The sequence below is a fragment of the Pyrgilauda ruficollis genome, unplaced genomic scaffold (assembly GCF_017590135.1).
Source record: "Pyrgilauda ruficollis isolate IOZ18807 unplaced genomic scaffold, ASM1759013v1 scaffold32, whole genome shotgun sequence".
NCBI lineage: Eukaryota > Metazoa > Chordata > Aves > Passeriformes > Passeridae > Pyrgilauda > Pyrgilauda ruficollis.
The window spans coordinates 77766-192998 of record NW_024524600.1 but is presented as its reverse complement, the minus strand read 5'-3'; the positions used below and the strand labels follow the sequence as shown (position 1 = coordinate 192998).

Here is a 115233-nt window from a genome sequence, read left to right as displayed (position 1 = left end):
GTGAAATACTCCACGTGCCTTCAGTGATTTTGGGACTAGCACTTGGGTGTCCCATGTGCATTTCATAGCTCAGAGGTACTGGGCTAGCTCCAGTCAGAGCTGCCATACCTGAGCAGGGCTGTGCTGAGGTAGCAGTCTGAGCCTAGAGAGCAGCACAGCAGTTCCACTGGTGATCCATTTCTCTGCAGGAGAATTAGCTGACCAGGCTGCTGTGCTGAGGTGTTAGGCTGCTTCCAAGGCAAAACTATTTTGCTGGGCATTAACTCTGCAACCTTTGCACCAGGGATTGTTGCTGTTTCTGCACCAGACAGAGCTGTGATATAACAGACAACATGACAAATACTAACACAGCTGAGGTTATTTTGGTCTCTCTGTTGCAAGATAGCTGTACCCAGATTAGGACAATTTGGAGTAGATTTGGTGATGCTTAATAAGTCAAGAAGACCTGGGGCTGGCTGTGTAAATCAGCATAGCAGATCTATAATGCAAAAACAAAAAAATTCAACAATGTTACGACTTTTAAGATAAAGCAAAGCCTTTTGGCTCACTGAAATGACAACAGCTCAAATAAAGTAGCACTGAAAAGGTAATGAAACCACTGCACTAGCTTTAAGCTCTCTGGCATGGATGCTGCTGAGAAAATTGGTGCAGCAGCAAGAATTCTGCATGGATTGCAAAATGCTGCTGAGAAGCTATATAAAATCACCATAGGTTAACATTTCAGCTAGTTGAAACGCTTACAGTCCAGAAACTAGTATGTATGAAACAAGTTCCTGCTCTTCTTGGACTTTTCTAGACTGCCTCCAGCCTTGGATGATTTCTTCTATCTTTTCCCTAAACATTTAATTTTTTTTTCTAATGGACTGACCATGAAATCAAAGCATAGTGACAAGAATCTTGCTTGCTTTAATTGTTTGTCCTGGATTCTTTAGAAATAGTTCATGAAGTCCTTGTTCTGTAGACCACAGACTGAAAATCATTTAATAATTCTCTTTGCATGTGCCTTGCAGGTTCCTGGGACATAGCATGCCCTTCAGCAGAAAAATCAGGGTGATGCCTCACAAATGCTTTAATAGGCCATTTGAGACAGAAGATGAATTTTTTAGGTCAAGACAGAGGAATATGTATGGCAAAAAGAACCTGATTGACAACAAAAAGGCTAAGTGACATTTGGAGTATGATAATGAATTATGTTCTTAATTTCTTTTGCATTCAAAAATTTTCTTTATGAGGTGAGTTTGTAGAGTAGAAAACATTGGTTAGAGCTCCTCTGCTGTGGCAGGTTGGGGTTTTTTTAATCTTAAATTTGGGTTAGGAACAGTGTGTGGCTGTTACTTTCTTCTTCAGTTATATTTTTAACTTCTGGCAAAGTCTCATAATCTTGAAGATGTTTGTTTTTATAGATTTCAAAACACAAAATAAATAAAAACAAGCTATTTGTATCTCTGTTCTTGTATAATTCAATGTCATGACTATGACTTTCTCTGGTCAAAACCAGGACCCAGCAGCTGCTTTCTTTTGCAGCTGTGGAGAACTAAATAATACTTGAGAGTGTTAAAGGTACAAAATATTAAAACAAAAAGCATTGTCTTTGCTTCCAGTAAGAGAAAGTTATTTATGCAAGAGCTGCCAAAAGATGAAACTCATGTTATAACACTGCGTTTTTCCAAGCAAGCTCATCCCCGCAGCTGGGGAGGGGCTTGCTACTCATTTTCCTGCTCTAGGAAATACTTCCATGTAGGGAGAATTTATCCTGAGACACAAAGACATCACTGAGGATGAGCACCCTGGACCCCTCTGTGCTGCTACTGGCCCCAGGTACTACAGTATCGCTCCCCTCCTGCATGACAGAGTGGCTGTGGGAGGCAGCTGGACTCCTTGTGCTCTGCAGGTGCTACTGATCCTAAGATTCCTCCTCCATCAGCTTTGGAAAAGCTTGTAAATGTTTCTGTGGATGGGGAATTTTTCCGTGTTTCAGAGTCAGAAATGGGAAGCTCAGAAGGGTCTTCATTTGGCACAGCCTCACTGAGAATGATTTTGCCTCAAGGCATGAGAAGCATGAGCTAGTAGGGCAGAGGTTTTAGGGCTCAGTTTTTGCAGAGACTTAAAGAATACCATGGTCATTAAAGGAGCTTTCTGATATTTCTGGCTTTAAAAAGTCCAATAAAAATTTAAGTGGGAAAACATACCAAAGTCACCCTTATTTTCTGTGTTTATAGCTCCAGTTCTCACAAAACACCACAGACATTACTAACCATACAAGGCTGCCTCCTCAGTAAGGAGGTCTGTGCTGACATCCCCTGAAGTCTGGCACGGCCAGGAGCTGAGTGCCCAGCACTGTGTGCAGGGGGGAAGCCAGGCACAGGAGCCCTTGGAGGGGCAGCAGGCAGAGCCTGTGCAAGCACAAAGGCAGCCCCACCAGAGCAGGACATGCTTGGCAGCCACTGTCACCATCCTCCAAAGGCAGCCTAAAGGAGGCAGCTGAGTACAGGCATGGGGAGGGTGCCCCTTGCAAGTACCTGCAGCCTTGCCAACTCTAGCACTGGAACAGGAGCTCTTGCCACAGCCTGTGCATGCTACTGCTGACTGCAAATCCAAGACATGGCCTTGCTTCTGCAGCTGGACTTTGCTCTGAGGAAATAGGGGTGTCCTGGATACCCTATTGTTAATGAAACCTTATTTGCTGTGAATAAATCAGTAGCATCTCTCTGTTTTGAATCCCTTGGGAATCTGCAGTACTGCCTCTGCTTCTGCTATATCAAGCATGGACCCTACCTGCTGGGTTAATCACCCAGTTTCTGTCCTAGGTGTGTCCTGCCAGCTTTTCTGAGGCAATAATCCCACCTTAGCTTTGCTTTAAGTAACCCAAAAAATACAATATGCTCAGCTAAGATATTACTGAGCATGAGGCAGTCTCCTCTGGTTTGCCATAGATGGCTAAAATATGAAACCAACAGCTACCTCATCTTCTCTAAAATGTTCCTTTTTGCTAATTATTTAATGAAGGCTGAGGACTTGATGTCTCTTTCTACAATAAAGGCCTCAGCCCCATTGCTTCAATGAGCCTAGATGGGTTTTACTGCTGGGATCAGCTGCCAGCACTCTGGAGAAGCTGGAGGTTGACACTTGGAATGGTGATGCCTCAAAAACAAAATGTGGAAAGAGATTACTTGCTGGAAGAAAACACAGTTCCTTGAAACAGAGCACACAAGACCACCTGAACTTCTCCCAAGGACACAGAAAGCTGCTCTTGTGACCGGCTGCAGTAAATTTGTGGTGTCCTATGGGAACAAGGTAAATTTTCAGCAGCTGTGGTTCTGATCCTCTGTACAGAGAATGGCTGTGAAGTGTATTTTTTTAATCTTGAAACTACTGCTAGAACACAGTACTTGTAAAGATAATTTTATCTGCCCACAGGAAATTTACTTAACCAACTTCCAGTAACTTCTACTTATCTTCACCATGTCCTATCTGAATTTTTTAAATGCTGCTCCTAAGTAATACTGACTTAAAAGAAAAACCACCCTCCCTCTGTATTCAAATACAGAAGGTGTCCTAACCTCTCTAGGTAAGAAAGAACATGGAGTTTTAATAGTTTTCAAGAAACAATATTCTAAATTGGAATCCAGCAATTGCAGTGGATTGCCACTGGCCAAAAATTGAATGACCACAACATCCTCTTCCTGGGAGCACCAAAATTAATAGGAATAGGTTACTTTTGTCAATGTAATACTCTTGTCTCTTCCAAGGGAAGCACTGAGGAAACTTGCAGGTAGCATCAAGTAAAATGAGATGGGGATTTTTTTATGCATTCTGAGAGAAAAAGACCACAGATCTATTTTTTTTTTTTTTTTTTTTTTTTTTTTTTTTGAAGGTGGGAGGTATGAGGGTTTATTGTGTGAACTCCTTAACTAAGGGTACCATAGATAGTAAAGGTTTCTATAAGTTCAGAAAGTGTCTCTACTGCATCATGAAGGAAAAATTTACCAAGTGCTATTGTACACAAAGACATTATCTCTGGCTCAGGATGTCCTTGAGTGCAAATCACTGGAAGCTACTAGATATGTTAGTGAGGTGCTGTTATATATGTAATTTGTATCTTGTCCTTTGCAACCATTACTGGCTACAGCTGGAGACAAAGTACTGGGTCTGAAGGACTTTTTTTCTGATTTGGTAGAGACTTTTAACTCTTGTGCTTTTTTGCACATTTCTCATTTAAATTAGACACACAGCAGGCAGCAATGAAGACCTATTTTGCCCGTTCTATAGCAATAGGCTAGAAAATTTGCAGTGTCTGTGCCAGGTTCAGTGGCATTACTTTAACATACATGCCAATCTCTGTTCTTCCAAGTGCTTTTGAGTATCCAGGTTATTGCATTCAAACCCAGTTCTTGCTCATGGAATCCCACCTGTGCACCAGGGAGTAATCATGGGTACTAGACTGTCAAACACAGCTGGCATCATCCTAATGACATCCTGTACAGTTGTGACTTAAAAGCTTCTCCAGTGGTCCTGCAGAAGAGCTCTGAAAATGCTTGGGCCACAGATGTTACCCTCAGCATATCTATCCACCTTCCTGTCACACACTCTTGGTTTGACGATCTACAGGGCCCAGATCGTGTGGAAAATTGTTTCTGAATTTCATTATTGCCTCTGTGAGAAATTAGCAATGTGGTTCTTATCTGAATTTGCCAAACCAGCCACCAGATATGATTTTACATTGCTGCTGCATACAAGAAAGACTCATCTATCAGAAATAGTTCCCATGAAGACATTTCAAATGGCCTTTTGATCATATCTTTAGTAAACTAAGGAGGGGTTAAGGACCTCTGATGAAAAACAACAAAATTGTTTTGGGTTACTGAGTACTGCTCAGCAGCTGAGCTGCAGCAATGGGCTGTTCTTGTGCTCTGAGCTTGCTGCATGCAGAGATATGTGCAAGCCTAAGTCACTGTGAACTGTATTTTATTTGACAATTGCAGCAGCCAAAGAGGTCACCTTCTCTAACCCAGTCAGTGAGCAGCAACCTCCTTGATTTGGATTTGTGTCCAAGCTTTGGACTGATTTATCCTCTCTGTGTACATTCAGTGCCTTGTCACAAAGCTCGAGGGACTGAAGTGGCTATGATACAGATTTTTAAGTAAAGTCAAAGTGAAGACATGGGAAGGGCAGAGAATGGATTTTGCACTGTTATGTAGCTCCCAGCCACAATTACAGTTTGAAAACAAGCCAGAGGATTTGTACTATTGGGAATACTTGGGACATTTGTTTGAGGTTCAGAGAGAAATTCCAGGTGGTTCCCACAGTATGACTTTTCTCAGACCTTTGAAAGAGGTGATTTAAAATTTCCTCTGTAACTAAATAATTATAACTAGCAACAACTTCCTCCTGTTTGCAATTTAGTTAATATTAAATTTGTCTCTGTCATTTTTGTCTGAAGAAGCTTGGTAATCCAGTTCATTATTGGCTCATTTAGAGAGATCAGGAAATAGTGTTTTTCTGAAAGCAGGCACCCAAAGGCTTCAAGCCTATCATGTTTGATCACTGTTTGATCAGTCCCGGGCTGGGGTAGTGAGGGTAAGGAAGTATTTCTTCCTGAAGAGTTTATCAACAGCATCTTTTCATCAGGGTAGTTAATTATTATGGTTAAATGCTTCTCGAAGTTCTGGAATTCTTATGAGTGTAGATTTTATATACATAGAAAAGCTATTGTAAGAGAATATAAAATCATAAAGCCTTTTCAATCACGTAGTTCACTGGTTTGCAGCAGGTTGGGGTTTTTTTGGGAGGTTGACCTGATCCAAAGCTTATGGAAGTCAGTGCAAAAACGCCAAAGAGAATCCTGGCTTTAATTCAAGGTATTAAGTTGTACGCCTTAATGCCATAGGATATTATTGCACTAAAGAGCTTATTAAGATTAAAATAGGATTAGGCATTACTGTGAATGAATGCAAAAAGTTTACATGGTTGGGATAAAGATTCAAAGCTTTATTCCATATTTCAGGGAAATGGTTCCAGACTGAAGCAAAGAAAAACATATTGCATATCACAGCATTACACACAACACAGTGCATGTTGTGCCTTCCAAAGAGAGAAACCTGGCACTAATGGGAGGATGTAGAACAAAAATCTTACTGTATTTTCCAAAGAAGCAGTTCTCACTGAGGAGTGAAATGAAAATGTCTCTTGTGCTTCCATGTTCTTTGTTTTTAGCTTGAGATTTTTGCTGTTTTTTTTCATATTTATTTTTCAGCAGCTGAGAACCCGGCATCTTACTTTGTCTTGTTATCAGAAGCTTACAGATGGCTGCTAAGCAGAGCTTCCTATGTATTTAGCTTTGATATTGTAATGGCTGAGCATGAATTTCATATGAAAAGCAAACTTTCTATACATCACTAGTGTACAGCTTGAGAGACAGCAGCAGTGGAGATGGCCCGGCGTGACTGCCCTGACTCCTGCAGGAACTACGCCTGTTGCGTACCAGATGTTCTCTGCAGGGGATTCTTGGATGCTTTCTACAACACAGTCACAAATGTACTGACTATCAGAGCCTTCCCAGCTCCCATGCGGCCTGTGTTTTCCCAAGGAAGGTATTTGTCAGGACTTCTTGATAACAGCTACTTAATATTTTCATGTTATTTTCAGACTGTTCTTCCTTGTTTCATCCTCACTCATATTTATCCTCCTTTGTTATCTATACCCTACAGCTACTTCCAGGTGGGAATCATAACTCCACTTGACTGTTTCAGGGGGCTGTGCACACTGGAGCAACTTCCCTGATGCCTGTGGAGTCCTTACTCCTCCTTTCTTAATTTTTGTTTACTCTTCATTCTCCTTCTACATGAGTTCAAAATACAGAACAGTTTATCAGCTTCTGTCCTCAAAAAGCCTAGAACTGAATGGAGCCTTGTGGATGGGGATGCAATGGTATTAAGATCTTCTTAGATTTATCATAATATATCTTCTTGTGGAACTCTTTCTGTACAGGCAGCTTTAGTTCAAAATTTCCTCCTTTGCTGACCATATTTCATTCCAGTGTAATTGCTGACTTGTTTTCCCTTTGCTCTTGTCTGAGGCTGGTGCTTACCAGATCATCTAGCTTAAGGTCTGTGTTTGAAAGGACTTTCCCTGATGCCTCCACCTGCGTGTTCCTCATCCCAGCTGTCTGTAGGTGACCTGGCCATGTGCTGACATTTTCGAGGTTCACTGTGCTGGGCCATTGCAGTGGCCCCCTGTCAGTGAAGCTCAGCATCCTCAGGCTGGAATAATACACTTGCTTGGAGACCAGGGTTATAACTAATTCATTAGTTCACAATGATGCACTTACGAAGTGCCTAGCATGGAAAAACCTTGGTCCCAGTGAATGTTTCTGGTAAAACTGCAGTTGCTAAAGCCAGAGCTAATACAACTTCTTGTTTTCCACATGGCTGTCCTTCTGTTGTTTTTCTTCCCTTACTTTCAGACCTGCAGCCAGTTCCCTGCTGCAGACAGATGCAAGATTGCTATGCCCATGCCAGCAGCTGTCTGGATGATACAGATTTGAGCTGGCTTGAGTCCAGACAGCTCTTGTGAGCTGAGCAAATGTGTTTGCTTTCTCCCTGTGCCAAAGTGGTGTTTTGATCAAGCAATGGAAGTTTGTGCCTCAGGTGGCTGGTAGGGCAGAAGCCTCTGCATGGCTGAGGAACTGGCCTTGCCTTCCATCTGCCTATGGCCTGTTTGCCCCTCTACAGCCCCTGTAAACCTGCCTAGGTCATACTCCAAGAGATATGTTCCAGCAGCCCTCAGTGGTGGGAGTTTTAATCAACCTGGGATTTCTATCTGTTGCTCCTTTTGGTATCCTGTCCAGAGGTGAGGGAATTAAACCACGGGTTTTTCTCTTAACAGAACAAGACACAGATTCTCCCACTGATGTTATTCCTGCTTACCTACTCTGTCACCCATGATTACAGGGTCAGTGTGGTGGGAGTCTGGAGCTCCCACATTTTGATGTGTTTTTCTCCAAGCTCTCTTCCTTCCTGGATGGTTGTGCAGCCACTGCCTCCCACAGAGAGCAAGGTCTCTTCAAGGGACCAAAGTTCAGCTTGCTCAGTGCTTTATAAATTATTTGTGCCTTGAGTGGGTGCTGTTCTTCAGTATCATAACAGGCTCAGAAGTCCTGCAAGTGCCCCTTGGCCAGCTGCTAGACCCTCCCTGTCTGGCACAGACCACAGGGCAAAGCCCAGTGTACAGCTGTGGCAAGCAGCTTTCTGGGGCTTCACCACATTCCCTCTCTGTGTTCTCCATGTTCTTGAAGGTATCGTTCCTTCCTGTGGACTTTTCCTGTGCTGACCACTGTCCCGACCAAGGTCTCAGGGTACCAAAAGCATTTTCCTTCCCAGTGCCCCCCTGTCTAAAGTCCTACTCCTCACAGGGTAGTATAGTTCATCTATTTCTGTCATATCCCTTGTCTGCTCTGACATCTGGGCAGTCTGTTGTATGTTGAGTATGTGCTGGTGATTGCTATGCTCAGCCACTTCATTTACAGCCTCAGGAATGTGAGAGGCCCTCAGAAAAATTCCAGAGCCAAGAATGTGTTTGAAAATTCCTGAAGGCTTTGGTAGAGAAGGTATTCTTTTCACCCAGCAGGAGCAGCAACACCAAAATTCTCACCATAGTTATTCTAAACTTCAAGGAGAGGAACAACATAAAATGTGAGAGCACATGTTAGAGGAAAGTTGAAAGTTTCAACTGACAGAATTCAATCATTATGTACCCCCAGCACAGAGGCTTCAGCCATCCCACTCCCTCCAGGTGGATCACAGTTGGTGTGGAAAAAGCTCAGAACCATAAATGTTCCCTGCCTTGGGCTGTCAGGACCAACTTTGGAGGTGCAGGTGCCTAACATTAGGATACTGAGCTGATCCCAGCTTCAACAACCCTGACAGCACTATGGGGACTGGGAATCAGGTTTCAAAGTAAAGCAGTCTGGTATGAGGAAATTCCAGAGTTGAGCACATTTATAAGCATGTGATACAATCTTTTATTTTAATTGCATAATCCTATGTTCTTTATTTTTTTTTTTTTTCATATCTGTCTAGATTTGCATCACGGTGGTGTGGTGATGCTGAAACAGACTGTTGGCTGGAATAACCTGCCCACCCTATGGAGCATTACATAAATGCTTTCAAAAATAGACTTGTTGTTCCTCACATCTCCAAGCTGAGGCCCTGGATCTTACTGTCTGAGTGAGATCTGACTCAGAGAGAATGAGATTCACTAATGAGTACTTACAGCTGCAACCACAACTAATGACAGCTGCATTTTAAAGTTCAAGATAAAATGTGAAGTACTCTGAAAAATCAAGTATTGAAGACCTAAAGGTGGTGGGTACTCTCAATTTGCCTAACTCTCAAAATCCCATTTATAAAATAGAAAAGTGCCCCACAAAACACAGAATCATATTGCCAGGGTACATTTTTTAGCCTACACCTTATTGATCAATACCATAGGAAAATGTGACAGTGGCTTGATACTGAGTGAGGTATTACACTGAGAGTTTGGTTTTTGTGGTTTTTTTTCCTTTAATTGTATTTTTATTTATTTTAAACTGAGATTCCTGAGGTGATTTAGTTTTGGGGGTGGGGGGGCGAGTGGTGAGGAGGGGAGAGGGAAGGAAGACAAGTGCTTCTCACTTTTCCCAGGGTTCATTCTTCTTTTCTTGCAGAGATTTGGGTTTAATTAACTTTTTGACTAGAGTTAGAAACTGGGGTCAGCGAGGATGGGATTCAAAATTTGGTTATGCCTTTAAGTAGACATAAATATGTGAGAAGATGTTTTTCTGGCTTTCAAAATGTGGTTGGGAAGGGTTTTATAAAAAGCCCTCACAAAGGGAGTCCTGAACAGCTCATATTTGTATCTCACAGGATAGAGAGCATTCAAAGACAAAAGACCTTCAATTGGACACCCAGTAATGAGTTGCAAGAAAAAAAACTCCAAAGATGGCATGAAAGAAAACAAAACACTTCCAAGGCTGAGATTTGACAGCATAACACAAGAAAGCAATTGCACTTGACCACCTTGAAAGCCCTGTGGACACCTAGAAAGTTCAGCAACAGAAAGAAGCAAGAGGAGATAAATGAGTGTTTGCAGCTCTGTCTTGCAGTCATGGCAATGAGAAGGAACTAAGTGGCATTCACACCTCAGCAATTTTTTGCTATAGGGTAGAAAACGTGCTGACATTCATTTCCACATAGACCTAGAAGATGTAGCTGGCCAAAAGATTTCAGCCTGAAGGAAACCATGTGCAACACTTTTGGAAGAATATACCAGTCATCACTCAGGAAAAAACTGCTTCTCAGATGATATCACAGTCAGCCTTCATTGCCTATTTTTCAGAGATAAATAGCTGTTTTTCTCTAATGAGAAGTGATGAGTGACTTTCAGGGCTTTCCTCAGGAAAGGAAAGGATTTCAGAAGCAAAAGCTAAGTCATCTGCCTTTCTCTGGCTATATTTTGTAAGCAAGTCAGACTACATTCTTAAGATTTTTAAAACATTTTAATTGATTTTTATTCCTTTTGACATGTTTTTATAATAAAAGAACAGAGAATAACATATTATAATGCATATAGACTGAAGTCTTTCAACAAGCTGCTTTAACACATTTGCTTTCTTGCACTATAGCCAACTCTCACTGAAAAATTTAAGTTTCAGGAATTATGGCTCATTAGAAAAAACTCAGAACCTCAGACAAAACAACTGTGAGTGTGTTTTAAGACTCTTCTTCTAAGCCTCAAAATTCCTTACAAGTAAAGGAATGAATGTGATTTCTATTAATTAATAGAAATTATTTTCAAAATAACTAACAAACTGTGTTGGCTCAAAACATCCATCTTCTGATACAGCTCATCAGGCAGTTATGAGAGCTGGGTTATGTATGCGTTCCTGTTGGACTCCTCTGGGAAGGAGAATGGGGAAGTTCTCTGGTGGGAACTGGGGCTATGTCAATCAGATGGGGAACTACACCAGGACCTTCTCATTTGCTAAAACTTCAGACCCTGGACTAAGAAGAATTTTGCTTACCCCAGTATTTTCTGACAAAGTATCTCACTGTCTGTCGGCTGTTTTCCCAAGGTCTGGGATGAAAAGAGCAAAATGGCAAATTAAAATTTCCTTCTCTTGTTTTTGTCCTGCTTAAAAAAGCTTAAAAAAGGGAAAACTCAATTAAAATAGAGGCAGCTAGCTTGAAGGATTCAAAACTGGATCTAACGGGTCTTTTCCCAGAGAGAAGAGGACAGACTGAGAAGGTGGAATGAGGATCATATGTAACAGGATAGCATAATGGGAGGGAGAGCATGAGAGTATTGCCATACATTCCCATTTAACTGCAGAAGGAGAGGGCTAGCACATCAGCTTGAAAAAAAAGAAATCAGTTCCCTATAGTAAAAGCTAAATAAAGTCATTTATATAAAGAACACTTAGAGAAAGAAGAAAAGCATTAAAAGGTGAGAAAGGCGGGAGAAGCTGGAAGCAAGTGGAAAGGACAGACTGCCTCTGCCCAAGGAAATAGCTGTGGGCTGCAATTAGCTAAATGGTACACGACTCCTGCCCGCGATAGCGCTGCGGTTCTGAGCCCCTCCGTGCCTTACTGCTGCGGCTGATGGCTGCAGCGCTGAATAATAAAAGCTGTACTCTGGACTGCCAACGGGAATTAATTTCCTTTAGCTTTTGGTGCCCAAGCTATATTTTAACTGAAAACTGCTAGCTTTTATTTCTGGAATAATGGTAGCAGATAACTGTGGCACCGCCATGGATTTATAGCAATGCTTTGTGTGTGGGGATCAATCGTTTAGACAGGATTTGCTCTCCTCTCCACAATCACTCCTTGCTCCCATGAACATGTTCAGCATAGGAAAGATAAGACAGGGGGAGGCAGTTTCTTATGCAATGAGGCTTCTTAAGCTAAAAGCAATGACTAAAAATTCCACCTCCTCTTATGAATATTATGTAGCTACAATAAACTTGCTCCTTGCCTGCAAACAAGCCAAAAGCCCTTCCTTATTGCCAGGGAATCTCGGTGCCTTCCCTGAACATTTAAGTGGTTGCGGGTGCCTCAGCAGTCGGCGGCGCTCGGGCTGGCAGAGACCAGCAGACACAGATCGATGGGGTTAAGTGGATTCGCTCTGTGCCTGCCTGCACACAGCCTGCCCTTCCCCTGCCTCCCCGCTTGCTCTGCTCTTACTTCTCTCTGGGGACACCGTTTGCCTGCTTGTCCAAACAAGCTCCAGAGCTCGAAATTGCCAGGGAGTGAAGAGAGAAAAGCCTTCCTACTTATGAGGGGCAGGGTGAAGGGAGACTTGTCCTGTGCTAAATACAGGGAAGAGGGAGCAATTACTGCAATATCATTTTCTGCTGCATGTGGCAGGACCGCTGGCACAGTCTGGTGACAGATCATAAGGATTCTCTGTCTTAATAAGCAGCAAGCATGTCCTGGGGAGCAAATGTCTCATGTAAATATGTACTGGCATGGGGACACGTGTCACACAGGGCTTTCCATCAAAGGAGAGGAAATGCAGCATCATTTGGAGGGCTGCTTCTTTGGAACTGCAACCACAAAGGAATGAATAATAGGATTAATTCACTTAGCTATTGATCTCAGACGCACACATTTTCATTTAACATTATGAGAACAGCCAGACTCTCATGGTTCATAGCCTGTGGGCAGTACAGCAGAGACAGCATTTGCAAGCCCTTTTCCCCATTTGCTGATGAGGTAAATCTTAGCAGCACGTTCCTTATGGTGAGCTGCTGGGGAAGGATCTCCTACGGAAAACAGCCTAATGTCTGGACTGGTGACTCTAATGCTGTTCTCTACAGATGTACTCTGAGCAAATAATTTGGTGGCCCAAATAACAGGGGGACCTACCAGTGGAAAGTCTGTATAGAAAGCTGAAAAAAGGGAAGGAAGCAAGAAAACAGAATAGGCTGATTTAATTAGGTCTGGACATACATGCACACAATATCTCAGCTAATCAGGGAAAAAGCTCAGATACAGCCTCCCCATATCACCATAAACACTGAAGATCTATGACAGTGAGAGAAGAAAGAATATGGTGCAGGGACACCTTAAGACATTTTTCAGTAGCTTCATCGCATGGAACTTGAGGTCTGCTCAGGGTCCCAAATAACTTCTTTGCCAAATTAATCTGCAAAATTAAGTTTCTCATAACTAGCTCTTACAAAACCACCCTGCCCATAAGCAAGTGGATGCAAGGGCCAAAAAGGTGGTAAAGACCATGCTGGGATCTGTGGAGTCACCAGGTGACACCAGTAGAGATGCTGACACCTTAGATGATCCCAAACTGGGCCAGCTCGTGCAGTTCCAGATGGCTGAAAGCTTCCCATGGGCAAATCACGGTGATATCTGCAAAAGAGAGAAAATGACAAATGTGTTCTTGTCAATGCACTCCTTGGATTTATTTCTTATTAATGGAAAGGCTGATTTACTCAGGAAACATTAACAAGAATGAGATTCCATTTGAAGGTTAAGTGGGCAGATGAGCATTTCCAATCTGGTACTACCCGTCAGACCAAAGCAGATCAGTGTACTTTCTCTCTGTGAGCAAAAGCAAGCCAACAGTTCCTAATCTCTTCAGTGACTATGTAAACTGGTGTAAAAGTTAATTCCAGTTATGTGTTTTCTCCTCTTCTTATAAATTACCTGTAGCCAAACTGTGATCTCCTCGAAGACGTGTGCACTTTTAGATCAGATGCTGAATAATTTGGCCTACAATATTCAGGATCTGTAACTCTCTCTTCATCAATACTTCAAAGTTCTGACTGGTTACAGCTCATCCAATGCATGTTTCTCAATCCCAGATGGGTACATAAAATTCTTAAAATTAGGATTCTGATGACAACACAAATACTTAACCATCTGGGATTTAGTTTCTGTGATTTTTTTGGTATTAATAGCTTAGCATTTAGCATTTATTTGAGAATCTCATGCTGCTGAAATTCTTAGCCAGAGTATTAGCAGAAAACAAAGAAGCAGTTCTGCAGGCCAGTGTAGGTAGCCTGAAGCTGAAGCATGCATAAATGGTCTTTTCTTCATGTAGTGTATGTAAGCATAAGCATGAACGTGGCAGCTTGGGGAGGCAGAACTAATCTTCTCTGGTGACCCTGAGAGCTGCAGACAGGAACCCCAGAATCCTGTCCCATGATCATGTTTGTCTGCACTACTGCTAAAGCAGGGCATGACAACAACATCCTGCAGAGTTTACCTGTGCCCAGCCCCTCCATGCCTGGGATGTCATCTCCAAACCTAGGAGAGAAAAGAGCAGGTAAGGAGTGAGTTTGGGGCAGCAGAAAGGAAAGGGGAGATGCCCTAAAGTCCCAGCCAAGGAGGAAGAATTTTGGGTAGGGAGCAGGAGAGAAGCAGCTCCAGGCTGGAGAGCTGAGGGGACAGGGGAAGCCTTCTGGCTCCTTGCCCAAGGGAAGATGCACAGAAGCACAATGTAGCAGTGAGGAGCTACTCAACCAGCACGGTTTCTTTTCTTTCCAAAATTCCCTTACCCTCTTACTCCTTTTTTGGGGGGCTTGCTCTTGAACTGCCTTGTCTGCCTCTGCTTGAACTTGGGAGGCCCCTTGCGTGGTGTGGTGGGACCGGTTGGAGCATCTCCAGTGTTGAGGTTGGCGGCTGGGGTCTCGCTCATCGCTGGGCTGTGTGCAGCAGGCACGTGCCTCTCTCAGATCCCTCTGCCTGCAAGATAACAGCAAGGACTGACACAATGCTCTGCTTATCTTTTCTGGGTATCAGTAGTCAGATGACAGAATTATGGAAAATATAATTGTGACAGGATTAAAGATAATGGCATTAAAGATAATAAAGAAAGATTGTAATGAGTACAAATTAAGCAGGGTAGCACTGCCTTTCATCTGGCATGCTAGAATTAAGATGCCAAACAAAGCACACTTGATCTAAGGCCAAAAAGACATTTACCCCAAGGTGCAATGTCTTGCAGAGCCATGGAGACTAACACCTCCTTTTGTCTCAAACACAGTTGCACTCTTGGAAACAGGTTGCTGCAGAAGCTTACCCACAGTTTAGGTAAAATAGGAAGTTTAATGCCATTGCTGGAGTTTTTGCCTAGCTAGCCTTGGAATAGCATTGCTGAGGCTTTTGCTTACTGGTTCAGGGCCTGACTACTACAGGAGCCACAAAGACACATGTATGGCTTAGAGAAATATCCTGTCCTTGGGAATCACCATGATATACTTCACCTGTTCTCATACTTGTGCCTAAGCATTACCTTTAGAACACTGATGGACATGGGATGCTGGGCTGGAAGGGTCCTTTGTCTGGGTGGAGCTGCAGTTAGGGCCCAATGCTTATCAATACCAAACTTGTGGGAAATAGCACAAGGTCTTTGCAAGATTATACAGAAGGCTAAGGCAACACACTGGATACTATCTTTTAGACAGAAGTTAATTTCACAAATTTCTCAGGATTTAGAGAAGTAAAGCCTGTAACTTTCCCCAGGATGTGCCCATTTTGGTATTTTTGAGCATTCTCTTACATGTGTTGACCCCCCTTCACCACACTGTACATGAGCCAAACTTCACAGGGGATAAATAGTTATCAGAGAGCAATTTCTGTTTGGGAGACACGTCTTCTGTCTTAGACAGCAGAACTGCTGCACTCTGAGCCTTTTGCTTCCTTCCCAGAGAGGACAGCTGTAATTCTCACCAGTGCCCAAACGGAAGATCCCAGCCCTTCATCAAATGTTGTGCTAATTAGTATGCCATTAGTGTTACAATGGTCTGAACAAGTGCATTTATGGATAAAAATAAATACAACTTCTTTCTTTCTTCCTTGAAGTCACGTTCTTCCCCATGACTGTTATATAGCAGGTGTTCATCCCCGTGCATCCAGGCTGATGTAATCGCTGATGGAATTAACTTCAGGATTTGATTCTAAAGACTAATCTCATTAGGTCGCCAAAGTACTCTGGCTTATTCCCCAACATCACCTGCCATGACACTCTGGACTTCCAATCTCAGAACTATAAATGTCATCAAAGATTTCTTTCCTTAGTCTAAAGAGAGTTCATTCCTTTGTCCTGAAATAGACAGAGCGTTGGAAAGTAAATCCTTATATACAAGGAGAAAGATCATCTGAGCAATCCTCCTGTGCCACTTCCACATCCATGCAAGGTGAAGAGCCATATTTCTGTATCTGTGGCAGTCTGGAAATATTTCATCCAGGGCATCTTTCCACCCGTGGTGGCAGTAGGATGGTTCCAAATGATAGCACCTAGAGGTAGGCTAGTCTTCTGTCGCATGTGGTCAGGCTTCTGTCGCAGCTGTAATATCCCAAGCAGGAGACTGGACGGGTTCCAGCAGCCCCAAATGGAGCAGCAGATGGTTGTGTCTGAAGCTGAAGTATGCACAGATGCTGTTCCCCCGCGTGTAACACAACGCTTCCTAAGCACACTCTGTGCCCACAAACACAAGGATCAGCTCAAACTGTGGAAGTTACTTATTTGGCTGCCATCTCTGCAGCGCCTGAACAGTTGCCCAGTATTTACAGCTTTTTCTTTTTTTCTCACAGCATGGTGGCAGGACAGGCAAACACTGTCACCTTCTTCTTTAACAGAATAAGAATGGAAGTGCAGTGATAAGCATGACCTGGACTGCACTGCTAGGAGGATAGATGAAATCTTTTAACTCATAGATTTTTAGGGCCAAAATGAGAGATTAAAGCATTTGCCTCTAAAACAAAAACAGAATTTGGCCCTTCTCTGTTACTCAGGATGGGAGGAATTCAGATGATGCTGCCCTACAACAAAATGCTTTGCATCAGAAAGCTGCTCCACAGCATGTCTGCTAATGTGCCAAAGTCTATTATTGTGTCTCTGTCTCAGGTGTAATTGTCATCAGTAGGTTGTCTGTCTCAGTGCTAGACCCCTCTCCTGAACTAAAAGAAACATGCATCCACTTTTAAGCACCACGTTAATCCAAGTTAGTTGGCACCATTCTCAAGGGCTATTCCCAAAAGTACAACAGAAAAAACAAACCAGCTAACAGATTTTCATCCCTTAGGACTGACATCCAAAACTTGAAAGATGCATTTGCACTCCATCTCCAGCTGAATTCCTGCCCTGCTTCAATAACCCCTGCTGTGTATTGGCACGTTACCTTAACCACAAATATGTCTTTGAGGGTCAAAACATCTTAAATCCTTGAGTCCACATTTTGTCCCTGACTTCACTTAATAGAGGAATAGCTAATGGAAAGATTCAGCCCTTGAAGTTTCTTTTTGCCCCAATCTGAAGTAGTTGTATCCATCTACCAGATACTCAATAACCCAGGATTTGGTAGGAAAAAGGATCTGCCCAAATCACACTTCATCCTCTCTCACCTGCATGAATTCAATAAAAAGCACTCTATGAAACTTTTAGCTAGGGACGTGTCTAACATCAGGGACAATTCTAACTTTTTCCTTACTAATCTCTCTCTACTTCTATTCTCTCCATGCATCACTAAAAATATGACAGAGGATGGAAAGCAACCTTAATGCCACATAACAACTTTTCTCTTGCCACGGAAGTCAAGCTGCCTTCCCACCATGGAGCTGGTGGGACTTGCTTGCCATCATTAGAGTCAAAGAATTCTCCATTCATGCTGGAGTGGGCCCTGCCCCACAGCACAGAACCTGTGCCAGTTCCCACACCCTGGGAGCAAACTGCTCCTACACACAGCCAGACAAGCACCCCAGGATCACAGATACTAAATAAATGCCAATAGCAGCTTCTTCCCATGGGAATTTCACAACCTTTTTTCTTACCATACCTGGTTACTTGGATAGTCCTTGGTACCAGATCAAACAGGTGGCTTGACAAAGGTTCTGAGTCTCCTCTAGATCTCTGCAAGCTCTATGCTGCCTTCTCCCAGTGTTTCCTGGTCTGCCAGAGCTCTTTTCCTCCTGCCAGCACCAGCACGCAGCTCCTGGGCAAGAGCTGATGGCTGTGGATGCAAAGACTGGTGAGGCATAAGATCCTCTGCCTTGCACTTCCTCTGCTCCCTCCTCTGACGAGGAGTTACCTAATTGCCCCTGACAGCATTTCTGCTCAGTCAAGGGCTTAATCCTCTAGGTAAGAGCTTTGCTTGCATCTGAATGCTAATTATACCTAATACGCATTAATGGGCTTATCTCAGTTGCGTCAGAAATCCCACCTCGGGGTTGTTGGCCAGGTTAATCATCCTTCTTTTAGTTTTATTTAAATTTAAAGGGGCTTGAATACTACTGACAAATACTGACTCTTTAATCTGCTCCATCCTTAATCTCTGACTCTCTGTGGAAAATGTCCCTGGCAGTTAACGTAGAGGCATCACTTGATCTTCTTTTCAGACCGTTTTGATGTAGGGACTCATCTTCCCCTGTCCAAAGCTCTCAAAAATACAGATTCCTCCATGTGCACTTGTCTTATGCTGCCTCAGGGTGTCAGACACACAACCTCCGTGATCCGTGGCCCTCCATGCAGATACTCTACCATGAGTAGAGGGAAACCGGGGGAAACATCCTTGTGCTGATGCTCTTTTAATGGGTTTCTTGCATGCTCTGATCTTAGCCTCAGGAGAGCCAGTAGCATCATGCTTTCAGGCTTTTGTCGGGGAGCATCGAGTCCAGGGCCTTTGAGGAGTCTCACAGCTCCAGTCTCGATTGCTTGAGGTGGCTAATCATAGTCCATGCAGGTTCAGCCCTTTCTGCTCCTGTGTCTTACACAGGCTTTCAAATCCTTCATTCTGGCACCAGTTTTAAGACCGAGAACCGGTGAAAGAGGATGCACTCTAAGAGACAGAAACTCATTTCCAGTAGAACTACATTCCCAAAGGAGGATCACTGGAAGGACTACCCCAGTGGAAAGAAGGGATTCAGTAAGAGCAGAGGTACAGCACCACGTTATGAACTCCTCATTGATGTGCCCTGCAGGCGTGGCTGGGCGCTGGGGTAGGAAACACCAGCTGCCTGTCCCAGCTGCTCCTCAGCAGCCCCCAGTGCTGCTCTCATGCAGGCTCAGCCAGCTGAGGACACAAGCCAAGGGGGTTCCAGGGAGCCCCAACAGAGGGATGCTCAGCAGGAGGAACTGAGCAGCCCCTGTTTGTACAGCCAGGGAGCTTTGAGACAAACCACTGCAGCAGCACCTGCCCTAATGATAGAGGAAACAGAAAACAACCAGGCAAAAGAACCACAACTCCTTCTCCCATCTACTGGATCTGTTCATGCTCTCCAAGCACAAACATCCAAATTTTTCCCCCATGGAGTTTTATCTGGACTTTTCTCTCCCCTGGGTTTTTCAGCCAGTTCCCTTTTCATCCCCCTGCCCCCCTTGCTATTGCCTTGAGCTCCCGGAGAACACTTACAGTGCCAAGGGCTGCTCTTGCAAATCATTCAACTCCCGTCCTCCAGCCTGCGTAGAAAGAGTCTCGAGGTGTCCTTTGTCCTACAGATATACCCTGCCACCAGGTGACATCAGGGCGTCAGTCGTGGGCGGGCGTCTGCACGGCAGGGGTGACGTGGGGGGAGCACTGTGAGACCAGAGCTGTGCAGGCACAGCTCCAGCAAGGTCTGGAGGAGCAGCAGAGCCTCGGCACGCTCCTCAGGGATGATGTGCAAGAAGGTTGTGAAGGTCTCTGTAGCTTCTACGGGGACGCCTCTGGAGAAGCAAAGAGAAATAAAGAAGTAACCTGCCCTTTGAGTGGTGCTGCTTCTTGGGAACACACAGTGTCAGGGAAGGGCAGATTCCCTATCCCGTTCCTGTGCTGGTGAATGCCTGGAGGGGTTTCTGGTGAACTCCTCAGAGGTGCTGCAGGGACGAAGACACACCTTACAGAGTGATGCACACAGCTAGCCCAGTGCCAGCAGGGATGAGTCCGCCCAAGGCAGTCACAGGGAATGCTGCTTAGATGCTGCAGGGCTCTAGTGAAGCAGATGGGAAGGCAGGGGGGGAATGGGAACCTCTGTGTTGTGCATGGGTGGCCAATCAGTCACTCCTGAGACCCAAGGTGCTGTGCTGAGGCAACAGCTAGGTCTCCTCTGGGTACCAGTAGCATTGTAACTGGGAGGGACCCCCAGAGATAGAGCTCAGCCCATATTCCAGCCCATCAAAACTCCATGTGTGGTAATGCCCATTGTTTTATACCCAGTCCTTGGTGTCTCCCATGTGTTTTAATAGCCTGTTGTAACTGCCTGGAAGATCAGTGTCAGAGTTGGTGGAGTCTCAGGATGTAAAGAGAAGGTCTAGGGTCCTGCAACAAGGTGCTGGAAGATCATCCTCAGCTGCAGCAGTGCCTCAGCCATGGCCTGTAAGTGTCTGGCTGGAGGTACAACCACAAGGTTAACAACCCTCAGGGCTCTGAGCCCTGGTGAAGCACCTCACACTCGCTCTTGTTGAGCATCCACCTCACTGCACGAGATCAGGGCTGGCAGGACTGAAAATAATCCCAGCAAATGGAGTAGCAGCAGGGGAATCAGAGCAACACAGGGGCAGAAGGAAACCAAAGTGTGGGTTTGTTTATGATGGATGCGATTTGTCTTTGGGTGAGGTTGGAGGAGGGGATTTTGGAGCAGCCAAGCCAGCCAGGGGTGTGACTGTGTGTGAGCAAGGGACAGTCTCTCACTGATGTGACCGACCCTGGCAGGGAACACCAGTCCAGCACTGTGCTGGTGCTGAGCAAGAGTCCCATAGCTGAGGCCTCTGACCTTTCAGATTGGCTGGAGTTGGACAAGATAAATCCTTCAGTGAGACTCCTATCTTACATTAAAACAAATCAATAAGGTCCTAGCCCTTGAGTGGGTACTGAGAAGCTGGGAAGTAAATCCTAGATGTAGCTGAGAGGCTTTCAATCTAGCAGAGAAGGAGCAAACACACATTCCCACACATTTAAGACAATCACACAGCTTTCAGAGGCTTGTGCAGAAATTTCTGGGCACAGGAAAGAGAACGGGGGCAGCATCTTGTTGGCATCCTCTCTTCCCCTGTGATGACTAGAGCTTGTATACAAATGTGTGGAGATTGACTGCACTCATCCTCTCCTGACAGCAGAAGTGATTTCTGTGGGCAGGGACCTGCTTGTGTGGATATAAAGAGGTGCAGCCTGCTGGCAGCAGACTCCCTCCCATCCCCGCTGCTCATTCCCATGCCTCCATCTGCTGCAGACAGGTTTCCAGGGGCTCCCCCTCCCCTTCTGCCTTCTTCTATGTAGGTAAAGTTGCTGGGGAAATCAGCTGTACAGCGCTCTACTCCTCTTTCCTGAGGCTTAAAAATTTACATATGTTCAGGCTGTTTGTTTTCAAAATACTCCCTTTGTTTTCCTGTTTTCCCAATGAAATCTGTCTTGTTTCCCTTTAACAAAAAGTGGACTGTGGGAAAAAAATATTTCCATGGTGTCACATGAAGATATTTTTTTTTACCACTGACAAAACATGACAGAAACTCCCTAAAGGCCCCACTTCTCATGTTCTTTCTTATCTCCCAGGACTATCAGTCCTCTCTCTCCATCCATACTCTCTCTCCCCCTTCCCCTCACAAAGTGGGTGGCATTTACTTTGCAGACTTGTGGGTCTTTTCAGAGCCAGAGGCACCTGCTTCATGTTTGTGCCTGACTGCCACACCAGATGGACGAGGAGTCCTGCCCAGGGACTGAGAACCCAATCTCTGTCCCTCCCTGCCCAGGCTTTTCTTCCCCAGGAAGGCCAGTGCCAACTTTTTTGGCCACAACAGTTGCCATTGGATCCAGAGCAGAGCTGCACCAGAAACCGAGGTGTCCAGGTGGTAGCAGGAGTGCAGTCCTCGTGGCCTCAAAGGAAAACTCAGGAGCTTCATCACCTCCAGCCAGATTATATTCTGTTCCAAGGAATCACTTAAAAAACATCTCCAAGGTTTCTGACCCTATTTATGAGCTGGTGTAGCCATGGAAACAGTAGTTATGCCAGAAATAGCAGCTCACTTGAATGACAAAGAAAACACAAGTTTACAAGACAGTGATTTTTCCAGAGGCTGACTGAGCTCATGGGACTGTGGGAGGAAATCCCAGCTGAGGCACAGTCTCAAGGATGCAGCTGATAAGAGCTGTGGTTGGTGTGGGCCACAATAACTTTTGAAATGTATCTCTAAACTTTGTGCCACATACTTGGGAGACTTTGTGCCTTATTGATAGAGATTTATCACTTGCCACAAAGATATACCTGACTGGAAGTGAGCAGAGAATTAACCAGGCAGTAAAATGTTGGTTTCCCCCCTGAAGACAGGCAGCCTACCAAGTGCCTCTGGATCCCTGGTGAGGGAGCCATGGTAGGACCTGGATGTAGAATGGTAGACAGGTAGGACCTGTCTGTTGGTCTCAGAGAAGATCAGTGAGGTTGTCATGTCAACAGCGTTGTGGTGAGAAACTCAGAGTAGTCAGGACTCACATGCTGTAATCCTCATGTCATTTGTGTGGAAAAGATTGTCTGTTGGTCTCAGAGAAGATCAGTGAGGTTGTCATGTCAACAGCATTGTGGTGAGAAACTCAGAGTAGTCAGGACTCACATGCTGTAATCCTCATGTCATTTGTGCTAGTGTGGAAAAGAGGGACAGATACAGGGGATTGGGCTTTCCCTGGCACAGATATTTGGTTGTTTGACTACATGCAAATCATCCATTAAAAATGCAGAGAGGAAGGCACACTCGTGGAGAGTTTTATCATTTTTCCTTCAGGAAATCTTGCACAGTTATTTTGGTGTCTGGATGAAGCATCTATAACAGCCTGCAATAAATGGGGTGTGCTGACTTTGGGAATCTGTGCCTGCTGCTGGACACAAAAGTTTTGTTCAGTGTCACTGGGCTCAGCTTGCAGAAGAGCCTGATCTTGATACTCATTTCCACTCATACCTTGGAGGCTTCTCCGGCAATAGGGCAGAGAGGAAAGAGGCTGAGGTCTGTTTTTCTGCTACCAGGACTTGAGAGGGAGATTTCCATGACCAACCTTAGAAAAGGATCCTGTGAGGAAATAGAAATCAAGTGAAAAGGTTTTACTGAACTATCAGGAATGGCCCTGTCTGTGCTACAACTGGGTATTGGGGACATAACTGAGTCCTCAAGCCAAATGGGAAAGCTTCTTCAGGAAAAATGAAGTCCCTGCTTTTCTTATTTGGTCAAGGGTGCTCTACTTGCACATGTCAGAACATCATTACAGGCCCCAGGCTTCCAGGCACAAATGCTTTAGGACATTCTGGGGCTTTTTATAGCAGATGATATAAAACCATGTAGTCTGTCCTACACTTCATTAGTTACCAGAGTTATATTTTCTTCTCAGTAATGAGTCTGGTCTTTCTTGGAACAGATAACCAAGCCTTAGCATCTCAAACTCACAAGACTGCTATGTCAGCATGATTTTGGTAACTTACAGAAACTTTTCCCTGATTGGCATAAATAAAAGGAAAACCAAAAGAAATCCCCTTTCTCTCTCTCTCTCTCTCTCTCTCTCTTTTTTTTTTTTTTTTTTTTTTTTTATTTTCTCCTTTCACCATCAGATCTCAGGAGAAAGAACCACATTTTTGTCATTCTTACTTGTAAATATGGAAGAGATGGTGGAGAGAAAGTTCACAGACCTGCAGATGAGACTCAGCCATGCAGGCATGTGCTGAGGAGACTGATGCTCTTGGCCATGCAGCACAAAAAGCTCAGGGTTTCTAACTGCTTTGTGATTCATTGTTTAAGAGCATCCCCATGCTCATTGCAAAGCTGTCCCAAGAGAAAGCAATATCATTAGTGAGCATCCTTTCTGTGCACTCACTTTGCTTAATGTCTGCATCCAGGCTGTTGGTAATGACATAATAGGACTGACTTTGTTAGATCATTTTTTAAAAAGTATCCTTTCTTTCTTGTTTTCACTCTGCCCACAATTAAAATATCTGCTTTTTTTTCATTTATATGATTATTTTTCTCCTGAATGACATGTACAGAACAAGCTCAACATTGATATACTAAACAAAAACTTAGTATTTTTCCCTTTTTTATCAAGCCCAGGTAGTTAATCTGGTTATCTGTGTGACTGCTATAAATCAGACCTTGTGGTTGCCCTTAAAAAAATCACATAAATTCCACAGTATTGTCTCAAGAGTCTTATTCAGATTTTTCTTTTCTCCTAATTGATTCCTTCTGTATGAATTACATGCCATGCACCTGTGAACAGTGATTAAATGGTACACTAGCACTCTTTGAAATCATGCATTGAACTAAACAGAAAAGTAATACTGCCTTGTTAAAAAAAAAAGGTGTGTTTTATTTAAATAGAAATCAGAAAATCAGATTGTTCCAGAGCTTTGTGCAGTTTAAAACAGTGTAGCAAATGATTCAGTGTCACTGGGCTAAGAAACAGAAACTGTACACAAGTCAGCTCCAGATGTCTTCTTTCCTGACAGCTCCTTTTCTCATCATTTTTTTTTTTTTTTTTTTGAATGATTGATTTCTTCTCCTTGGCAACCAGCAGCCCAATAAAGGAAAGCTTTCCTAAACATTTCGGTAAAATGTTTCTTTCTTCTTCTTAAGGGGGCACGTATCTTCCCCTGGCTTTCACACCACGCAAGAGGCATTCTTCCTTCCTCCTCCTACCACATAAAAGCACCTCTGTGCAATCTCACTCAGTTCAGCCCTTTGCCACCATTATTATGACTTTCTTCATGCAGCAGTTGAGGCTTTCAGAAAGAAATGATTGCTTCTGGGGAGCACCTCACACTCTCCTTGGGAACATTTGACTAATGGGCAGAGGAGGCAGCTCTTCCTGCTCCATTATCTTGTCTCTTGGGTTGCTGCTCACCTCCCAGACTCAGGGACGCTAAATGCTCTAGCTGCCATGTGATAGCAAATCCCTGGTGGATATAACTGTGGAAGGGAAAAAGCCAGGGAATGAAAATCTGAATAAATTAAAAAAAAAATTATTTTCTCCTTTTATTGCTTAGGTGTACTGCTAGTACTAAGCCTCCTGTTTTCCCCTCAGGATCTTGCACAACTGTAGAGCTTAATGTTGTAATGCTTGTTTGTTTGTTCCTTTGTTTTTGTCTTTAATGACCTTTCACTGTCAGATTCCAACCTTTTTTTTTTAAATTTAGATCCTCTATACTCTTGTTTCCCACTGGAGGTACACACTTACAAATTGCTTTGAAGCTTCTTACTGGGAGGCTGCTAAGGATGTTTCTGTGCCAAGGACCTGCAGCTTGCTTTCTGGTCCAGTCAAGCATCATAAACACACCATAGAAAAAGTGAATTGTTTAATAGTCATCATTGCATGTGGGGCAGGCACATGTTGCACAAAGGATGTTCTGACAATTTTGTATACATGAAGATTTATTTGTGGGACACTGACAGCGGATGGTGTACTTTGACTGGGATGCTGAAGGTTATTCTAGAAAGAAAAAGAAAATTAAGGAAAAGAAGAGAGAGGAAAAGGGGAATTTTCCCCCACTGACCAGCTGTGAAGGGCAATGATGGGGTCCCTTAGGAACGTCCTCCTCTGAGGACTCTCTCTGATGCTGCAGATGATGACACTGAAAATGACCAGTAGGATGATTTCTTGCCATGCTTTCCCTTGGTATGATACAATTTTCATCAAGACCCACTTAAACTCCTATGGATTATTTCTGGGTCTGTTTCTAATAGATCTGGGAGGAGAACATTCATCATGTGCAAATGTTGCACATTCATTGCTTGTTAATCTTCTGTGAATATACAAACTGGGTAATATTTACTGAGAATTTCAATAGCCATTGGTTCTTGTGTTGAACACCACGTTTGTTTTTCTCCTTTATACACTGAAGTCTGCAATATAAAAGAAAAAAAAGGAGTGGGAGGAACAGCAATTCTAACACCAGTTCTTGCACGAGAATCCACCATAATAACACTGTGGGGGTTTATGGAGGCAGGGCTGTGAGAGCAATAATATGTGAACAGCACAAGTGCAATGAAGGAAAAACATTGCCACAGAGAGGCTGGTAATTATTGTCTCATGGCTTTGAGAGATGTTATATAGCTGCAAGCAGCATGCCCTGAGCTACAGGGTATATAAGGCACCCAAGAGCTAGCCAGAGGCTGGACAGAACCTGACTAGAAGCCATAAATTCTGGTATGCAATCAAGCTGAGAGTACTGTTTAGCACAGGAATGTAAGGGTGCAGCTGGCAAGGGAGATTCCCAAGGTCAGCAGAGGAGGAGAGGCTGCCACAGCTCTCCTAATTTAGTCCCAGCTTCAGCTCTGGCTGTTTCAGTAGAAAGTCACAACACAGGGAGGAATGCTTGAATAAATAACTCCTAACACCCTGCTTGGTGATCAGCTTAGAACTGAGATTTGATTACACTTGCTAAGATTTGACCTTACATAACCACCTGTTTTCTGAGAGGTCCTGAAATAATCTAGTCCCCTTTTAAATCCAGCTCTGGTGAGTGACTTCTTTAGGACACCTTCACCCGCAGAACACTGACTTCTGCCACAGTACCAAGCGAGGGATGGAGAGCAAAAGCTGCTTTCCTGCATGCTAGGCTCTGGAGTGCAGGGGATGCAGAGAAGACACCCCTGCTCCCACGTGACAGGGACCACCTTCCCTTCACCAACCCCTGTCCTCCTTCACTGAGCTGCTCTGTCCATCCTCAGCCATCCTCAGGCTAGACTCTGAAGGAAACTGGCTCTGTTTTGCCCCTACTCTCTCATCCCCTACAAAATCCTTTTCCTTCCTCTGTCTTCCTGTTTCCCTTGCTTCCTCAGGGGATTGTGAAGTGACATGTGAAGTCTTTGCACACCTTCAGACTTGTGACAGGGGTTATGGGATTAGCACTTTAACAAGCCTGAAAGCTGCTTAGACAAGTATTAAATCTCCAATCTCTCCATCTTTCAAAGAAATCACTTCTTGAGGAGCTGGAGAGATGGAGCACATAGTCATGTCTTCAGGAGTCAGCTCTTCATCCAGCTGAGAGCCCTCAAGTCCAGTGGCTAGGTAGTTTGAAGGGATTCCCATGGGATTTGGGGCTGGAAAACACAGTTTAACCCTTACCAGGGGCTTTGTGTCGGTACCTCAAAGAGCCTTCTCTCTCTTTGCTCTCCATGCTGAATACTGGCTCCCTCACCTGGCATTTTATCTAGCCTCCATCCCTTTCTTCCCTTCCCACCCCAAGGGCTGCACACTCCTTTGCAGCACTTTAGAAGGGGTGAGTAGCACCAGGTAAGAAGAAATTAGAAACCACCTCTCCCAGGCACAACAGGATCAACCTTAGGATGCTGACTTCTAAAGCCAATCCCGGGGCAATTTGTGCCTCTGTTTTATTCAGAGGAGATGAATTTATGCTTCATTGGCCGTATCACCCTGTTTATCCCACTTAACTGAGAGTCAGAGAAGGAAGGCAGTGCTGGGATTACCAGGGTTGGGTGGCACCTGGTGGTGCAGTGACTGCTGCCCCACACGGCAGGGAAAGCTCATGTCTGAGCTCCCTGACCTGTCACCTTGCCCGTTCCCATCCCCTCGTGACTGCTCCAGCGCCGGATTACCTCCCCCATCTCTGCAGGGAAGAGGATCTCTGCATGTAGTGAGGGACACCATCTGGGGACACCATCTAGGGGACACCCACGGCCAAAACTGACACTTACCTTGCTGCACCTGCTGACGTGAATTTGCTGACCTATGAGATTGTCTCCCAGCATGTCACCTGTAGCCTTCCTGGGACTGTAAAAGCTTGAGGAGGAGGCAAAACTCATGACAGTGACAGCATTCAGCAATATTATTCACTAGAGAGAAATCAAGGTTAGTAACTGTGTACTGAGTTTAGTGAAAATGCAAATTAGTAGTTCCAAAACAAATCACTTTACAAGAACAGCATTAAAAAGTATTACTCGGTTGAGCCTCTTAAAATTACAAACATGGGTTCCCTACCTGGACTGAAATTTCTTTTTATTTTTCCCCTCAGAGCTTCCAGCCTGGGAAATTTCAGCTCCAAATAAGACAGTTTTGGAAATTACAAGTAGGCGAAAATAAGAGAGTCTAACAGGTGAAATTTTTCTGGATTAGTCACTTCTAAAGGCCATAAAGTAGTTCTGTTCCTTAAATGCAGCGAGCAACCTGTTCCACACAAGATGGGGATGACACTTAGCAGCACAAAGCTGCAGTGCACCACAACTGCAAAAAGTTCAAATCTAGAAATACTGGATACCTAATGGCAGCAATCCAAATTCAAACAGGAAAAAAATGCTTAAATTTGTTAATCTTACTATTTTTAAAAAAGTCAAGTTTTATTGTTTTCAGTAGGGTGCTACAGACATATATGACTGTTGGGAGTACAGACTGTGTAGTTGAAGGATATGCATTTAAAGTTTTGCATAAACTTTTTGAAATAAACTTAGACACTAGAGGTTGATCACACCTATTATTGTGGTCTACTAATTGTACAATCAGCTGTTATCAGTGGGGTAAAAATAAACAAGACCTCATAAAAATATTTTAAGCGAAAAATATTATTTTCCAGCTAAGAACACATTTGAAATTTTACCATGTTTTTTGCAATAAAGCAGGTACACTTTAGCTGTTGTTCCTGCCTCCTTTTGTCACAGACAAAAGAACTGGCTGGGGTTGGACAGTGTCTGCCAAGAGATGATCTTCATGGCATGGCATCAGTTTGTCAAAGATGAAACACTCAGTGGTAGAGATTTGCTTTCAGTGTTGTCCTGCTCCATTGTGGTTCAAACCTTTCCTTTCTCCCAGCAGAGCAGTGACGTGGTTCCTCAGCAGGATGCTGGATATGCTGACCCAAAGGATCATGCCTGGCTTCTAATTCCCATCTGCTTGGCATGGTGTGATTCCAATGTCTACAGCTCCTTCTCACACTGCTTATGAATAGAAAGAGGAGGCACAGAGCAATTACACGATGTCCCCATGATTACATACTGACTAATTTCTAATTTAGGAGTAAAATCTGTTTGCCCTGCATGCTAGGCAGATGAAGCCATGTAGGTTGAAAGCACATACATATGGTGGCACACAGTTGCACATCCCTATACCTTTATGCATATTTGTGGATAAACTGATCTTAATTTATGCTGACATGTGTTTAGAAATAGCATGTAAATAGCTACACAAAGGCACGTGCAGTCTGGTGTTTAACTAAAAAGAAACCCACAAAAAAGACCAAGCTAATCTCGACTATTCCTCAGCAAGAATTATTGCAATAACACTACTTACAACTGCACTGTACACAGTGGCTAAACCCAAGGAAATTTCAAACCAAGCCATGAGTGAACAGTAACCTCAGCCCACACCTTCCCCCAGCTAAACTGTGTTCAGTTTCTATACTGAAAGCACAGACTTAGCAAAGAAACCAAGAAAAGAAGCTGTTGTACAAGACACATGGGCTTCCTCAAATCTTTCCATAGTTAACACATCCAACTCTTCACAGCTTTCCCAGGCCAGGACTGCTTACATGAACAATATGAGCTGCCATAAAGTGGCACTGTAGTTGAAAGAATTTGCTCTGTTCTTTCCTCATCCCCATCCAACTCAGCCACTGGTGCTGGCAAAAAGATTTAATCACATTTGTTCATTATAAACAAGTATGGAGAAACCTATCTGGGTTGAAAACTCACCAATATATGCTTACACATTTGCTTACGTGTTTTTTCCCTGATACAATTTGAACTCATCTAACTACTGTATTCAAGTCAGGTCCCTTGTGCTGGCCCAAGGGAAGGGTTAGTGTAGCAGTGAAAAAGATGGCAGAGAATAAAATAATTTTTCTTGATGGTGAAACTAATTAATGGAAGCTGGAAATGTTTCTGAGGCTATAGCCCCTGATAAATGGGAATCCATTGTCAGACAGATATATGCTCTGTTTTTCCCTTGAAATTCATGAGGTAAGGATCATTATGCCACTCATAACCTAAATGAAGCAATATCTGGCTGGAAAAATCAATCCCCCTCTTCTGAGATCTGTTAATCCCTGAAGAAGATCCCTTTCCCTCAGTTGTTTACAACCTTTAAAAATTTGTGTACAAAAAACACTTTTAATGGATGTGTGGATCTGGGGCAGTGAATGTAAGCCCACTGGCAATAGATATGCTTTGCTTATTTTGCTGCTGTAAATGCATTAAGGTCAGTCCATCAGTCATTGCAGGCCCAGATTTGTTGTTTGCAAACCAATGATCTAATTTGTTGTGCTCTGAGGACTATGTACATGAAGGATTTATGTGACTGATGAACTAAGTGGGCACTCCAGGAGGGGCAAAGAAAGAGAAAATCTGCTGATATTTCACAAAGTAAGGGGTGTAAAATCTTTTTGATGATTTAAGCAACCCTGGGAAATGAGAGCATTTTCTTCCTGAGGTAGCTGATCTTTGAAACTGCTTGTGTGAGAAGGGCTGGGAGTTGGAAACAATAAGCTGATTAAGTGCAGCAGGTAGCAGGAAAAATGAGGCTCATGAGAACCTCCATTTGCAACACTGCATATCTTCCCACGTACGCAGGAATACACAACCCGATTCTCCGCATATTTTAATCGGTATAAATCAGCGCCACTTTTTGAAATCGACCATAATTACACCAGGAAAACAAACAAAATAAAAGCCTGGGAAGAAAAGCGAAGCTATCACCCCCTCGTTTGCAGGCACAGCAGCCCGAAGCCGCGCACGGCGAGCACTCCTTGTCCCCGGCCGGGCTCAGCTTCGCAGACAAAGCGCCGTGCACCTCTGCGCAAAAAGAGCGCAGCGCGGCGCCGGGCGGGCGCAGACAAAGCGGGGCAGGCGGCGGAGCGCCGCAGCATGCGGGGCGCGCAGGGCTCCTCTGCGGGTGGGCTGCTCTGCTGCCGCCGCCGCTCCTTTTTTTTTTTTTTTTTTTTTTTTCCTTGGGGGGGGGGGTTTTTTTTTTTTTTTTTTTTTTTTTCTCTCTTCACCAACTTCCTTCCTGCTCCAACTGCCAAAGCTCGAGGCTGAGCGCTGACAGCAGAGGAGGACCCCGGCCGCAGGCGCCGCTCCGCCGGTGAGTGCGAGGGGCGGCGGGGGAGCCGGGCAGGGCGGCGGGGCGGCCGCAGCCCCGCATCACTCCCGGATCGCTCCCGGATCGCTCCCGCCGCCGCCGCGCAACTTCGCGCCTTGGCTGCCGGGGGCTGGCGCCGGTGCCCGCTCTTGCCCGGGCAGGCAGAGCCCTGCTGCACCCGAGGGGGAAGTCGGGCTCCCCGCTGGATGGGGCGGAGGGGCAGGGGAAGGAGGGAAGAGGTCCCCGCGGTGCCGGGCTGGCGGCGGGTGTATCCCTGCGGCGTGGTACCCGGGCCGTGGGCTCCCTCCGGTCCCCGCACCCCGGGGCTTGGGATGGGGAGGCCGGGGCTGGGGGCGCTGCTGAGTCCGGTGTGTTTCTCCCCCATCGCGGAAAATTACTTCCTCCCTGCTAAACCCGCTTCCTGGAGATAAGCCCTCGGCCGGGGGTTGGTTTGGAGAAGTGATGAGCAGACGGAGGACAAGTAAAATGCTGCCGCTCTGACACCCCTTTTTGTGCCTCGTGGAGGCACATGGGGGGGCCGAGGAGGTGCCTAGCCTCCACCTTGTCACTGCCCCTCCTGCTGCAGGTGCGAGGGCAGCCGTCTATCCACGGCACAGGCAGAGCCCAGCGGCGAGACTCTCGCACCTCTCGCCAAGGCGTGATTCCTTCTTTGCCTCCTGCAGATCTCCTGTTATCTCTCGCTAACAGGGATCCCTAACCCTGCCCTTGCCCCCTCCCTGCTGTTTCACGGGTGCTGCCAGGCCTCAGGGGTGCAGGTGACACAGGACTGTGGGCTGGTGCTGCAGAAACACAAGAAAAATGTGGCAGGGCAAGACACCAAGCACACAGATTTCTCCTTGCATATAACAATGTAGGGTTAATTTTCTCAGTTTAGTGAGGCTCTTGGTCTGAATGGGGGGCTCCATATCAGCCCTTGGCCTGGGCAGTGGCACAGAAACCCAGGAACCCCGATAGCAACACGGCATCTCTGGGGAAGCAGTGGTGCCTGAGCTCGGCAATGTGTCTCAGCTTGCAGAGGGCACCAGCAAGTAGGGGCAGGAGCTGCTGAGATGGAAGCTTTCCTCTTGGTCACCGCCTGCCTTGGAGTTTGGCAGGAAGGCAGCGTCAGGTCCATGGCTTGGGGAAAAATGCCAGAACTTGGTCTGATTGGTGCCATCCTGGGGCGCCTGTGAGCCAGAGGTTGTTCATCCCAGACAGTCTGGCTGGTCCTGTTCCCTGCAGGATCTTGCTGTTGGCATGGCAGATTGTCTGTTCACCTTTCTGGGAGGCTTTCAGAGCCTAAAAGCATTCCCCCTCAAGTGAGCCACCCCCAGGGGCTGGCAGGGACAGTCTCTGCAGCATGTGTGGTGCAAAGGGAAGGTCTGAGGGATGAGAAGCAGCCAGCTGATCCAGTCCTGACTCTGCCTTTTCTCTGCATGTGGGCAGAGATGCCTCTTTCCATCTCCTGTGTCTGGCCCTCTCCTGTGACAAACTACAAGAGGTGGGCATGGGAGGATGGGGGCGGGCAGGCACCTGTGGTCTGTGCTTGTACTGGTGGCAGATGCAGCGTGGTGTTGTGGCAGAGCTCAGGTCAGCGCTCAGACCTGCAGCTGGAGCCCAAGTGGAAGGCAAGGCTTGGCAGTGGCTGTCATGGCTAACCACAGCCTCCTCCTGTGCTGAGCGTGGAATGGCACTGGGGGTTTGTGGGGCTTTCTAAGGGGACACAGAGTGGTGAGGTATTTTAAGTGCTGCTTTCAGGAGGGAGCTTTTGGTTTCCTTTCTTGTGAGGACACACTCCAGGGTCTTTCCTGTAGTACTTGAGTATTTCACACTCCTGCATCTGGGCATGAACTGAGCCAGGGTTATTCAGCTGCTGGGACCTGTTTTTTTCCCTGTTTGTTTGGGTTGAGATTCTCTTTTATTTCCCATCTGCCCATTCTGTAGTAGTTCCTCATTCACCACAAAATTGCAAAGTTGTCATGCAATGGCCATTTCCTGATTAATTAATTAAAATACCTGACTGAATCTTCTTGTTTTTGTGCTGGTCAGTTCTTTTCTGTCCCTCTGCAACATGCCAATGTACCACTCCTTGATTATTTTTCTTCCCTGCACTGGAATTGCTCTGAGAAGTCTGCATACTACTCAGAGTTGCCTGACGCCACTTGATGATTCACCTTAAACTGTTGTTTTTTCTTTTTTTTTTTTTTTTTGAGTGTGTTTCTTTTCTATTTTAATAAATGAAAAAAATATACCATTATCTCCCAGTTTAACTTTTGGGAGCAGGGGCAAATGTTAAGGCCACAGCTGCAGAGAAGGACAAATGATTTGTTTGGAAAATTGCAAATAAGCAAGCAAAAAGGGACTTTTTAGTAGGGACAGTCTCAAAGAAGCATAAGTGGAAGTGAACTGAATGATCTGTGTAGCTTGACCAAACCCTCTTGCTGCCAAAGAGCAAGGAATGGCTTGGCCATTTGTGACAGCTGCCGCTGTACCAGGGCACTGCTCTGTTTTTCAGCCTTTTTCTGAAGAGTAGGAAGGTGGCTAGGACCATATGGCTGTCTCCTGGAGGCAGGCAGCTGACCAAGGGGCACCTGGCACAGCACTGCTTACCTCTCCTGCCTGTCTCCTGTTCCCCATCCCATGCTCTGGCTGCCCGTTGGTTGCTGTTTCCCTGCTCTGGCTCCCCTTTGGGATGCCACCCCAGCAGTTTCGCCGTCCTTGTGCCATTCAGCGGTGCCAGACCCAGCCCTGCTGACTGCGGCTCAGCTCTCCTGCCTCTCCACTCCGAGAGGCACCACTGGAGCAGCACGGCTTGCCTGCCTGTCCTGGGGTCACCATGTGCTTCCTTCCTCGGTGGGAAGGAGTGCTGGTGGGTGCCTGGAGTGAGCTGTTAGTGGGAGCACAGGGAATGCCAGCAGATAGACTTTGCTGCCCGCTTCCTTGAGAGCTTCAGCTGACTTGCTAAGCTAAGGAAGTGGCTGGCAGGTATTCGAGCTTTCTGTGAAATGTGGCTTTTAACCCATTGTGAGAGGGTGAATGAAACATCTGTCCTTGGCTTTATTCGTGTTTCTCCGTGCTCCAGTGTGTGGCAGTGGCTCTTTGTGCGAGATAGCCTGCAAGCACTGGAGCCTGGTAGGATGGCTTGTAATTGCAGGGTTGCCGGCCACAACTGTGCTGCAGAGTGGCTGTAAATCACTTAAATCACTCTGGTTTCAGCCTCTGCTCCTGCACCTCCTCCCTGCGAGGGAAGAATGGTGTAGGTCTGCGTGTGCGCGTGGTGCCTGCAGGGAGAGAGGAGCGGGGGTAGAGGGGGATTGTGTTTGAGCCAGAATATCAGCAGCAGTGTCTGGATTGCAGCCGATCACCGTCGCCATTTGCCTGTAGGAATCCTGCTGCCCTCGGCACTGGGTGGGTGCCTGCCTGTCAGGGGCGCTGAGCCACACTGTGCCCACAGTGAGTGCCCCCTTACTCCCAATCCACAGCAATCTCACTGACTGCCCCCTCCTCTCACCCAGACCAAGTGACCATGACTGAGAAGACACAAGAACCTCACGTGGAGGATGATGATGATGAGCTGGATGGGAAACTCAATTACAAACCTCCTCCCCAGAAAACACTGCAGGAGCTTCAAGAGTTGGACAAGGATGATGAAAGCCTCGCTAAGTACAAGAAGTCCCTGCTGGGAGATGGACCTGTGGTAGTAGGTAGGCTGGGCACACTGATGGGAGGGGACTGGGGAGATGTACTGCAACAGTGTGCTGTTGCTTCAAAGAAGAGGGACTTTGTTTGGCCAGGGACACGTACTGCTTGTGCTGGAGGACTGGGGATGGGCAGGTGGAAAGTTGCACCTAAAGGAAGCACGGAAGGTGTTCTGAGTGTTAGGAGTTAGGAAGATTACTGGGGACTGCTGGCATCCCACCACTTGTGGTCTCAGAGGAGTTTTGGGGGTTATGAAGGGGTCAGCCTCTGCTGAAAGGTGGTCTTGTTGCCCAGAATGATCCTAAGAAGGAAATTTTCTGTGGTGGAAAAACCACCTCTAGGTATTGTGATGGAGGCCAGAGGGATCCATATGGAAGGATCCATGGGGTAGACATGTGGTCTTATTGTGCTAAGGAAGCCTGGCATTTGTGCTAAGGAAGCCTGGCATTACTGGGTGTTTCATGACATGCAGTTTCTGTGTGACAAGGCACCCCTCTTTCTTCAGTTGTCATTCCCCTATGATTGCATTTAATTTTGCAAGCTGACAGCTTCCCCCTGACTTTGCCTACCTGCAGACCCAACAGCTCCCAACGTGGTGGTCACCCGGCTCACTCTGGTGTGTGACTCTGCTCCAGGACCCATCACCATGGACCTTACAGGTAGGTTCAGGCTCTGCCCTTGGTCACAGAGGGGAGCACATAAAGGCCCTGGCATGCTCCAAGTTAAAAGAGAGTTTGTCCTTGGGATGCTACAGTGGGTTCTAGAGGAACTCTGAGGTCATCTTAGACTTGTTTCTTATTTTAAAGTATACACATAAGAATAAAAAAGAAGGAGATGTAACAGAGGAAAATACTGAGGGTTTTTTCCTTCATCTAGAGTGCTCTAGGAGCTCCTGGGTTTCTCTTGCCATCTCTGCTTTCTTCGTTTCAATGACACTTCATGAGCACAAGGGATGTGCCTGCATTTGGGTAACAGGCTGTACTGAAACTTCAGAATCGAGCAATACTGCAGTTCCGGCTCCTGGGGGCATGGGGAGAGAGCCTTATATGGGCTTTTCTGCAGAGAGAGGAAGCTGGGCCTGGAGAGGCAGAGATGCTTCCTGCTCACCCAAAACCACGCAGAGCCCTGCAGAGCCCAGGCAGCCTTCCAAGCTGGGCAGGAGCTGTGGAACACACTCCTCTCACCAAGCCAGGCCTGGGCATGGATGGAGAATACACACACTCCTGCATATGCTCTGCAACAAGTCTGTGCATGAACATCTTTGTGCATATGTGCTCAGGCCTGTGTGTGTTAGGCATTACCTTCTGTGGGCACAGGTACGCACGAGCACCCAGGAATTTCTGTGTGTTTGGTCGCACAACACAATCTCACACAGACGTCTGCGTGCTCATTTTTCAGGTGTCATCCTTTGAAGGGATGCTCACCTCTGACAGCAGCCCCATCTCCATCTTCCCCCTTGCGCCTGGTCTCTCCTCGCTGTGACATCTCTAGCTGACAGCTTGTTCTCTTCTTGCAGGTGACCTCGAAGCACTCAAGAAAGAGACCTTCGTATTAAAGGAAGGGGTGGAATACAGAGTTAAGATCCACTTCAGAGTGAGTTGTTTTCCTTCCAGTTGCTTCTTATCCAGTTGTTCAGGCCAGTCAGTGGCAGTCTGTCAGATAACTAGAGCCAGGCAGAATGCCTGCCCAAAAGCTGAACACTTGCAAAGCCCCCTAGCTTCAGGTGTTGTTCTACCCAACAAGGGATGAGGTGTTTCCAGGAAATTACTTCTGCTTGCTCACCCCTTGGAGGAAGTTGCTCACACTGATAATCAAGTGGTTTAAAAGCCAGATGGGTAGTTTTGGCTGAGTTTGGTTTTGCCTTTTAGCCACTGGAAAATCTTTACTTCACACTAAGTGGAAATGAACAGGGAGGAGAAGAGAGAAGAGAAGAGAAGAGAAGAGAAGAGAAGAGAAGAGAAGAGAAGAGAAGAGAAGAGAAGAGAGAGAATGGCTATTCATGAAGTACTGATTCAGTCAGTATTACTGGGCTTCATGTACACATTAAAAAGATGTAATATTGTAGCATTTGGCTGAAGATACTTGAATTCTTCAGGTTGTCATACACCTAAATGGGCTAATTTCTCCCTCACTCCCATTAATCAGCGTGTCAGCCATTTCTTCTGTTTACAGCTGAAAATGAAACTTGGCCACGCTGCAGTGTGGCATCCAGCACTGAACTGATCATCTCTGCAAGTGCTTGCTTCAAAGCTGGGCTTGGAAGAGAAGGCAAAAAGGGAAGAAGGATAATTCTTCTGAGGCAGGTGTTAATACTGTGGGTTCTGTAGGCTTGCTGTCTCAGAGATGAATATCCCCTAATGCTCTCCCCTGAGACACCTCCAGCTCTCTTTTGTGCTGTGAAATATTTCCATCTGTATCTGTGCCTTGTTGACTGGAGATACCTGAAGCCAGACAGGTTATTCTAATTCTCTCCCTCAGTTCTAAGGCTGGTAAGGAATTCTACCTGTGAATTCTACCCTGGGATGTAAAAGGATCTGTCCATCTTGTTTTCAGATTGAGTAGTGTACACTGTGGGAAGGCAGTGTATGCTGGAGGGGAGCAGCACTGGATACATCCAAGCTATCCATGGGAGATTTGAGAAAAGATTATGAAAACTGTCTTTTGAGAAGAAACTTCTCCCCATGGAGCTTAGAGGGCACCTGGAATCTGCCCACTCATTGGGGCTGGAGACATGACTCTAGTTACCCATGGATGGTTTCCAGTATGAAAATTATTAAACGAGAACTCCCTGCTTCACTTTTCTTTATCCTCATCAGTATGTCTTGAGAAGTTTACTGATGTTCTGCAGTCAGCTTCAAAGTTGGGCAAAGGACAGGGAAGTGCAGGAGATGCACAGAGGATGCTAAAGGTCTCCAGGTACCTATGGAGAAGTTGTGTCAGGGACCTGTACAATGTGCCCTGTGCTGAGACTCCCTTGTGTAGGGAGCCAAGATGGGTATGTCCCTAAGGAGGGGGAAAATCATCAGGTACAGAACCAAAACTGTTCTCTTGACACTTCTGGTTACTTCCTGCAGGTAAACAGGGACATTGTGTCGGGACTGAAATATGTGCAGCACACCTACCGGACAGGGGTGAAGGGTGAGTAAGAGCCCTGCATGCCCTGCACAGCACTGCTCCTACCTGTGTGTTCCCTCTTCTGGAACAAGGGCTCCTGCAGCTCTAGATTGGCACAGAGGCTCCCTTGGTCCCAAGTCCCGCCCTATGCTAACACTCAGGAGGTGACTTCTCAGCAGAGTGCATAAGCCTGCTTCACCCAGGACAGCAGTTTCTTGTTTTGTGCACACTCAGTGTGAGCCAGCTCTGTTATCTGTATGCTACACCCCTGTCTGCAGCAGCAAAATCCACAGAGACTCTGCTTGCATGGTGCTTGCCACAGGCTGCCTCTCCATACAGAGCTCTTCTCCTCCCCTCCACCCTCTGTGCAGTGGCTCAGCCTGTGGTGCTTCCCACCCTCTGAAAGCTCTTCAGAAGCTCTGGGTAAAATTCAGACCTGCTCTATGAAACTTCCCTTTGTGTGCAGGGCCCTGTATTTGCCCCTGGGTTCTTCTCAGTGCTGCTCTGCTTGGACAAGGCAGAGGAAAGCCCCATTTAGCACACACACAACCCACGTGCATTTTCATGCAACCACCTCTAAAGCTTCAGCATCCTGTTCAGCACACGTAACTGGTGTCTTCTCACCACCTCTAAGCCTTCAGCATCCTGTTCAGCACACAAAACTGGTGTCTTCTCACCAGTAAAGAGAAGTAGTGGGAAATCAAGGGAGGTCTTGAGCATGTGCTGGTTGTACTCACACCCTTCTAGCAGCCAGAAGGTTTTCTCCCAAATTTGTCTCAAACCAGGACAAGTACATGCATGTGTAGGGCACAAACTGTTGCCTGTTCACTGCCCATCCATCTGTGTTATCCTTCCAGCTGTCCTTATGCTTCACTAACCCACTGATTTTGCTCTTTGCTGGCATGGGCTGTTCCTTTCTCCCCCATCTCCTTTCTGCTCTTTTACTCATGGCTTCCTCTCTCCCTCATCATTCCCCATCTGAGGGTCTTATTCCCTGTGGATTGTTTTCTCCTAGTGGACAAAGCCACGTTCATGGTTGGCAGCTATGGGCCACGGCCAGAGGAGTACGAGTTCCTGACGCCTGTTGAAGAGGCTCCTAAGGGTATGCTGGCTCGAGGCACCTATCACAACAAATCCTTCTTCACGGATGATGACAAGCACGACCATCTCACCTGGGAGTGGAACCTGTCCATCAAGAAGGAATGGACAGAATGAGTTCACCCAGTTTGCCTTCCCCCTTCCCATCCCCCTGCCTCCTGCACCAGTCTCCAGGCCTTTGCTGCTTCTTCTGACACACTGAAAACAACCCAGCAGTTCTCACCACCACCCCGTCATGACACCATAATGGGTTAAATTGGGAAGCATCTCCCTCCCTCTCCCCCAGTACTTCCTCCTGTTGTCCCCATCTCTCCCATACCAACTCCAGTCCTGGAAGTGCCTTTTAGAGGAAACAAGATCACCTGGCAGGGGTGGACTGGTCCCTGGAAAATCCCTATCTTGAGTTACACTTGCCATGTGCTCTGACTCATTGTAAAGGGTTACTTACCTCCCGTGATGGTCTCCTGGTCTGTATCTGGTGCCCTACCCTGTTAAAATCCATCCTTGTGCAGGCAAAGCCAGTCAGGGGGAATGCAGCTAGATGCCGTAACACGACTCCAGTGTCTGAGAATAAAACCAGTTCTTTCTTCTTTTCTGCATAAGTGTCACATTCTTTTCTAGAGCATGTTTCTCAGTGATGTGTGTGTGAAGAATGCAGTATAGGAAGGCTTAAGCATATTTCAGCAGGGAAATAGCCCTCCTCCTTCAAAGCAGCAGCCTTACTCTGCAAAGCAGAGTAAGCAAATTATTTCAGAACAGTTTTCCTTCAGGGATTTCATTAATTCTTTGAAGCCCAAAGTCTGGGCTGTGATGGGGGTAGACTCCAGGGTGGACAGCCCCCACCTCTCATCCCAGATGGCTGCTGAATGAGCCAGGGAGCTGTAGCATACCCTTCTCATGTTCAGCACTTACCGTAGCAGCTGTTCCCCAGAGCTAATGCAAGAGTTGCATGTCCTTGTGGCTAGCCTGCTGGCCAAGCACAAGGGAACATCAGCCTCTGGGATCCAGCACCTGGAGAGGGATGTTCTTAGCCTAGCTGGGGTGTCTGGTCACAAAGGTGCCGGGCAGCTGTGAAGTCCAGTGCTGTGGGTGAGGATGCACCACGGCGTGTTGGTGCAGCTCTCCAAGGCTGATTCCTGCACAGCAGGGAGGGGCTTTCTCCAGCCAGGCAGTTATCTCAGGAGCTGAGGCCTTTGCCCTGGGCCAGCTGCTCCCTTCCCACCGCCCCAGGAAGGTTGTGGGTCCCCACAGCAGCTGACGTGTCTCACCGAGGAGAGGACAGGAGCAGGGTGGCATGGCGAGGAGAAGGCGAGCTGGCACCATGGGCACATCCATCTTCCCGTGCCTCTTTGTTATCCTGCTCACCAGATGCTCCCCAGCAGGCTGTGCTGGAGGGAGTGACTCTGCATCCCACAGTAAGTGAGCTTTCTTCCCGCCTTGGGGAAAGTCTGGGTCTGCTTCAGGGAGTCTTCCTTATCCAAGGTTTGCTGCACAAACGTGTTGAGCTTGCAAGAGAGGTGTGTGGGTGAGCTTGTAAGGTTGGGATGCTTGTGTGTGTATTGGGGGGATCCTCTTTGAGCTGCTCCTTGTGTGCACTCTGCCCACCCTGACCTTTGCTCTGCAGGCACAGCCAGCGCCACAGAGAAACCTGTCCTGTTAAACAGCATCCCAGATGCCGAAGCCTTCATCAGTGGTGCAGAGGTGGCAGTCATTGGATTCTTCCAGGTGTGTTCACAGCACCTTCCCTCTGCCAGTTGTGAGCTCTATCCCACCCTGATGAGAGCATGAGGCTGGATGTGGTGTAAGCACCTGCCAAAGGCAGCTGTTGTCCCAAAAGGTGCTGGGGCTGTGACAGGCATGTGGAGGGATTCGGTGATGGGTCACAGAGAGAGCACAGGGAATTTGGTCTGTGCATGGAAAAAGAGATGGAGTAAGGGAGGAAGATGAAGGAGGCTGTAAGGTTGTAGGAGCCCTGGAGCAGGAGAGAGGGAAATGCTGCAGGGGAAGAAACAAAGAAATGTACATGGTAGAGAAACAGTGTTGGTGAGGGGTGAATGGGAAGGTCAGTTATTTGCTGTAGTCAGCAAAGACAGAGTAAAGCACTGCCTGTGTGATAGGGATGAGGAAGCCAAGTCTCAGGGAGAAGTGATAGTGCAGGTCTGCTGAAGTCCGAGAGGGTTTGGGCTCAGGCTGCAGCCTCTTCGTAGGGAGGATGTAGGCATGGTCTCTGTTTCACTTCTTTGTTCCCCAGAGTAGTAGTAGATACCCTTGAGATCTCTGTCTCTTTTTATCCAAATTCCGCTGAATTCAAAACTGAGTGACAGCTGAGTCCCTTGCCCCCTCCAAATGTCACGAGTATTTTTCCTCAGAAAATAAAAGGAAAATATTTATTGAGCTACAGCACTGTAAAATAGCGGCCTCTTTCACAGGATCCTTATTGCTTTTAAGGTCCCCAAATTGCACCTTTTTCCATGCTTTCGCTGCCTCATGTCAGAGAAGGCTTCAGACTTTCAGAACCAGGTCCTTCTGCAAGCACCTTTGTCCTTCTGCCCTGTGCCTGGGGTTGGAGGGCAGCCTAGGGAGGGCATCGTGCCCTTGGTACAGGGCAGCGGCACCTCCCAGCCCACCAGAGAGTGAGAACCGACGGTGCTGCCTGCGCAGTGCGGGCAGCAACAAGTCTGTGAGCTGTGAGCCTTGTGCCCCAGGGGCCGGGTAAGCACTGATCACAGAGCACCAGCCGCCTCGGCTTCGGTGCCTGCAGGCAATTGGAGCTCCTTGGGGGTTGCTCTTGCAGCGCTGAAGCTGTGCAAAGCAGCCAGGCAATCTGCACACGCAGAATGGAAGTGCCGAGACGCCTCCTTCCCCGAGGGTAGCTGGCTGGGCTTGCGGCAGAGCTGTACCCAGAGCCTCCTCCCGAGCTAAGCAGGGACACGGCTCCTTTTGTCCTGTGCCACAGTGACCTCCCTCTGCAGGACTGCATTCTTCAGAGCCAGACAGCAGGCTGCTGCCGTGCAGCCCCAGCCGCCAGGAGCAGGAGGCAGCAGCCAGCCACATCTCGGGCATTCTGTGCCTGAAGCATGGCCGGGCTGCATTTGAACGGGAGATAAAGACGTGTGTGTGCCATGAAGGCTTGGCTCTCGGCCTGAAAGTAGATTCATCCAAATAAAGCCCATGTTCTCTGCTCACCATAAATTATTTCTCTGCTGCAGCCCTTCAGTTCACTGCAGCATGTGGCTCGGCATGATTCCCGTATAATGAGCACGGCCTCCCTGACTGGGAACAGCATGCCGTGATGGAAACACAGCACACTGCTCCAGCAACCCCGCGTGTCTCTGAGAAAGGGCCATGCTCGGCCTGATTAAACCCCAGGTTTCCCAGGAATGCTCCAAAACTCAGCGAGATTATTCCCACCCTAGGCTTTAGCGCTCTCACCAGAGCAATGTTGATGCGCTGGCATTTCCAAAACAGGTCATGAGAGATGTTTTTCTTTGGAATGAACAAAGAATTTTGTTTTCCCTTCTCTCTGGGCTCACAAACAGCTGAGCTGACAGTTCAAACTAAAAAGAAAAACAAACCAATTTCCAAGCAGAGACCATGTCTTGAGAATTTATATCCAATAAATAGAAGTATCAAAAATACATCACTAAAAAGTTGGGAACGGGAATAGCAAGGAATGCTTTAACACAGGCAAAGGACAGTAGTAGTTAATGCTTTCTGCAAGAAAGAGAATGGACCTCAAAAAGCTGAGAAATTGCACATAACCTGAATTAACTACTTTTTTACAAAATGCACCTAAGATATCCTTTCGAAAGGAGCCACGGTACTGATAATGCAAGGTGTTGAAAATTGTAACCCCCTGACTCTAGCATCAAGGTTAGCATAAAAATGGCGACGTTTATAGATATGTATGTATTTTAGAAACGCACACTTACACATACAGGCTCATAGATAGATATAGATATAGATGATATAGATATAGATATAGATATATAGATATAGATATAGATATAGATATAGATATAGATATAGACGATATAGTTTTTTTAACTAGCTACACCTATGCTCTGATGAGTGCCCAAGGGCTCAGCACCATCCTGGCAGGTTCCAGGATCCCGGAGCAGCCCGCCCGCGCTCCCGAGCGGCCGGCAGGTGTCGCGCTCGTGCCGCCCGGTGCCGGTGCCGGTGCCGGTGCCGGTGCCGGTGCCGGTGCCGGTGCCGGTGCCGGTGCCGGTGCCCGGGCGGTCCCCGGGGCTCCGTTGGGGCTCGGCCGCTGACCGTCCCGCTGTGCCCCGCAGGACCCGCGGAGCCCCGAAGCGGAGCAGTTTCGCCTGGCGGCCGGAGAGATCGCGGAGGTGCCCTTCGGCCTGAGCAGCAGCGCCGCCGTCCTGTCCCGCTACGGCGCCTCGGAGAACACCGTGGCGCTGTTCCGCAGGGTGCGTGGGCCCGCGGCGTGGCGGGGGGATCGCCAGCCGCTCCCTCCCGGGAACACGCTGCAGGGAAAAACCGGCGTCTCCAGAATAAGGGTCTGGTTCCGGGTCCCCCCGCGCGCTGGTGTGGGTGGGAGAGGGTCTTGGACATACAGCAGTACGTCCAAGGTGTATACAGCAGTAAAAAGCATAAAACTCATCTCTCCTTAGGGCAAGACAAAAATAGGGTTGTCATTGGCAGTCAGGCTGCCTGTCCACCTCAAAGTACATCCCTCTTCTTGCCCCAAAAAAGGCTTTTGCTTTTCAACTGCAGAGTGCCTGTCACTGAGATATGGAGCGTTAATTACCTGGTATGATTCTTCTATTTAGGTGTTTGCCCTACGGATCTGGTTCAGTACCCAGAGCTCTGCAAAGAGCAATGCCTGTGTTTCTACATGACCTGCCCACAGCTTGGCATTAACTTGGATGGGGTTTCTGTGGTTTTGGAAAAGGTCCTGAGACACATGAAAAGCGTCTAGAGTCCATGTCACAATGGATCAACACAGCAGGCTTGATACCAAAACTTGGCAAGTGTCACTTCAGGCAGGCAAAGCTGTCTCCTAGGGTACAAAACTTTTCCAATGAGATAGAAAACACATCCAGACACATCTCTGCAGTTAAGAGATGCTGTGCCACCCTACACTGTGGTTTGCAGATTAATTTCCTAAATATGCTTTAGGCATTAGAAATCTTGCTTTGGAGTTTCTTAGGGATGGATGCTGTGCTAGATCATATCCCTGTTGACTCCAGCTCTAAGTGCAGGTAGCTCAATGTAACCTCAATGCAGCTATATTTGCTGAAATTTAAGGAGATGGTACTGGGAAGGGCCATGTGCCTGCTGCAAAAGTACCAAGAAAAGTTAAGAGCAAGTATTCTACTAGTTACATCAATTTCCCCACATTGCTCCTTCTTGCACAAGCATGGCAGTTGAAAACTGCAGAGGTAGGTGTGTCTGAAGGGGAACAGGGCCCCAGACAGCACAAGATGTCCTAAAAGCCATGGAGTGTTGTGACAGCAGACCTCTAAGTGCTCGAGGTGGGGAGAAATGGGCACACACCACATGTTCTAGGGAAACTAAATATGGCAGCTTGGCCAAGTTGTAGATCCAGCTTGTACAAAGATTGGACAGTTTGTTCTCTTTTTTCACCCTCATCATTTCCTGCACCATGTTTACCACTGATATTATCCAAATAATTAAAAAAAGAATGATCTAAGAGTGAGCAATAGTTGGGCAGGTCCTTTTATTTAACCTTTTATTTGCTAGCTGTTGCAATTTTAAGCAACACCCATTTCAATTTTGGTTATTAGTCATTGTGGTTTTCTTCCAAAAATTTTGAAAAGATCCGTTGTTTTTGCACTGTGCAGATAGTGAGGATGACTGCACTGGGAGAGAGTTTGATAAAATAAATTGTTTGAATTGTTGGAATTTGTATTATATTGAATATTCTTTGTTTGGAGTCAAGTTTTTGCAACTGAACTCTTATTTAATATGGAAAAAAAAACAGCCAAGAAAATAATACAATAGTCAGGTTCAATGGTTGACAATTCACTTGTCTGTTTGTCAGTTTTTCTTAAATTATCAGACACATTATTTTTTCTTTTATCCTCTGATGAATAATGTGTAGGAGTAAGAGGTCAGAGATAAAAAGGAATTTTAAAAGAACGGATACAGGAACTTGGAATCAAACACTCATTTGAAGGATACAAAGATGCGTCACCAGGATAGAAGTGAATCAGAGGCATAGACAAATTTTTTTCTTTGCCTTTGCAGTGTATGAAACACTTACAATGCTTAGAAGTTTAAACCATAATTACAGTAGTAGGAGGGACTGTGTCAGCTGGTGAGACTTCTTTGTATATAGGGGAAAGAAACAGATTTATTCCAGTAAGAAATCCTGATAGATCTAAAAAGAACATAGTTAACAGATGCTAACAACCTAATTATATGGAGTGATGAAGACATTTTGACTAGAGCTTCAACTATTAAATGCAGGCTATTTTCCAGCCTTATTTTCTTAAAAACATGAATGTTGAGTGCTGATTCAAGGTGTTATGATCCCCAGATGGGAGTCAGAGGTTTCCAGAAGCCCATGAAAGCTAAGAGAAGACTTTCTGTAGAGTCCAGGCTGCTTTAGATTGGTTCTTAAGGCCTGTGTGATCTCACCCGCCCAGGTGTTGCACTGTCCTGTTCTGATGTACTTGAGCAGAGCTGCCCTTTCATGTTGGGCAGGAGCAAATTCTGTGAGAGGAATCAGGCCACACAGTCTGAAAATCACCAGCTTGTGTTGTCAGACAGGGCAGGTGACTGGTATCAAAAACCTTGCCAATGACCACAGAACAGCAAAAATTACTTTAGATGTCTGCACACCACTGGAAAAACTAACACAAGAATTTTCAGATGTCGTCCACATGCAGAGAATAAAATCTGGGGTGTGAATGTGGACTGCTCCTCAGCCCCAAGAACCTTATTCAACATATGTATCAATGGCTTTCAAATCCCAAACTTTGATCCTACTTCATGTCAGAGACCACTGCCCCATGGCTTAACTCCGTCACATCCTGTGGTGGTACTGCACAGGAACTCTGCCCTTGAACTCTAGTGTATTGCTATCATTCAGTGGTTGCCTGCTTTTTTTTTTCTGTTTATCAGGTCATGAAAATCTCAATAAAATCACATCATTTTGAGAGGATGAAGTGTGGGGAGATGTGTGGCAGGATGAATTTTCCTCTAAAGCTAAAATATGCTGGGCTTAATTTTTTTTTTCTTTTTTTTCTTTTTTTTTTCTTTTTTTCTTTCCTGCTGTACTGGAAGAAAAATCCTCTTTTTATTGGAGAGATTTCCTGCTTGCACAATGTTTCCAGGAATTCCATACCGGGCGATGCCAATGTTTATTACTTGTAGAAGAAACAGAATAAGCAGATGAGGATGTTTAAAAGGGATGTAAAGCCAGTATTGATGTGAGGAGTTAGACTGTTTAATGACCTTTCTCCACAATGCCTAGAATAGTTTGTCAGCTAATTCTCCCTGTCTCCAGTGCACCGAGAGCTGGTAATATAGGGATATCTGGAGTCCTAAGAGATTTCTGTTATACCATGAGTTTGCCTTGTCCTTGGGAGGCTGGAGAAGGCTGGGAGATCCTTATCTCAAAGTGCAGGCTCGTTCCTGTAGGTTGTAGACCTCTAGAAGAGGTGGGGATTGTGCAGTGTGGGAGAGAGGATGGTGGTGTCCCAGGGGGTAGGTGTCTCTGTGAGAGAGTGCAATCAGTGCCTCTGGAGGAGGTGCTGGGAGGAGAGGACAGCTGTGACTGTAGGTGTCTTTGCCTGCCTTCAGGTGGACAATGACCGGCGGGACCTGGACATGAACAACAGAGAGGTTGATGCCAAGAAGCTGATTCGCTTTGTTCGGATGAATGAGCTCCGTCTGGTGACAGAGTACAACCCTGTGGTAAATACCAGCTCCCTGCAGTCCTCACCCTCGCGCTTGGCCTTCTTCTCTTGGTATCCTCTGGCCCCAGTTTGCATATCAGATGTATGTGAGGGTCAGAGCAAGGGTGTGGATGGGACTGGGGAAGCCACACAGCTCTTCAGTGCTGCTCCACATGTGGACTAGAAGCAGATTTCCTGTGGCAAGAGTGTGGGGGAGAGGAAGGGACTCATCACAGCTCCTTTGGCTTTCCAGTAAATTTGGGATGTTGAGGGGCAGAGAACTCAATTTCTTACTACTCTGCATGCAGTGCTGCTTCCTCCCATGGGCATTTGCTGTGTTGTGCCATGCCTGCGGAGCCAGCTCAGCCAGAATGCCCTTTCTTTGGTGAGCCCTGAGAATCATGGAAGCTCAAATGACCTGCTCTCAGAAGGCAGGATTTCTGCATCACTCAGCACATAGGGCTTGATGCAAGCCCAAATATTTGAATGCATATTCAAGAATGGGTTGGGAACTTCCCAAGCAAAATATTTCCCATCCCTTCCATCCTTCCTCCGGAATTAATCAGTTCAACAACAACTACCAGCACCAAAACAAACAAACAAACAAACAAACCAACCAACCAACCAACCCACCAACCAACACACACAAAATCAGGCTTAGAATGCTTCCATGTTGGCCATCTTCATTGGCTCACCCATCTGACTGGCAGTGGCAGGGTCCCAGCACTCCTCCCTGCTGTAGAGGCTGACCAAGGATTTAGGTTCTTCTGAATTCTTAGCAGTTCCTTGGTCTCATTGCTGTGGAGTCAAAGGTACTAGAAGCCTCAGCTGCTGCAAGGCTGAGACTTTATCATTGCTGATGGGGTATTTTGTGGCCTTCTGGATGGCTATAACAGTGCTGACCAGGCTCCGCTTGTATCAGGGAAGAACGGCCCAATCTGTTGCAGTGCTATACCATTTTTAAGATAAACTCAAGGATCATCTAAGAGACCCAATGTGAGTTTTGTTTTGAAATTTAACTTTTTTTTTCCCCCAATGAAATATTGTAGGAGTTTGGGTTTTTTATCTGTAACAAAAAAACCCCAAAACCAAAAACAAAATTGTTTTTGTTTTTTCATCTTCAAAAGGGAAAAACATATTTTAAAATCACACATTATTTCTGGGGACTGCTATATCCTGCTCCCTTGGCCTAACAGCCCTTTAAGAATATCCGAGTCACATCAGCAGGGATGATGTTCTCATCTTCCTAATTTCCCAGATCTTCTGAAACCTTGGAGCCCCTATTAGATTCTTTTGCAATTCATGGGACAATGTAATTTCTTTATGCATTTCTGTTGGTGCTTTGGGCTCTCACTGCATGGTGTCCTGTTTGGCACCCAGGCTGTCTCCCTGACTGAGAATTCCTCAGCTGTTCAGCTGGTCCCCTCCACCCTGATTGTCAGTACAGATGTTGTTACAGTTTTTTTCCCAGATGCTGTGGAGCTCTATCAAGGTGCTGCAATTAACAGTGCTTCCTGCAGTCACTGGCCCAAAGCCCTCCCAGCTTCCCTAAGGTAGCTTGGTTTTTCATAAATATTTATTCCCAGTGCATATGCTGTTTGCATCCAAAAATGCTGCAGGTCAGCAGATAATGGGGTCACATGGTTCGCACCAAGTGCTGCCAAGAGTTTCTCTCCCCATCCTGGGGCCCTTACTGTTTCTCCTACATACTTTAGGATTTTTTAGGCAATGTTTACCCTGTGGGCTTTTCAGGAGAGCCAGATGTGATCCAGCCCTGCTGATGAGCTCTGCTGATTGCTCTTACACAAGGCTGTGTGGACAAGCACACCTTTGTGCAGAGTGGCTGGAGGAACTGCTGCTCCCTCCTTGTCCACTCTCACCCCAGCCTTGTCAAGGGCCTTGGTGCTGGCTGGCTTCATCCTCACCTTCAGCCTCATCCTCCCCCATGAAGTCCTCTAATGCTTTCCAGCTTAGCTTGCAACCCCTCTACTGTTCCCTGCCTCAGTTGCACACCATCAATAAAGTGAAGGGATAGAAAATATCTGATAAATATTAAGGTAACAGCAGAGTCTCCTTTGCCAAAGTCTAGATGCTCTGTTATTCACGGCCCTTGCCAGCACGCACTCCCTGACCCCTTCCTTGTTACTCTGGAGCATGTGGAAACTTTCTGCTCCCACTGGCGGGGAGCGGCACAGTCTGTGCCTCTGTGGTTTCGGTGGCACTAGGGAGGCAGCAGGTCTGGCCCCACTCCTGTTTAATTTGAGGGAGAGGCTGCAGGCCTGCAGGAAGCAGACAGAAGCGAGATGAGGAGTGAGAGAGTTCGTGGAGATGTGCCGTGGCTTCTTGGGCAGTGCCAACCCTGGTTCCTCACAGAGGGCCAGTGTGTAGTGCCCACGTGGCCCTTGCCCAGGGTCCTCTCCCACCGTGGGACAGCAGAGCCAATTTTAATCCTCAGCACTCAGGAGTGTGCAGGCCATCAGGCTGCTGAAACTGTGAACTCATCCCCATCCTACATACAGGGTAACACTAAAGAAAGAAAACAAGGACAAACACCAGCTTTGACACCACAAATCCTTTCCACTTTCTTGCTCATATTTCAGACAGGTGCTGGACCTCAGTGATTTAGGACAACCTTATATTCGGTGTTTGCTGGCCTTGCTCTTCACATCTTTAGTCTTCAGCTTCCTGTATTCTGCCCTACTCCTGTTCCTCTTGCTTAGTCAGTAATTATCTTAAGGCCAGTGATGGACCTTTGTGGTCTTCAGACTCTTGTCTGGGAAATAAGCAAAGCCAGGAGGTTGAGAGCTTCTGCAAAGAACCTGGATTGGATCCCCCCTGCTTTAAAGAAATCTGTCCTGCTTTTGATGCTGATTTGCAAAGAAACCACAGCTGAGCCATGTCCCACTGACACTGCATCCAATGCCAACTGAGTGTTCTCAACCTCCTTGCCCTGTTTCTGTCTCTGTGCTGGGCAGACAGCAATAGGTGTGATGCAGAGCTCACTCCAGTTTAACCTCCTCCTGATCACAGACAAGATGTCTCCAAAGCACCCTGAGCGAATGCGCAAGTTTCGGGCGGCGGCAGAGCTCTACAAGGGGAAGGTAAGTCCAAACAGAGAAAGAGGGGCTGTTGGGAAGGAAAAAACACAGTGATTTCTGCCCTGAATGGGGAGGGCATAATCTCCTCTGTGAATTATGAGAGCAAAGGTCAAGTAGCAGGAAAAGTGGATTATCTGGATAATAAGTGGATGGGTTGGTTCTGTTCACCTTTTGCCAGTTTGCCACCTCGCTGGGAAAATACCTTGTGTATCCTGCTCTCTGCTGTCTTGCTGAAACATCGTGGACTTTGTTGCTTTTAGTCCAGTTTTGTTCCCTCCTACTAGGAGAGGACACCCAGCTGCTGCTCTGCAGTCTGGCAACAGTTGCACTCTACTGATGTGAGAGGTGAATTTCTACCTACAGCCTGCAGGATGCCAAGGAGCCTTATATATGTGACCAGATAGCAAATAATGTCAGTGCTTCTTAACCCTTTCACTTCTGGAAATGACTGTTTTAAAGGAGCTGCAAATTTATTCCTTCGATTTCCCACCCTAAGGTGATGAGATAGATGAGGTGTTTCAGAGAAATTTTGCCTGAATCTCATCCCTCTGGGAACAGAGCTCCCCACATAGTAAATCATCTGATGTCTGCTTCTCTGCCAGCAGCTGGATTACAGCTGAATTTGTGTCCAAGGAACAGAGGAATGAACTTGCAAGCAAAGGAGGATTGGGAACAACAGGAAGGCATTTGTGGCAAGGGAGAACAGCAGACGAGAGAGGACAGAGTATCACAGAAGTGGGGAAGGATGAGCTGAGAGGCGCAAAGAGGTCTTCCTCTGAGAAGTGTGGAGCTGGAAAGATTTGGGATCTGATAACTAGAATATCTGTATGCATCTGGTTTTGGTATTGAAGGAACAGATTATAGATCAAGTATACCCTCACCTTCAAATTCAGGAACCACCTCAGAACCATGCAATCTCAGAAGTCTTGAGACTTGCTTATGGCAGGACTGCTTTGGAACCTTCACATCTTTCCTAACCATTGGCAAGAGACTAGGCAGAAACTATGCATCAAAATCAAAAGGCCTCTTCAAAAATGTTTTGCTTTGATGAATATGTAGTCATAAAAGAAAACTCATTTATCTGTAAAATTCCATTTATCTATTGTGAGATGTGTGTTAAAGTGACACAATTAACACTGTTCTCCATGAGAAGCAGAATCTGATCTGCTTCACCCAGGTCTCCACCCAGCAGCTATTTCTTCCAACACAATGCTGTTTAGCATCACTGTCCTTTGCTGATGCAGCTGCATCTAGTTTTCATGTGACTTGCCTAGATCTGAGTAAATAGCTATAATTTTCCTAGAAATACTTCACAAAACATTGGATAAAATGTTGTACTGAAGTTCAGACAATTTATGAATTCTCAGCAAGCCAAATCTAGGGGTTTTTTAATTTGTTCAGGCACATTTCCAAGCAAATAAGTCAACAAGTTTGCCAGAGCAAAGTACAAACATTAAAGATGTGGGGATTTGACTAATTATTTCCACTTTATTGCTGTGGTACTTGAGGACACAGAAATGAAGTGACCTAGAGTCTAATAAGTTATTTTTCCCGAAGGAGTGGCACTCTGAGGAGTAAATTGTGCTTTGGACTGTCCTCCTAGAAAGCAGCAAGAGAGAGCTAAGATCCCTCTGCTTGAATTTTAGATCTGGATTGTAAGGAGTAAGCAGAGTGATATGCCCACTTAGGCTTGTCCCCATTGCTTTTTCCTACAGAAAGACCTGGATTGGTTTGGGTATCAGTGGCAGCCACTGCACAATACCATGAAGATCCCTGCTGGCTAATTTTCCTTTGTGAAGTTCTGTGTTGTTGGAACTACCAAGTTAATTGAGGTTTGCTTCATAATAAATATTGATTAGGTTTTGCTTTTCAGTGTCTTGCAGATTGTCTGAGAATAAATGCAAGATTCTTGACTTGAATTTTTTTCAGGATTACCAGTGAGTAATTCCTGTCCTGTGGGATAATGGTGAAAGATTGGTGCTGAGGGGTTAGTGCTACCAGTGTTTTGAGCAAGGAATCATTGCTGTGCAGTGGAGAGATGTTCAGGCTCCCTGTGAGCACGTACCACTGCCTCCAGCACTGCTCCACAGTGACTGCAGAGTGCCAGAACAGAGTGGGGATGCTTGGTGTGTGTTGCAGTATTTCTCCAAGCCAGTGCAGAACACAACAGAGCCTCAAAAAGGATCCCAAGCAGGAGAAGGGGTACTGATCCTGTCACACATCTCTGCTGCACGCTGATGGAAGAGCAGTCCTTGTCACTGTCATCACCACTGGGAGGGAAAAGAGAAACTTGTTGCTTGGATGGAGAGATGAAGAGGAGCTGCTGCTGCTGCTGAGTGACCAACCCCAAAGAGTGAAGAAAAACCATAGAATTGTGAAATAACTTATAGAAGTGTGAAAACACTTCTAAGATGTTTGAGTCCAACTGTTAATGGACATGAGGAAGTGATTCATCTGCCAGTTTCTGGGTTATGGTCCTTTCACCTCTGGTTTATGATATTTTCACTCCTGCCTGAGGGGCAGCTGAATTTTTCAGCTGGAGGATCCATGAAGCAGGATGGTGAGGACTTTTATTTGAAAACAGTCTGAACTGCACCTGGAGCAACAGTAAGTGCCTGGAGCAGTCTAGATTTTTCTAGATTTTATTGTGGGACACGAGCCCTGTAAAATGTTGGAGATGAAAATGCAAATGGTAGATGATGCTAAACAAGCAGAACCTGGCCACAATAAGAAGAATTATGGTAGTTTTCTAGCACTTTTTGAGAAACAGTTGTGGGTGGATAACAGCTAACAGAGTTCAGAGCACTGCAGCTGTGGGAGTAAATCCACCAGCCTTCTTGGATCTTCAATCAAATATGTGCTTATTTGAGAAAGTACTGCCAAGAGTCCAGGCAAGGAAAGAAAATGCACTGGAAAGGAGATGTCAGGGTTTGCATTGCTGAGCCAAACTAGAATACTTATATTCAGTTTTGTTTCCACAGTGTCAGAGTATAACATGATAATTACAGCTGGTGTAACTCATGGACGTTTGCAGAAGTCTCAACAAGGTGATGTTGGGACTAACAAAAGCAGCTTTTGTTGCAGCTGACATAATTGGTTTCCAATGTCAAAATTATTTGGGTAGGGATGTTTGTAAACTCTTTTCATTTAGATGTAGGTCCATTTAGAAATGAATTCTGAGAAACTCCTCCTGTCCTTCAGGAGTTCTTCCACGGAAATGAAAAGATGATGCCCTCTCTCTTGCAAAGAGTTATTTGTACATTTTTTATTCTTGTCAGACACTGATGGCACCAGAACTGAGAGAGATAATATTTAGAGATGCCTCTTTTAGCCATAAACAGAGAAGCCTGTAAATACAGACTTTTTATCTCACTTAACAGATATCTGCAGTAAAGTTGTTTTTATAGCTGTCTTTTTTTAAATTAATGACTGATGTTTTTGTTTTGCTTTGATGCACTATGATGTAAGAAATTACTTAGACATCAGAATTTGATCTTTTTGCTTATACAAAACGGTGAACTTCAGCTCTCTGAAGTTCAAAGTCAAGCACAGGATATAAGGCTTGACCGTCCTTTCTGTTTGTCTTTGTTGGAGGAAAAACTAAGCAATGGCAAATTGGTTTCTATCATTGCAAATTGGTTTCTATCATTTCTGCAAATTGGTTTCTATCATTTCTACCAGTGCTATTTGCAATTATCTTTAGTTCCCTGGGCAATAACAGCATTCCATATCTTAGTATCTACCACAAACTTGATGTTCTAAAAGCACTGGGCTAGGAATCAAGTTGTCAAGACACCAAGACAGCACCAGTGCACAAAATTTATGAAAGGTGGTTTATTGCAAGTGACGGTGCACAGAAAATATCATGTGTGAAGGGGACATTTTGTGTCAGGGGTTTCTCATTAATGCAGGATATCTTTCACTGCCTGAAGCAGCAGATCTCTGAACACAGGTAGAAGATTGCTACAAAATGAAAAAATTCATGGAAATAATCTCAGAATTTAAAACACCTAACCAGCTGTTGAACAGGATGGTATGAAATGGAAAGTGAATTTTCTGCTTGGGATGGAACTAACTGATCTCTAGCAGTGACATTAGAGTTGCCATTATAAGTGGGATTTGTTTTTGGTGAATTCTAGCTTTGCTAGGTCATCTGAGTTAAGGTTTTAGTCTCTTTTCAGCACTGAGAGAGAAGGACAGGCATATGCTTCCTTCTGTTCTAAAATAGGTGGAATAAAGTGCCTGTCACTGCTTCTTGTAGAGGTTACACAGACAACTGGCTGAGAAAAGACTAGCATCCGGATGGCAGAGTTTAGGCAGTGTGAATTCTACCTCATGGTCAATATAATTTTCCCTGGTTACTGTGTTCATTCTTTATGATTGGAGCTGACTGGGAATCTCAGAACAAAATAAATTCCTCATAAGAAAATTCCTGTTGCAGCAGATGGCATCTTGTCATGGAAATGTGACAACAGAGAAACCTTCTCAGTTTTCAGCTGCTGTGGAGAACAGCCTTCCAGTGTTAGTGGCCTCTGGGCCAGCACATCCTACCTTCTGCCCCACAGGTGTGACCCTGAGACCACCAGCCCTGCCCTGGCAGGACTCCTGGAGCACAGCCAGCAGAGCTGGGCCCTTCTCCCAAAGGAGGACCCATCCCATGTCACAGACCTGCCAGGAATGCACCATTCTCACAGGCATTAAGGTGTCTTCTTCTGAGCTACAATGGCCAAATGCAATTGCTCTCTTCCCTGTATGTTTTGAATACAGGCAGAGAAGGAAACTTTGCTGTACTTTGGCACACTGTAGCTCTGTGGGCCAAATGGGAGTTATTAGAGAGATCCAAGTCAGCAACTCTGAATGACAATGACATCTCAGCCTTCCTAGCTGAGGGGCCAGTTTGTGTGTTTCTGTTTGCTCCTGTGAGGAAGAAGGCATTCAGAGTTCTAAACCTCAACCTTTTTGTTCTTTTATTCTTACTCTATTCTTGGTATTCATAGATAAAGTATGTACAGCTTTTTAGTTTTGGATATTTTAGCAAAGTCTGGAAGCTTGATGAAGTGAAGAATATTGACTAACATTTATTCATATTACTATTTTAAAATACTATTCATCTGTTTTAAAGGTGGTAGAGATTTTGTATAAGAAGTGATGCAACAATACTTTTTTTTTTGTTTTAATGACTTCTTCTTTAACATTTGATTAAAAAAATATTGTTGTCTAGTCAATCTCTTACAGAGAAACCCAAAATGAATGCACCATGAAAATGCAGTACCATTTACTGTACTGACACTCTGAAAGTGCTTCCCTCCAACACTGGCCTCTGTTTCCAGCTTTCTAGTTGAAAAGAGAGCCCTAAAACATTGCATACTGCTGTTCCATCTGAAAGCCTCTTAGATCATGTCCCTAGACCTGTGAATCTTAAATACGTGAACCTTTTCTAGCTTGGTGTTTTGTCCTGCAAAAAGATTAATTAAGTGCTCTGGGAGAAGTACACCACCACCTGTCTGCTCACTAGCTTCTTCCTCTTGGGGCACAGTTGGCTTTTGGATGAAAAATTACAAACAGTGAATGCCACATATCCAGTGAAAGTGCTGTTCCTGTTTCTGTATTTCACTAAAGCTGAAGTTAAAGCTTACAGCAGCCTAACTATCCCTCCTTCCCAATAGGCTGTTGCCTAGGAAAGTTTTCAGATATATTTGTTTTTTATACAACATAAATTTAATAAGTAAAGAATTTCGTATTTATGAAGTTTATTTTTAGAGAAGAAAACAAGTCTGGAACTAACTTGAGTGTTCTTCATTGAAAAGAAAGAAAAACATTAGTCACAGCCTGGGAACTGGGCATGTAATCTTCACATTACATTACCTTTTTTTTTTTAAACTCTTTTTTCTTGTGTAAGTGGAGCCATAGCCTTGTCCGTAGGTACACTGAATGTGCTAGGCCCAGTAGATCACACAGAGAAAAAGAAGATAAAATTACACGTGTTAGCTGGGTGTTTTTTTCATTGACTTGGATCTCATCTGCTGAGGGATTCTATTTATTCAGCTCACTGATTTAATTGTTTAACTGATATATATATTTTTTTTAATAGATTTCACAATAATGACCGTAGATCATTCTCATCCTGGCTTATTCATGTTGAGCTTCTCTCCTCAGGTCTGAACGCTCCACTGAGCTGGGCTGTATGGACATCGGTGTCTTGCCAAAAACTTCTGTTTCCCAAATCCTTGCATCCTCATTTCTGCTCACTTTAACATGTCCTTTGGTTTTGGTACTTTCATGTTCTTATCCTTGCAGGTTCCTGATGCCTGTACTTCATTCCCACATTCTTGCAATTGAATTTGATTTTTCCCAGACCAAAACCCCCTTTTACACTGGGTCTTGCAAGGATGTGAGGATCTTATCCAAATAGCATGAAAGTATGAAAGGATTCAGCTTCTTTGACATTTGCTGTTAAGAGAAAAGACCTCTTGTTTCCTTACCTATTAAGAGAATAGAAGTGGAGACTGCCCTCCTGTCGTTCTGTAGATATATTTTTAAAGACTGTGAAAGAAGACATTTTATTTGGTACTGTAAGTCTGGACTTGATAAAATACAGACAAATGTACTGCATGGAGCTGCTAGATAGTGGCCAAGGAAAGCGTTGTCCTAACAGAACATGCATGGTTTTCTCAAACTCTTTATAAAAATATCCCTGTTAATCTTCATATGATCACTGTCTGGGGATCTGTTCTCTGTCTCAGCTTTTGTTTTTCTCACGTTTTCTTTCCTATTTCCGTCACAGATTCTCTTTATCCTGTTAGACAGCAATTTGAAGAGCAATGAACGAGTACTGTCGTACTTCCAGCTGAAGAAGTCCCAGCTGCCAGCTCTGGCTGTATTCCACACCCCAGATGATGAGCACGAAGTGTTGACTGTGGATGACATCTCCATTGAGCGTGTACAGGACTTCTGTAATCGTTTCCTGCAAAGAGTGCCAAAGGTAAAGGGGATCCTGATGCCATTGTTTTCCAGGCTCTTGAAGAAGATTACTTCAGTTCCTTGAACTCCTCCCCACACCTGTCACTTTATCTTTCATGTACATTTCCACCTGAATATCAGAGAAACTTTAGATTTAGGGCAGAGCAGAGGTGGATGTCTTTGCAGAGCCTCTTTCTTCATTGACATCTGCCTTCTAGTGTACAGCAAGAGGAATTGACTGACCTCTGCAGCTGTATGAAGGACTCTGTGAAGCATCTATCTTTTGGGAACAGTTAGGGAGACAGAGTGAAGGGTGCTTTTAGATGCTGAGAAGGGAGGTAGTGGATGGCAGCATATGAGAGCAGGTCAGAGAGACCAGTGGCATGGGTAGGAATTAAATCTATCAGGAAGACTACAGAACAGAGTGTACAGATAGGGCCTTAGGACTCTACCAGTGGGAGAGGCACAATTCAATCTTAATGTTCATGCAGTGTTATAAGTTCTCTCTCTGTCAAAATTGATCCTCCTGTAGCACAGGGTCTTTGTGTCGTGTGACAGAAAAGAGATAGGGCAGTGGCATAGACAGCAGAGGGAGGCATTTGAGTTATTTGGTTTTCTTTATCCCTATGCTGAGAAACTAAGTAATGTCAAAACTGATTTCATGCCTCTAATGTGTTTTAGAAAGAAGACAAATCTGAGGAGAAGCCCCTCAATGAAGAACTCTGATTCTTTCTCAGCCAAGAGGATGACTGTAGCCAGAGTCTGTTTCTGGTGTATGAGGAGTTCACTCTGCCCTACAGCTCAGCAATTCCTGAGCCAAGTCAGTCATGGATTCCCATCATCATTCCATGTACATACATGCTGTCTGTCCTCTCCAGGAATCTCTTCTCTCTTTTCTCTCCTTATTTGTTGGCTCCAGAGCTCTTTTTTCAGTACTTCAGGACCTCTGGCATTGCCCTACAATATGTCTTTCTGTGCCATTGTTGGAGCAAAGGGTGGCACAGTGAAATGACAGTATCAGAAGTAAAGCTAGTAGTTCCAGGGATCTGTTTCCCTCATTCTTTTGGGTTTTGGTGCCATGCTGGGATCCACTGTCAGCCTTGCCTGATGCTACAAACAGATTTGTTTCTTGATATCACATGAAATTTTCCATTTATTTTACTAAATAAAGCAGTAAGTGAATGGCCTGAATTTTTATGCAAATGTTATTTCCCACTCCCCTCGTCTTTCACTTAAAGACAAAGTCTCTATTTACGAGTGAATAAGCTCAAAAAACCTCCTTTCTCTGAGTTTAACTGATGCAATGCCTAACCAGTCAGGTTGGTTGCTAAGAATTTCCCTATGGAAATAGACCCATCATCAACAGATATTTCCACCAGGATAGGAGATATCTGTGAAGCTTTGGGACCAGAACAGCACTAGGTAAGCAGGTCTGAGATGGTGCAGCAAAAGTGAATAAGCCTAAGATGTTGCAGTGAGTAACCTTACCCAGGAGAGGCTGTTGTGGATCAGAGCAAGGCACGCTCTCACCATCTGTATGGCCAGGAATGAGAACTGTCTGCAGCAGATGACCTTTTGAATGAGTGGGTGTGCAGGGGTAAAATATAAAAATATATGTCTGAATTCTGCTGGATGCCCTTGTGGCTTTTGTGCATTGAAAAAAGTCTATAGAAGTACAGTATAGATGCTAAGAGCTGAAGGCTGTGCCCCAAGAGAGGGGAAGGGTCTAAGGTGTCAGAATACCTTGCTGCTTTTGCCCTGGCAATGGGCAGAGATTGTAGCACTGGGCTGGAATGAAGCAGCTTGTGAATGAAGCAGCTTTGGTGTCGATCTGTGTGAAGGTGTGAGCACAGAGATCAGCCTCTCTGAAACACTGGGGAGCCAGAGGGTTCCATCCTAGACCCTGTCACACTACAGCTCTGAGGATAAGAGATGGCTCACCTCCCACTGGCCCAGAACCCAGGCAGAGCAAACTCACACCTGCCTTCCAGAATCCTCATGATGTGTGATGGTTTTGAACTCCTGGTTTTGTGCCAGCCCTAGAATGTGCAGGGCTGTATCTCCTGCCAAGAGCCCTGCTCACTTTCCCTCAGTTGGAAAACTGCTCCTTTTTACAGCAATAGCTTGCTCCTCCCTAAACCCTCCCTAGGAAGGGTTTATTCCTTTGTCTGCAGTATGGTAGAGAGGGGAGGTCTTCTGGGGAGACATCTGTGAGGAGTCTTAGCATTGTAAGTGCTTCCAGTGCCATGCACATCTGTCTGTGGTCCAGATCAGAGTGTGGGGGCCCTGACCTGCTGCACGAGTGCCTGAAGTCTGTGTCTTGGCCAGCTGCAGAAACTGGGCAGAGCGACGTGACTCTTCCTTAGTGCTGCAGGGAAACAAAATAGGATATGAATGAAGCTCTGGTTCTGCAAACAAGCCTGAGAGTAGAAGCAGTGTCCCCAGTGACTGTGCTCGCTGTGTACACAGCTAATTATAGGGATAACTTTTCAGGAGCTTATGTACACTGGGGAGTTTTATTCCCTCTGCACCTTACAGAGCTCTGCATCTAACCAACAAATTTAGGAGCCGCAAGCGAGGCACAGGAAAAGCCTCCTCCTGCTCCTCCTCCTCCTCCAGCTGTTCTGCAGTACTTTGCAGGACTTAGACAGCACAGACAGCCCTGGGGTGCTGCACACAGATGTGGTGGCAGTGGAATAAGAGGGTCTGCCTTAATCCTTGTGCTCAAAGGCTTCTGCAGTGCAGCTTTGGTGGGCTTAGCCACTGCAATAGGGCTTTTGAGGTAGAAACCAAGGGCAGAATCATGTGCATGGGTCAATCTCTTGTTTGTTTTATTTTTGGGTCTTGTGCCCCGTTGTGTCATCTCTGAGCTGAACTTGTGATGTATGTGGCCCAGATGTTTTGAGCTGTCTGGGGAGGCTGGTTTGGTTTGCAAATGGAGGAAATGCTAGGTGCAAATTGACAGAGGGCAGGATGAAGGGGTTCCCTTTCACCTCAGCTTTGCAGACATACTGTGGTATGAGGACCCCTGCTCTGCAGCAGCATCTGAACTCAAAGGACATTCAAACTATCTAAGATGAAAGCTCAATGTGCCCAACAGGAAAGTGAGGCTGCAGAGACGTGTCAGAGCTGCTGTCTTTACCCCAGGGAACAGGGAATTGGGTTGTGTTGTGTAAGATGCAATTCCATATCCATCTTTGGTGAGAAAGGAGAACATCTCCAGAAGCAGAATGTTACAGAGACCTGGAGGTTCAGCAAGGGGGCTAACATTTTTTTATTTTATTCCCCTGAGCCGTTGTGTGTGACATTAAACAATGAAATGCTGCTTAGAGGTGAACTAGCCCCCATCTGCTGTAGGTTGAACCAAGACATTGTGTCTGAAAACCTGTGCCTCAGCTTTGTCACTTCAGTCCCACTGCACACAGAGTTATGGATCTGGCTGTGGGGGCCTGCTGGCTGCAGAGGATCTGACTGCAGAAGGACTGAAGAACCTTTGCACCTACCCTGAAGGAGAGGAGCAGGCACTGCGTGAGTCTGCCTTGTCTGCATTGCTCCTGCTCTTGGCAGTGGCTGGGAAATGTGAGAGGCAGCACAAAGGGAAGAGACATCTCCCAGGCCATGCAGCCCTGGTGCTTTAAGTATGCAGAGGTGGACCACCAGCACAGCAAGGCAGGACTGAACTTCTTCCTTTCTTCTAGGGATCCTGCCAGCTTTGAATAAAAAAAAAAAAAATTAAATTTCTCAGCTATAGCTGTCACAGAATGAACTTTATGGCACCTAAGTCAGATCCGATCTCATGCACAGAAGTCCAGCACTGAGCTGGGCCTGAGTTCCCAGGACAGGGAGGAGACAGTGATGATTTAGAATGACATATGGTAGGATCAATTGTCCTCCTTATCATAAAAGGATGGAGGGCATGGCTGTCTGACACCTCTGTTCACAGAATCACAGAATGGGTCTGGTGGAAGGGACCACAGTGGGGTCATCTGGTCCAAGCTCTCTGCTCTAGCAGGGTCATCCCAGAGCACATGGCACAGGACTGTGTCCAGATGGTTCTTGAATATTTCAGTGAGGGAGACTCCACAGCCTCTCTGGGCAATCTGCTCCAGCGCTCAGTCACCCACACCATAAAGAAATTCTTCCTTATATTCAGATAAAACTTCCTGTGCATGAGTTTCTGCCCATTGCCTCTTGTCCTGTTGCTTGGCAGCACTGAGAAGAGCCTGAATCCATCCTCTTGACACACCCCTTTCAGATTACAGACATTGATGAGGTCCTCTTTCAGTCATCCCTTCTCGAGCCTGAACAGGCCCTACTCCCTCAGCCTTTCCTCACAAGAGAGATGCTCCAGTCCCTTCATCCGCTTTGTTGTCCTCTGCTGGACTCGCTCCAGGAACTCCATGTCTCTCTTGTGCTGAGGGACCAAAGGGAGTTCATTTGGAAGGAAGCTAAACCAATAAATCTGGGCAGAAATATTAGAAACAAACTCTCACTTGCTGGTGGACAGATGACAGGACTTAGTCACTCTTAATCACCTCCACAGAGGATGGCTTCCTCTCAGTACCACAAATGGCAGCCCACAGGATGGCAAAGACTTGGGGACAGTTGACACAGGTGGAGGAAATATTGTCTGAAGGATACAGCTGGGACAGTGGTTTGCAGGACCATGAAAGAGGAGGGAAAGGAAGAGCCAAAGGCTGTTTTGAGGGGAGAGGACTTGCCCAAGGAGTGATGTGGGCAGCAAGGGGTAAGGGTCAGTGAGGGAAGGTGCTGGGTGGATACCACAGAGAGCTGATAATGGTGGAGAAGAGAACACAGAAGTGTTTTTTCTAAGGCTGTGAATCAAATACCTCTTTGACCCATTTTGGCTTAGTCACTAAGGAAACTTCAGAGGAATATTTTCAGTGGAAAAACCTGCAAAACCACAAGATGCACATTGAATAAGAGCGTACTTGTTCTCTCATTTGAATTTCTCCCTTCTCTGCTGAAGTACCTGCAAATCCATACAGGCAGGCAGGCTAGTTGAACGATCTGGAAAGCAGCAATTCTGTCCAGGTTAGAGGAAAGGCCCATGATAACTGCATCCCTGCCTGCCCAAGCCTCCACATATGGCAGCTATGCGGATCTGCCCTGTGCATCACAGCTGCAAACAGCACTGTGTCCTCCTCCCCACACGCTCACCAGGGCTCAAGCCATTGAATATTCATGGATCACAACAGCCCCTGCAGAGCCCCACATGGTGTCCACGCACAGGTTGAAATGCCAGCCCTGTGCAGTCTCCAGCCTGAACACATGGGCTGTGTGAGCACTCCAGGTTTCTCCCTATCCCTGTGTTATGAGTATTGTATTATGTATTCTTTGTGTCTTCCACCTTCCTCTCTTCCTAGGCTAGACCCCACATCTCATCATCTGGTTAGGGATTAGTGTAATTCTATGCCACTCATGTCATGTGCTCTGTATGTCTACATCACCAGCATTATTTCTTGCCTTTTACCTAGTAGATGAGGCATTGCTATCTGTAACTTTCTCAGTCCAGCTTAATTCAGCACATCATTGCTTCCACAGGTGCCAGGAGATATAGCATGGGCGCAGTCCAATTCCAGCTCCTTTGTTGTGGGGGCAACTGCAGACAAATGTCAAGTCCTTGGGTATTCTAATCAGCTGTCAGAAGAGCAGGATGGGAACTTGCAGTTTTCCTGTTTTCTTGCTCAGTTAGTTGCTGGAAGGAATAAAATAATCACCTCAAGAAAAAATGTTCAACTATTTTCTTCCCCACTAAAGGAGAGGGAGATAGAGGAAGAAGAGAGGGCTGTATGCCTGAAAGATTGCAATTTAAAATACAGTGGTGATATTTTCAACATAAATCTGTTGTGCTCAGAGTATTCTTTGGCATCTTGGAATTCAATGTGGGTGTTGATCCTGGATATATCATGACTTCCCATTGCAATCAAGACTTTATTTTCCTTGGCCAATTTTTTCTGTTCTTTGGCTGAGAAACAGAAAAGACAGACAATAACTTACCCCAGGCTGTTGAGTAAGCCTGGAGGCAGAGCTGGAGACAGAGCCCAGATCTTCTGCATGCAGATCTCCTGAATATAAGCCACATGGCCACACTTTCTCTTCACCTTCCCTCTCCCTGTGACTCCCAATGGCTATTTGCTTAAGCTGAAATGGCAGTATTTCACCAGCAGTAAAAGGCTGTCTTGGCTGGTTGCTTGCTTGGCACAGCTGAAGCTGAACAGATCAGGATCGTTGTTTTCCCTCCACTCCTTGCCAGTGAGACCTTTCCCCCTGGATGAACTTCTTTATTCTTTTGGGGTCTGATGGTGAATGGGCTTCCTTGCTGCATTGCTTTCTCCAAGCAGTTGCCATGCTTTCTTGGATCCCTGGGCATCCTGGGTTTCAGACCCCATCTTGTAGCAACATTTTCAGGTTTTTTACTCTGTTGAAACACTAGCAGTAGAGAAAATGTTATGTTAAGCAGATATTAAATATTATGTTATATAATATTATGCTAAGCAGATATATTTGTGTTATCAATGTTTCAATATTATTTTGTGTAATAAGCAAATATTTGAATATTATTGTGTTTAAAATATTTTATTACATAGATATTAAGAAGGCATACTTGCATAATCAAGAAGTACAGGTAGCAGGTGAGAAGAAAATGTGAATGAACCCTTGCTTGGTACATTTTAGTCATGGCAAGACAGTAGCAGAAAGGAAGGTATTGTTAAAGTGAAAGACAGTTTCTCATGATATAGCTAAGGTAGTAATGCTTCTATCAAAGGATCAACAGTCTTTAAATGTTTATCAATCTTCTTTCCTGTTCTGTCATCCTGGAGTCTGGATACTGCCATGCTTAATGGGTCTTTCAGGTGCTTCCATCTTGCAGGTCTCTAGCATGGGAGCAGCACATCTTCGGTGTCTCGGTCACTGCCACAGAAACACAAACCACTCTGGAGAGATGCTCCCACAGAGCAGCAGGCAGAAGCAGGCTGTCCTGAGAATCACCCTGTTAAGGTTGTTCTCAGGATCCCAAACCAGGGTCTCTTCTTTCTGCCTCGCTATCTGCAAGCAGCATGGAGACTGGAGCGTACAAGGCACTCCACAGGTTCCCTCTCAGTCTCCAGGACAGGGCTGGCTCTCACTGCACCCTCCTCCTCCCTGCTGGCTCCCTGTCTCTGCCTGAGTGACAGGTCCTCTGACCCTGGTATGATTTTATTTCTCTTTTTGCCCATACCCTTGCCCTAGAGGCAGCTCTGCCTCAAGCATAACACTGCTGCTCCCAGGGAAAAGTGCCTGCCTTATCGCTTGTGCCCCAGGCACTCCCTTTTAAAAAGAACAAATATCCTATGCAAAAGGAGAACAGAGAGAACTCACCAGGCACTCTCTGTCAGAGTGGTGATGAAGAAAGACTGAAGCAACACAAGCAAATGGATTAGCACTTTGCCTGGGGCCGTGTTCAAAGGTTTCTGTTTGGTCTCTGAGTCTTGAGAGTGGTATTTCAGTGGACTCCTTCTTGGCAAGTCTGGCTTTGTGACTTAGGACAGTAAAACCCTTCTTCTTTTAACAATAAAGATAACTGCATCTAGAACATTTCAAACTCAAGAAACTGTTTTACCAGCATTTTACAAATAGGGTGGGATTCTTTCTTTGGCTATTCCTATGGAAATGAGGTGATCTGTGTCTGCTTGTCCTGTCCCCACTTTGAAACGATCAGACACATCTGCCAATAGGGCAGTGGTCTCTAAGGTACTATGCTGCTACTGGTTTTGTGAGACTATGTGTTGGGCAGAAGTGGAAAGTGCCAGAACTGCATGATTAGCTTTTTCACGTCGGGGCACTGTAGTCTTGCTCGTAGCATGCCCTCACATCCTTGCTGGGACCCTCAAGTCCCCCAGGACGAGCTGCCTGGGAGCTGCTCCTTGCCCACTGCCTTCAATGGTACCGATGTTCTCTGAATCACTTCAGGGCCACCTTCTTGAAAATTCATGCAGGATTGTTTACTTCTGTTTGGGCTGGATTTGTTTGAATGTCTGTCCTTATGCTGGGAATCCATCAAGCATGCAAATCCAAAGCTCCTGAAGTAGTTGGCTTCTATTCCTAGCCATGACAATCAGCCAAAGACTTGGCGCTGCTTTATTTATGTTTGATATATTAAATCTGTCTCTGTGAATTTCTCTGACAGACAGAGATGTCACAGATGGGCAACATGTGTGGGAGGGGACTCTGTTTCTGGACAAGCACCATCCTCCTCTGCTTCTCCCCAAGCTCCACCATCCACTTAGAGAAATCCCAAGGAGCCCATTCCCCAGATCACTGGCAAAAGCAGCAAAAGCTCATACTAAATACAAGGACAAGGGATGTTCCTGGGGCCCTGTAGCTTTTCAGGGAGCTCACACAATTTGGCAGAATGAAGGTCCGCTCCAGGCAGGCAGGGATAGGCAGGAGAAAGCTCCAGCAGAAAGACATCAGGAATCTTTTTCTTGAGAGCAGCTTAAGGTTAACTTTGTGCCTCAGTGCCAAGTTTTGCATGGAGGAGGCAGAAACCTGATCTGAGATTTCAGGTGCTTGCTGTCAGGCAGGAGAGAAGGAGCTAAAGCCAAGCTCAGCTGTCATGCCAGCCTTGCAGATCTCTCTTCAGTGGAGTACAGAGCTCCTCATAGCACTCCTGCTGCTGTTTTATTGCTGGTGTCCCTTTCAGGAAGTTCAAACTCCGTGTGATAAATTATTTTCTTATGTTCTTACTCAAGATCTTCCCAGATAAGGTAATGACAGAGATTTCTATTTAGCAGTCCAGTGCCTGCAATGGAGGATTGGGGCAGTAACAGATCATTGTTAGAGTGATAGCACAGAGAGACCAGACAATGCAGAAGAGTTCCAGGGGCTGAAAAAGGGAGTGAACTTGGGATGCCTGTGTATCATTTGTCATCACCAAGCACCATGCTTGGGAAGGCCAGGCAGTGATAAGAGGCCCCTTGGCTGAGGGAAGTGCTCCTGCCAGACCTCTTCTCCTGTGAAGGGCTGAGGACAGGCACTTAACCACACGTCTGTCCCTCCTGCAGCTTGTGCAGCACTTGGCACAAACAGGACCTTAATCCTAATGAGATCCCTGGGTAGCTCTAATGAAATGACTGACCTGACTGCAGTCCTTACTGCTCATTTCACTTATTCACTAAGGTCTCAAAATAGACAAGGGTCTTTTTAGGAGATAGTGCGTATGTCTTCTTTACTGTGCAGTGTTGCTATTTTATTTAATGGATCCTCCAGTAGGTTCATTGGTTCCTCCTCCAGTTCACTAGTGAAATGACCATCAAGAAAGACAATCACCTGCCTCAGAGAGATGAAGTGGCAGACAGGTTCTTGGCCAAGTAACACAGGGGAAGGTGTGTTCTACAGATGTGTACAGATGCTTGGTATATAATATATGCACAGCAGAGATTCTCATTCAGTGTCTGCTGTATGAAAACGTATGGTGGTAAACAACATTGTCACTAATCTTAGACTTAGCCAGCCAGCAGGGTTGTGACTGCTTGTGTACCCAATATGTGACTCATGCAGTGTATTTTCCTGATAAATGTACAGTAATATTTTCCAGTGAAGCCATGGCTGTAGGTGGGAGACAGTGAAAGGAAATCCCAAATAATACAATCCAGTTGGTGCCAGGAAGTATTGTGAGCAGATTCTATTACTGGAACAGAAGAGAAGAAAACATTGGTTAAAGACCAGGAAGGACAAAAGTGTCTTTGTTGGCAAAAGTCTTTAAAGGATGATTCTGCTGTGGAAAATAGTGGAATGCAACTTCTATGACTGATACCTGTAAGTCATATGTGTGTTCTTATGTGATTTTTGACATCTGTATTGAATTTTAAAATTACATGCTTTCTCATGTAGGTAGACAAAAAAAGGACAGATAATTTCAGCAGAAGAAGAAGTCAGATTTTTCTGAGCAGATGAGGGGGAATGTTGAATCCAAGACTGTTGCCTCATGCCTGCAGCACTGGAGTCTTGCTCTTTTTCTTGTACACCCATCCTGGTTTTCCTCCCAGTGCCTGGCTAAAAGGATCATGAGATGAAATAGAAAGAGCTCTGAAAGAAACTTATTATGAAGCAGATGATATCCAAAGCTGCAGAACCACTTGAGATGGGTTTGGATAAAGAGTTTTCCATACTGAGGTCATAATAAGAGGTCTTTAATCTGCCTTCTGATACTTCATGTTGCAGTATTGAAGTAACAGAGGGCAATGCAAGACACTATAGAAAGCAAAGGTTATTTCATTTCAAACCACACTGATTTCACTCACTCTGACTAACACCCGCATAACCACATATTCATAGGCAATAGAAAGTATTTGTTTATACTATTCCATTTTCTTGCAATCACACAGAAGATTTAATTAAAGGGCTCTGGAGTTCTCATTATCTCTCTGGTATTTCTCTTAGTTTGGCCACCACATGCTCATTTTAAATGCATCTTTTGCATCCTGCAGGAGCTGGCAGTAACTGTTGTCTATTTTGCTTCCATCCTTTCCCACCTCTGAGTATCATTAGAACTCATCCTCTGTTGTCTCCTCATCTAGGTATCATAGAGCTCAATCTTGTTCTTCATCCAAACATCATCATCTCCAGGCATCTATTTCTTTTTTCTTTTATTAAGTCTTAGGTGTACTCTGCCTCTTGTTTTAGGACTTACCTGGTTTTAAACTGTGATATCCCCCCGCCCCCAGTCTGGATATCCAGAGGATCTGTGTCAATATGCTGGGATTTTAATGATCTGCTAATCCAGCTTCCATCACTCTGGGCTGTTCTTGTAGCCCTTCTTATGCCTTTCTTCCCAGTGCTTTCGTGCCCAGACCTCTTCATTGTTCTCCATTTCTATTATTTTATTGTTTCTTTTATAATTTGAAGAAAATTGGGACCACTAATGACAAAGACACCTCTCACAGAGTGGTGGGTTCTGGAGTCCAATGCCATTTTAGGAAGAAGGAAAAACTAATCTAAAAGATCTGATTTATTACAGAATCATTGAATATATTGAGTCAGGGACCCATCAGGATCATTGAGTCCAACTCATGGCCCTGAGCAGAAAACCCCAGGAGTCACACTCCAAGCCTGAGAACATTGTCCAAATGTTTCTTGAATTCTTGAATTTATCCTTTTAAAATTCTTTCCTGCTTTATGTGAACACAACAATTCTTAATAAAAATAATCAGTTGCCAAGTTTAATGCAAATAAAAAAAATATGTATCCGAAAAGCATATAAACAGTATGAAACTAATATAAAGGAAGGTCATCAAGTCAAATGATTTGACTATCATGTGACATTAGGAACATTAACATAATTTGCAGTTATGCACAAGAAGATAAGAGTAATCAGATTTCATGCTTCAATAAATAAGAATGCCTTTCTTCTTGCCACAAACAGCATTTCACAATTAGCTGTGTATTGGGTATTTCCCTCCACTCCCTAGCATTCCTTTGTATTCTATCTGATATTAACAACAGAGGCCAAGACCAGGGGCTTGGTGTGCCACAGAAAAAGTTATTTGCTTATTTGCAAGTTGTTGCTAAAGACAACATTTATGATCCTTTAGATACTGAACTGAGATAGAACAAAGAAATGGATATAATACTACAGGGATGCTTGTAAATACTTTAGTAGTCTCCTGCATTCAAGACAGACAGAAGATAAATGTTTCAATCCAATCTTGGCTTCATAAGGGCTGGCAGATATGGGATCTAAGATGCTATCCTAAGTATGCTGTTAAAAAGACAAAAAAAAAATAAGAGAAGCATTATTGTTATTTTTTTATTTACCAGATGGATGAGAAGAGTGAAACCACAGCTGCTCTCTTATCTCTTCCCATGTCTGTACAGGAAATAAGGCGGGTAAATCTCATCTGATCCCAAAGAATGAATCAGGTCAGGACATTTTTGTGTTCATGTGGTGAAGCAAGGGGGATGAGTGTGGAAAAAGAAGAGAGATTTCTGTTCCCTTTTCCCATAAGAGTGCAACCCAGAAGCATGCTCTGTTTATACAGACAAAGTTTGAACATTTTGCTTGCCTGTTTTTCATAGGATTCTTGAAGTACAAGAAATGCAAGTTTCTTCTATGGGTTATTTAATATCTATGCAAGAGCTTCTGCCAATTTTTTCAACATCCAAATAATATTAATATTAATCTGTCTCTTCCTTCTTTCCCGGATTGAAAGAGAAATATGCTGATCAGTGTGTATGGACATGTGTGGGTGGGTGGGGGTGAAGCCAAAGGAAGCAACAGAGTTAGCTCTTAGCCCTGAAATGTTTTGGTTGCTTTATTCAGTGAACTGAATAACCTTGGTCTGACTTCTGTGAAATTTTAGTCTTCTCTGCTCATGAACTTCCTATTACCAGCCAAACACAGCTGTTCTGGCAAGTCCTGGCCAGAGATAGGCAGTTTGAGGTAACTCAGTGATATCCCACAGAGTGTGCTGAGCTTTGGACTTGAAGGCTTGAGCCAGGCTCACTTTCATCCAACAAGCTGAACTGGAGAGCAGTGAGCTCCCATTAGGCTGTACTGCTGACTCCAAATGCTCCTGTATTCATGGCCAGACTGAGATTTTTCTAGGACACTGGGCTTTGTTTTGAAGCTTGATGGATTACAGGGAGTAACTTGGAGGATCGCAGCTGCATAGAGGTCGTGTCTGGACACTAATCTCTGAATTTCAGTAGAGTAAATGAAATTTAATTTTGCCACCACTAATAAAATGCAGTGCTAAAAGCCTCCCCAGTTTACCAACCAACCAACCAACCAACCAACCAACCAACCAACCCACCCACCCCCACAGCTCACCAACTACAAACCTCTCCTTATGGTCATGATTAACGTGGAGACAGGCCCGAATTCTGTAAGTCAGAGCAACTGGAAGAAGAGTTATCCTCTCACCCTCTGAATGTGTTCAGGGAAGAAGGATCTGGGCCTTTAAATGGTGTTTATTTTCAGTCCTGGTCCTTAGCCCTGGGATACTGAACAACCATTTGTCCCAGAGGCAGAGTGACATCCTTCAGGTTGGACGTGCAGGTGTACTCCACATCCATGGGCAGGAGAAAGTTACTGGCAGCTATTATGTAAGATGGACAGGGAAGCTTCTAAACTGCCCAAAATGTTGGAGGAAGCATGAAAGAAAAGAACTGTAAGATGGTGTGGGAACCTTCCCACCCACAGAAGACTGACACTATCTGTGAGCTTCAGACAGTGGTTTTTACAACAGTCCTAAGACTACACATAGATCCACATTGCTAGAACCAATATGTATTTTCACACTGGAAACTGCTATTTTTGCAGAAAGTTGTAATGCTGGGGGCAAAATTTTCCGCAGGGGAAAGGCCAAGACAGATTTCAAAGATTTGTGTTTAAATATTTTTGAATTAAAAACTCCCATCACTTACTTGTTATGAAATTACTCTTTTTTCCCCATTCCATCATGGAAGTGGAAATTAGTCATTGCAGTTATTTTGAAAAAAATTGTTTGATTGATATGAAACTAGATTTTCCTGTTTGTGTGCTCCCCCATTCTTTTAATCTTTAGTAATATTTAAATCTAGTTTTGAAATGTTTTTTTCCCAGGTTTAACTAGCATTTGAACTAGTTTTTAATTCTGAGTAGCTGAGTGAGTTTGCTGCCAGAGCTAACACACATTCAGATATGTATATCAAGTTCTTTAAATATCTGAAATGTGTTCTGTTTATTTTTATTTCATAGTCTTTTGACTAGCTTCTGTGTTTAAAAAACATCTCCCTTTCTAAAGCTTAGTGTCAGTATGCTAGTTTTCAGCACGATTTATTCCATGAGGTTGTTGACTTTAATTATATTGTGGATAGTCAAACACTCTTACTTAGTGGCTCAATTATTCTTGCTTCTTGGACCAGTTCCTAGGTATTACTTAGGACTAAATGGAAAAGTAAAAATAAAGTCTTGTTTTCTCATGTGCTGTAGAACTAGTTGTTCTAAGAAGCACTTGTTTATCAGGTTGAGAAATCTCTTCGTAAGCCATAGACCATGTGGTGGCTGACTAACTTACATCCTGAAACACAGAAGCAAATTTGGAAAGGACTGTCCAGATTGGTAAGCCCAGTTACTGGATACTCTGGGTAACCTGGGTTTGGAAACCCTGCTCTGTTGCAGAGCTGATAGGTTTTATTCCCTTACTGGAGTGCTCAGCAACTCTGCTGAAGCCTTCCTAGCATGAGCTGGGCACTCAGTGAGGGAGACATAGATGTGGATCATGGCTTTAAAGACAGAGGCTGGAAATGGGACTTCTCCTAATCGTGAGAGCTGTGGACTGTGACACAGCCCCTGGGGGGTACTGGAAACAAAACCTGACTGCTAGTCCATTGTCCTGCTGGAAAAGCCTTGAGGTCAGTGCAGGGATGGAGGGGCTCAGCAACTCCCACAGGCCACGGTGAAAAGGTCTGTCATTTTGGGTGTGAGTGTAAATCATATTTTAGTCCTCATCTATAGCACTTCCCACCAGAATTATTCCTTGAAGGGGGTGACCTGAGCCATACAGAGGAATCCTGCTGAGATCTCCCAGGTAACTTATCTAGAGTTACTGACAGATGCCCATGTCTGCTGCCACATTCTCAGCAGACATCTCAGAATCAGTGCTCTGTCCTTGCCTTTATGATTGTTGGTTCATAGTTCTTTTTGTTCCCCATTTATTTCTAGCTTGTGAGCTTTTAATTTACAGCAGGATTCTTACTGCTAATCCTGATGGCAGATCTTGCCCTTGCCCTATTGCATATTATTCTGTTCCTGTTAATGAAGATTTAAATGTCATCCTTTTCATCTTGTAGGAGCTCTCAGATTTCCTTTTCACTGCTGCCTTCTTGCTTTGTGTTGTTGACAAAATTCCTCAACAAGCATTCATCTTAATCCCCGTTAAGAGAAGTAAAGTAAATCTAGTCCCAAGAGAAATTCAATTGGCAATTTCTCATAATTTCTCCTTTCCACTGCTTAAGCTTTTCCCCCATTTGTCTGGTTCCCTACTATCTTGCCGTGTTGGTTGTAATGGCCATTTTCTTCTACTTCACTAAGAGTTTGCCAGATGGCACTGGGGCCAATGATTTACCAGTATCTAGGCAGATGAGGGTGACCAGATCTTCTGAGTCCTGATTTCTTTCAGGGTTCAGCATGTCATAGGGTTGAAACTTAGATGACCCCGAAGGGTGGTAGACAAGGTCAAGAAATGCCCTCCTGTTTGCACTGCTTTTCAAAGGTGGTTCCTATTCATGTGCCCTTTGCCTTGAGGACACTTCAAGCTTGCTGTTCTCAGGCTCTGAGGGCCAACAGCTGCCTGCACAAGGACACAAATAACGTGGTACCTCCCTGCCACAAGGAACCTTCCCCAAACTCATAGAGCACTGCTGGAGCTAAAGATAAAACCCTTGGACAGGAGCTGCTCACTGTTCTCTGTCCAAACAGTGGTGGTTCTTTATCTCCATGGATATGCTATCATTCTCATTTTGGGCCAGAAGCCCAAAGCCCAGTGCAGCAGTCACATGTCCTGGGCACTGCTGTGAGTGCCATGTGAGCAGAGGGTGCGCCTCAGGGGTTTGGGTGTGCCACTTTTGGGGGTTTTGGAGCTGACACCTTTGCTATGTGAGTTTTCAGTCTGGTATTAGCCTGCCATTCAGAGGGGGATCAGTTGTAAAAGCAGCATGAAATGAGATGGGAGAAGGATCCTGGCCTACTGTTCCCTGTGGATGAACAGGTGCCCTGGCTTGCACTGTAGCTTGAGATAGAGCACAGCCAGAAAAGGAGGGTGTGAAAGGCAGGGGTGTTCTTGCAACAAAGAAGGAGACTGGCGCTTGTACTCATATTTCTGTCCACTCACTGCTCCCAGGCACGGGAAGGCAACCTGGATGTGGCTGTGTCCTCTCTAGCCGCTGGTGTGTGCTCTGGCTCTCTCCCTTCTGGCTCAATTCTTTGATGTTTCTGGCTTCCTGGCTGTGGGCAGAAGGTGGTTCTGATGGTAGTCTGGGGGTGGATCAAGAGTGGGAGAGGGAGGAGTCACTGATCGATGCTAATGAATAAAAGGTCTCTCTTCTTCGGTCCGGGGTCCAAGACGCCAGGAGAGCTGCCCCCTGAGACAAGAGCTGCAGACTGGCAGGGAAGCGACAGCTTAGTGAGTATTCAGGGACTGCCTTGCTTTTCCTGGACAGCTGCTTATTATCAATGCCTCGCTGGTGCTTCACCGCTGTAAAATGTTAGGAGTGTTTGCTACAGCGTGTGTAGTGTTGTGATTTTCCACTCCAGCAGCAGACACATCAGGGCTGCTTTTCTGATCCCTCCTTTATTTGGAAGTCTACAGAGATTTCCCTGGCATGTGCAGATTTGTCTTAGCTCCTTTCTGTATTTCTAAGAGTGGATGCTGAAAGAAAGCAGAGGGATTGGGCTCACAGTGCTGCATGGTATGTTATCCCCAGGGCAGCCCACTGCTGCTGAGTAGGGGAGATGTGTGCTGGGAAAGTATGGAGTGCAGGGGGAGCAGAAGGGAGTACTATTGCAAGAGGAAGAATTCCCCGAAGGAGATTTGTTGGAATAGGGCTGTGTAGCTGGCACGTTCACTCATCCCTTGAAAAAATGTATTGCTTCTGTGGTAACAAATGAAACATTTGGGTTAAAGTGGTGTTTGTGGCTGTTCTCCTGTGGTTGATGGCAGCGTATGCTCCAGGCATTCTGGGATCAGAGTCCTCTGAAATGAGAGCAGAGACTCCTAGGGAGCAGAAAGCTCTGCTCTGGGTGAAGACAAATAAAGAGGGTTTGGCTCAAAAGTGTGTTGGAGTTTCCCACTGGGCAGCATCACTTTCTTTCCAAAGTACACCCAGCATCTTCCTCTCTGTGCCCCACTGCTTTCCCACTGGGGTCTGTTCTCCAGCCTCTCCCTCGTGTTTTTCTTTCTTAGCAGCTACTGTACAAGACATTTAGGAAACCTATAAAATCCACATTCAACAGTAAGTCCAAAACTTCTAAGAAATGAAAAGGATCCCAGAGCAGGATATTTCCTTAAAGAGACTGGAGTGGCAGGGCACAGAGTGGCACCAGCAAAGTCTCAGTTCCCCTTTGACCTTGTGTCTATAGCAAACTTATGGCTTTTTTCCCAAGTTTTCCTCCTCATTTCAGGCTAAGCTCTGAACAAGCAAGAAGTGGATGTGTAGTGAGGGGCCTTGATGGTGCAGGACTGAGCTGCTCTCCACATGGGGTGGGATAATGGGGATGAAGAGCAATTCTTTCTCTTTGGTCTGAAGTTGAAGTCCCTGGTCATTTTTTTTTCCTGAGACAGGATGCTTCAGGTAAGGGTCATGAGTTTGACATTGAAAGAGTAAATTGCAAAGCCCAGAGAAATATTTTTCCGATGGATTTCACTCCTCACTGATTAAGTGTTGGGCTCTGGCTATATGTCCCTGTAGTTCTTGGCTGTGTTACCTTCAGTGCGGCTTCAGGGATTGGCCTCTGAAGGTGGCAGCAGTGACAACAGCACAGTGGTTTGGGGAAAATGGCCTGCAGCCAGAGTGCATTCACTTTGCATCCTATCAGTGAGAAATCCTGATTCCTGTATATACACATAGACAAAACAGGCAGTAGTCACAGCTTGGATGAGACATAAGAATGGTTCCTGCAGCTTCCTATGTTCATCCCCAGGCAGTGTGGGGGGTCCCAGCCCCATCACTGCCCCTGGGGTAGGGCTGGCAGGCAGTGGGTTCCCACACCCCTCCCTACCTTGCCTCTAGCAAACTCTTTCCTTTTCACTCAGCAAGGATAGCCATTTCTATAACTCCTTTTCTCTTTCACTGCTTCCCACTGTTCCAAGAGTTGGAGAGTGCAACACCCGATGTTTTGTCCATCTCTGCTGCCCATGGTATCAGATCCAGTTCTCCCTGAGACTGCTGGCCTTGAAGATTCATCCCAGATGAAAAGCCCTATGTTGGCATATGCCTTTGGTGCCCATGAGGCAAGGATTGCTATTGCTAGACCAGAGAGGGAAATGTTTGCCTCTGACTCCACCAAGATGTTGTCCTTTGGGACATGCAAGAGGAGTCTGGGGTCAGCACCACACTGAGAGCCTTCAGAGACAGAGTTCTGGGTGCTGCTGTCATCTCAATGCAAAAATCATGAGCACACCAGCAGAGGGATTCTTTCAGGTTGCTTCTTGTCACTCCCGAGGCAATAAAGTAGGAGATGAAAAGGGGCAGCAGGGTTATATTCCTCCTCTGCTAGCTGGCAGGCTGGCATTGCAGCAGAGGGCAGCTGGAGAGAGGGGGATTGAGTGGGACTGGAATGTCTGAAGCCTCATGCTCCATGTCTCCATCGGCAAAGCTGACAGAATAGTTGGGCTGGTTGTATCCAGACAGAATATGGTGAGGGCAAAGAGAGCAGATCAGAGGAAAAATCAGAAAAACAAACATTTACATTTGGGATCAACACACACCTCTGCCTCTGGGGCCCTGGCAGCCTGTGAAATTCCTTCCACTCGCCTAGGCCAGCTTTTCTGAGTGTGGAGTGCAGAGTGTGGAGTGCTAGTGACATGTTTGCCTCTGGATCACGCCCCCAGCCCTGAGCTATGAGAGGAAGGGGGCATGCCCCTTCCTTCCCAAAACCTAATCCAGTCTGCTAATAGAGGATGTTTTGTAATAACTCCAAGAAGAGTGTGTACCAGCTAGCTGTCACCTTGCCCAGGCTCTTTCACGGGCTCCCTCCTAGCTCTGTTTTCATAATAAACATTCCACTGCTAATTTTGCAGTCAGCCCAGGATCTCCAGCTGCCCTCAGTGAGAAGAGAGCAAAACCCAGTGAGAAAGACAGAGCGACAGATTCGTCCCTGCACTGGCACAATGCGCACTCTTGTCGTCCTTACGCTCCTGGCTGTCTTGGTGGTGGCTGCCACTTCCTATGGTAGGTGACCTTTATTATGGGGTACAATGAAAACTCCAAACCTGCAGACATTTATGGGTCTGTTCAGATGTTTGTCATTTAGCTTTGTGTCTTCTTTGCCCTTAACTTGATCCTTCCTTGCCCTTAACTAAGATCGTCTTAGCCCTGATCCAGAGCTGTTACTTCCAGTCATTGGAATTCACATCCAGGATGCTTTAACCCTTTCCTCTCTGTTCCAGCTCACCTCACAGTCTGCTCCTCTTTTTGTTCCTCTATTGTCTGAACTATGTGCTAATTTTTAATTATTCTTTGCTAATTGGAAGTTTTCCCTTTTTCCTTTGTAATATCATCCCCTTTTCCTGGCGAGGCACACCGTTCCATATTGGTGGAATTAAGATGCTGCTTTGTGCAAGACGGTGCTTCATGCAAGAAGAGCATTTCACTGTGCTAATCCATTCTTTAAGAACACAAGCTTTGAAGGCAAATTGGTTATCCTATCACTGTAGTGTCAGGAGCAGAAGGCGAGGAACTGTGCTGGACAATCAGGCTGGATGACCAAGCGTGAGTCTGGAAGCACTGACTAAATCACCAGGTGGCTCTGTATTAAACTCCTGAGCACTTTAAACTCCTCATATAAATTCTAGGTCAGGGACCACTGATCCCTTTCTCTTCCCTTTAAACACGTGCCTTAAAACCTGGCTTCTCTGATTTCTGTGTGTTTTCTATTGATCTGTGGTATATGAAATACTGAATCCCATCAATTCAGTGTCATAATACATGTTTCATTCTTTCTTTCCACAGAGTCCCATGAGAGCATGGAGTCCCATGAGTATCTCAGTAAGAGACTGCTTTACTATTTTATTGAATTTGAAGAGTGCTACAGACATGTCCAAGATCATTTACTCATACTCCTATGAGGGATAAAATAGGTAGAACAACTGAGCCCAGGGAAACTGAATTTACTGAGTGACGGAGTTTCAGAATGAAAAGGAAGAGAGTTCAAGGAAGACTTCACATGTTTTGGCACAAGCTCATACCCCTGTTTTGCATAGAATATAATGAGAATTGGAAAACAGAATTTGAGAACAGAGCCCAGACCTCTGTTACGTGTACCAAAACCAGGTTAACTGACACTAGAAAAGGACATTGCTCAAAAAGCTCTGGGATGAGCATGGAAAGAGCCACTGTAGAAGCCACGTACAGAATTTATTCTCCCCCAAGTACAAGGAGAGCCTTTACTGTAAGCACCTTGGAAGCAGGCAGGGTGTGTGAATAGGAGGGATCCTTTGGCTGGAAGAGGGAGAGAGAGTGTCACAGGAAAAGCAAGAAAAGGGTGAAGAATCTCACTTTGGAACAAGCAATATCCTGGAGAGGTTGGAGAACAGGTGAATAGAAATGAAAAAGAAATTAGGACATTAGGACATCTGAAAGAAGGACTTCACAAAGCAGATAGTCAGCAACACAATGGCACATGTGAAAGCCAAATGACATCCACAGACTCCTGAACTCTGCAACAGGACTGGAATTTTTCTCAAAAAAGTCAGAAGGGACTTTTAGGTCCCTCAGTCCAAAACTGCCACACAAATTTCTCAATGGCTGTCTAACCTTGGAGGCAGAGAGATTTACTCAGGCCCCTCCTGTGCACATTTTCACAGTTCTTGGAGTTCTTCAGAGAGTGCTCAGATGTCCCATGGTCTGTGTAGCTTGGTGCCTACCTCTTCTGGGCCAGGCTCCACTCAATCAGAGGGGCTGTGGCAGCAAAATCACAGTACCATTCCCCTGGGTGATTTGAATAAGAGCAGAACAAGAGCAGCATGGGCACTTCTGTACAGGCTGCACTAGAAACTGAGAGAGCCTACACATGAACCAGCCAGGGGACAGGAGGGAATATTAAAAGTTCCTGGATTTAATTGTACACAGGAGGGCAGACAGGGAAGCTGTTATAAAGAAGGAAGCCAGCTTTTGTTGAAATCTGGCATTGACAAAGTGGCAGTCTGAATAACCCCTTGCCTTTTCAGATCCCTTCCTCAACAGGCGAAGGGCCAATGACTTCATCCAGGCTGACACCAGACTGAGAGCCATCACTCAGGAGAGGTATGTCATGGCCTCAGGATGCTGAGCTCGGGAATGGGAAGAGATTCCTCCTTGCCAAGACAGGCTGTTAGTAGGGGTGGCAGCCATGGTCACTGGTGAAAAGCCTCAGTCCCTCTTTTAATGTGAGGTACCATTTAAGTCCCCAAACCCAGTAAAAGCAAGAGTTCAGATAACAGAGAGCAGGTCTTTTGATTTGGAGACATGTCACATGCTGAGAAGAATAATGAATTTTTCGGAAGGAAGCACCAACAGGAGAGAGAATGAGCGGGGGATAGTCCGAAAGAAAGCTCAGTTTGAGATCTTTTTCTAGTCCTCAGATCTCATGCAGAACTTGCATGACCTTTTCTAAACTAAAGGGCCATCTGAGGGCCTCCTTGCCTCGTTTATAAAATACAGATATAACCAATTTCATGCCTTATTCAAGGCTTGTGAAAATAAAAACTGAACCACAGAAATAATCTCTTAGTGAGGCATAAGCCAAACCTTCTTCTCAGCACCAGGTGACCCCTTTGCAGAATATTTCAGGTCTTTTTTCTATGTATATGTTTGGGAAAGAGCAGAAGAAGAGAGCAGGCTGGGGAAGGCTGCAAAGGGAGGACCCTTCCTCAACTTGAGGCAGGAGCCATTCCGTTCTCTCCACCACCTTACTTAGCCCCTAAATAAAAGGTTGCTTGAGGAGGCAAAACATTCCTGCTGTAGTCCCTGGGTGTGGTAAACACAGAAGCTGGCGTGCTAAGAGCTCTGTAGCTGGATGATGGACTCTGATGGTGGATCCTGAATCCAAGTGGGGAGTTTCAGGACAGGAAAGGGCTGTAGAGAGATATTTAAGATGACAGCATTTACCCCTCTTCTCTGCTGCCTTTACAGGATCAGGGAGCGCAGTAAGGCACACCACGAGCATCAGAGGGAGCTCTGCGAGGACTACTACCCTTGTGAAATGTACGCCTTTCGCCACGGCTACCCTGCTGCTTACAAGCACTATTTTGGGGGGAGGAGGAGGACTAAGTAAAGGATGACCTGTCCCCACCCTGGGGCCTGGAGTCCAGGGTATCCTCCCCAAAATTGCAATGGCTCTGAAACATACTCAGTTGCTTGTATCCCTGTATGTTATCCTGCCTGCTGCTTCTCTCCCATGTAGCCATGGATTCCTACACTGTGTTAATTAGCGCTGAGCTGATGTAGCAGAGATCACGGAGAGTTCAGGATGTGGGTGTTTACTACAGAATAAATTGCTGGTTTGATACTATCGTGTCATGACTCACAGTATTTTGGAAGGGGGGTATGCAATTCTCCATGAAGGAACTGAATTTGTGTATCATACATTCTGTTGCAGATTATGGGGAAAAACTTCATTACCTTGCAAGCATATGGCTTTGGAAGAACCTATAATGTTCTTGTTCCAGGTTCTACAAGTAGCTTCTTTCAGAGGTCACTGGACAGTTTCAGCTCCCAGTCTTAATCTAAAAACAGTGGGGTGTTCAGAATGCAGATGCACTTTTTTAAAATCAAATCTTTCTTCAGTTGGGGAAACAAAATCCAGAAGGCACTATTTAATCTTAAAGCAAAGTTAGGGTGAGAGTTGGTGACTGAAAAAGCCTGTAAGCTGCCTCTTGTTTATCCAGCTACCAGCAGGTCCTGATGTTAGGTGCTCCTTTAGAGGAGCACCTAAAGTGTGGTCCACTTGTATTTCTTTTTGCAATCCCCTTTCAAAACCCTTCCACTTGAAACTACTCTGGTAGCACTTGAAAGCTCAGGTCCTGATGTTAGGTGCTCTTTTAGAAAGGAGCGTGTGGTCCACTTGTATTTCTTTTTGCAATCCCCTTTCAAAACCCTTCCACTTGAAACTACTCTGGTAGCACTTGAAAGCTGCAGAAATCAAAGCTGGAGAGGGGCTCCTGGTGGTAAATAAATAGAAAAAGAAATCCAGTGTTTGGGGTCAGGCCCAACTTTGTTTACATAGAACAATTTTATTTGACTGTTCACAAATAATTTGAAACCAAGATGTGGCTTGACCCTGTGCCCAAGTTACTGAGCCCCTCCTGGACCCCTGAGGAGTGAGTATGGCTGCATTCTGCTCACCATCACCAGGACCTGTCCCCAGGCCAAAAGGCACCAGTGCTGACATGTCCAAGAATTCCATGCTGCTCTGGGCTTGACAGCAGCCACAGCAGCTGGGACAAACCTTGGTGTGATTTGTGTAGGAGACATAACATCCATCTCAGCTCAACACAGATGCTTTCAGCATTCACATCCCCAGGCTTACACAGGCACCTGCAAATTATAGAAGTTGGAAAGATTCATGGCATGCAATCAAAGTCTATGATGTATCAAGTATCACATTGATTCACTAATCTGTGAAATTAAGTCTGGAGCCAAATCTACCTGGTTAGAAACATGCATCTCCTTGCAAAACATGCTTCAAGGTCTGCCAGCTCTGAAACTGAATTTGGGAATGAAATGTGATTTATTTATTGAAAACACTTCTGATAGGAAACTCCACCCTGACAGTTGCTAAAGTTTTGTCCAGAGGAAAAAATGAGAGAGAAATAATTTTAAGAAAAAAAAAACCAAACAAACAAACCTGTACAGATTAGGTATTTCCACACACACTTGCTCTCTATCTTCTCAGGTAGGTGAATCTTGTGATCACCAACTGGAGCAAACTCACATATGCTAAAATCAACAAGTCTGCAGTGTCTAGGTTTGACTTGACACTGTGACACCACCACAACAGAAGGCACAAGGTCTAGTGCTGTCTGGGTCTGTGTCCAGAAATATCCAGTGATTCCAATCCCCAGTTAACCAGTATAAATAATGAAAAACACCAGAAATTTCTGTGGGATTTCATTAGCATAAGCAACAACCAAACAGATTTTAGAGACTACATGCTGGTTAGAAAGCTTGGGAAAAGACGAGAGGATAAATAAAGCTGTTTGGATTACTAGAATTGTACATTTATATATTTGTATTATTTCAAGTATTCATCTGGAAGCATAGCTTTCCTAGAATACTTATTATTTTTAGATGTTTATTTACTTTTTAACTGTTGCTTTTTTGCTGGAATAATATATATATATATATATATATACAGATAAAAGACTTTTTGCTGGACGTCATTAGTATATATATTCAGCTTTCCTGGACTGTAGAATAGTTAACAGGGACAAAATTTGGATTATTTTAATCCTGAAAATTCTCTAAGCTAAAAGACAGTGTTTCTAAGAATTGGAAAAATCCCTAATGGCTCTGATTTTCCTTGGGAGCCTCCTAAACTTTACTTCTGTAACCCTGCACATGGGTCTGAAAAGAACTGGATATGAAGTGGAGGAAGATTACATCTCTGCTACCAGAAAGAATGAGCACACTTAATTAAAAAAAACAAAAAACTACAAACCAACTACCCAAACTTGGCCACCTCCTCTCAGCCAGGAGGAGACCTCATTGCAGTGTTCAATATCCTCCTAAGGGGCAGTGGAGGGGCAGCACCGATCTCTGCTCCCTGGTGATCAGTGATAGTGCCCAAGGGAACAGCTGGAACTGTGTCAGGGGAGGTTTAGGTTGGATATCAGGAAAAGGTTTTTCACACAGAGGGTGTTTGAGGGTGACCAGGCTCCCCAGGGCAGTGGTCACAGCACCAGCCTGACAGAGCTCAAGAAGAGTTTGAACAATGCTCTGGGGCACCGGGTGTGAGCCTTGGGTGTTCTGTGCAGGGCCAGGAGCTGGACTTGGTGATCCTTGTGGGTCCCTTCCAGCTCAGCATATTCTGTGATTCTGTGGTTCCTATGCTGTTTGTGGGACATGCCTTTGGTAACCTGGGTAGTGGGTTTGGGGAACGTGGGGTTATTGACACACAGCCCATGCAAGGCTCTTGTCGTACCAAGTAACTTTAGCCACTTGGGTCCTGAAGGATAAAACACTTTTGGAGTCCAAATGCCTATTTGACTTTTAGCCAAGAGAAACCAAGATAAAGCTCCTAAAATTATGAAGACTTCCAGAAGAAAAATAGAAAGATCTTCCCTCAAACTAACTTCTGAAGTTCCTAAAAGTATAAAAATCTCATCTCTCCAAAGTGATTTGGTGAAACTGTGCATCTGTCTGAAAACCTACCGTGTTTGCCCTATGCAAAGTGATTTCCAGGTTTCTTTACCCTCAGGGTAATGAGTCAAGGTGGGGTGGAGGAAAAGGTCATTATTTTGCTCAGTCTCATTTGAGAAACTCCACATGAGAGAGCCCCATCACGTGAAAAGAATTGCTCTACTACCAGTGTGCTGGTCTCTCCCCTGGCTTTCCAGCATGACAGAATGACTTTCAAGTTTGTAAGAAAAATGATTTTTTAAAATCCAGTTGTTTTTCTTCAACAGCCCCATTCAAAACCTCAGATAAAATCTTCTGGAAATGCCCCGAGTCATGAGATGGATGCCAAAATGACTGCCAGCACCCAGTATCTCCCAGCCCAAAGGACGGGCTTTGTTTTGGAGCACAGACACAGGAACACAAGCCAGATCCCTGATCTCTCCAAGAAATCACAGCATATAAACTGCTGCCCAAAAGCAAGCCTCGGAGAACTTCAATAACCTCCAGAAAAGCTCTGAGGTTAGGGAGACTAGCACAGCCAAAGAAGACATGAGGAGTCTGCTGGCACTGCTGATCGTGACTCTGGCCCTGGCAGCACTCTGCTGTTGTGAGAAAGGTAAGGGGACATCTTCCCAGGAAGGCTCTCAGAGCACTGCTGAGCCCTGCAGCTGGCTGTCACCTCTGGCTGTCACCTCTGGGAGAGGCACAGAGCTCTGGGGGGGAGGAGATGCACCACCAGTCCCTCCAGTCTGGGAGAGGCACAGAGCTCTGGGGGGGAGGAGATGCACCACCAGTCATTGCACAGGTTCAGGTCTCTGTTGGAGAGTCATGGATGAGACAGGGCTTGGGAACATACACCCCCATCTTTTGCTGGGCATTTTCTTCCACTGGTAACACCCACTCACCCCCACCTCAGCTGCATATTGAATTGCAGCAGAGAGAATTTGAGCATTTTAATATGTTTCAAATGGTTTATAATTTAGTCTCTGTCTAAATGATGGGTGTTAATAAAACCATTTGGGGAGAAACAGACCTTCTATGTAAGTGGGGGGAGCTGGATCTGGCCAGTCACTGGTGGGATTCAGTTACAGAGGAGGATGACTCACAAGCATAGCAGGACTCACAAGCAGACTCCTTTCTGTCTGTCTGTCTGTCTGTCTTCCAGATCCCAAAGAACCCTCAGGATCTCTCAGTACTGACAGTGAGTATATCATTCTGACTGATGCTCGGCTCCATTCTCCTGCATCTGCCTTCCTTCTTCTCTTTGGCAGGTTCAAGGGCTGAACAACAGCCATGCTGAGCCCCTCTCTACTCTTCCCGTTCCTCTCCCTATCTCTGCAGTCCCTGAGGGGCAGCAGCATGGCTCTTGTTCAGCCCTTGAACAAGAGCCCCCCACTCCTGAAAGGGAGGGGCTTCCTTGACTGCTCCTGAGGGCTGCAGTCCCTCCTGTCAGGTCACTTGGGATGCTGGGATTTGCACACCTTGGGTTGTTCACAACTCTTGCAGCAAGCTGATCCTGGCAGAAATCTGTATGGAAAATCCTTTTTGTTCTCTCGTGTCTCTCCTTTCTCACACTTTAAAGGATAACATTGCTGCTGAGAAGCATGAAAGCTGGTATTTTTCCAGTGAGCCAATACAAACACAGATTGGGAAAGAGAAAAAAAAACACTTAAGGACTATTCAGGGAAAGGTGGTAGTTCCTGACAATTCATTACCTGGCAGTTTCTGTGTAGTCAGTATTTTGATCCAGACTAAATCTCAGTTTGCTAGAGACAGAATACCTCTCACCTCCAAAGAGAAACATAGCCAATCACTCCATGATGATGAGGGAAGGGACAACCCCCACCATCTCCCCACAAGCAGAGGTCTTACAATATTTTTTTCCCCAGAGACAGCAACAATTTGGCAGTTTCCATGCTGAAATGTGCATTGGTGTGCTGCTGCCTGTGCTGCTGCTGCACTGGCACCTGTGCACACCTCAACATCCCATGGAGCAAGGTTGTGCTGTGCTAAGCCCTGGCTTGGGCTGGGAAGTGGCTGTGCCTGGTGTTTGTGGGGTCCTTCACAGCACCATGGTGTTTGCACAATGACAAACCAAGGGAGCAAAGAAGCAACTGTGCACACATGATGTGCTAGTGAAGAGCAGAGGCAAAGGCTCTCATGGCTGAAACATCTCTTATGTTCTCCACATTCTGAATGCTGGGGTCTTTGCACATCTTGGGTGTATTTCTCACTGGGTGATGTTTACTGTCACTATTTTATACTCTTCACCTTTCACAGAACTCTGTACATGTGAGCACTGGTATTTCTGTGTGCTGCCTGTTGCTCATGGTTCACTGGAGGTGCTTTAAGGTCTTCTGGTTGGTATCCCACATCCTTCTCAGTCAGAGCCCAGACACAGAAAGGAAGCCAAGACTGAAATTAAGTAGGCCAGGGAAAGAGGGTGCCATTCTCCTAATTTTCTTCTTATTCATATTTTATGCCTTCTGCACATTTGCTGCAGACTCGGATTATGCTGTGTGATAAGGAAATGGAATTCATGACAGAAAAAGCCCTTGCTCCTTGGAGATGTGAAGGCTGCAGTGACGAGGGAGCTTTGAGTGGACAGTGGGATGGGGAAAGATGAATGGGCCATTAGGATGGTTTGTGGCAGTCATTTGCTTGTGAAGAAAGTAGGTTCTGCTTTTCAGAGGCTGGACTGCTCAGTGTGTTTCAGTGCTGCATCTGTAACCTACTGTGCTCTCTCGTGGCAGGCATCAAGATTAAAAAAGAAGTTGCCAATGCCTTTGTGAAGAGGAGGAAGAGAGCTAGCCCTTACGAATGGTAACATCTCAGGAGCTGGGCTGAGAGCTGGACTCTGGACCTGTTCTGAAGAGGGGGTGGGAAGGCCATAGGGCATGACAAGGCATTATTTTGTTGTACACCTATGTTATTACCTTCATGTGTTGAAGGAAAAAGGCTGTAGGAGACATTCAGTAATGGAAAAATGGTTCTTTTTTCATTAAAACTTATTTGAAGGCTCATAGCTGGACTCTAGTCTTCCTCCCAGGGAGAAAGATAGCATTAAGTGTGCTAGCCATGGAGACAATGGGATACAAGATAGAAGCTGCTCCAACCTACAGGGTCATCAGAACCAATTTTTAGGATAATGACAATCATAGAGCCTTGGTCATTGCCTCTGGTTTCCCACAAAGGAATGGCTTTTCCCACAACTTTGTTGGAGGAATAAGGCTAGATCAGAATGTCTGTTCTTTCTGAAGCTGTAGAACATATATTTACTTGTGCAGAAAGTAGACACAAAGATTTGGAGAAATCCCAGCTATTTGAGAAATTTCAGGTAATGCAAGGAAGTCCTTCATACATTTCCTGGAAGAGGTTGCTAAGTTACTCTTTCCAATACAGAAATCAAGGAAAAATTAATGATGTACTGGCGGGATTTCTGTGGTGGTGTGTAAAGTCTTTAGGAAAGATTAACCAAACATAGAAGAGGAATTGAGAATGACATCCAAAGTGTACTGCTGAGACTGTGTACTTTGGATGTACAGTAAAAAAAATTGGGCTTTCTTAGCCTGGCAAAAAAGAAAAGAAAAAACTACATAGGGATAATGCTCCTGTCTACAACAGAAGTGAGGATTGTTAGAGAAGTGTTTAAGCTAAAGGAAAATAATGGCGAGTGGGCAAAAATAAAGGCAAGCAGGAAATAATAAAATAAATATATAATTAAATATATTTTAAAAATATTTCTGGTAGTTGGGGAATGAGATTGAAGAAAAAAAAAAAAACAACCAAAATCCCAAATCCTTACAGCTTCTGTGATATCCTTTGCTGATAAAACCTCAAGAGCAATTGATTTAAGTTGGGTTCAATCCCATATTTCCCAGCATTGATCAAGTAGCCTAAGCCTGTGTAAGCAGATGTTTAACTCAGCATGACCAGTCCTCTGTTGGGTCTCCCTGGAGGACTGCAGGGAGCATTGCTTCAGAGGATCACTTCTTTCACGTCAGTGTCAGGTGTATGAACTGCCTCCAATGCATTGGCTGAAAGTGCAGAATGGCGTCTCTGTCTCCTGCAGGTACTTGGAGTATTATAAAAGCCCCATGGAGCAGATGCACGAGCGCTGTGAGAACTACCCCCCCTGTGACTATCTCTCTGACCAAGTAGGGTTTGCCTTGGCCTACAACCGCTTCTTTGGGAGATACTGACGAGGGGAAGGTCTCTCCGCTCGTTTGGCTTGGAACACTCCAAACCCCACAGGAGAAAGAAGCTGTGGTTGGGAAGGAAGGAAGGAAAGCATCTGGACTGGCATCTTCTTCTGTTGTCTCCCAACCAGCTGGAACACCAAGGCAGGGATTATCCCACTTGTTGAGCTTCCATTAACTTTCTTCCTTTCATCAATAGTCTCTTTTCAAACATATTTTGTGGTATTTTGAGCTTCACCAGAAGACTTTGTCTTATTTCCTTCCACCTGAATCCCCAGCATACAATATGTGGAAAATAGGGATTAGTTTCAAGAAAACCACTGCATGCCTTAGAAACATCACTAGATCTCTTATCCTCTTCTGCAAAATACAGGAGGATTATGGAAGAAGAATGTCACAGTGTGTGTAAATGTGATGGATCTGATCCTGGGATGCTCGCTGTGAAGAAGGAAGAACACCTGCCTCCTGTTCCAATTAGTGGGAAAGTTCAGTATTTTCATGTAGTATAATCACATTAAATGTGCATCACAGTAGGATCATTTGTAAAGATAGAAGTGTGCAAATACTCTTGCATAGATAGCAATCAGCTTCTGGTACACTCTTCTGATTATTCTGTCATAAAAATTTGCTGTATAGCAACAATAAATAAATCCCAAAAGGTGTGTTTAAGGAGTCCTTTTAGATGAGCCCTTGCATTTGTGTGCTGCTTTTCGTGACTGTAAAAAAAACCCTCAAATTCTCTTGGTTATTCTCTTTTTTTTTTTTTTTTTTTTTCCCAAACAGCTTCTAGTGAAACTAAAAATACCCAGCAGAACAAAAAAAAAAAAAAAAAACCTAAAAAACCAAAAAAACAAACAAACCTCTTCTCCTCTGTTGCTTCTGCATTCGTGCTTGAAACTAGAAGCATCAAAACAGCTAAAAAAATTTTTAAAAAAGAAGAAAATAAAGCTATAAACATTATGAAATTAAAAAAAAAAAGAAAATTGGTTCAAGGATGGATTGAAATTGGGGCAGTGTTTTGTTTATTCAAAACAATTGGTAGTTAAATATATATATAATGTATGTGTATTTTTATCTACATATTGTCTTCCCTCTGCACTGCTTCATTCTGTCCTCTGGTATTAATATTATACCTTAGCATCTTTCTGCATAACCTTGCTAATATACTGTGTCAGCTTTCCTTCCCTGAGAGGCGGACAGCAGATCACACCTCCGAGGACAGGGACTGCGGGTGCTCAGGAAACTGGCAGAGACCAAAGCTCTGGTTACTTGTAAGCTGGTGCAACCATCCTCAGCTGCTCATTGCAATAAATACTGCACTGTAAAGCAGGTTGGTGTGCTGCTTCTTTCTGTTCCTCTGTACTTTTAGCTGTGGTAAAAGAGATGCCTGGAAGGCACAGTCTCTTTTGTGAACCCTGATGAGCAGGAATCCAGTTGCTGAGGCTTCCTTCTCCCCTGCCATGCCCCAGAGTGAATCAGAAATGATGACACTGAAATTTAGGTCATAGGTTCAGCACTCTGTGACACTGAGGGAGAGGAGGGCCAGGATTTGCCTGACTCACCATGTACCCAGATCAGCATTTCTCTGAAAGCCTTGTCCTGAAGTAAGGACACAGGAGAAGTCTGCAGAGGTGGCTGCCAGTGTGAGCCTTGCTTGGCAAGCTGCTGTGGCTTGCACTGCTGATGCTGGTCTTGGCCAAGGAGAAGACACTTAAAAAATATCTCTGCATGTCTTGGTTAAACGCCTGTGACTGGTTCCTCTATTGACATAAATTAATGGAGCTTCACTGCTCACAGTAAAATTCTACTCTGAATGCCATCTAGTAAAAATTAACAGAGTGCTTTATTGAAAACAGTGAAGTTTTTGCTTGGAAAAATACTAGAGAGATTTGCAGAATCCTAATATCCAGTGCACTAATAAAATAGGGGTGTTGTGGTTGTTGTATGGTTTTGTTAGCACAAAAAGTTTCCTGTCTCTATTTGCATCTTTCTGCTAGTTTTATATTTTTTCTCTCCCTTCCAGTAAATATTTTTTTCGGGCAAAAAATGTTACACCCGGAGGCCTCCATTATGTCATCTGCTCTGTGTCATCAGATCTCTTCATGGGCTGAAGTCATTATGACCTTTGGGGATCTGAGCAGTCGGATCACGTTACAAATTTACTGCTGAAATGGAGGAATTCGATTGTTGCTTGGTTAATGCAGCGCTGAGCACCGCCACAAATCCTCTGCTGCCATCTTTCGGCCTTTGCATTTAATAATAACTTGAGTTGCTTCTGAAGCGTTTGAAAATGCAAATTCTTGTCCTCCTGATTCCCTTAATACTAAACTTTCACTTACAGATTAGAGGGGAAAACCAGGGACATAATTTACAAATGGATTATATGCAGCTGAATTGACATTTTAGTGGGGTGTTTATCATGACTGCCAAGCTCCCAAGGGAGCCTGTCTCAGTTTAAGTCTGTTTTATCTCTACACAAACAGAGGTGGAGTTACCTCTGAATAAATTTGCGAGCCTTCCGGTGGACTCACTTTTCGTAGTCAAACAACCACTTTCTGAAATACAGCCCAAGATAACAGAGACATTCCAGGATGCAGAACTAGGTTGTCTGCATCCATCACTTCATGCACTTCATGGCATCATCTCATGTCTCCAGCAGCAACCACTTTGAAAGGAGCCCAGTAGGACCTGGAGGCCCCAGTGACCTTTATGTCACCTCCCACCATATCTCAGCAATATTTTGCAGATGCTCTGTCCACAGAATCCAAGCAGCTTCACAAACCTCCCTCATCTCAGGGAATCACTCCATGTCTGGAGGTGCCCCCCTCACCCAAGCTATCATTATCAGTCCATGGAAAATGGGCTTCACTTTTCTCTAGTCAGAACTAAAGCCTTGACTATTTTCTTGGCTCTTTTTCCATACAGAAGAGTTATCAGGGGCCACCGGGCTCTGTGGGTGAATAACTCACTGCCAGTATTTGGAAGGGTGTCTAGAAGGCAGCTGCTAGAGAAAGGTTTGTCTCAGCACAGAATCTGCATTTACACACTCATTTTGCCTGTGCCAATGCACACAGCCCAGCGAGCTGCCACTCTGCCTTGCTGTAGGAGGAGGATTGGCACACATGAGTAGAAAGCAGGGGGTGATAAGGAGGAGAAGGAGAGTTAGGTTATCGCTGCTTCCAGATGGGATCCCAACCTACCCTGCATTTCTGCATTGGCTTTATCAGAGTCAACTTCTTTAAAAGGGCTTTTGAACTCTTAACCAGGGAGCAGTCACCCTGACACACCTCTCCTCAGGAGAAGTGCCTTAGTCTTCTCCAAGCCACGGTTTTCTTCCTTTTTGCAAGAACAACACCAAACACCTTGGAATCAAAAGAACTGTCAAGGTGACGGACACTCATGCCAGCTGAAGTTGGTGCAACCGGACACTTTCTTATGGATTTTGGGCACATTTCTACCAGTAAATTGTCTGCTTGGATTGATTAATGACTTCTGAATTGCAGTGAGAATTTGGTGAATGATCTCTGGCTGGAGAACGGCCACCAAAACCTGAGTGCAAATTACAAACTGCAGAATTTTCCAGTTCAAAGAAAAACAGGAAGAAACAGGTGCAAATTATCTTTCCTTTAAAAAAAATGTTCTTTACAGTGTCTTGGGTGGATTCTGGGAAGCTGGTGACACTGGGCAGCCTCCTGTTGCTGATTTTCTCACAAATACTGGTAAAAGAGGTAAATATTGCTCTTTATTTGAAATAATGAAATTTCTTATACTAAAGAATTTTTTTTTCCATTTGAAACATGTTCTTTAAAGAGTTTTGGGTTCAGTTTTGACTTTTCTGCTTTCAGTTCCCTTGTTCCATTTCTTACCTGTCTTAATTTTAGTTACTTGGTTGGAATTTTCCTCCTGTTTGCAGCTAGGTGATTTCCTAGAGTGTTTGTGAGTAGATCTCATGGAGTTTTTCCTTTCCTTTTCCAGCCTGTCTAAATTGACCAATGCTCCTGGGAGATTCTAATGTAGCACATCCATATCAAATGAGAACTCCATCATCCTGACCTGTGGTGGTGTATAGACAATAGCCTGAGGTTGCTCAGGAGGGTTTTGCTAAGGATTTGCTACCTGCCTTGCTTGCTCTGCCAATAATGACAAAGAGGCAAGGAAAGGGTAGAGAAAAACTTGGCTTGTATCCACAGAGATACCCAAGAAATTCACACTTCTGATGCTAATCCTCATTTGCTTTTATGTTGCAGGCTGTGTCCCCCATCCTGATGGATATGGCTCTGCATTCCTTTGATGACCAGTATCTGGGATGCAGAGAGGAGATGATGGAAGAACTGGAGCAAGGAGACTATTTTCAAAAGGAAATAGCTGCTAACAAGGACTACTTGCGTCTCTGGAAGAAGGCTCAGGAGGCTTTGCTGAAGAGCCCTGTAGGTCTGCTGAGGGAAATGCGTGCCAGCCATGCCACTGTCCTCATGGCTTACACCATGAACTCCTCCCTGCACTCGCAGCTGAACTGGGCTACATCCACAGCAGGAATTTCTCCAGAGCACTACAGACACAACTTCAGCTTTAAATATTTTCACTTCTACCTAACAACTGCTATCCAGATATTAAAGGAATGGCAGATCAGCATGGGGGAACATAAGTGCTACCAGGTGCACAGGGGTGTAAAGGACTTGTATATTGAGGCCGAGGTAGGCAGCAGGGTGCGATTTGGCCGTTTCACTTCTACCTCCCACCTCAGGAATGAAGCCCAGAAGTTTGGGAACGAAACTTTGTTCACAGTGACCACTTGCCTGGGAGCAGCTGTGCAAGGCTTTTCTTACCACACATCTGAGAAAGAAGTCCTCATTCCCCCTTATGAGATATTTCTCGTCAAAAGCTTCCTTCAAACCCAGCAGGGCAACCGGCTGCATCTGCATTCTGTGGGGAACTACAGCAAGTACCAGTGCCAGCTGGTGGAAGGTATTGTACACAGGCTCTCATGTAAGGGGGCACAGGACAGGCTGGTCCCCAGTGCCCCAGGCAGCCCCCACCAGCTGCACCCACGCAGGGCCACACTCAACGGCAAACCTGTAGCTCACCTCTTGTGTTTGCCTACGAGATCCATCTTTACCTGTTTGCTGTGAAACCTGGGACAACCCCACAGCTCTCTAAAGATGGATCAACAGCAGGTCTCAAGGTTCTTTGCAGCCCACATTTATCCTAAGTGTCGTTGCAAGGATGTTGCAGGACTCATGCCTTTGTGTCCCCAGCATTGTTGTTGCAAGAGTGGGTGAGATGTGCTTGAACCAAGTAATCTATGCTGGTGTCTTGCAATGTTGCTACACTTCAAGTTTCAGGACTATTCTAGGCTTTGGTCCATTACTACTCTGGCAAGCTACTGCTTCTACACTTATCTCTGGCAAGCTGAGAGAAGTGTAAACAAAGCTACTGTCACTTTAGCAGTGACCTCTCTCCTGAGGCAGCAGGGAGAAAAGGTATCCTTTGACAAAGAACTGAGTTTCCTGGTTATAGAGAGAGCTCTATGCTGGAATACCTCATGGGGCCTGTTTCACATCCCTGCCTTTCTGTGAATCTACCACCAGTCCAGGACTCTTGCTTTAGTCTCTTTGTTCAGCAGTGTGTCAATGTGATCTTTGAGCTCAAAACAATCATTTAGGAATGAGGGTTCGTGCCTCCAAAGCCAAAATAATAGGTAGAGTTGAGAAAATGGCCTTTCTGGGCAAAGGTTGTGTTAGCAAAACCAAAAAGCTTTAGGCAGTGAATAGAGGTCTAAATGACTGCTCTCTTTATTTTCTTTCAGCTTCAAGAAGCAAGAACAGTGGTTATACTGCACTCGCCTCTGCCATTCTCCCTAGTGTGCTTGGAGTTTCCCTGTGCTTGGCCCACAGTCTCTGATTCTCTGGCTGCATCCAATTATGTGCCCTTGAATTGCAGGCAAGAAGCCTGTGGAGTTCCTGCTGCTACAGAAGGTTCAATCTTCCCTCTGCTTTCAGCTGCAACTCTGCAGCTGAGACTGGAACATTCAGCCTGGTTCATTAAAACAGACATTCCCTGGACCCATTCAGGTAGGAAGAAGGTTATCTACGGCCTTTCTGAAGACTAGATCAGGGATAACCTTCACTGAAGGCAGCTTTGTCCTGAGGCATTCGGGAAAGACACACAGGGACTTTGGACTCCTTACAGATCTCTTAATACCTTTATTTTTAGTGAGAAAGAGTCAGTCTGTGGGATGTGGAAGGCACCATGGCAGTAAATTCAAGTGGGTAACTGGGCAGCTGTGCATATCTCCTTTGAGAGCAGGGAAAGTTGGTGCCAAGATGTGCATCAAGGAGTCGGATTATTGTGTTGGTTGAAGAGACAGAGAAGTGCATTAAGTCGTGCAGATTCTGGCAGACCCTGAACAACCTTTCTTTGCCACTCTTAAAAACAAGATGAACTAACATTTCTGGAGTGGTGTCTGACTCTGAAAAGCAAACAGAGGAAATCCAGAAGGCATTATTACAGGGGAATTACAGAGGAATAAAGGTGGATATATTTTTGGCTAGATTGTTACATTTCTGAAATCAATTATCCAAACTGCTAACCCAGCTGACCCATTCTTCCCCAAGACATTAGTTGGAATAAAACATAGAAAAAGTTCTTGACAGCCTTTTCTGGGACTTTACCAAGCAGCCAGCAAAATATGGTGTAAACAGCTGCAAGTATTGTTACTCTGATGGCTGCAGGAAGTATGACCTTGTGCTGAAATCTTCAAAGTAAGGGAAGTGCTGTAAATTAATTATTCTTACATTTTGGTGGTTTTTGGTAAATTTGTGGAAGTCCTAGAAAATAAGTACTTTACATCATCCTCAGAATTATAATCCTTCAGTTTGTATATATTGGTGGATCTACACAGGATTGAACTCCCATTTTTGGGTGTGGGAATAGCAAAGTCAAACGCATGACATCTACATTCCAGAGACAAAGCAATTGAAGACTGAGTAATGCCACGTTTTGTCAGGCTACAGTTCCCTTAAAAGTGATTTATATTAGTCAGTTAATACACTGACTACATGGTGTAAACATCCCTTGATAGGTGGAAGCACAAAACATTCTCCTTGCTTGGGTGCCCATCATACCATTTTGACTGCTAAGAAAGTTATGTCCTTCTGCTTGCACCTCCGAGTTCCCACAAGGCCAACTAGAGATACAGTCCTGGGATAGTGTGCAGCTCAGGGACTGCTCCTGATGTTGCCTTTGCTTGTGCCAGAGCCCTGTAAAGCTGGACTGTTTGCAGCAGACATGTTTCATCAGCTATTGCTGTGGTTAGATGTGTAGTCAGAAGTGTTCAAGCAATTGCAACTTCCTGTCCCGCTGTGTACTTTTAAAGACTTTTTTTTCAGAACTCAGTTCAACCATCTGCCTTTTCCTCCATTTCTTTCCCATGGCAAAAGGGGTCTGAAATGGCATGAAATGGCAAAACTGATTTTCACCTTTGCTGCAGTTCAGAGTTGAGTCTGGGTCTCCACACCACTTCTACTCTCATGGCACCAGAGACCTGGCAAATTGCAGCAAGGAAGGATGACAGACACCCCAGATCAAGTCTTTTCCTCCAGCTTAATAGGCCTGCAATAACAGCTATTAATCCTCCCAAAAGATCCAGGTAAAGCAGGAACAAAACTGTCTTCATATTGTTCAAATTATTTTCTGTCTTGTTCAAAATGATGAGGATTCTAGAAGAAAAGGATTTGCATCCACTGCAAACACAGAAGACCTGAAATCAGTTTCCAGAATGTGACACACATGCAGTTGCCAGCCTGATCAGTTCAATTCAGTTCAATATCACACAAAGTATTTCAGGACTACATGGCATTCTCAGTGGAAAATACTCAGCAGTCACAACTAATTGACATTTCCAGAACTATAGCAGTTAAATCATTTAGTGTTCTCTTTCAGCTTATGTTCTCATGCCCACAGCTCTGACAATAAGAGAGTTTGGCACTCTGACTGTATTCATTGGAGTTGAATACAGCAGCTCAGCTTTCAGGTGAAAACACGTCAGCAATTGCAAAGTACACATTTTATGCTTCATCTTATATTTTCATCCAAGAACTTAGCCATCCTCTGTGGTGGAAGCAGTGTTCCTAGTGAGACCCCTGTGGGCTGCAGGTCCACCTTTCTAAGGACAAGAGCATGAAAGATGTCTAGCTTGGTTGAAGGCATATGTACAAGCTTGTCTTACTGGACTGTTTCCACTCTCTGTGGTGTCTATTTTTCTGTTTATGTGGGACCATTCAATTTTTTGCAATGACTGCTTTTGTACAAATTACAATTTTGTAATTTGTACAAAAGCAGTCATTGCAAAAATTCATTATTTCAAGGCCTAGGTGCAAGCATTAATGTTTATATTTATAAACAATAGAAACCAGTAAAAAACATAGTCTTGTATCTATTTGAATTAGAAGTGCTGTCCTACACCTCTTATGTTCTGAGGACAGCAAGTAACACCATCCCCTTTCAGCCATGGCTGTAGTTGCCTGTGATGGCACCTCTGCAGCAGGCAGGAGGGATTTGTGCTGTACCCATTCTCTCCAGGAACAGAAGGCCTTTGGAGGATCTAGTAACTGGGAACTAGCATTGAGTAAACTGAATTCTCTTAAAATTGGAAGGAAGGGGAGAGGAGGAAGAAAATGAGATGAATCTGGGTAAACATCACACAATAGAATTAATGACAGGAGGCAGGCACAGGATGCAGCTGAAGCCCAGCCTCCGGATGCCTAACTCATCACATGCTGCTGGAAAACACCAGGCAAGCAGAGGGGAAAGAGGCTGAAGTTACTGTCCCATACACATTTCAACAGCAGCATTCAGACCAAATCAGGTAGGCAGTGTAAATGTTTAATTAGAAAAGTTGCCGTGGTAAATCTCCCTGGAGCTGGAGAAATAGAAATACAGAAATATATGTGGCCTGCCTAATTCTAAAAGGAAAATATAAAAGCTGATGAAAGTGCTAATGTGAAGAGTAAGAAGTAATTTTAGCATTAGGAGATATAAAATCTAGAGCAGCTGTAAAAAGCTGAAATAATCATATGTAATGAACAGATTCTAAAAGTATTCTCCACACCTGTCTGGTATGTAAAATGTTTGTTGAAGTGCTATTCCTTCTAAAACAATTTGTCTTCTCAGTTTCTACCAATAAGAGAAAACAAATGACCTTACAAAAAAACAGCACTGGAGTGGAAAGGTTTTAGTATCACACTGAGTCAGAAAGCAAGCCAGCAACATCCCTGAGGCAGGATTGATATGAAATCATTGCCTGCATTATCATGGCTTTATGTTTCCAGAAAATCACAAACCTTTACTGTATATGTATTTGGCTCCCTACAGCTTGTATAAGATGTGTTAAGCGGTTTATTCTCTTGGCAGAGATACAAGGTAAGTGGCTGAAAGAAATATACAGTACTGTGTAAAATATTGGGGGAGAAAAACTCTTTTCAGACTGGCTTGTGTTTCAACACTGAGATTAAAAATTGGCAGGGGATTGTGGAAATCATTCTGGTTTTCTACAGTGACCTTGTGGGGGAGGGTGTGTTTAGTAAAATACAGCTGGGTCAGTGTCAGATGATTTGCAGCTAACAGATAGTGCAAGAACTACAAAGGAGCAAAATGGCACAAAGGTATCTTTTTAAGAAGAAAAATCTGGGTAGTCCCCTACACATAACTATTTGTAGCTCTAACTGTGATATGTAGGCACCAACAGCAAGAAGAAAAACATCTTAGAAAAATGCAAAGCACTGCACAAAAGTGGCCCAGATTCGCAATAAGAGGGCTGAGACCATGAAAAGTACCAGCAAAGAAATGAGTCATCCTACTCATTCATAGTTTGCCCCCGTAGGAAAGATGTTTGCATTTAAGCTGAAATCATGCAAAAGCATTTTCACTTTGCAGCTGGTGATGGGTTAAAGGGAATGGACAGTGTTGATTATAGAATCTCAGTGATGAGGAATTCCTCCGTGATCACTGTAAACTCAGTCTCTTTGGACTCCATGTTGGCATGCAGTTTATGAAGAAATAAATGTCAGGGAAGGAAATACAGTGAGAGATGTATGTAAGGTGATATAGGTTAGGATGGGGTTATTATAGACAATTTTACTACTCACTATGAATTCAGAGGGTAAGCTTCTTAGTATAAGCACAGAATGCTTATATAGTATCATTTTCTCTTGAATGTTAGAAGAAAAAGGCTAAACTGGCATAAAATACCCTTATTGTGACACAAACCATATCCACCAATCATCATGGTTGCTGAAAAATTGGATGCCACTAAATGGAAAATATAGGCTGATACAAAAGAGTGCCTGGAACAACCCTTTAATCTTTAAGCCACTTCTTTAATTTTGCTGATTAGATGAGATTGTTCCATTTTTTAGTGAACTACTTCAGCTTCTACCATCTTCAGTTTCCAAGGCTGAGTTTCAGTTTCAATCTTCAGTTGCCAATGGTCCACATCCATTTTACCAATCTGCTCATCAGATATTTGTTAGCTATTTTTGTTGCTCTGAGCATACCCAATGTCTTACAAGGTCCTTTTCCAATCACTTGGCAAAGATCCAGAATAAGAATTAAGATTTCTACATTTATAAGCTATGCCTTGGGATTTGAATTGCTCAGTATGAAAAGAACCAGGGGGCAGAGACAAAGCAGATTTCACTGCTCTTTAAGGGCTATGGTTATGGGTGTTAAACAGAGTAAGAAATTTCTTTTCTCTCTTTAAGTAGTCTATTTCTGAAGAATGGCATTGAGTGACCTCCTTTACCCAGATAATCCCAAGAGAAAGCAAGAACTGATCCATCTCCATCAGGAATTGCTTGACTGTATGTCCACAAATTTCCATGCAACAAACGAGCTGGTTGGAGTGCTGAATGAGCACCTGGGCTGTGCTATTACCCCCATTGAGATGCGAGAGAGCAGTACAGTCAAGGAAAACTGTGAGATTATCATTCAAGTGATGAGTGAGATTCAGCATCAGGTGCAGAAGATTGATAGTGACATGAAGGACAAGCTCGAGCCAGTGCTGTACCAGAAGCTATATGATATCAAAGAGCCTGAGCTGGAGAAAATTGCAATAGCCCAGAGAGTTTTTTCCATTATTTTTGGAGAAGCAACTTCAACAGCTGCAATGGTAGCTATCAAACTTCTTGGCTCCAATCATTTAACTCTCACTGTGAGCAAGCTCATCGGTGTCCTTGCGCAGATTGGGGCATCTGTTCTTGGGGGAGTCAGCATTACCATTATCGGGCTTGGCCTTGAGATGATTCTCCATGCCATCCTGGGAGCTGTGGAGAGGAGTCAGCTTCTGACAGCTGTGAGAAGCTACGAGAAGCACCTGGCTGAATTTAAAGTTGCCTCAGAAAAGTACCAGCGTGCCATACATGAAGTAACTTCTTTGGTGAGACAGCAAGTTCAGTAAATGGAGTTCACTCTTCTACTGTCACAGCAGCTGCAGCAGCTTATGCCTGCAGAAACCCTTTGGATTCATTACGACAAATGAACTACTGATGGCTTTTTATTTTCTTATTTGTGGTAGCAGAACAAGAAAAGTGACAGTTCAGGAAACTGGCACTGAAATATATTAATAGAACTGGTTTACAGGTGTTTAGGGGGTGCAATGTTTCAAATACTTTGCACCTTTCCTTAAGCTTATTTTCTGGGAAGCATTGTAGGTAACCTTGAACTGTAATTCATGTTAGAGACAATCATACAGACTGCTGGACTGGTAGTGGTGAGAAGGTGTGTTTCTATAGCAAAAATGACAACACAATGGGAGAAAACAATTTCAACAAGGCAATTCATGCTAGCATCTGGAGGCTTTGCAAATACATCTGTGGTTGCTAAACTCTTAGTGTGGTTTAGTGCTAAATCTGATAGACTGAATTCAATTACAAGGACTAGCTGAAGCATATTTAACTGCTATTTTCTGCCCTCCTAAGGCGCCAGCAAGAGATCTTCTTTAAATAAACTCTAATCCCGGTAGATTGGCAGGTGAGAGAAGCCTGGGCCTACATGCAAACAGACTCAACCTTGCCCCACCACTGAGAGAAACCAGCTGCTGCATTCCGGGTGTGCCTGGCCATGAATAACCTCTTGTGCTTGTGATGCTGTGCTCCTGCCAACCCACATGTAAAAATTTCTGTGCAAAGTTGCTCTTTTGTTGATTGGAGTGGGATTATACACGTGTACAAGTGCCTGTAGGATTGCAGCCCTAGTAAACTAAAGTTATTTTCAAGTCTTTACCTGATCCCACCAATGTGGGACTGTCAAGAATGTGCTTAGATTCTGCATTTCACAATATGCTACCAACTGTCCTTATTTTTCAGATTTTAAAACCAAAGCTGGAAGAAAGAGCATTATTTGTACTGTCTTGCTCTGATTTGCTGTGAATTGTTTATTTTTGATCTTAGAAAAAAAAAAGGTAATTGAAGAATTAATAAAAAGGTACATGAGTATTGGATGAAGACTTCTCTTTTCTGTATTTTTTTTTGTCTGAAAACCAATTTTAAACCAAATAATAAAGAAGTACTGAAAGCTTCATTATACATGCAATTAATATTTTTTTTAATCCATGATAGACCAATCTAGTAGGGTTGTGCATAGGTTCCTTTTTTAGTACCTGCTTCCCCCATACTAAAACCATGTCCAAATTCATACATGTTTGCTAATATTCAATATTAGCAATCTTAATTTATTAATAACTAGATGGTGCCTATGAAATAAAGAAATGGGTGAGATTCACAACCCTTCCATTCTGGGGTTTGGAGGGGTTTGTTTTGTTGGGTTTTTATTCTCCTCCACTTCTGTTCTCTTTAATATTTTCTGACTCCTCTTCCCTTTTATGCACAAAAGCCACTAGATGGCAATGAAACTGGTACCCAACAGCTCTGCCAAGTCATCAGGGAGAAAGGCCAGGGATCGGGAGCATAGATGGGTGCCAGGGACTGAGAAACTGGGACCAGCTGCAGACTGGGCTATGTGAGTCAGGAGAGGCACTTCAGGGGAGGCAAAAAGCACTGCCTTGCCTACACGAGGTATTGTGGTGGATGATGTGGTGACCTGAGACATCACTTCTCCAAGAGGGAACATCTCTTGTCTCCTGACACAAATGGCACTCAGTTTAAAGGCAAGAGACTGTCAGTCAGTGGAACACAATATCTGTGTGTTGGAGAGGTAGGAGCTCCTGGCTCCTGTTTTCTATGTGTAAATGTACACTCTAAACTAGGAACTAAAATCAGCTCTTGGAGAGATTGCTGATCACTGCTGTATGAGAATAGCGAAGTCAAATGAAAACAAATCTGTTGTATTTTTCAAGCAATTTGCCCAATGTTCTTGAATGCAAATGCTAAGCAGTGTCGGGGAAGTGAGATACGCAGTGAGGAACACAGAGGTACAAAACTATTACTCACCTCTAGGTATATGCTTGTTCCTGGTGGACTTTAAGGAAAGTGGATTTCCCCACAACAGATTTAATTCCTGCTCTCTCTTATGCTCTGGCCAGTCTTATGTTTGGTGCTCCAGAGATGTCATAATCAGTCTGTTGATATTTCCCCTCCAGACTCCTTCAAGCTGCCCCTCAGTGTGACAGAAGTACCAAGTGAAAAATGTGAGAGGACTATTGTCCTCCAAAGCAGCAGACACTGCTGAGAGAAAGCAGTCAGGACTGAGGCAGTACCACTGTCCCCAGGACTGGCAGGACAGAAGACCCCAAGCCTGGTGAGGTGCAGCTAACCTTCAAAGACTCAGCCACCCCCCTCTGCAGCTGAGGCAGTACCACTGTCCCCACTGAGCCCAGGACTGGCAGGACAGAAGACCCCAAGCCTGGTGAGGTGCAGCTAACCTTCAAAGACTCAGCCATCCCCCTCTGCAGTGGCACGGCACCTGACAGGGATGTTTATGGCCACAGCTTTCCATCACATCCTCTTGAGTGTTCTGCCTTTGCTCAAGCTGTTGTTCTGGACAAAGGATTAAGAATGAAAACTGTGATACATGTATTCCAAATAAGAACAGCCTCAAAAAAACTGCAAACCAGCCCAAACCAGTGTAAGCAGTGTCCAAACCTATGTGGAAAAACAGTACGGTTGCAACCAAAATCTGCCCAGCTGAACCTTTTTTCTGGTGACAATAATAATACAAAGAGAACATGCCAAAGAGGAACAAGGTGGGGATGACCATGCTGTGCATGTGGTTAGCAAGACTCCATAGAAACTGAGAGCTCCTGAAGCCTTGGCTCTGAGGATGCTCCTTGATTTTTGACTTTGTGCAGCTTGTGACTAAATGCTGTCATTAATGTGATGTGCAGCTTGCAGTCTTTTACCCATCCTGCAATGATCCTTACAAATTAGGCAACCGGATCTCCATTACTTGAAAAATTATAACAACATTGTGTTGCATGGCATGTTCACCAGGAGCAGGGAGTCTAGCAATCCTGCCCAGAGATATGACCACCTCTGCTCCCAGATGCCACCTGTGCAGAGAAAAATGTCCTTCCTACATCTTCTCCACAGCATGCTAATTTTTTTTAGCCTGCACCCATACTTTATTGCTTGCACATTGATGTTTTTTGCATCTTCATCCTGGTTCTTCACGGGCTGTGGACTTTTGCTGGAAATTGTACTTTGGACGGTGACACGAAACAGCTCCCACCAGGTGTTCACCAGCCCCGCCACTTCACCACAGCGGGGGCTGCAGGAAGAGACGAGTAACAGAGCAGCTTCTGCCCTGGCATCAATTAACTCCGCCGTTCTCTTTGCCCAGAGCGATCCATCCCAGCCGCGCCCGCAGGGCAGCAGCGCTGCCGCGAGGCCAGGCCCGCATTAACCAGGACCGGGCCTGAGGCCGTGGGCAGCCCCTGCCCCGCAGCGCTTCGCACTGACTGCCCGAGGCAGCGGCTCCCCACGCGTCCCTCGGCTCTGCCTAGTGCCAGGGCACGGGGGCGCTTTGGGGGATCTCTCCTGGAGAGCGTGAGGGAGCAGGCCCGCCCTGGCCGCGTTCCCAGCCCCATTTCCAGCGCTGGCCGCACGGGCGCACCCCTCCCGCTCCCAGAGCGCGCCGGGGCCGGCTGGGCGCCGGTATCTATCGCTACCCGCCATCGCTATAGCTATCTCTATCCCTATCCCTAACCCTCCCCCTATCCCCGTCCCTGCCTGTCCCCACTCCCGCCCCGCCTTCCCGCCCCTCCCCAGGCCCAACCATAGAGTTGAGGCCTCCGAGGGGGAGCGAGGGGCGGCGGAACCATCGAGCTGCGGCCGCCGCTTCCGGAGCGCCGCTGCGCGCCGCCACTCGGTGCCGGTGCAAGATGGCGGCGGGGCCGCGGCGGCGGGCGCGGGGCTGAGCGAGGCCGCGGCGGGCGGAGGGAGCCGGAGCCGGGCCCGGCCGGCCGCAGGGGGGAGAGGGGCGCGGCGGGGCCGGGCCGCGAGCACAAGAGAGGCCAGCAGGAGGAGGCGGCAGTTCGCGCTCCCTCATTTTCTTCCTCCTGCCATCGGGCGGGAGTAGGAGGGGAGGCTTTGTGCCCCGTTCCCCCGTGGCCAAAGGAATAATTAATTTAGTTCTTGATTATACTTTTTTTTTCACCTTCGGCCGTTAATTTGTTGCGTTGAATCTCTTTAGTGTGGGTCCTTAGAAGATGTGTAGTCGAGGTTTTGGGAGTTTGTTCTTTTTCCCTTTAGCCTTTAAGTAGTAAAAGGATGGGGGATACCGTGTCTAAATGTAACTCCTGCCTGTGCTTGGTGAGCTTCCCTCCTAAGGAAGCGATAGTGTCTTGCAAAAGGAAAAAAACAAACCCAGCCCAGTGTTTTTGCAGGAGGTAGTTTTGGAGGGGAAGGGAGAGAAGAAACATCCCTGGCTGTAATTTGGACACTTACGTAGTCATCTGCAAGCTGAAGAAATGTCTAAAGACAGGAAACGATTTTCTGCAGGATAATCCTATTCTTGCTGATGCAGTGGGGGCTGGGGAGAGATATCAGGGACAGTTAGAAGTCTGAGGAAGGGAGGAGATCTGTGCAGAAACATTTGAAACAGAAAGGTGAAAACTGAAGAGCACTTACAAGAGTGAATGAGAAGCTAAACTCTGATACGCTCTTAGGAAAATAAAATATGTGTTTCTCCCTGCCCTGCACCCCTCCATAGTGTAAGCACAAAGCTTCTTGGTTTGAGTTGTAATGTGAATTCTAACAAACTCATCAATTAGCTTAAAATTCTAACCTACTAAAGGAGTAGTAAGTAGGTACTTAGTTAAATAGTAGTACTTTGTTGGAGTAGGGCAGTTTTGATGCAGATGCTGAGCTCATGGTCAGGTTTGAGAACTTCAAAGGTATTTGGACTCTTTGAGGGAGTAAATTGCTGATAGAAAGAAGAGAAACAAGCATCCTCAAGCTACCAGTGTGTAGGACCTGAAACCATGCCATCTTTTCCAGGTCCCTCCCTCTTTTTTAAGTTTCTCGTTTTGAGGCAGAAGAAAAAAGATCAAAATGGGGCGGAGATCTACATCATCCACCAAGAGTGGGAAGTTTATGAATCCCACGGACCAGGCCCGTAAGTATCCATGAAAGCTGAGCAGGGGGGAATGGGGGGTGCCTGGAGGAGGAGATAAAAAGCTTTCTTTGAGGATAGAATCCTCACTTGTGGATCAGAACTGAGTTTCTCTAACGTGAAAAATACTATCTCAGTTTTGTCTGGGAAGGCTGCTTGCTTTCATGCTCTTGCTTCTCTTAAGTATTTACCTCTTGGTTTTCCACTGCTTATCAGTGTTGGAAGGCCTTTGTACTTAGCTGTTGGATGAACTGCAGGCTGCTTCCTGGCACAGAGTTAATCTGTCCCAGGCAGGAATTCGAGGAACATGTCAAATTTTGCACGTGCTCTGGTTAGATGGGGGAGTTATCTTACTGGGTTTTTTCCTACTTTTGGTAACATGCCAGGTGTTATCAGTGCTCTGTGAATAAAGACAATCCGGACTCCCACAGTGGATATGCTTTATTTCAGAGGCATTCTCAAAGCCTATGTATTTTTAAAGTGTGTTGTCTGATGACTCTATTTCAGCTTCTGTGCAGCAATCTTTTCATGACTGCATGGCTTTGGTTGCCTGTTGTTCTTTTTTGTATGGAAAAAGCCTTGCTTCTGGAGACATGAAGACTGCAGTATCTTTTTTTTTTTTTTTTCCTGTATAAAAGACAAGAAATATAAATGAATTTCATGCTATATTTCTCTTTCACTGAAAAGCTGACTTGCAGTTAGTCTTTGTAAAATGAGTGAACTGTTGAGAAACACCCCTAGTCTTGATGAAGGAAAGGTTCTTTATTAATTTGATTTTGTCTTTCACGTTGTTATGTTCTTTTTCTTTTCCCCTCTAGGGAAGGAAGCTCGGAAAAGGGAACTAAAGAAGGTAATAAAGAGATGAGGGAACATGTGGTTGGCATTTCCTATACTATGTGTCATGTGTGTGATTGTAAAAGGCCATGAATAGACTGTGGATATTTTGGTTGATATCCTAAGACTGACTTTGGAAATACTATCCAAACACGTAGTTCAAAAAAACATAGAAGTCTTGTTTGGAGTAAACATATCCCCAGCTGTTCTTTAACTTGTAATTGTTTTTGAAACGTTGCTGGAAGTAGTTAGTAGTTAAAAACCCCCAGAATGACAAAGCAAAAAAGCAAGCAACAAACCAAATAAAAAAAAATTCAGACAAATAAAGCATCCAAGAGTCAGACGCTTCTTAGTGTGTTCTGATGAATTTTGTCAGTTGGTTATTGTGTTGACTGCATGTGTCTTAGTTGGAGTGAAGGAATGATAGTAACATTTGCAATTGCCAAGATAGTGGAATTAAAATTACCAGAAGTTTTAACTACATTTGCTGCTGATTTGTGCCATGGTGAGGGTTTTCAGGGCATTCTGAGGTGGGATTTTTTTATTTTTCCTTCAGCCTGGCAATACTGAGAAAGGGGTAACAGATATTTTGTGTCTTTCTACTGTGAAACTTTTCTGTCTGCTTGGTCTCTGATCTTAGAACAAAAAGCAGCGGATGATGGTCCGAGCAGCTGTACTGAAGATGAAAGATCCGAAGCAGATTATCCGGGACATGGAGAAGCTGGATGAGATGGGTGAGTGGGAGGTACCAGGTGTTGGACTTAGGCCCTGGTTTATGCAGATGCACAGTGTAGTTGTAACTGCCAGTGGGGGAGACTGAAATAGAGTAATCTTTTTTCCTTTCCTGATAGAAGGGGGGATTCTGTGAACATCTGGGAATTGATTATGATTTAAGATGTTGTGGTGCCATCAAAGAGGACTTTTTTCCCAGAAGATGATTGCTAAGAAAAACGATTAGTGTGTGTGAGTGCTGCTAATGTAGAATTCAAGGAGGGGATTATTGTCGTAAGGCTGCAGACTTCCTGAAAGCGGGGATTGGAACTTGCTTTGAAATAGTTTCGTTCATCACAGTTGTGCAGTAGAGTAATTTGCAATTTTTTTGTCTTTTTTTTTGCTGTCTTGGATCAGAATTTAACCCGGTACAGCAGCCACAACTTAATGAAAAAGTGCTGAAGGACAAACGCAAAAAGCTCCGTGAGACTTTTGAACGTATCTTGCGGCTCTATGAGAAGGAAAATCCTGACATCTACAAAGAGCTGCGCAAGCTGGAAGTGGAGTACGAGCAGAAGAGAGCACAACTCAGCCAGTATTTTGACGCTGTCAAGGTAATGCTTACTGTATCTCAGTCTTGTAACTGTGGTAGTGTATTCTCTCTGCTCATTAGGTGTGACTGTTACAGAGGAAGCGAGATTTATATGAGTTCAGCATCATGTGGCAGATACGAAATATTAATTTGCATGGTACCTCAGAGCATTTCAGTGAGGACAGTGTGGTGGTTGTCAGGTCACTGTTTGTCTCTGATATGCTGACCTCATTCAAAATGAAAGGAGGAAAGGGAAATTTCTGTTGCAAATCAACAATATCAGCCTTTCATTTTCTGTATTAAAGTGAGAGAGAGCCTGTGAGTGTGCAATTGATATTTCTGTGCATTTCTGCTAAATATCTTGCTGGAAATAATGAGAATCCTTTGGCATTTCTTTAAAGGTCTTTCTCTAATATTCCTCCCTACCATGCTGGAAAACAGTGTTGTGCCAGTGCAAGGATCTGCAAGGCTTCTTTTTTTTTCCTTTCCTCTGGAACATGCAGCAGTCTGTGACTTGAATACTTAAAAAACACAAAAGCACAGCCGTACTTGTCTGCAGCCTCTTCATTTTGTAGACTGAAGGTCTAAAAGAAGGTGAAAACTTTGAGTTTTGACTGAAAAGCTAAAGCTTTTCATGGGTGCATTGCAAGTGCTTTGGTTTGCATTGAAAGCTTTTACTGTTAACACTTCCCCAGATTTCTTTCATGGACTGCTGCAAGATAACACACCCTAAGAACAGGCACGTTTGACAAGTGGTGCCAGAATCCGTATGTTCTGTACTTTAAAAAGTAGAGAGTTTGTGCAGTAGCTTCTGTGGAAGTAACCTATTCTCTTTTTTTTTTTTTTCCCCTCCTTTCCAGAATGCTCAGCATGTTGAAGTGGAAAGTATCCCCTTACCAGATATGCCTCATGCTCCCTCCAACATTCTCATACAGGATATTCCCCTTCCAGGGGCTCAGCCACCTTCCATCCTCAAGAAGACATCAGCCTATGGGTAAGTGGAAAAAGAAAGTTAAGGGGGAAGTGAAACAGAAGCACTCATATTATGGGGGAGGAGCTAGGGGTAGAAGCAGAGGTGTATTGACTTGTAGAAGTCAGGAATTCTGTGCAAGTGAATTGTGCTTTCTTTTTACCAAAGCTCTTAATCTATCCCCACTATCACAGCTTTTTGTTTGAATTTCTTTGAGCAATACATTATGCCTTCTAGTTTTTGTCTTTTTCGTATCAGGAAAACTTAGAGCCCTACTGTTAAGAACATAAATGCCCCTTAAATTGCCCTATGTGTGTTCTTTTGTCCTGCTGCTATATTCAGTGTATATGAATAGTTCATATAAACTCCAAGTTTGCTTGGTTTTGGTTTGGTTTCTTTTTTTTTCATTCTAGTGCTAGTTTTTTTCTATTTCTTTCTGAATAGCCTTCTGTTTTCACCAACTGTGATTATTTCAGTCTTCTTCTGTGGTAGGATTCAATATCTGATTTTTTTCAGTATTGTCTTCAGTTGCTTTCTGAGGAGGTTTTGTCTGATCTTCTTCAGTCATGTCTTTGTTTGATGTTGTAAACTCCTTACGTCAAATCTGTACTTTTTAAATGTTCATGTTTTTTAGAAGTCTGCAGAAGCAGTGGTGAGAGATGGCTAAATAATTTTACAAAAGGCATGCTTACTTTAATTGTGTTGCTACATTTCTCATAACCTTTCTCATCTCCAGACCACCAGTTCGGTCCATTTCTGTGCTTCCTCCTCCGGGGCTTGGTGTTCCGCGCTTACCTCCAGGCAGGAAGCCCCCTGGGCCTCCACCAGGGCCACCCCCTCCCCAGGTCCTACAGATGTATGGCCGTAAGGTGGGCTTCAACTTGGACGTGGCTCCTCGAAGGCGAGAGGAGGAGATTTCTTACAGTTCTGAAGCAGGTAAGGACTTCCCTATTCCTCTCTGCGGTTTTCCTTGACCTCTGTTCCGCTGTGGATGGTACTGCTGTGAATGCAGTGTGCCCCAGACAAAAGGTTCTCAGGGCAATATGAATGTTAGCACCATTTGAAGGACTCTCCCTAAGTGATTGCTTCTCTGAGGTGATTCAGATATATCATAATATCTGCAATTTTGCTACCAGCTGTATTTTTAAATGTTGAAACATTTAATTACGTGTCTCAGATACTTTTTTTTGTTAGGTTTCACAGATCAGATTTTTTTGGATAAACCCTTAACAGTGCTGTAACATTGTTCATATTATCCCTTTAAAAAAAACCCAATCACTCTCAGAGAAATTGTCTATTTAAAAAAACCATAAAATGAACACTCCCAAACCAAAACTACAACAAAAACCACAACCAGCCCTGAGTGTGCATTTGCTAGGAGAACATTGGTCCTGTTTTTCATGAAGTTGCTGTATCATCCCTAGAAGCTTTTTTGACTAGATGAATTAGCTTTATTTCATGCCAGAAAACATCAAAATATTTCAGTGGTAGGCAATTGCTGAATAGAAGTTGATGAATCAGTTGCAGTAGCAGTTGCCTTCATTTTTTTGCTGTGCAAATTAATAAGGTTAATATGAAATCTTACAGATTTTCCAAAATGTCCTTTAAAAATATGTGCTAAAAAGTAAAGGGATGCCAGTTTGTCCATGCTTTTGCTAAGGGGAATGTTCTTTCACTGGTGTGAAAGAATACTTTGACTTTGGAGTTCATGCATTTCCTAATACTTTGCTTTCTGCAGGACAGCGAGGCCACGATGATGACATGTCCAGCACTAGTGAAGATGAAGGTTATCCTGAAGATATGGATCAAGATAAGCACGATGAGAGCAGCGATGACAGCGATAGCGATAGGTCAGATGCAGACAGTGAAGGAGAGGACTTCCTGCATCGTGATAATGACAAGGAGAGGGAAGGTGGTGAAGAAAAGAAATCAGGTATGAAGGGGAAACGGGAGACTGGGGGTTGATTTTTCAAAAGAAAAACACAACTTGATAGAGCTGAGGGTGTGTGTGTAATTTATTTAGTCAACTAACAATGTTCTAACTCACCTAAATTCCAACTAAAGGATTTTTATTAATAAATGGGTCAGAAGGAGGCTATCTAGAAGCGAAGCAACTTTCAGATAAACCTGTTTTCTTAAAAGTTGTTAGCTTATAGCTCACAAGCCATTTTTCACTTGGTAAGATACCCTACAATCATTGCATTGGTAAGATACCCTACAAAATTAAACCTCAGTGTAAAATATGCTCACTTGCTTGGGGGAGACCAATTGCTAGAGAATACTAGGTTAGCAAAACTTGAAACAATCAGAAACACCAGCGCTAACTCTTACCTAAGGAGCATCATTATGTTAGATTGATAAGCTATCCATACCAGGTATCAACATAACTATCTGATTTTTCTTATTTCCTTCCCACCTCCTGTCCCCCTTACCCGTACCCTGCTTTCCCCAGGTCACAGTGTCCGGTTTGCAGACATGCCTGGGAAGTCACGAAAAAAGAAAAAGAACATGAAAGAACTGACTCCACTCCAGGCCATGATGTTGCGAATGGCAGGTGAGTAAGGTGGATATAATATGTGGTGAGATGCCATTGCGCTTCCAGTTAAGGTTTCTGTGGGCAGCTTACTTTGCACAAGTTTTGTTTTATAAAGTAAATATTTTACTGTCATAATGTAGGCTCTGCTGAGAGTATCAGCTCTTGTTAGGTATTTTAGTTGGTTTTTGCTCTTTTTTTCTTTTATTTGTCTGGGGTTTTTTGGTTTTGTAGGTTTTTTAAAAATTTATTTTTAAGTAATGTGTTGCATAGCTGAGTTGAAGTTAAGAGTAGCAATTTACTGTTTTTTTTCTTCTAAACCTTTTTTTGCTTAACTTTTGAACAGTTGTTCAAATGAAATACAAATCTTTTGGTGAAAGAGAAAGGGTAACATTGTCTATTTGCTCAGCGTGTAACCTGTAAGGATCTGTACTCCCTAAAAATACCCTTCTGCTGAGATAAGTTAACCAATAGAACAAACTGTGTTTGTTTTAAAAAGTATCTTTCCAGTATCTTTCAAAGGTGCAGGAGTTTCTTGAACATGGGGATTTCGTTTATGGTGGCATTGTGTCCCCAACCCCCTGTTACCTCACCTCCCCACAAACTCCTTTAAGGCAGAGATTAAATAGCAGAAGTTTGGGCTGGTAGTACAAGCTTCAGGTCCCAGAGGAGCACACAACTCTTTTTGTCAGAGCTCTCTAGAGCAGCAATGATTTTTCTATTATTATTTTTATTTGTTTTCGTTTTATGTTTAACAGTAAAAAGTGGTCAGATTTCTTCCCTTTGAAGTAAGGTTTATCTTTCTCTTGCTTCTTTTTATTTAATTCTGTGTACTCAGTTTTCTCTGATGTTCACAAAGATGTTACACGCAGACAGACTTTATAAGGGTATAATCTCCATATCCAGGCCAGGAAATTCCAGAAGAAGGGAGAGAAGTGGAGGAATATTCAGAAGAAGAGGAGGAGGAGGAAGAGGACTCAGAGTCTGAAGAGACATCACAGCAACAGCAGCAGCAGCAGCTCAGTGAGGAGGCACTTGCAGAGACCGGGTCGTCTACTGCGACTTCCCAGGCGCAGCAGCAGCAGCAGAGTGCGCAGGCTGTGCCGCCAGCTCAGATACAGGCACCTCCCATGCCTGGGCCTCCTCCTCTGGGACCACCTCCAGCCCCTCCACTGAGGCCCCCAGGCCCACCCACCGGCCTTCCTCCTGGCCCTCCACCAGGTGAGTTCTTGATTTACCCTGCTTTGAGGGATGCAGGCCCTCAGGCAGTGGTATCAGCTGCAGAATGTGTTGCAGATGGAGTGTATGTATCCACTTACCGAGACCTGTCTGTCATCAGGCTGCATCACCCTGTCTGTACCTTGCTTTTGAGGCTTCAGGCTCCTGTAGCTGTAGCCTTCCTGCTGGTTGTCTTTGTTAGAGCCAACACTGGCAGACAGCAGCAGAGCCAGTGTATGAAGCAGAGTAAAAGAGCAAAGGTAGTTATTTTTAGGCCAGAAGAAAAATCAAATGCCACAGAAAAAGGTTCTTAGCTGTTTAAATTCTGACAAACTCAGCTCAGAAGCTGTTACCAGTTACAGCTTAATTAAATGGGGAGGAACCCTTTTTCCATGATACACTTTTGTTTCATAAAGATGCTTTAACTGTGTAACTGCTGCCACTGCTTGAGATTTTTAGAAACTCTATTTAATCTGGCAACTGGGTAATACAGCCTTCATTCATAGGTTGAAGATCTTTATCCTTAGCTGATGAGATAGTTGCTGGGATATGCCTTTAACTGTGAATTAAATTTCTTGTTTGTTACATGAACGCTCAGGAGCTCCTCCGTTCCTGAGACCTCCGGGATTACCAGGGTTGCGTGGGCCTTTGCCTCGACTGCTGCCACCTGGTCCTCCCCCGGGGCGACCGCCTGGTCCTCCCCCAGGCCCCCCACCAGGCCTGCCCCCAGGTCCTCCTCCACGTGGTCCTCCTCCTCGTCTGCCCCCTCCTGCCCCTCCAGGTAAGGGGTTCTGTTTGTTTCAGTGCCAAGTCCCTTCTTCCTTTCTTTTCACAGTCTTGGCTGTGGTGGTCAGCCCAGTGAGGTATAACTGGCTGCCAATTTGCCTTGGTTCCTGTCTGTGGCTGCATTGTGCCACGTGCTATTACATTATTCTGTGCAATAACAAGGAAATGGCGTGCATGGTTTGGTAGCAAAAAATCTGCCCTGAAAAAAGGGAATTTCAGAGTTTAAACTTTTACTCTGCTGGACTCCTTCTGAAGAGCCTCTGGGTGCTGTAATGGTGCTCCACTAAATGAGTTGGAGATCCGAATATTTATTTTTTGTGCCTGGGTCTGAAATTCCAGTGGGATGGATTGTCAAGAAACTTTATTCTCAGATTATAACTTTAAAATTTAAAAGGGAGCAATAAACAAGCTCCTGTGGCTTTCAGAGCCTGAAGAGCAGCACGTGCAGATTTGAAAACCTTTATTTTATTTTTAAGCTAGTGCTGCTGCATCTTGTTGGGGGTCGCTTTGTTTTGCTTTTTGTTCTTGGCATTCTGAGCCTGTTCACTTTTTTTCTCGAATATTTTGAAATTCCCAGATGTGGAGAGAGCTCACGCTTTCTTTTCTTCTTACAGGCATCCCTCCTCCTCGCCCGGGCATGTTACGGCCACCTCTGGTGCCTCCCTTAGGACCTGCCCCACCTGGGCTCTTTCCACCAGCTCCCATTCCAAACCCCGGGGTGCTGAGTGCCCCCCCCAGCCTGATTCAGCGGCCCAAGGCGGATGACACCAGCGCGGCCACCATCGAGAAGAAAGCCACGGCCACCATCAGTGCCAAGCCGCAGATCACCAACCCCAAGGCGGAGATCACGCGCTTCGTGCCCACCGCCCTGCGGGTGCGCCGCGAGAACAAAGGGGCTGCCGCCGCCTCCCAGAGAAAGCAAGAGGATGAGCCCGCCCTCCCGTTAACCAAAGCTGCCCCTAAGGCTGGCTCATCTGCCCCTATCTCTGTACAGACAAAGGATGATGTGTATGAAGCCTTCATGAAAGAAATGGAAGGTCTCCTGTGACCTGTCGTAGTCCTAGTCAGCTTTCCTGCCCCTCTGAACACGGATCGGATCACTGTGGAGGGAGAAGAAGGGAAAGTCCTCCTGCAAGCAACGAAAGGGCATGTCTGGAAATAGTTCCCTACCCACAGGTTAACTTGCCAGTGTGCTGCGACTGGAGACCGCTGCAGCTGAGGTGTGCCTGGGGACCTCCTTTCAGAGCCACTTGGTGAAAGGAAATTGCAGTCAAGAAGGCGATGCTGCTCCCCTCAAGTCCTCCCCCTTCCTTAGAGGGAGATAATGATACTCTGGGGACGGGGGTGACTATTCCCTGCCAAAATCCTTACACACCCCGAGTGCTCTGGTGAGGGTAGTGGAACAGGTTTTTAAGGAGCCAGAAAAGTGTTAGCAGCATTTCATACACAAATGGTTGTCCACTTTTTATTTTCTGTACTGGGTTTGGTTTTTTTTTTTTTCCCTGTAAATATTTTATAATCATGTTTTTTAGTTGCAGTGAGGTTGATCAATCATCTTTCTTCCAGGGTAGTCAGGGAGGTAATTTGTTGCATATACTGTACACTGGAGTTTTGCATCCTCTCCCCTTTATGGTCATCTTGATGGATTTTTGTTGGCTGGGGAAACTTCATTTTGTCTTGTGAGAGACAATAAATGTTCAGTGTATCAAAATACCACTTTCCCTGTGATTTGTGAGAAACTAGCAGGCAGGTGGAGAGGGGGGAGGGTTCTTTGCTCGCCTTGGAAGATGATACAGCACTCAGAACCTCAGAAAAGTAATAATCACATTGTAAATAACATATACTTACTTTTTCCCACTAAGCTTCTGCTATATTTTTAAGTTCCTAAACATCCCTTTTAACCTTTATGGGTAGCTAGTAAAAACCTAAGCTCTGAAATACTACTAATAATTACGAAACAATTTATTTTACACACTGAATAGGAGGTTTGGTTCATGTCAAGCCTCAGATACCTGCTGGGTGCACCATGGACAGGCTACCTTAAGTGAAAATTAGTAAATAATTTTAATATTAAAAGATTGACTGACACAGTTTTAGTTGTGGCTAATAATTTTAGGATAGCAGACTATCAGACACCTCGAACAATACATGTAGTTGGTTGTAAGTTTCAGGCTTAGCTGAATGCACCATGTTTTGGGGTTAATCCTGCTCTAAGGAGACAAAGTTATTAGCTAACCAAACTTACACTTGAAAACTTTGAATCTGTTTTCACAAATTCTGGACACAATCAAAAATGTTTGCACTGCAGTTCTCTATGCCGAGAACATGTAAAATTGACATGAGCCCGCCCACCTAATGCATATTGTGTGATGTAACTTTACCCAGTTCTTGAAACACGAAATTCTTTCTTTATTAAGCAACTTCTGTTGTGGAAGTTACCTGATGACATCAGCGTTTTTTACCAAAGTTGAGAAGATTCGGCCTGGAGACAGATAATTCAGCTGGAAAACACCAATATGAGTGATTGCAGAAATACTGAAGTATTTTTTCTCTAGAATCAGAGAAATGTCTTGTATTATGACTTCCTGCCTAGTCTCTATACGTATTAGTAGTGCTGGGGTGTAAATGCTCCCACTGAAAGCAAAGCTTCTCTTTTATCATAACAGCAACACATTTTTAAAGTAGCCCTGCAGGTTTAAAGTGCAGGATTATTTCTGAACCGCCAGCCCTGGCATTTAGCGGGATGTTCCCGCTTCCAGGGCGGCCGCCGTGCTCCGCCGCGCTCGCGGCGCTGGGGCCGGGCGGGGCTGGGAGCGCGCGGCGGGGGCGGCTCCGCGGGAGCGGCCGCCGGCGGCTCCCATTGGTCGGATTTGGATCCGCGGCGCCATTGGTCGGAGCGAGCCAGAGCGCGCCGCAGCCAATCAGAGAGCCAGCGGGGCGCGCGCAGGAGCTATAAAAGCGGCCGCGCGGAGGGCGCGGCGACACGTGACCGCGTCGGTTCGTGCAGCGGGAGCGGCGTTGGGAGCCATGTCGGGTCGCGGGAAGCAGGGCGGCAAGGCGCGCGCCAAGGCCAAGTCGCGCTCGTCGCGGGCCGGGCTGCAGTTCCCCGTGGGCCGCGTGCACCGGCTGCTGCGCAAGGGCAACTACGCGGAGCGCGTGGGCGCCGGCGCGCCGGTGTACCTGGCGGCCGTGCTGGAGTACCTGACGGCCGAGATCCTGGAGCTGGCGGGCAACGCGGCCCGCGACAACAAGAAGACGCGCATCATCCCCCGCCACCTGCAGCTCGCCATCCGCAACGACGAGGAGCTCAACAAGCTGCTGGGCAAGGTGACCATCGCGCAGGGCGGCGTGCTGCCCAACATCCAGGCCGTGCTGCTGCCCAAGAAGACCGACAGCCACAAGGCGAAAAGCAAGTGAAACAAATCCGAGGAGCGTTCCCGACCTCAAAAGTAACCCAAAGGCTCTTTTCAGAGCCACCCATTTCCTCATAAAAGGAGCTGTACATCCTGGTGAAAAAGCAAACTAAACACATCTTCCGTCTTGCTCCCCCCCTCCCCCCCAATCGCCTCAAAAAAGCTAAAACAAACAAAAACGACCAATCTCCCCTTAAACACCCCAAATCCTTTACAATCTTGGCTCTTGAAAAAAATCCAAACCCAAACCACCCCGAACACTTTGTATCTTAGCTCTTAAACTAAGATCAAGACTTTGAAAAATTTACTCCGTAGTAAAATCATTTTGTGCTGATGGGGGTTAGAAATCTTGTAAGGACTGCAGGAAAGAACCCCCAGCCCCATCGTGCCTCTCCTTTTTCAGCCGGGCCTTGTGTGAAGTTCAGGTAATTCTCTGATGTCTTTAAAAACAGCCCTGCCCCTGTAAACAACTTTTAGACCTACAGACACTTTCAGGTCAGAAATCTGGTTTGGTTTGGTTTTTTTGTTGTTGTTTTGCATTAAAAGGCATTCTGAGTTACTAATCCCTACATCTTATTAAAAAATCTTTGAGCTGCTGAGCCCATTTTCTGCCCCAAATCTGAAGGAGTTTGAGAATAATTGTTCATCACAACGCACAGGCAATGTGAGGTGAAAAGGACTGTTGCCAGTTCTGATTCTCTCTTATACATAGTGATAAATATAAACCGTAAATATGTTGAAATAGAAACGGAAAATTTGCTATTGTAGGTCAAAAAAACATATTCTAATAATTATCCATTTGAAAGCATCAATTACTTGAATCATAACATTGTCCAGAATTTTAGTATCACCAGCAGTTACAATATCAAGAGGTAAAAAGGAGTTTACAGGCCTTTGGCAAAACAATAGGTTGTAGGCATTAATGAACACATCAGAGAATACTTCTTTTAATGCTTTCTACTCTGAAAAACAATGAGCATTTATTTTTAATTGAAGCTTGGTCTTGGAAAATTGCTTCTGAGGACTGTCCCTGCTCTTGCTTAGCAGCCAGCTGTTTCAGTGTAGCAGATAGATCAAGACATGCCATTTTTAGTATTAATTCCAGTGGAGGGGTCAGTCACTGGACAGTAAGAAAATCGAATATTTAGGAAATTGCTGTGAAAGAGGAATCCTAACTCATCACTTGAGCAAGTTTTATTATGTTCAAGTAGTGGGAAAATCAGCTGCAGCAGTGTCTCCTTAAACAATGATGACTCAGATTTTTGCCAATCCAACTGTATTAAAATAAAATCACTGACACATCATGAAATGATAGGGCACTGGTTATCATTATTAACAAAAATTGGCCGTGTTAAGTTTTTATGTCGCCTAATTTATTAAGAAAGCTGAGTGTTTCTGTAGCTAGAGGACGAGGGAACCATGTCTGCATTGTGTACACTGAGCACC

At 45.0% G+C, this 115233-nt stretch overlaps 9 protein-coding genes across 14 annotated transcripts; 8 read left to right on the top strand and 1 right to left on the bottom strand.

Annotated features, from left to right (window-relative positions):
- Window positions 1-10856: 10856 nt before the first annotated feature.
- On the bottom strand, window positions 10857-19465 carry PDE6H (phosphodiesterase 6H). The gene is made up of 4 exons (XM_041474344.1): window positions 19403-19465; window positions 14552-14738; window positions 14260-14300; window positions 10857-13400 (listed from the first exon to the last, which is right to left on the bottom strand). Exons 2-4 carry the CDS (start codon window positions 14689-14691, stop codon window positions 13324-13326), a joined length of 258 nt encoding a protein of 85 aa, XP_041330278.1. The 5' UTR covers window positions 14692-14738; window positions 19403-19465; the 3' UTR covers window positions 10857-13323.
- An 11314-nt stretch (window positions 19466-30779) lies between these two features.
- ARHGDIB (Rho GDP dissociation inhibitor beta) lies at window positions 30780-39522 on the top strand. Its single transcript, XM_041474431.1, has 6 exons — window positions 30780-31024; window positions 34537-34725; window positions 35296-35379; window positions 36237-36313; window positions 37795-37858; window positions 38850-39522. Exons 2-6 carry the CDS (start codon window positions 34548-34550, stop codon window positions 39047-39049), a joined length of 603 nt encoding a protein of 200 aa, XP_041330365.1. The 5' UTR covers window positions 30780-31024; window positions 34537-34547; the 3' UTR covers window positions 39050-39522.
- Window positions 39523-40226: 704 nt separating this feature from the next.
- ERP27 (endoplasmic reticulum protein 27) lies at window positions 40227-57993 on the top strand. Its single transcript, XM_041474427.1, has 7 exons — window positions 40227-40347; window positions 40557-40657; window positions 43228-43365; window positions 46730-46843; window positions 49800-49925; window positions 56707-56904; window positions 57564-57993. The coding sequence occupies exons 1-7, from the start codon at window positions 40227-40229 to the stop codon at window positions 57606-57608; spliced, it is 843 nt and encodes a 280-aa protein (XP_041330361.1). The 3' UTR covers window positions 57609-57993.
- A 14953-nt stretch (window positions 57994-72946) lies between these two features.
- LOC121357228 (matrix Gla protein) lies at window positions 72947-79134 on the top strand. Its single transcript, XM_041474356.1, has 5 exons — window positions 72947-73051; window positions 75668-75818; window positions 76599-76634; window positions 77816-77891; window positions 78759-79134. The coding sequence occupies exons 1-5, from the start codon at window positions 72947-72949 to the stop codon at window positions 78898-78900; spliced, it is 510 nt and encodes a 169-aa protein (XP_041330290.1). The 3' UTR covers window positions 78901-79134.
- A 3288-nt stretch (window positions 79135-82422) lies between these two features.
- Window positions 82423-86932, top strand: LOC121357219 (osteocalcin-like). Its single transcript, XM_041474334.1, has 4 exons — window positions 82423-82581; window positions 83131-83166; window positions 84719-84788; window positions 86038-86932. Exons 1-4 carry the CDS (start codon window positions 82515-82517, stop codon window positions 86165-86167), a joined length of 303 nt encoding a protein of 100 aa, XP_041330268.1. The 5' UTR covers window positions 82423-82514; the 3' UTR covers window positions 86168-86932.
- A 2482-nt stretch (window positions 86933-89414) lies between these two features.
- On the top strand, window positions 89415-92105 carry ART4 (ADP-ribosyltransferase 4 (inactive) (Dombrock blood group)). Of its 2 annotated transcripts, none has more exons than XM_041474390.1 (3): window positions 89415-89883; window positions 90412-91129; window positions 91971-92105. In XM_041474390.1, exons 1-3 carry the CDS (start codon window positions 89800-89802, stop codon window positions 92063-92065), a joined length of 897 nt encoding a protein of 298 aa, XP_041330324.1. In that variant the 5' UTR covers window positions 89415-89799; the 3' UTR covers window positions 92066-92105. The 2 variants fall into 2 exon arrangements, with proteins under 2 accessions (XP_041330324.1, XP_041330323.1); XM_041474389.1 differs by having other exon boundaries at window positions 89415-89892.
- Window positions 92106-92124: 19 nt separating this feature from the next.
- On the top strand, window positions 92125-98647 carry SMCO3 (single-pass membrane protein with coiled-coil domains 3). 5 transcript variants are annotated; one of them, XM_041474395.1, is made up of 3 exons: window positions 92145-92235; window positions 95537-95584; window positions 96925-98647. In XM_041474395.1, the coding sequence occupies exon 3, from the start codon at window positions 96942-96944 to the stop codon at window positions 97617-97619; it is 678 nt and encodes a 225-aa protein (XP_041330329.1). In that variant the 5' UTR covers window positions 92145-92235; window positions 95537-95584; window positions 96925-96941; the 3' UTR covers window positions 97620-98647. The 5 variants fall into 5 exon arrangements, with proteins under 5 accessions (XP_041330330.1, XP_041330329.1, XP_041330328.1 ...); XM_041474394.1 differs by having other exon boundaries at window positions 92186-92235; window positions 96928-98647; XM_041474391.1 differs by lacking the exon at window positions 92145-92235 and adding an exon at window positions 94965-95030.
- Window positions 98648-101444: 2797 nt separating this feature from the next.
- On the top strand, window positions 101445-112085 carry WBP11 (WW domain binding protein 11). The gene is made up of 12 exons (XM_041474397.1): window positions 101445-101587; window positions 102616-102733; window positions 103549-103580; window positions 104205-104298; window positions 104693-104889; window positions 105728-105861; window positions 106574-106773; window positions 107576-107770; window positions 108290-108391; window positions 109277-109591; window positions 110187-110369; window positions 110989-112085. Exons 2-12 carry the CDS (start codon window positions 102670-102672, stop codon window positions 111420-111422), a joined length of 1950 nt encoding a protein of 649 aa, XP_041330331.1. The 5' UTR covers window positions 101445-101587; window positions 102616-102669; the 3' UTR covers window positions 111423-112085.
- A 1290-nt stretch (window positions 112086-113375) lies between these two features.
- LOC121357206 (histone H2A) lies at window positions 113376-113854 on the top strand. The gene has a single exon (XM_041474317.1). It carries the CDS (start codon window positions 113402-113404, stop codon window positions 113789-113791), a length of 390 nt encoding a protein of 129 aa, XP_041330251.1. The 5' UTR covers window positions 113376-113401; the 3' UTR covers window positions 113792-113854.
- The last annotated feature ends 1379 nt before the right edge of the window (window positions 113855-115233 follow it).

Bases quoted from the DNA above. Each gene is read 5' to 3' on its own strand.
- PDE6H (XM_041474344.1), bottom strand. From the start codon at position 14,691: ATGAGCGAGACCCCAGCCGCCAACCTCAACACTGGAGATGCTCCAACC. The intron at 14,301-14,551 runs GTAAGGGAATTT...TTTCTCTCCTAG, and splicing joins CCCAAAAAAGGAGTAAGAGG to GTTTGGAGATGACATCCCAG. The intron at 13,401-14,259 runs GTAAACTCTGCA...TCTCTTTTGCAG, and splicing joins CATGGAGGGGCTGGGCACAG to ATATCACCGTGATTTGCCCA.
- ARHGDIB (XM_041474431.1), top strand. From the start codon at position 34,548: ATGACTGAGAAGACACAAGAACCTCACGTGGAGGATGATGATGATGAG. The intron at 36,314-37,794 runs GTGAGTTGTTTT...TACTTCCTGCAG, and splicing joins GAGTTAAGATCCACTTCAGA to GTAAACAGGGACATTGTGTC. The intron at 37,859-38,849 runs GTGAGTAAGAGC...GTTTTCTCCTAG, and splicing joins CTACCGGACAGGGGTGAAGG to TGGACAAAGCCACGTTCATG.
- ERP27 (XM_041474427.1), top strand. From the start codon at position 40,227: ATGGCGAGGAGAAGGCGAGCTGGCACCATGGGCACATCCATCTTCCCG. The intron at 40,348-40,556 runs GTAAGTGAGCTT...TTTGCTCTGCAG, and splicing joins GAGTGACTCTGCATCCCACA to GCACAGCCAGCGCCACAGAG. The intron at 56,905-57,563 runs GTAAAGGGGATC...AATGTGTTTTAG, and splicing joins TCCTGCAAAGAGTGCCAAAG to AAAGAAGACAAATCTGAGGA.
- LOC121357228 (XM_041474356.1), top strand. From the start codon at position 72,947: ATGCTAATGAATAAAAGGTCTCTCTTCTTCGGTCCGGGGTCCAAGACG. The intron at 73,052-75,667 runs GTGAGTATTCAG...CTAATTTTGCAG, and splicing joins GGCAGGGAAGCGACAGCTTA to TCAGCCCAGGATCTCCAGCT. The intron at 75,819-76,598 runs GTAGGTGACCTT...TTCTTTCCACAG, and splicing joins GGTGGCTGCCACTTCCTATG to AGTCCCATGAGAGCATGGAG.
- LOC121357219 (XM_041474334.1), top strand. From the start codon at position 82,515: ATGAGGAGTCTGCTGGCACTGCTGATCGTGACTCTGGCCCTGGCAGCA. The intron at 82,582-83,130 runs GTAAGGGGACAT...TCTGTCTTCCAG, and splicing joins ACTCTGCTGTTGTGAGAAAG to ATCCCAAAGAACCCTCAGGA. The intron at 84,789-86,037 runs GTAACATCTCAG...TGTCTCCTGCAG, and splicing joins AGAGCTAGCCCTTACGAATG to GTACTTGGAGTATTATAAAA.
- ART4 (XM_041474389.1), top strand. From the start codon at position 89,800: ATGTTCTTTACAGTGTCTTGGGTGGATTCTGGGAAGCTGGTGACACTG. The intron at 89,893-90,411 runs GTAAATATTGCT...TTTATGTTGCAG, and splicing joins CACAAATACTGGTAAAAGAG to GCTGTGTCCCCCATCCTGAT. The intron at 91,130-91,970 runs GTATTGTACACA...ATTTTCTTTCAG, and splicing joins CCAGTGCCAGCTGGTGGAAG to CTTCAAGAAGCAAGAACAGT.
- SMCO3 (XM_041474396.1), top strand. From the start codon at position 96,942: ATGGCATTGAGTGACCTCCTTTACCCAGATAATCCCAAGAGAAAGCAA.
- WBP11 (XM_041474397.1), top strand. From the start codon at position 102,670: ATGGGGCGGAGATCTACATCATCCACCAAGAGTGGGAAGTTTATGAAT. The intron at 107,771-108,289 runs GTATGAAGGGGA...TGCTTTCCCCAG, and splicing joins TGGTGAAGAAAAGAAATCAG to GTCACAGTGTCCGGTTTGCA. The intron at 110,370-110,988 runs GTAAGGGGTTCT...TTCTTCTTACAG, and splicing joins GCCCCCTCCTGCCCCTCCAG to GCATCCCTCCTCCTCGCCCG.
- LOC121357206 (XM_041474317.1), top strand. From the start codon at position 113,402: ATGTCGGGTCGCGGGAAGCAGGGCGGCAAGGCGCGCGCCAAGGCCAAG.